At 40.6% G+C, this 144179-nt stretch overlaps 2 protein-coding genes and 1 long non-coding RNA gene across 18 annotated transcripts; all 3 read left to right on the top strand.

The window, feature by feature from the left end:
- Nucleotides 1–6671: 6671 nt before the first annotated feature.
- Nucleotides 6672–10231, top strand: LOC309700176 (zinc finger MYM-type protein 1-like; the record flags this gene model as incomplete). Its single annotated transcript, XM_082523624.1, has 2 exons — nucleotides 6672–7029; nucleotides 7803–10231. Exon 2 carries the CDS (start codon nucleotides 7808–7810, stop codon nucleotides 10229–10231), a length of 2424 nt encoding a protein of 807 aa, XP_082379750.1. The 5' UTR covers nucleotides 6672–7029; nucleotides 7803–7807.
- A 25387-nt stretch (nucleotides 10232–35618) lies between these two features.
- LOC309701211 lies at nucleotides 35619–65902 on the top strand. Of its 2 annotated transcripts, none has more exons than XR_014274913.1 (3): nucleotides 35619–35897; nucleotides 65223–65318; nucleotides 65394–65902. It is a non-coding gene; the product is annotated as an uncharacterized lncRNA (long non-coding RNA). The 2 variants fall into 2 exon arrangements; XR_014274914.1 differs by lacking the exon at nucleotides 35619–35897 and adding an exon at nucleotides 61056–61188.
- Nucleotides 65903–84230: 18328 nt separating this feature from the next.
- On the top strand, nucleotides 84231–143736 carry LOC309699731 (uncharacterized protein). Of its 15 annotated transcripts, none has more exons than XR_014274450.1 (6): nucleotides 84231–84732; nucleotides 140371–140468; nucleotides 140630–140820; nucleotides 142689–142762; nucleotides 143146–143224; nucleotides 143539–143736. XR_014274450.1 is itself a non-coding variant. In XM_082522888.1 (6 exons), the coding sequence occupies exons 3-6, from the start codon at nucleotides 140647–140649 to the stop codon at nucleotides 143274–143276; spliced, it is 765 nt and encodes a 254-aa protein (XP_082379014.1). In that variant the 5' UTR covers nucleotides 140261–140279; nucleotides 140371–140421; nucleotides 140630–140646; the 3' UTR covers nucleotides 143277–143525. The 15 variants fall into 15 exon arrangements, 12 of the variants coding, with proteins under 12 accessions (XP_082379008.1, XP_082379010.1, XP_082379015.1 ...); XM_082522888.1 differs by lacking the exons at nucleotides 84231–84732; nucleotides 143539–143736 and adding exons at nucleotides 140261–140279; nucleotides 141338–141537 and having other exon boundaries at nucleotides 140371–140421; nucleotides 142689–142948; nucleotides 143146–143525; XR_014274451.1 differs by having other exon boundaries at nucleotides 142689–143224.
- Nucleotides 143737–144179: the final 443 nt, after the last annotated feature.

Below are 144179 nucleotides of genomic sequence, written 5' to 3'. Positions count from 1 at the left end.
TTTGCCCTGTGCTACTAACAGCTGTATCATCTCCACTATCTATTCTTTTTGTATGCAACACAAACTGGTTGCCTAATAACCAGAAATCCTTAACCTCTCTTCTACATCCATCTTTCACTCTAATATCCATTCAAAACAGGAAGTCTTACAACCACACAGCTATCGTGTAGTCTCTAAATTCATTGCTGTATTCCATTCCCAGAATTTGGCACCAACATGAAGGCATGCATCTATCCTGCCTTGTGTGAACAGTCATGGTTCTTGGTGGTAAAAGTGTGTGGAGGATGTCTTCTTGGCCCACTTTAGGCCCCTCAGTACCAACTTAGCATCGTTTAAACACCATAGCCAGATAAAGCACCATGTCACAAAGCTCCTGTCATCTCGAACTAAAGATGAGTAAGATGAGTAAGTCGGCTTGAAATTACCTAGAGCACCACTGGGATATAGGACAATGGAATATTCACATTGTAGACATGCAGCCAACAAATTGTGTGCCGCTGTCATGTTAGTGTGCACCAAAAATCTCAGAGGAATGTTTTTAGCATCTTGTTAAATCTGTGCCATGGAGAGTAAAGACAGCTCTGGAAGCAAAAGGCGAACCACCCTGGTACTAGCAAGGTATACCTAATAAAGTGGCTAGTGCGTGTGTGTAAACAGTTGATTAAAAAAGTAAGAACCTTCTGTACTGAGGGGATCTGGCTCTGTTATGCTGACCGTAACATTTTGTGGCATGGTTCAGGTCCATTTGTCCCTTCTCAGGGAAGGGTCACTTCTAATCAATACAAAGCTGTTCTGAGTGATAACATATATCCTATAAAGAAACACTGCTGTTCTGATGGGACTGGTTTGATGAGTGTGAAAATGAGGTAAACCATATTCTTTGGCTCTAGCTGTCATCAGATTTCATCCCTGTTAAATCCCTGTTAACTTATTTTGGGCAGCATTATCATCAAAACACCAAACAGAGATAATATCTACAGAAAAGGCTGGTGTTTATCTCTCCACTAGAGACAATCCCAGGCGAAATGAATCTGTTCTGGCAGTACATGGAGGCCCAACACCTTACTAAGATATTCTAAGTGGATTTACCTTCAATATGTCACCCATATGTTTGTATTTACTCTAAAGAGAGTGGGCTTCACAACCATTTAAGTGGATTTCTACAATCTGTTACAAGGGTGTCTTACACTTCTTCAGGCAGTCTGAGGTATGAGTCAGCTCTGTTCAGTGGTTGTATGTGTTTGTAAAAGTTGTGGACTCCTTGTGCTCCAGTCCCTTAGCTCATCCCTGCAGACTTCTATCAGCCTGCTAGTAATGAATCTGTGCCACTGCCCTCCTTTGACATGCCAAATGGATAGATCTTTCCTTTATCTTCCACATTCTTAAAATAAATTACACCACACAAGTAAAAGACAAGCAATTCCGCTGCAGCAGAGATTGTTTGCATTCGTCCCGATTGTGTTTTTTTTTATGGCTTTGTTTGGCAGCGATCTCTCTGACTTCACTTGAACAGCTGGAAATCCATTTCCTCCCTCTCCAAAGTTAAACATGCAAAATGTTTGTTTCTATGATTCATGTTTTGTTTGCCATAGCAAACGTGTACACACAGATAAGCAAACAGCGCTTTCCTCCGACCGAGCTTAAGCAGTTGACTTTGTTCATTTTTCATCAGCAGTGACTGAAATTCAAAGTGTCGTCAGATAAAGTCCATGTGTCTACAAAGCCTCTGTTTTTATTAATTAAAAATGGAGAGTTATTTTCGAGTGTCAATCTTTTTTTTTTATTTTTCCTTCTTTTTCCTATGCCGTGCCATGAATAGCATTAACTGGGTCTTACTGCGGCAATGGTATTGAGATACTGGTGATAAATTTACCCCTGGAAATTCATATTGATCTTTAGGAACAGTAGGCATTTCAGTTCACAAACAGGTAAAAAAAAAAAAAAGAAAAGCAGGTACCTCTTTTCTAGCTGTCAAGTATGTAATCTTGCTAAAAAAAAAAAAGATGACTGGTTTTGTTAGCCGTAGCTAGCAAATGATACCCAGTGACAATGATTTTGAATGTTTCAGGCTCATTTGTTTTTACATCAATGTCTAAACACTGAAAATATAAAAGCAATGAGTTAAAGAAAAAAACTATTGTGCAAAAAAAAAAAATCCAAGTGTGAAGTCCTGCAGTTGTAGCAAACACAACATGCTAAAGTGGCTACGTTAGGCTGGTCCACAAGTGAGTCAATCATTGGAGACTCCCAAGTTAAAACTGTCCATGTCATCAGGACAGGTAATTAATTTATTGTAAACTTTATTCAAAATTTCATTAAAGCTTAAAGTTATGCATAATTAAAAGAATGGCTCTTTGAATGGTAAGTGGGTGCTGAAACAACTGCACCTGCTAGCTTTTTGCTAGCCATCATCTCAGTTATTTCAAATCACTAAAATTGATCTTTTCTATATATTTGGGGCATAACTAGAAAATAATCACTTGTTGTGCTAATTTTACGTACAATCCATGCTGCAGTTTAGTACTTGATAGCAGGAATTTGCATTTGCTGGTCTGTACAGTTGTCAGTCAAATGTCCGATTACTTTTGAGCCTCTGAAAATGGGGGACTGTGTATAAACATTGTAGTAATTCCTAAGCAGTTGACACAATAATTTTGTTTAACCCCTTGAATTAAAGATGAAAGGTATCTACTTCAATCATATCTTAACTGTCGAATTTCAGAGGCAAAATAATAAAAAAATGTCCAAAGAGCTAACTGTAAAACTGATTTTGGGTGCTGTTTTTACCAGATTTAATGCATTTTTCAGCCCAGCAAAGGTAGTGTGAATATTTCCTGTGTTTAGGTATCTGTAATTGTACAAAGCAATCTTCTAATTTGAGGGAGGTCATATGAGAGTCACTCATTAATTTTCATGAAATGAACCTGCTACAAATAATAGCCCTTCCCGCCTTCATTACAGCTATACAGGGGGGAAATGTCATATAATTCCTCTTGTTTTAAGTGTATTAAAGCTTATATTTATGCATAATTGTGATTATAAATGACTGCTAACATTGCTATTAATAGAGTGTCCGTACCTGTATGCAAAAATTCAAAGTATGAGCATGAGCGAGAGTAGTTAAAACATGGTAATCTCTGGTTGGCCGATGTTTGTTTGAAGGTCAGAATATATGTAGAAGTCTGTAATTATTTGAAAAAACATAATTTTCCATCACAGCTATGCAAGAGTATAGATCGAGATATAGATATTAATAACCACCCTAAATGCCACAACATTAACATAGGTTTATTTGCCCTTTAATAAATGTGTTTGAGTAACAAAGTAAAAGCTGTAATTTAAAAGAAATAACACTAAAGAAGGTTCAGCTCCCCAGACTCTTCAAATCTTGTAAAACTGCCCAGAGCCTCGTAACAAGACGTCATCAGGGCCACAGTTTCATGAGCAGCTGAGGGGGATGCTAGTTAAATGCCTCAGAAAGTTTTACACTGTGAAGGGGTAATATATATATATATATATATATATATATATATATATATATATATATATATATATATATATATATATATATATATATATATATATATATATAGGGCCTTTCATCACTTGCACAGGTAACTTTAAAAAAAATACTAAAATTATATATACATATATAATTTTTGTATTTTTTTTAAAGTTATCTGTCAACCCTGTGAGTCAGAAATGCTGAGCTCCATGTTGGCTAGAGGGAAAATAAAACTGACACAGGTGTCAGCTTCACTCGTCTTCTTCAGAATTCAATTTTATACTGCCAATGAAATTCCACATTCACTGCTATTTTTAGATAGCACATATACTGTATTGACCCATTTCCTTATGCAAATGAATCCATTAAAACAGTTATTAGGAGAAAATCCATTATGCTCATGTTACAATGGCTGGGATGCACGTCGCTGTTATTCAGGTCAAAGTTTTTGGTGGTGCTATTATGACTGCCGAGCAACAGCGAGCTGGCGAGGCGAGGGCCTTTCATCACTTGCTCATTTGCCAACATCTGGATATGGTCTTAACAGTCACATTCATGCTGTTTATTTCCATATAAATAAAGCACATCCATTAAAATTGGGGTGTGAATTTAATCTAGAGGCAGGTATATCTGCAATATCACCCCGTTATTTGTGTGTGGGGGGAAATATACAGCCACTGCAAATACTCCCAGCTCATTATTTTTGTTATATTTAATTCATGTTTGGCATAACTTTTTTTTTTGCGTGGGAGCCAGTCCCCCAAAAGGAAACTTGTTACAACGCAGACTTAAATCATGGCTGTGTTCAAGCACAAAGTCGATGATCATAGCTGATGGAAACAGCTTAAATAAGATGCTGATTTTGGGCGTTGTATATGAGAACAGCAGGTAATCACATTTGATCATCGAATTGTCTGCTGTTGAAATTCAATCACAACACAGGTCATGACCAAAATGACCTCATCGTGAAAAGAACTGAGGCGTACAGGGGACTTCTTTACTGCTGTGAAATCGCTTTCTCTGGCATCTACTTAGCCAGGCACAGATCAGCTCTAATCACAGTCAACATAATGGTTTTGAGAAGTCATTCCGGCTTTCCATCTTCGTGGTGATGGCGGAGAATTATGCATCAAATCCTGCTCCCGCCATCTCTTGAAGATGCTCACTGCACATTAAATTTGGATCATGTCGGATTATCCCAAAGGCCAGGGCACACTGTGAGCACCACGCTGTCCAAAATGACTTCAGCCTTCAGTGACCAAATGCATCAGAACCTCAAAAAGAGGACACAAAGCTTATAAATGTTGCACATTTTTCACATTTTAGAAAGATCCCTCCAGCTCAAGGCCCGGAAACAACGAGTTCCTGAATCTTTATCATTATTTATGAAAGGCTCTAACATTTAAATAAAAGAAACACACTCCCATTTAGCTTCTGTGTCTCCCTCACATCAGGTATATCACCTGTGGCAGCTGAATTTACCCCAAGCTTAGTGAGGAGACAGTTTTCAGACAAGCAGAGCTCAGCATCACTGGGTTGCTCCAACCCCTTTCTGCTCTCTCTTTTGCTGTCAGGTACATCTGTACATGAGTTTGTTTTTGATGCTTTGTTGCCGTCTTTGTGAAAGACAAACTCTGTCGCCTCACAACATCTGTTGCATGCTAATTCCTTGCCAGTGGTGGGCGGCTGTAATGTTTTCGGTGCTTTTTGAGAGTGCCACAGGGCTAACAAACAAGTTAGAATTTTGATTATGAAAGAGAAAAGAGGGGAGGGTTAAGAATAAGCCTTGTGCTGATCTCGGTGCGCTCGTAAAACTGCAGCAGTTGTTAATTTATTACATGCATTATTAAGTCTGTAAGTGGAGAAACAATTCGTGTGTCGACTCCTGCAAGTTAATGAAAACAGAAAAAGAAAATTAAAAGGGAAAAAAAGGGGTTTTTTGCCTGCTTGTCAACTTTCTATGTGACTCAGACTGTTGGGTTCAGATTGGGCTGTATCAGATCTCTGAGTGGTTTTTTGTTTTTGTTTGTTTTGTGTTGGTACTGTACTAGTCCAGGTAACTTGAGGTACTGTATGTTTTAATCAATTATTAAGAAGATCTGTCATCACCTGTATCTTTTCAGCTTTTTTAGAAAAGCTGAAAAGAGATAGCAGAGGTAGAGAGAGAAGTAAAGACCCAACTAAAGGACTCAAATGTGATCATAAAGCAAATCTGTTTACAGCTCGACAGCTGTTTGTTTTAGTATATTTTACTATTGGATGTCTTGATGCATGCTCAATCATCCAGGTAAGTAAATCCCAAAAGCTTGATTCTGTTCATCTGAACACTTGAAAACGCTACATCCATTTGAACAGAATCAACCTTTTGGGATTTATCATTTTAGTCTCTTTGCTCAAGTTTTAGAATTAGGGCCAAAATGTGTTGGACAAAGACACAGTCCTTGTAGTTCTGCCTCTGTACAGGAACACAATGGATTCTAAATCAAGGCGTCAGACAGTTTCATGGCCAGGTGAGGCCTTGCTTTTTCATTGCAAATGAAGCATTTGTATTTTAAAACTTTTCACTGTAAAGTTATATATGAGGCCCAAAGAGATGACAGAGAAACCAGAGAGAGCAAAAACTTTAACAACCTAAATCAACAAGGTCTTAAAGCTCTTAAAGGGCACAGAATACGACTACAGTCCATGATGGCAGAATTATTTCTATGGTTAAGAAGAATAATTGACCAAGTGAAGAATATTTTTGAGGAGGCAGATATCTCACTCTGAAAGTCTACAATCAAAAAAACGCCTTCATGAAGGGAAATGCAGGGAGTGTACAATGAGGTAAACCACTGGTTACACTCACAGGAAGTAGACTTTGATAGAAAACATGTAAAAGAGTCGACACAACTGCGGAAAAAACAAAAACAAACAAACATTGGACTGAAGAAGATTAACTGAAGATTGACTTGTACCAGAATAATAGGTAGAAAAATGTACTGAGAAGAATATGAAGGACCCATGAGCTGAAGCACACCACATTATCTCTCAATCATAGTGGAGGCAGTATTATGGCCGGGCAAGTATGGCTGCCATTAGAATCAGGTGGCTAGTTTTCGCCGATGACACGACTGCTGACAAAAGTAACAGGATGAATTCTAAAGCGTGAAGCTTTATACTCAGTGCCGTAGCTCCGCAAACGCACATAACGCACACTGCGTAGGGCACCAAATGGCCGGTAGGGCACCAAAAAAATCAGGGTCGTAAAAAAAAAAAGTAAACCATATTAATACTATAAATATCATATGCATTAATATGGTTAAACAATACAAAAGCAACATAAAACAATTTTCCCGAGAAAAGGGGTGAATCTGCTTTGTGCCCTGTCTCCAGTCTCCTCCTGGTGCCCCCCCACTCCCAGTGGTCTGTTCTATAATTGGTAAACACCTGTTTGAACGTGGCCTCGAAACGGCAACAGGAGTCGGGAGCGGAGAAAAGAAAGAAGAAGAGGAAGCGTGATGAAACTCAGGCGTCGCTTGCCGGTAAGGCAATGTTTAAATAATAATAATAAAAAAAGTTCATTATTGTAGCCCTTGCTTGCACGCTCATGTCCGTCAACTCTGTGATAGCTCCTGTTAGCAGTGTTCATACTGTGTTAACAAATGTTGCAAATGATTGATGTTGGGTAGTTTGTTTACGTTGTGGATATGAATATAGAATGGACTACTAAAAGCAACTCATCATGGTCACTCAATTGACGGTTTTCAGATAACGTTAGCAATCGTGACTCACGATTGCTAACGTTATCGTGATTCGTGAGACTAGCATTTCCCTCCTCAGGTTGCTAGCTGGCTAATTAACTACTGATTAACCTTAACTTTGGGATAGGTCAGTGATGCAGTCAAGTATTATTATCAGATTAGACAAGATTACTTTGTATGTTGCTGCATTTCAGGATATCTATAAAGACGCATATCTTATTTATGCCATTGACGTCTGAACACATAAATAGTTCTCGTCTTTCTTTAGGTTCATAGATCAAGGGCGACATCTGTTGGTGAAACTGTAATATGAAACCTATATCTTCCAGTAATATAGATTTCCTACTTGCGCATTTATATCAAATTATGTACAGCATGTTTATATTGCCATTTGCCATTATGAAAATCTATACATGTAAAATATAGTTAGTAATTTTTAAATGTACCAGTGACTTACTTAATTTATTAGTCTTATAATGCAATCTTTCGTAGGCCTACTGTAGATTCAAAATTGTATTTCTGTAAAATCCCTGAATATTTTCTCTTGTATGCAGGGTCAATGCTTAAATATGTTCAAGGAGGATCTCAAGGACAGGATGAACCATCCAGTAGTAGTGCCATCCCTGGACATCAACCACCAGCCATTGTAGACCCTGCAACAATCCCTAGCCAAGAAGAACAAGAACCATCAACCACCAGTTCAGGTACAGTTCCATACACAAGTACCACTGAGAGTCCTGTCACTGAGAGACTATCAGAAAGTGACACTGTGGAGACATGTGTGCCCCCTTCAACCGATCCTGCTCTTTGGCCAGCTCACATTGTAGATGCTGATCGTGTTGAAATTGTGCGGAGAGGTCCTTTTAATGTCAGCTCTGATTTTAATTTTCCAAAGGGGCCTGATGGAAGAGCATTTCACACTAGCCTTAAGTTCAAAATTCTTCCCAATGGAGAAAAGGTTCACCGGAGCTGGTTAGTGTACTCACCGCAGAACAATGCTGTGTTCTGCTTTGCATGTAAGCTTTTCAGTGTGAAGGATATAAAGCTGAGTACAGAGGGCTTCAGTGACTGGTCGAACATCAACATCCGTTTGAGGGGTCATGAGTGTAGCCAAGACCACATACAGTGCATGCTTAAGTGGAGAGAACTGGACACACGGCTAAAGAAAAGCATGGCAATAGATCAACAGGAGTTGACCTTACTAGAGGCAGAAAGGAAAAAGTGGCGAGAGATTCTCAAACGATTACTCTCAATAACTCTCTCACTGGCTTCCAGAAATTTGTCTTTTAGGGGCTCTTCTGACTGTCTTTATGAGCCGGACAATGGCAACTTCTTGAAGGAAGTAGAGCTTATGGCAACATATGACCTTGTAATGGCAAATCACTTGGCCAACATAAAAGATGAAGGTTCCCACACACATTACCTCAGCCCTGAGACACAGAACGAACTAATTCAGATTATCTCTTCAGAAACATTCCGCGCCATTGTGAAGCAAATCCAGTTGGCAAAATACTTCTCCATCATTCTTGACTGTACTCCAGATGTGAGTCACACTGAACAAATGTCAGTCATAGTACGCATTGTTTGTTTCCAAGCACAACCAGATATTAAAGAATACTTTCTTGGCTATATAAATGTGGAGCAAACAACTGGCCTTAACCTGTCCAATGTTGTCCTTGACAAGTTGAAGGAGCTTGGCATTCCATTTGAAAACTGTCGAGGACAGGCCTATGACAATGGGGCCAACATGAAGGGGAAGAAGCAAGGTGTTCAGGCCAGACTGCTACAATTAAACCCGAGAGCATTGTTTGTGCCTTGTGGAGCTCACACGATGAATCTGGTCATAGCTGATGCTGCCAAGTCCTCTCCAGATGCAACTGGCTACTTTGGGTATTTGCAGAAGTTGTTCAATTTCTTTTCCAGTGCCACCCAGCGATGGGCCATTTTAACAAAACATGTGAAATTGACACTTAAATCTTGGAGTGACGTTAGATGGGAAAGCAGGCTTCAAAGTGTAACTGCTGTCCGGAGTCAGACAAAAGAAGTGAGGGATGCTCTCCTGGAGGCCAGAGAAGCTGTAAGTGATGCAGTCGCAAAGGTGGAGGCTCAAGTGCTTGCTGAGGAAGTAGCCTCATTTCGATTTTTGATTTGCTCCATCGTGTGGTGTGAACTTCTTACAATCACAAACCAGGTGAACAAGTTACTACAGTCCAGCTCCATGCAGCTCGATGTTGCTGTCAGGCTCATTGACACTGCCAAAAGTAACCTCTCTAAATACAGACAGTCTGGGTTTGATGAGGCTGTGTCAGCTGCCAAAGAACTCTGTGAGGCCCTGAACATAGAACCACAGTTGAAGGAGAAAAGGCTCAGGAGCACAAAAAGGCAGTTTGCATATGAAGCTGTTGATGAGCCCCTCCATGATGCCCTTAAAAAGCTTGAGGTCACATTTTTCAATTGTGTTGTGGACTCTGCTTTAATCTCCCTACAGGAGAGGTTTGAGACCATGAATCAAGTGAAGGAGAAATATGGAGTGCTGCTTGATTTCAGCAAAGTGAATGGGATGTCCAAGGAGGATTTAAAAAAACACTGCACTGAAGTACAGAAGACACTGACAGATAAGGGAGTAGCTGACATTGATGGACCTGAGATGATGCAGGAAATCATCAACCTTCCTCAGCTGCCACCACAGACGTCTGCTTTGGAAATGCTGTCATTTTTACATGACAATCAGCTTCAAGAGGTATATCCCAATCTGTGGATTGCTCTGCGTATTGCACTGACCCTGCCTGTCACAGTTGCCTCTGCTGAGCGAAGCTTTTCAAAGCTCAAACTCATTAAAACGTACCTGCGTTCATCAATGGGGCAGGAACGTTTAAGTGGTCTGGCTGTTATCAGCATCAATGGTGACGTGGCTCAGAAGCTATCATATGATGACCTTATAGCTGATTTTGCAACCAGAAAATGCAGGCGTGTGCCTCTCTAGGCCCTAGAGAGGCACACGCCTGCATTTTCTGGTTGTCAGAGTATGCCCTAGAGTCTAGGGCATACTCTGACAACGAATTGTAAAAATGTTTAACATAGTTACTTAAGGAATGTGGCTTTTGTGTTCAAATTCTTATTTTTCTTATTTAAGTTTCTTATTTAAATTCTATTGTGAAACTATTTGTAAATATATTAATAATAATACTATTATATTATATATATTATTTTTTTATAAAAAAAATTACACATTATTGCCAGGCTCTTTGTTCTTGTTCCAATGTTCAATTTTTGTTTCAGTATTTATTTGTAACAGTATTTTTAACCTCCTTTAACCTTATTTATTTGTTTAACTGTCATGTTTGTTGTTATTTAATTAAACAAATTCCACTGAGAAATTCAAAAGTATTAATGTTTTTTTGTTTTTTTTTCAGTGGCGGGGGGGGGGGGGCACCATAAAGCATTTGTGCTTAGGGCACCCAAATGGCTAGCAACGGCCCTGTTTATACTCTCTCCTCAGATTTAGCTAAATATAGCAAAACTGATCAGACAGCATTTCACAGTGTAAATCAATTTCTAGCAAAAGCATACAGGGGGAAAAAGTAGAGCTGTCCACCACAAGGCACAGGGGGCAGATTTAGCCCAAGAAAGGTCAGAATCAGACCAACTGAGATTTTTCGTACTAATTCATACTGATAAAGACATCCACCATTGTCATTCATACTACACCAAAGTAATTAAGTAATAGAAAAACAATAGAAAGATCCACTGTCTACTAAAAAATTTTTTTAACAATGGGTCCAAAGGGGGAAAAGGAACATTTTCTGTATTTTAACTGAAAATCAGAGATGTGCTGTTGAAATTGCACTTCTTCTTCCTATATTACAATGGGGTTTTGCTGGTTTGGCCAACTTAAGCTCATAGTGAGCTGCGTGCGGCCCACGATGTCAAATAAGTTTGACATCCCTGCTCTAGAATGACACTCCTAAGACATGAATCCCTCAGCAAAAATTATGTACCCCAAATTTAATCAGTCTTAAATTCCTTTTTATTTCTAAGCTTTTGTAACCTGCATGTCTTAACATTTAAATGGTAATTGCTGCAATGCCAAAGTTTACAATTTCCCCCATCTTTGTACACAATCACATCATTTCTGTACCATAAAAGTGTCATATACTGCATTTCAACGTTTCTCAAAAAACGTTTCCCTCCCTTTGTAGTTTTATTGATGGCTTAAAACACCAACATAAGAATTCACAGCTAATGTTCATGTTGGTTCAAATCCAAAAGAGTGTACTGCTAAAAATCTAATTTTCCTACTAAAATATCACAGAGCAATTTCACAGAACTTTACAAGCTTATTTATTTATTTATTTTACTCTTAACCCTGATGTAACATGCCTCATTTCTCTCTGAGAGGGTGGCAGAATTTTGATATTATATGCACTATAAAGTGGAAAAGATATTAGAATAGACAAGAAGAGTCAAACTAAGTCAAAAGCACCGCATGAGTCAACACACCAAATGAGCGTTATACTACAAAAGCAGCATTTCTTCTGCGTTTACTGTGAAGGCGGAAGGAACAAAGTGTAACTGCAGAGGTTTTTCTGACCCGTGGGCATTTTAAAGCCCTATGCGATGAAACAATGGGCTCCAAAGAACTTTTTAACTCAAACATTGAATCTTAGTGGGTGAAATATTGAATAAATAAAAGAACACACAGTCGCGCTTCAAATTAATATTTAATGTGCCGCGAAGACGCTGGTGCACAAGTTCCCCAGTATGCTTTTAGCACAGGACAAGTATGCGGTGGCCCACCAGCAGTCATTCAGATGCAAACAGAAGAGCATTTGTTGAATGGATAACTCAGTCTAACAATCAGAATATTTATGGCTTCCTGTAGATGGAATTTCCACTGGATCCCATAAAGTTTTGATGTCTAAAACTTTGATGAAAATGAATCACGTCCTCATTTTTTTTTCTCCAACAAAAAAATAGTGAAGTCAACTTGAACCTCTGTTTTTTGTTTTTTTGTTTTTTTATCTCAAAGGCTCTGTTTGCAGCAGATTTCAACTATAAAACTTCTTCTATTGCCAATTTATGGACAGATTATGACCTAATGTCTAAAACTGGACCTTTCCACATAAATAAAGCTTGTGATCGTTATTCTTGTCCTTAATTGTTTTGCTCTTCTCTTCCTCTTAAAATGCCAACACCGAGCAACCTTAGCTAACCTGAGTTTAATCACTAGTGAACAACCAGCTCACAGCACAACAAACTCTGTATGAACCAAAACTGGGTGTTATTTTGTTTTAGATGGTTGGCTCTAGACTTCTACATATTATTGTACTGTATCTAAAATTACTTGCTATGTCTTACTCAAGTCAACATTATTGTCACTTTACTTACACTCAGGTATATCATATACAAGCTGCTCTTTTGGTTACAGTACATTTTACATGGCCATATGTACATCAAATCACTATTTTGACTACCTTGCCTGTTTTAAAAAACACCTAGCACAATTACTTCTTGAAAGAAAGCTAAGAAAAAAAAGATACATATGTCATATACAGTGGCTTGCAAAAGTATTCGGCCCCCTTGAACTTTCCCACATTTTGTCACTGTCATGGTCCCTGTGCCTGCCCAGCCGGCCTCACAAGGCTACACTTGTGTTTTTGCTTTTTCTCTCTCTCCCCTACCACTCTGCCTGGGCGAAGCTCACAGCTGGCTCCCACCCTTGGCTCACACAGCTGTTGGCGATCAGCTGATGGCGATCAGCTGATTACCGATCTACTATTTGAGGCTGGGTCACAGATCCTCTCATCGCTGGATGATTGAGCTACTGACTTTATCTTCCCGGACCTGTGACCTCCCCGCGGTACGGACGTGTGTGAGTCGGATGTAAGGACGTGAGCGAGCGTGAGAGAGAGAGAGAGAGAGAGCCTTCCCCTAATCCCCTGGAACCCTGGACTTTCCCCCGTCACTGTATATAGTATTGCACTGGTGTGTAAATAAATCGTGTTCTGATACGTCAACCTGCTCTGCGCTTGAGTCCCTGCTTTCAGTTTGTGACAGTCACATTACAGCCACGAACATGAATCAATTTTATTGCAATTCCATGTGAAAGACCAACACAAAGTGGTGTACACGTGAGAAGTGGAACGAAAATCAGACATGATCCCAAACATTTTTTACAAATAAATAACTGAAAAAAGGGGTGTGCGTAATTATTCAGCCCACTGAGTAAATACTTTGTAGAACTACCTTTTGCTGCAATTACAGCTGCCAGTCTTTTAGGGTTTGTCTCTACCAGCTTTGCACATCTAGAGACTGAAATCCTTGCCCATTCTTCTTTGCAAAACAGCTCCAGCTCAGTCAGATTAGATGGACAGCGTTTGTGAACAGCAGTTTTCAGATCTTGCCACAGATTCTCGATTGGACTTAGATCTGGACTTTGACTGGGCCATTCTAACCCATGGATATGTTTTGTTTTAAACCATTCCATTGTTGCCCTGGCTTCATGTTTAGGGTTGTTGTCCTGCTGGAAGGTGAACCTCCGCCCCAGTCTTTTACAAGTCTTTTACAGACTACAGAGATTTCCTTCCAAGATTGCCCTGTATTTGGCTCCATCCATCTTCTCATCAACTCTGACCAGCTTCCCTGTCCCTGCTGAAGAGAAGCACCCTCAGAGCATGATGCTGCCACCACCATATTTGACAGTGGGGATGGTGTGTTCAGAGTGATGAGCAGTGTTAGTTTTCTGCCACACATAGCGTTTTGCATTTTGGCCAGAAAGTTCCATTTTGGTCTCATCTGACCAGAGCACCTTCTTCCACATGTTTGCTGTGTCCCCCACATGGCTTGTGGAAAACTGCAAACGGGACATCTTATGGGTTTCTGTTAACAATGGCTTTCTTCTTGCCACTCTTCCATAAAGGCCAACTTTGTTCAGTGCATGACTAATAGTTGTCCTATGGACAGATTCCCCCACCTGAGCTGTAGATCTCTGCAGCTCGTCCAGAGTCACCATGGGCCTCTTAGCTGCATTTCTGATCAGCGCTCTCCTTGTTTGGCCTGTGAGTTTAGGTGGACGGCCTTGTCTTGGTAGGTTTACAGTTGTACCATACTCCTTCCATTTCTGAATGATCGCTTGAACAGTGCTCCATGGGATGTTCAAGGCTTGGGAAATATTTTTGTAGCCTAAGCCTGCTTTAAATTTCTCAATAACTTTATCCCTGACCTGTCTGGTGTGTTCTTTGGACATCATGGTGTTGTTGCTCCCAATATTCTCTTAGACAACCTCTGAGGGCAACTGACTGCACTCAGACCAAAGGGGGCTGAATAATTACGCACGCCCCACTTTTCAGTTATTTATTTGTAAAAAATGTTTGGAATCATGTATGATTTTCGTTCCACTTCTCACGTGTACACCACTTTGTGTTGGTCTTTCAGGTGGAATTCCAATAAACTTGATTCATGTTTGTGGCTGTAATGTGACAAAATGTGGAAAAGTTCAAGGGGGCCGAATACTTTTGCAAGCCACTGTAATTAACAGTATTTTTTTGAAATGTGATCATTGCATCTTCTATAGAAATGCAGCATTAGCCAGGATGCTGTCAGACTCGAATCACAATACACCACTGTGTCATCTGCTGTGATCAAATGATCAAAACTCTACAGAGGCTTCATCGTTAATAGCTTAAACTACACTACAACGAAGGCCAGCTCTGACCAGCAGTCTTGTTGCAATTCTGGCAACACAGTCCTCCGCCTGTCTCTCTAATGAACCTACGGCATATTAATCCCTATCACTAATGAGGCTATTCAGAATGATAAGCTTCCCCATCATCCGCTAATGAACACATGCTAAAACTGCCTGGGCCTCTGCTACGCATACGTCAGGCTAGCCTAAATCACACAGCCGACACCTGGGTGACTGTAGTGACTGTACATCAGTGTCCCTGATAAACTGCTGCTCTACAGTCGAATATGATGTTTGTGTCAAAATTATGATTTGCTCGTGCAGAGTCAAAGGAAAATATGTTGAGTAATCCAATCAAGCCGCCACCACTTGCATGCGGAGACGTTGTTTAAAGGTTCACATTGCAAGCATTTCAGATAAAACTTTATATAAAATAAAAATGTGTGAGGTTGTCAGAACCACAGAGCTAACGTGTCACAACAAACAACCTTTTCAAATGCAGCAGTCCATATGAAATTAAGTAGATTACATTAAAAGGCATTTATTATTTTTTTGCTTGTGAATTACGTAGCGTTGCAGCACTGAAGTGAAAGGTTTATGAGGTCTGACTCCCAGCATATGCAACAAAAACATTTTCATCAAGGTTAGGCGGGGGGGAAATGATAGTTTCAGTAAAATGCACAGTAAACATTTTGTCTCTCAAGCTTCGAGCTGCTTGTCAATAAACCTTTTTGCAACTAACAGATGCATTCATAAACCAGTGTCTCATTATGTAGAGAAAATAAATACGTCTCTGCCTCTATATCTGTAACAAACTGTCTATGTATTTGCACATTTTTTTGTATACATTCATTTTTCAGTCCCAAAGCTGTCGATCTGCTTGCAAAAGGGTGGAAAATGTATTGGGGTTTTCTTTTAATAATTTGATGAACTGCTCTTTGTTTTAAGCTTGTGTTAGCCGGTGCTGTGGTATGGAGTAATTCTGTTAAAGTTTTTGTGTTACACAAAATACCACCCAGAGAGGAGCTTACAAATCTTTTCCCCTCCCCCACCTCGGCGCCTCAGACCATATCACTGTCATGCTAATGCCTGCCTACAGACCGCTCGTTAAAGTCACCAAACCGGTTCGTAAGCAGATAAAAGTGTGGCCAGAAGGGTCTTCAGAGGCTTTACAGGACTGCTTCAACACCACAGACTGGAACATGTTTAAGCAGGCTGCCACCTATAACAACACCACTGACCTCCAGGAGTACGCAGAGACTGTTACTGCCTACATCAACAAGTGTATTGAGGATGTAACAGTCACAAAAACCATAACTGTCCGGGCCAATCAAAAACCATGGATGACAGGAGAGGTCTACAGGCTGCTGAAAGCTCGGAATGTTGCCTTCAGAGATGGAGACGAGGCGAGCCTGAGGACAGCTAGGGCCAACCTTTCCCGTGGCATCAGAGAGGCTAAGAGACAGTACTCCAGGAAAATATCTCATCACTTCAAAGACAGCAGAGACTCACGGAGCCTGTGGCGGGGCATTCAGACCATCACAGATTACAAGCCCCCACCACAGACCTGTGATAGCACTATCCCCCTGCTGAACGAGCTGAACACTTTCTTTGCTCGCTTTGAAGTCCAAAACAGCACCACTGCACAGAAGACCCCACCCCCTCCTGGTGACCAGGTGATGACTCTGTCCCCGGACAGCGTGAGGAGATCCCTCAGCAGGATCAATGCACGTAAAGCTCCGGGTCCTGACAACATTCCTGGTCGTGTACTGAGAGACTGTGCAGTGGAACTCACTGATGTCTTCACAGACATCTTCAACATATCACTCATCCAGGCTGTCGTCCCCACATGTTTTAAAGCCACCACAATCATTCCGGTTCCAAAAAAGTCATCTCCCTCCTGCTTTAATGACTACCGTCCTGTTGCACTTACTCCCATCCTGATGAAGTACTTCGAACGACTAGTCATGCAACACATCAAGACTGTCCTGCCCCCCTCCCTGGATCCCTTCCAGTTTGCGTATCGGCCCAACCGCTCAACCGATGATGCCATCTCCACTGCACTCCACTCGGCACTCACACACCTGGACAAAAATGACTCATATGTTCGAATGATGTTCATAGATTTCAGTTCAGCATTCAACACCATAATCCCCCAACAGCTCACTCAAAAACTGGTCCAGCTGGGGCTCAACACCTCACTGTGCAACTGGCTGTTGGATTTCCTCACCGGAAGACCTCAAGCAGTACGGGTCGGCAGTAATACATCCAGCACCATCATTTTAAACACGGGGGCCCCGCAGGGATGTGTGCTGAGCCCCCTCCTCTTCACTCTGCTGACCCATGACTGCACTCCATCATACAGCTCCAACCTCTTCATCAAGTTTGCGGACGACACAACGGTGGTGGGTCTCATTAGCAACAGGGATGAGACCGACTACAGAAGTGAGGTGAGACGCCTGGCCACGTGGTGTGCTGACAACAATCTCTCTCTGAATGTGGAGAAGACGAAGGAGATTGTTGTGGACTTCAGGAGAATGCACACCCAACATGCTCCTCTGACCATTGACGGAGCGTCTGTGGAGAGAGTGAGCAGCACCAAGTTCTTGGGTGTGCACATCACAGAGGATCTCTCCTGGACGTACAACACCACAGCACTGGCCAAGAAATCACAGCAGCGTCTCTTCTTTCTCCGCAAACTAAGAAGAGCAGGAGCACCAGCCCCCATCATGTACACTTTCTACAGAGGCACCATCGAGAGCATCCTGTCGAGCTGCATCACTGTGTGGTTTGGAACCTGCAATGCGTCCTGTCATAGAACCCTCCAACGCATAGTGAGAGCTGCAGAGAGGATCATTGGTGTCTCTCTCCCCTCCCTCCAGGACATTTACAGCACCCGTCTCACTAAAAAAGCCCTTTGCATAGCGGCTGATCCCACGCACCCAATGCAAAGCTTCTTCAAGCTGCTGCCGTCGGGGAGGAGACTCATCTTCATTGTGCTGTAAAGGGTTTCGGGGAAAAGTGTCTTCACAACATGACATTTTACATCAGTGACTATTGCAGCAGACTGCTTTTTTCCTCATGTCAGAGTATATGTCATCTTGATTGTGACAGTTTGACAACTGTTACCACTTCGACGCATTACATATCCTGCTTTTAACACTTTGGTACTGAGTTGTCAGCATCATTTCACTCCGTGTCTGAGTGTCACAAAGCCCACGGGGTGTCGAGATATAGTGCGCAGCAGTTAGTATTGAGGTGGTTGCCTGCAGCCCATCTGCTTACAGCAACCCCTCCATCACCAGCCACACAGCTCGCTACTGCTGGCGAAGTAAGTAAACAGCCTCACCCTCACCAGGACTCCTACCGTATCTCTTGGCCTGTATGGGTTGAATGATTTCAGAGGTGCAGTGATGTGCAGGCCCATCAATACAGAGTGTGGACAGCTAACAGTACTGTGCTGGCAGGATGCTTTAAACAGGCTTAGATGGACTGGTGATCTGGCAGCCTTGTTAAGTCCCTCTGTTCCTTTTTCAGCACAAATCAACCTCCCAGGAAGTCCTTCTGAGGAGAGCGCATACTCCACTGCACTCTTATTTTGTATTCGGGTGCTGCACTCGTTGCCAAAGGACATTTTCCACATTGGGAAGCGTTGGGCATACATGTGTAATTCCGCTCCAACATTCAAAAAAACATCTCAACAGATTCCCATCACAGTGGCTACCACTGTGGAAGACCATCTGTGCTGGCTGAGGAAATTTATAAGGATGCCTAATGGTAGACCATCAAAATCTTGCATGGTTCGCTGCATCTTGGCCACAGAGCTCCTTCACCTTTTTCCAAAGTCAAATTCAAGCACTTTTAAAGCATTTTCAAGGTTGTCAAGCAAAATACTGCTTTGATAAAAACAAATATTTGCATATATCGATTCTCAAAATGATGATTCTGCTTCACATTTAATCAGAAGTCTAACTGAGTTATCAACAACCAAATTTACATCACACACAATTACTAGACAAGTAGTCAAGACATTGTTTATTTAAAAGGTGAAAAATAGAGCAATCTTTAAGACAGTCAGCTTGAAATGGAGGCTGGTTATGTTTTTCATAGTGTTTGAATGGATGCGTGCAAGCATGTTATATCAATTCATTAACATTTTCAACTACAACTACAAGGTCAAGAAACGTCAACGCAATAATTTATTCAGTTGAAAGTGGCAAAAACCCTTATAACTCAGAAACTGTGAGTCTTATAAGTGTGGTGGGTTTTTTCAACATATAGAAAGAATCACATAAAGAGAATATCACATCACACTTGACCTCTGACCAAATTCAGCAGATTGATGTGAAGCTCAAAATGATAAATTTAAACAAAATACAACACTGTTCCCTTAAAAGTCAATACTGCCCACAGAGTGAGCTGCCTTGATGGAGGTCTGCGCTCTAGGAGTGCTTCTTGTTTTTCATTAAAAATATGCAAAATGTGCAAATCAGAGCAAATCAACCAGAGTCAGCATCAGAGGACCCTGTTCTGGCTCTGCATACTGCTCATCTTGTTGAACGGCCCTTGAACAAATCATCAATAACACTTTGTGACAATAACAATCAGGGAAGTTAACAAAATCACAATAACCTGAAATAATGTTTTAAGTGCAGTTTACGTCATCTAGTTAAAAACACTCCAAACACAAAATACCACAAAGTGAAGGTTAAGCAAAAAGGTGGTTTTTAAGTTTTCCCCACCACTTCCATTATATTGCATGTTTATACTATAATATTTCAAGTATAAATGCCCCTAGTCTAAAACAAGTCTACAATTAGAAACAATAGAGTAGATTCAGGATTATCAGTTCCTAAAACTGCCAAGTCACCATCTGCAGAATTGTTTCGTTTTCTTCTACAGCTCTTCAAATGAAATTGGACTTTGAGGTGAAGCACAGTTTTCCTTGTGAATCAGCTTTTTCATCACTGTGATCAGCAGGCGCGAGGAGGACCTTATTCTCTTCTATTCGCCTCTTTCAAGGTGTTTTATCTCCTCCATTTTACAGGGCCTCTGCTCATCTTACTTGATAAATGTGATACTTTTGCCGCCAGCAGCTGAAGAGAGGAGAAGACCTTTTGTGGGGGCTATGTTGAGAAGCCCTTCAACCATCGTGATCATGAATAACCTGTTGGGAAATCATCGAATGCTCTTTGATGGTCTCCACCAACACCTCCTTGTTGATTCTCTCAAGAGGACTGACTGTGTATAAGGATGAAGATGAGTTTTCCTACCTGCCACAGACAGAAAGGGGTTTGTTGGGTGAAAGTTCATCGTAGAATTTATCGAAACTTACATTTTTCTTAACTTCAAGTTCTCAGGGGAATCTGGTGCTGCCATCAGGTCATAGTCACAGAACTGTAAACACCCTCCGAAAGGAGACCCAGAACAGAGGTGAGTTTTGAGGCGCTAATCTCTTTGTGTTTCCCGAAGAGCGCAATCTCTTCAGGAAACAAAGCCTGAGTTTCTGCCCAAACTTTACCTTCCGCCTCACCACATCTTCATGTGATTCCCTAGGGCTTAAACTTTTGACTTTCACCAGGTCATCATAGCAAACTTGTAGAATTACTGTGGGAGGTGTATATGAGGGTAAAAGTCTTTAGTTGACTTCTTAGCTTCCTTATTCCCCTGCATAAAAATCCACTTGTTGAGTATAAAGTCAAATTTGTTTGTTGGCCAGTCATATTCCTGCTTTTTGTGTTGGATTAGATCCACAACTGATTTTATGGTGCCAGCGGCAATCCTAGATAAACCTGGATTCCCCCTGGTACTCCACTGGCTGCTTCCACCATACTGACTATCGTTATACTGCCTGTTGCTGACATGAATGTGGATGTGCTGTTTTAAGCATTGCTTATCTATTGGAAAATACAAGCAACTTTTCTCATCAGATCTCTTTCCCCCTGTAAATAACACTAAACACTGTTTCAGTATCTAAATAATGTGCAGATATTCAGTTAAAGGTGAGTCTTCTTCCCTGATATCTCCGTCTCCAGCCACACATCTGCATAAAAGGCTGATTTTATTATGTTGAACCTACAGTTGTGTTCCAAAACCTCAGCACGGGTGATCGGTGCATGACTGTTATGACATTTCCACTAAACAGAGAGGCTCCAGGCCTGTAAAAGGGGTAAGGTCATGTTGCAGTGAATGAAACAGTCAATCCCTGATATTATGCCCCCCTGCCACATGCAATAACTTTCTCAAAACCTCAAATAATTCTGAGGGTCATTATTAAAAAGCAGACACTGATCTCTGTGCTACAGACACCAAATGTCAGTGGATATTGTGCTCATGTAAAGTTATTTCTGCCCATGGACAATGTTCAGCATTTAAGCCGCCTCCTGAGATAGCAGTGTCTTTTACTGTATGTGATGGCTTGACATTTCCAAGCCATGGCCCCGGCATAAAACGATTACTTTAACCAAGCTTACTTTTGTGAAAATGAAAGATAAAACAATATGCTTTCCCTTCAGCAAAAACACATCAACAACTGAAATTTAAAATGCCAAAAAGTGGTGGAGAGCAGCAGATAAGAGATTACAGTTAATTTTCCATTTTGGTTCACAGTACATAAACAGGATTTTACTTTGATTTTTTGGGAAACATTTCCAAGCCTCAACTATTCTGGTATACTAGTGGCATTAATATAAATATGAAAAAAACTCACAGGCACTTTTAGCTGACTATGTCAATTACCTAAAGCTTTTTACGAACGCATTCAACTTTGCCTCTACAGACTCGTAAAAAAAACGAAGAAAAAAAAAAACATACCAATGGATGCGCTTGCCAAGTAGTCATCACATTATAGTCCTCTCCAACGGCAATGACTCTGGCTTTCTGAAAACACACCTACGTGCTCGTGTCGCTATTTCAAAGTCAATCGTTGGTTTAACGCATTTTTTTGTTAATGCATCACACAGGAGGGGGAAAGGTGTCTATGTGAAAGTAGGCCATTCAGAAGACTGATGGATTGCATTATGCCAAACGGGCCATTATGAGGGGGCTGTGGATCATAAACAAATGACATAACGATCACGGGGTGCTGTAGGAGTGGAGGGGAAGATGGGTATTCTATCTGGCTACATTAAATGCAGCACTTAACATGTTCTGTTACGATAAATCAAAAAAGCTGCTGAAGGGAGGCCAAGCCGGTCCACTACTTGTGTTCTTAAACATCACACAGTCCATCTGAGCTGCCTCTGTATCACCATTTTGCTGTATTTTTCTTGCAAACATGCAAAAAAACCCGTCTTCTTCTATCTTGTTCTCTGTCTTTGTAGCAGCAGTTAAAAAGCGTCAGAGCAGCTCGGTCATTCAGGGAGGGGGGTCTCTGTGATCTATGTTGATGACACTGACTTGCAAGCACCTACAGTCCCACAAACTCCATTTGGAGTGACCTTAGTCATAACCCGGTTTCACACCGCTGGCTCCAATAGATACCATCATTTATCATAAAGGATCCTCAAATTGGCCTTCTGACAGTGACTTCCACATCACAGATTAGTAAATCAACAACTACATACATACGGAAATATACAAATAGCTGTAATTTTCCGTGAGGAGGGAGGCGCTATTAATCATAATAATGGGTCATGCCAAGGTGACAGAGTTGTTAAAGGAACCTTTCCATTATCTAAAGGTTCAGCACTTTTCACCAGGTGTCTTTCAGCACAAAGGAAACATCCAGGCAACTAGTTTAGTCTCAGTCATTTAGCCTCATGGTCACTCCAGAGCAAATATGAGATGGGAACCCTACTGATACCTACCAACTATTTTATTTAAAAATAGGAAAAATCACATTCCAAGTATAGTGGCATATGAAGGTGGCAGACCAAAATAAAATGAGCTGCTGAGTTGGTAGAAACCGAACTATGTAGAAGACTGGATGGATAGATTTATGCAAATATTAAGAGTAGCTCACTTTGGGGATATTCTCAGTTTCTGTGCTATTATGAAGTCTACGTTGCTTTAAATGATTTGTTTTTGACTGTGCAGTATTAGCATAATGTCTCAATCTACTTGAATTTTAGAGCACTTAATTCCTTTAATTTAAATGGTCTATTCATTCTAAAATGTGTCTTGTTTTGGTGCTCAAGTAAAAGTCGAGCTCAAGAGAATCCAATATGTACCAAACCTGGGAACGCACAAGAAAACAATCGATATGTCTGTTCCACCACATCCCAAAGTTGCTCTACTGGATTTAAATTTGGTGACTGTGGAGGCCATTTGAGTACAGTGAACTCAATGCCATGGTCAAGACATCAGTTTGAGATGATTTGAGCTTTGTGAGATGTTGTGTTATACTGCTGGAAGTAAACATCAGAATATGGGTACACTGTGCTCAGGAAGGTGTGGGCATGGTAAGCAACAATAGGCTGTGGTGTTTAAATGGTGCTCAGTTGATACTAAAGGACCAAACTATATCAAGAAAATATCTCCCGCACCATTACACCACCAACAACCTGAACCGTTGATATAAGGCAGGATGGAGCCATGATTTCGTGTTGTTTACACAATTCTGACTCTACTATCTGAGTGTTGCAGCAGAAACTGTGACTCATCAGACATGACAAATTGCCGTCAGTATGAACATGTGCCCCCCCTCCCCAAAAGGTCACAGGTCACGCATATCTCACGTACTTTCTTGAAACTGTGCTCACATTGAACCAAATCCACATGTAGATGCTCTGTTCCTAAATGGAAAAGTATGGAAATGGAAATGTGAATGTAGGAGTATGTCTATGTATATCTCATGTGTGTATAGAGTGGCTATTTGTGGGGTTGTATGTCTCTGTGTCTGATCATCTGTATCCCTCTATGTCTTTGTCTCTGCATCAGTGTATCTATTATTACATGCAAATCTTACAGATCTATGCTTATAAAGCTGTTGTCCATTGGCTAATTAGGCCAAAAGCCAAAAGTGTGTGTAAATATATATCCCATCACATCAAAGCATAAAGTTTACACACAAAACACTTTACAAACTCCACTAATATTGGGATTTAAGATGATAATCAGGCATCTGTTTAATGTCTCGTGTATTTTGTTATCTAATGAGTTTTCCATTAACATTAAACATTCCAGCCCGCACATGTAGGGAAGCTGCCCTCTGTGCCCAGAGAAGTCCATTCAGGATGAAAGCATCAATGAAATCAATGAAACATAAATGTATTATAAGTGGCATAAATTAATCAAGTGTAGCTAATTTTGCACAACATTTAATGAGCCTACTTGTGTCAGTTACACCTTATTTAGTTTATCACCTGTTAAGTGATTAATACGCTACACCTTCTTAAGCACCTTCCCCACTTTGAAGTGAGTCACGATGATGTTTGATTACATATTTCAAGCTTTTTTCAACTTGAAGTTTTGAACAACTTTTTTAAATCCGTCTCAGGGCCAAATGAGCAAACTGGAGGCAGACGCAATCAACAGGCATTAAGTAGACAACCTTTCTTCTTGGTTTTCAAAGTGAAGTTGTGTTGAGAAATAGTCAAACCTCACCGCTTTTAGGTTTGTTTACCGCACTTGAGATGATCTCTGCTCTTTAATCTACACTCGCCGGCCAGCCCCACGGTCGAGAATACGTCAATCAAAACTACAGCTAGGGGTGCCGGACATATCAATCCGCAACAATATCGTGATAGCGCAGAGCTTTATATCCCTTGTGGAAATGGTTGAGCAAATTCAATTTAATCCAAATGAGTTCAATTATTATTTCATGCAGTGTAATTTGAGAAAATATAATATAGAGTCATCATTAATATACTGTAGCTCAACATTCAAGTCCTGAATGAGTTTCTAAAATCAGTCATGGCTGAAATTTAAGCCATTTTGAAGTTTCACAAAGGTTTCACTGTGGCCTTTTGGGCCTTTCCTCAAAGTCCCCCACTGCAAAGCAACGGAAAGAGTCTGAATTTATTCATTCATTCTCTTTGTTTTCCTACAGCCACAGCCAATCGCTGCTTGTAACCCTGTTAGAAGAGCGCTGCACTGCACATCGGAAATATGAATTCAGCTGCCAGTTGCCTACATTTGGTGCCAATATCTAATATTTCTCTCCAACTTCCCAACACAAGTTTCACTGTTTCTCTCAAATTGTCTCTTATTGGCAGCACGGTGAAGTCTACTGAAACGCAAACTAATTAAATTGTGATTTATGAGTTAGAAAGTCTCAGAGGCAGAGTGACCCGTGTTCCATCTATTCAACAGCAGGAAAACTGAGGAATACATTACTTGGTTTAAAAGCAGGACTAATTTACTATAACGTCATTAGACAGCTAAATTACTGGAGAAATGTGTAAAGAGAGCATATTTCTTTATTTATGAGGGGAGCTGGGGGTCACATGATCAGCAGCGGGCTTGACTGTGGAATCGGCTCCATTTAGAAATCGTTTGATTCAGGTGAGGTGAACAGGAATCAATAGCAATGTTCTCGCTTACAAAAGCGCAGCCTCGATATGCCAGCGCTCAACACGCTGCCCTGGAGAAGTCTGAAACACTGCAGCTGTGTTTATGTGCGCGTGTGACAAAGAGACTAATAAAGAAAAACATTTTTTGCCTTTTCCTGTATCATTTCATGTTCATGAGATAGGTGCCTTACAAGCAATTACTTCAGCTGTCAACTGTTCTTTTGAGTGAACCCAAAAGTTGGAAAGGTCAAGCTGAGTCTGTGTTTGTTCCAAAGGTGTATCGCAGACAACGCTCACATTACAATACAGTTTTGCATATAACTTTACAGACATTCACATTATCTGCATACTTGGCTGATTTTTACATACTTCCTGAGAAAAAAAAAGGTTCAGATGCAAAATATGGCAACATTTTGATCCATCAAAGGTCCTCCTTACAAATCAGGAAATCCACAAGTAATTATGAAGAAACAAAGTTTAATTGATCAACAACAACACTCACTCCACGTTCAGACAAGAGTGTTACCACATCAGCCTTATTTATCAAAAAATGATGTCTATGCCATTTATGTGCATGCATATAATAATTATATACTGTCATAACATGCCTTGCATGGTGGACTTACATCACCCTCCACTGTAATGAACAGTGCCTTGCAACCTCTTGCCCTATGACAGATGGAATAGACTCCAGCTCTTTGTAGCCCTGAACCAGATAAACAGAAGAAAATGGTTTAAAAAACAGAATAATAGACAAAAAAAAATTCAAGCTACCAAGTTTCTCATAGAAGACAGAACGGGAAGGACAGGCCAGGGTAAAACTGTGAATACTGACACAATTTAAACATTTTAACTGTTTTTCTAGTGTGAGCACATCTTAAACAGGTGTCATAAAAACACCCATTCAGTGTAAAACTGTTTGCCAGGTGCCTTTTCATAGTTCTTCCTATTTTTCCCATGCAACTTTACAGATTTAGCTATGAGGGCAGCCAGACTGGGCCTGAACACAACCTGTGGAGACACAGACAAAAGAATAAAGCTAAGCCTGCTGCTCTGCTACCTGTTGGGTTCACTGTGTGCTGCAGACCAGACAAGAAAAGTCTGATAAAACTTACTGGCGTGATTCATTGTAGAAGGCGGAAGACTCAGGGTTTTGCAGTCTATTTTAACGTGTCTAAATTAATGAGGCATGCCTTTCAAGGTTGTTTAAAAAATAGCTCTTCTTATCAAGAACTTTGGCTTTGAAGTGAATGCAATTTTAAGCAGAATGTGTTTTATAAACTTAGTGTCTTATAATTACATATTTCTACACTGTTCGCATAGTGGACTTGTATTTTGAAGACATTTAATTCTATAACAATGAGAAATACAATGCCATGCCTCTTGCAATGCAGTGTAAGTAATGTTTTTAGACAAGCTTTAATAAATGTGAAAGTATCCCTCATGTTTTCATCCATTTCTAACAAAACGTGCAGCTGACTGTGGTTAAAAGTGCTACACCCATCATCCTCCTTCTGGGTATCGTGAGGAATACAACTGGGCAGTGTCCAATTTTTTCAAGTTACGCAAATGTATAGAAGAGTGCTTCTAAAATTACATTTAAATACCAGTTACAATCAGGTCCACACTTTAAAAAAAAAACTTGGATAAAAAACCTTTCAATTCATTTGATAAACAAATTGTCAGTGTGGATATCCTATGATTTGATTGAAATTGCTGTTGCATCAGATTGCCAATTACGACAAGTGTGTGATTACACCGATCGCTTTCAAAATGACCATCCCTGAATGTGCTGTCACTCTCGCACATTTAATTAAACCAATCAGAGAGTAATGTTCGCCTCTCAACTAGCCATCACACAAACACAGAGCCTCTCTTTCAATTGGCCATGCGCCTTTTATTGGACACATAACACATTACTGTGGGTAAAGTTTTATCTGAATACCTATTTCAAGCCAACTTTGGAATAGAGAATAAACACTAAAGAGTACTTTGAAAAGTAACCTTTTGTTTTTAGGCTTTTTTTGTTAAATTTGTGGTGATGAGTGGGGAAAAAATGGCACGATTAAGAAGTTCACTCACTCTGCTCATTACGGTGAATAGAAGACCATTGTGTTTAAAGAACATTTGGTTTCTTGTTGTGCTTTAAATGTTTTAAATGACTGTGTTAACTGACTGACTGTGACTAGCAAGTTTCAAACTGTCACAGATCTGTGTGATGGCGAGTGGAGAGAGGGAAACAAAAGATCAGAACAGCGTGCAGAAAAATCAATTATCTCTGGAAGAAGAGCATAGTGGTAAAAGCACAAATGGAGCTTCCACTTCATGTTTTATCACCTTTTCTCTGGACATTGTTTTAATTCATTTATTTTATGAAAATAACACAAACTGTGAAAACACACATTAAACATCTGTTGGTTATTCATCCCATATTTGTAGTGGCAGGTTTTGCTTCTTTATTTATTCGTTTATTAATTCGATTGTTTGTTTTTTAATTTAAATCTTAAATGCCATTGTTAGCCAAATGGTTGATGTGCAACTGTTGTTTCTTGGCTAGATGTTAAGTTAATGTCACGATTGTCAGTAGATGAAGGATGTGGACCCAAACGCAAGCACTGATGACAGTGTAGTTGTGATAGAGTTTATTAATAAAGGAAGACAAAATACAAACCAAAGCAGAGCATGGCAGGGAACTACACTAACAAAACCTAAACTGGGAACAGCTACAAAATAAAAATACAAAAAACAAAAACCATGTGACTAGAAACTTGAAAACCTGAGATGTTGAACCTGGAACATGGAGAGACACATGGAGAAATACAGGGGATGACACACAGCCATGGAACACCGAAATCGGAAGACTAAGAACTTCAACAGTAAAAAAAAAACCCAAACCAAGAACTGATCAATCACGACAAAATCAAAGTTCAATAGTAATACAGAGAACAAAACACTGGGTCACAGGCCCAGGACCGTGACAGTTAACCATTAAAACAATATTAAGACAACAACTATAAAGTACATAATGTGAGATTAGATATATCTGTTCACCATCACATTAATGTACATATTTATTCAGCCAATCACAGTCAAGAGGACCTGCTGAAGTTTAAAATGAGCACCACAATGGAGAAGAAAGGTGATTGAAGTGACTGTGAACATGGCGTGGTTGTTGGTCTGTGTATTTCAGAGGCTGCTAATCTACAACACTTTCCCACACAGCCATCACTAGGGTTTAGGTAGGTAACTAGGTAACTCAAATAACCACTCTTTGCAACTAAGGTATGTGTCATGGTCTGGGTGAGTGCCTGTGTTTTTCCATAGAGCTGGCAGTTCCACCTCTGGGAGGAGCCACCTCGTTCCTGCATGTTTTCCACACCAGCTGGTAACAAAGCTGTCAGTATTTAGGTCCAGCGTTCTCAGCCATTCTTCGCCAGATCTTCAGCTAACCCTAGTTAGTGTAGGCTGTCACAGCTTTGCAAAACTTATAGAAAAGCTACTTTAACTTACTTTGTGCTTTTTCTTTCTCAGCTACTCACCAGACTGCTATGTTCCACCTCTGAAAATAATCCTCACCTCAGGATGCTGGACTTCTCGACAACTTCACAGCTACAGTTCTTGCTCTTTTCACTTGCCTGCCTGCCTCCCTGCCGCAGTAATTGGAACCAACCACTCCACGCTGTTTCTCCACCTGTGGCAAGTAAGCACCAACATCAGACTCTGTTCATGCCTGCCGCATTTCCTTGGACAACTTCTGAATCTGCCTCTCTCATTCCAGTGACTCTGACCTCCTTGGTTCCCACCTGACTTTCCCTTTGCCTCACATCACGGGAGCCCAGTCAGAGCAATGCTCTAATTATTCACGTTGTCTGCCTAGCTCCAGTTTTGCTTAGTGTTGTTTAGTATTTCCCGTTCTTGTCATAGCTCACGTTGACTTCATTATTCATTATTCATTCTTCTAGTTAAAAATCACTCATTGTATTGTCTCACTGCGCTGTAAATAAATATTGTTTCACACATTTATCCACACCTCCATCTGAATTCAGCACTTGAGTCCTTTTCCTCTGATTTGGCTGTTTGCCATGACAGCATGCAGAAGAGCATGCAAGCAGCAGAAGACCACACCAGGTTGTACTCCTAAGAACAAGTTGTGCAAATTCAGAAGCAGAAAACTGGAAAAACATTACCTCGTCTCAAGAGTCTCCATTTCTGCTGCGACATTCAGGTGGTGGGGTCATAATTTCATGTAGACAACAAAATTCGGACTTTTTTTTTTTCTCAGAATTCTGGAAAGGAAGGAAAAAAATATATATTTTTTTTTTTTCCAGTGGCCCTAATCCTCTTCCGTAGATTGACTACTTTTTCTTTTCACATATTTATCTATTGCTAATACTTGCTGTGTTGTCTCACTCACGGTAACTATCACGTAATTTCTTCTTCATCTTCAGCGATTTTAATGGCAACACATTTAATTAGAGCAGGTAGTTGTACTGCCCTCTAGTGGAAGAGAATGTAATTGTTCTCCCCTTTACTCACGCCGTTACTTAGAGTACTAATCAGGTGGAACCAGATAATCTTCCACAGCACACCTGATCATTTCTCACAGCACACCTATGTGCTGCTGCACAATAGTTAATAATAATAATAATAATGGATTGGATTTATATAGTGCTTTTCAAGGCACCCAAAGCGCTTTACAATGCCACTATTCATTCACTCTCACACACTGGTGGAGACAAGCTACGGTTGTAGCCACAGCTGCCCTGGGGCAGACTGACAGAAGCGAGGCTGCCATATCGCGCCATCGGCCCCTCTGGCCAACACCAGTAGGGTAAAGTGTCTTGCCCAAGGACACAACGACCAGGACAGAGAGCCCGGGCATCGAACCGGCAACCTTCCGGTTACAGATACGCTTCCCAACCCCCTGAGCCACGGTCGCCCCAATAGTTGGGAAACACTGATATAGACAACGAGAGCAAGTGGTTCCAGCACCTTCCTGATGCTGTGCAATGAAGAACTGAAGCAGTTTGAAAGGCAAAAGAGGGTCCAAATCAGCAGTGTGACGGTCTACCTTAAAGTGTCTGGTGAGTATATATTGCACAGCACCAAAGCCCTGCAATAGCCCAGGTTTGGGGATTTATTTCCTAGCCAGAAGGCGTTTGAGATTTTGAGATTACACTTCTGTTTTCTGAAGTGTAAAGCCTGTTGTTGATTCTGGGTGTGGTCCAGAAACACAATTTAAAGTTTAATGTTCTCTTCAAGCGAACTGGTGTATTCCCCTGTGTGTGCATCAGATGTGAAAACCATCCAGTCCACAGACTGAAAGCTGAATAATGGCTCTAGTTAAATGAGCTATCCTTAAGCTTTCTGGGTGCCACTTATCAGAGGTGTTGGTGCGGTCTGCAAGGGATACAAAATCTCTGCTTATTATTCAAAAGAAAGAAAATATTTAAAGGTAAAGATCTGTTAACAAAACAGAGTTCATTTAAAGGGGTTTTGATTTAGATTTTATCCTCTATGATGACTTATGATGATATATGTGCCGAGTGTGTGGTGAGAAATGGACCCACATGGAGGATGTGGATTCTCCAGATGGCAGAGAGTTTTGTTGACAAGAAACAGAAACAAAAAGCGCTCCACAGAACCGGCAGGATAAACCGTCTAATCCAAGCAGACAAAAGAAATGACTGAACTCAAGAAACTAAACTGAGATCAAAGGAAGCAAAAGAAAAAGGACACAAAACCTTGAAGGAACATGAGAGTGATGATGAATTATTTGACACTGCTGACCAGCAAGTGGAGAAATGTGAGGTATAAACACAGGTGAACGGTATTTCCCCAGACAAATCAGCCTTTATTGTTGATAATAATCATATTGACAGTTTACATTGTTATTTCTGACCTGTTAGCAGTTACTTTTGAGATTAAGATCTTTAAATACAGAAAACACACAACAGCGTCTGGTTACTGACTGGTCTTTAGGCCTATGTGAACAAGGCCTTACATGCTGTTTCCTCATAAATAACATATATATATATATATATATCCCTCCTGCCATCCTTTAAAAAACTCACACCCATCACCCTAGGGACCATTCTCAGCCACGCCATAAAAAGACCATATATCCATATTTTATTCCACTTTAAATTAGCCAACCTTGTAAAACTACTTCTCCCTGAAATATTTATGTAAAGCTTTAATTATATTTTCGTTGTTTTAACCCTTCAAATCCCAGTGTTATTACATGAGCGCCCTGTGTTATAAGCCCCAAAAACCAAAAAACGAAACTAAATATTTCCACAAAAAACCAGTTGAAGTAATATGTGATTGTCATTATAAGTAGGCCTTTAGATGGACCAAAGATTGGCACCAACATACATTTTGACCTGCCATTATTTTTTTTGCATTTTTTTTGCAATTTAAAAATTAAAACTTCAAGGCCCTGAGTCTTCATTGACATCCAAGAAAAGAAGAAAAAATAAAATCATATGATGATAATTTGGGGTTGAAAAATAGCGTTTATAATGGAAGTCAATGGGCAGAAAATGGTCCCCAGGGTGATGGGTGTGGGGATTTCTGCTGCTCAGCCATTTTAGGCTGATTTAAGGAATTCACACTGGAATATTAACATTGACAGGTAAAAACTATCCTGTGGCAAGTTTGGTTATATTCCACTGAACACAGTGGAAATGGCAGCCATTTAACACATAGCAGTGGCACAAAAAGGTCCCAAGAAGGCAGGAAGGTTAAATATATAAAAAAAAATTCAATTCTGGGGGACCATTCTGACGAGTACTTCTGGTCTTAAGCATATTCAACTCATGCGCACTTTTAGTAGAAAGACTTTCATGTGAATGAATGTCTTTTGAACTGTCAGACTCAGCTGTTCACCATAAAATGGATTCACCCCACCTCCTAGCTTGATGATCCTGAATTTGTCCCAAATTAATGAACATTTAATTTACATCATCAACACATCCTCAGCTTGGCACTGATGTGAGTTCCTTTGTGTGTCCCATCATTGGATTCCTCACCTGAACAGCATGTACCTCCATCTGCTACTCAACAGGAAATGCCTCTTCTTCAAAATAACCTCAGGTAAAAATCAGGACTAATATAACTCTCCTCGTTCACTCTTCCACCTACATGACCAGAGAGGAAGATGTGCTAGCACCAGACAAGAGAACGAGTCAAGTAAGAGGAGGCAGAAAGTGTCAAGTAAGAGCAAAATGTTCTCACTGCCTTCCCTCCATTGGAGTTCTGGTTAACACAGGAAATGGGCTTTTCAGATGGATCTTCTGCACTTCCATTTTCTGATTTAGATCAGATTCTTCCCGACAGGCGACTGCACAAATATTTTACCATGTTTTTTTCTAAGTGAATCTAGTAACAGGTGACTGGTACGTTCTCATTTCTCTGTCTGCTGCACTAAGCAGGTCGCTGTCCAACAAATGTCACTACAACTCTGTCCAGTGTGCAACAGTCACATAAGTGTGGCGACCTTTCTTTGCGCTTCTTCACAGAGGATTTACTCGGGGTTTGATCTACTTCTTTTATGTTTCCAGGAGGTTTGACTGAAAAGACTTTGATTCAAGAATTCCTTTTATAAATGTATTTGATTGGCAGTTTCAGAGTGCAGACCGATCAATAGGCCAACAACAGGTTTATGCAAACAAAACTGAGCTATGCAGATGTAAAGTGTGCAGCACAGGAACCCTTGGATACACACATAAAGACAATATGCAAATAAACAAGATTAATCAAAGGAAACACATTATCTGTTGTTGTTGGCACAGTAAAGTGAATATATGGTTTCTTTTAAATAATTAAATTCATGAAGATGCATGCTCTGTGAGGTCCCCGAAGTGAAGTATAAAGGCCTGCTTTCCACACAGGAAAACGTATATGTGAGTTGGACATAACCAGCAGCTCAACAGGGCAGATGTGACAAATTTCTTTCCCTCTAATCTGCTGACCCCTGGAGTTTATTTTCCACCTCCCGACTTAAATATTTCTTACGTAAGAAAAACATGAAAATATTGATCCACACAGAAGCGAGATTCAGTAATAAAACGTAATCTTTTATGCTTTTACCCACAAAATACATGAATCTTGTAACTGGATATTGTCTCTTTTTCAGCTGCTTGTACTTTTAGGTTATTTGATTCAAACCACATGCTGCCAGGTAAAGTATCAGAGAGACACAGAGAAAACATGTCAATATGGTTCAGCCTTGCTTGCTTTTTCTGGTTTTTAATAAAGATTTTGGGGCATAATTTTTGTTTTTTGTTGATATTTGCTTCTTTTTTTTTCTTTGACAACAGAGAGCTGACTAGAATTGGGAGAAAAAAAATAATATAAGGTTTTTTTTATATACGTTTATTTTTACTTTTTGTTTTTTCAGATATAATGGCATTAATGCTACTGATGCTATTTCAACCCTCACTGATTAGAGCTGCTCAGAAATTCTGTTATTTGGAGTCTGGCAGACCGTTCCCTCAAAGTGCTAAATTCCTGAAGCTGTGCAAGGCCAAAAGTTTAATAGGATACGTGCTGTTTTGAAATAAATGTATGGTTTCTTTGTGTTGCTGTCAGATTATTAGAAAGTATTACATATGGTTAAATCTAACTCTAATGCTATTATCATGGTTCTTAAAATTTGACTAACTGATTGGTGTTCCGACTGGCTGAGCAATCTGCTTTAAATGACACAAAAGACTGACAAGTGGAAATGGTACGGTAGGTGATCATTCACATCTAGTGGAAATGTCATTATGGCAGTCACAGAATTAAAGGGAAAAAATAGAAATTAGTAGAAAAATTATTCTTCCCTTTCTTCCCCTAGCTGTTATAATAAAATTTACCATCTAGAATGCATGAAAAAAAAAGATTTAAAAGGTTTAGTGGAGACTTAGCAGGATTAATGCTTTTATGTTGCAACATCAAACCACTCTGAAACCCTACAAAGCTATGGCTAGGCTAATATAAATAGGGTAATATGAATTCAGGTGTTCCAGTCACTTCCGTGCCACAGGTGTATAAAATCAAGCACCCAGGCATGCAGACTGCTTCTACAAACATTTGTGAAAGAATGGGTCACTCTCAGCAGCTCAGCGTATTCTGGTATGGTATTGTGATAGGAGGCTATGTGTGCAACAAGTCCAGTCGTGAAATTTCCTCACTACTAAATATTCCACAGTGAACTGTTAGTGGTATCATACCAAAGTGGAAGCGATTGGGAACGACAGCAACTCAGCCATGAAGTCATAGTCCACGTAAAATCACAGAGTGAGGTCAGAGGATTTTGAGGCTCATAGTGCACAGAGGTTGCCGATTTTTTGCAGAGTCAGTTGCCACAGATCTCTAAAGTTCATGTGACCTTGAGATTAGATCAGAACAGTGCATACAGAGCGTCATGGAATGTGTTTCCATGGAAACAGCTGCACCCAAGCCTTACATCACTAAGCACAATGCAAAGTGTCAGATGCAGTGGTGTAAAGCACGCCGCCAATGGACTCCAGGTGAATCACACTTCTTCGTCTGACAACCCAGTGGATGAGTGTGGGTTTTGCGGTTGCCATGAAGCTGTTTTAACTGTAAAGGGTGGGCCAACATCATACTAAACCCTATGGATTAAGAATTGGATGTCCCTGTTATGAGAAAAGCAGACCAGCCCTATCTAAGTTTGCCTTATGATGATTCTTTTTTGAAGTGTTAAAGTATTTGTTGTACAGGACAACATAAGCCCATATGAGGGATGGTTGGACTGATCCAAATACTGATAGTATCAATACCAGTGTTGATATTAGTATTGAATCATTACTGGGATGACAGGATCAATGCTTTAGTTTGTTTCTCTTCTCTTAGTTCAATAGGTTGCTCCAATTTCATCAAACAGTAGTTGTCTGTACAAACACCACTCTTCTCACACAAGCACACTTTTCTTCACCTCCTCTTCTTTGCTCTGCTGTGGTTTGTTGTCATGTGGTCACATTCAGACACAGGTAGGCTGCTGTGAGTGAGAAAGAGCAGCATCTCACCGAGATATTTTAGAGCTGTAAATATAGTCATGAATGTAGGAAGGAAATCTCTACTGTGGCCACAAAACCAGTTTTTGTAAACACTTGAAAACAAGAAGAAAACACTCTGTGTGGAGGAAAATCCCCCAAACAGACCCCCATCACAGAGACAGAGCCTGCTAACAGCCTGCTAATCTGGCGTCACCAGTGTTGGGACTAACGCGTTATTAAGTAACGCGTTACAGTAACTACGTTATTATTGTGGTAACGAGCACGGTAACTAGTTATTATGCCAAAATCAGGAACGCGTTACTCGTTACTGGGATTTAGAGAGGGTCGTTACTCGTTACTTCGTGTGGTGGCTATCGCGGAGCTTCCACAGATTCAGTAACATTAGCAAGTGGTGGAGGCCAGCAGGTGGATGAGGGAAAGGGACGCAGAAGGAAAAGAGACCCGAGGCGGCCGCCGGTCCAAGTGTGAACTGAACCTCAGGTAAGAAGTTATGACCTGCAGTCTCTCTGGGTCAGATATGAACCAAGTTTAGGTGGAGTTTATTTTCGTTATTCTGACTTTTTCCGTACTGCGTGCTAGCTAGCATGACGGAGTTTCTATACAGCTGGGTGGGTGCTATGAAGTTAATGATGTTGAACTTTATTTTGTTCATAAGTTATTAGAGTTGCCAACCGTCCCGCCTGGTATTCAGAGAAAATATTACGCGTTTCTTATTGAGGTGAAAAGGAACAGTTTGTCCCGTAATTCAGCTACAATGAAAAAGACACAAAGCTGGAGTTATTCTGTGTCTTTGCTGCACAGCTGCCTCTTCTTCTCTCATCCTCTCCCCCTCCCTCTCCCGTTTCTGCTTCAATCATGAAAACTGATCAATGATCAGCTGATCGGCTCTCTTGTTTGTTTATCGCTCACTTTGCGCCGAAAGAGAAAACCAGCAGCAGCAGCACGTTTAAGCTTGATCAGCTATTGTTAGAATTTATTTAATATTAATTTCTAGTATCAGCTGATGTTTGCTGGAGCCACAGCTGTAAAAAAAAGCTGCTGGTCATGATATGGTTTGGTTATCTGGTGAGAGGGAAACATGAAGATGAAACCAGGAGATGTCCTTACTGAATCATCAGAGCTGAACAGGTGATGGAGAAACAGGTTTACCTTTTAGGTGACATGAATGAGTTGAAGGGAAGTTATGAACTGTTTCTGAGAGACAAATAACACCAGGATCCTTTTCTAAGTAGCTGACAGCTGGTAACTGTGCAGGTGCAGATCTAGCAAAGTGTTGCCAGGGGGGCATGTAGGGCATTAACAGGGAAAGGGGGGCACAAAGAAATACTTTTCTTTCTTATTCTCATTTAAAATGTCTAGCTTTTAAAAAATAATTATCTGAATCTTACAACAAACGATTGATAGATTGATGCATATATACCATCAAAACAGTGTACATCATTGTCACAACAGTGTTTATTTTCATTCAAAGGCTTTATGAATTTTCCTATAATGGTGGGCCGGTCTCTAGTCAAAATGCCCGGGCCAATTTTCTGTCCCAGTCCAGCCCTGTATGCAGCTCATCTGCAGTCTGGTGTTGCCTACATCTTCCTATTCAGAAGGCAGAATTTCCGAGTTCTGAGTACAATCGAAAGCACCACGACTCCAGTTTTTGTGTTGGATGTAAAAGGCGCGCATGACGCTGTGACGTAGGCTAGAATCATGGCAGCAGTCAATGACGGTCCAGGCGTGGGATTTCTCTCATGGAAATATGCACATTATCTTTTCCTTTCTATTGGTAGGTGGCACAGTGCACTTGTGGCTGTCATGGTCCTGGGCCATGTTGGCCCAGTGTTCTTAGTTTTCTTGTATGTTTGTATTTTGTTCCCTGTTTAGGCTCTGTTTCCTGAGTTGCCCTGTTGTGTTGTTCCCTGAGTGCTTTCCCTTTGTGACTCTCACCCCCTGTGTGCCCCTCTGTGTATTCATGAGCCCTCGTCCCCTTTCGTGTTTATTCCGTGTCTCCCCTGCCCGTTATGTTGGTGTTCTCCCCGTGCGCTCTCTCCTCCTGTCTGAACCTCTGTACTTCCTGTTTCACCTCTACCGTCAGTGTTGTGTTCACTCCTGCCATGTCCCGTGATTATTATCAGTGTCACCTGTGTTCCCCGTGTGCTCCCACTTCCCTCATTACCCCTCTGTGTATTTATGTCTGCGTCTCCCTCAGTTCTGTGTCGCGTTCTCCCTCATGTTGTGTGTGTTCCTCCCTGTGTTTCTTGGCGAGCTTTGTATTTAGTTTTCCCAGTTTAGTTTTGTATTTCCTACGTTCTGCCTCTCCAGCATTAAAGCTGTAATTTTTGAGTCCTCCTCCTGCCTGCCACACAGCGATCCATGACAGTGGCAAGTAAGCAAGCTAGAAGACTGGCAAAGTTATGGAAGCAACACATTAACAAGAGAATTCTGAGTAAAACCAAAGTTACTTTCCCTAGTAACTAGTTACTTTGAAAGTAACGAGTAACTTGAAGTAACTGAGTTACTTTTGAGAGAAGTAACTAGTAATGTAACTAAGTTACTATTTTAAAGTAACTTACCCAACACTGGGCGTCACTCAGATAAGCTGCTGGCCTTCGTCCCTTTGTCACCTCCACGACGAGCCGCATGCTCTTCTCCTCCCCAACGGGTTCTCGGCACCAAGAATTGTTAAAGTTCGTTCGATTTGGGTAAGAGAAGAAAGCAGGCTGAGTCCGGGGTAGGTGTCAAAAATAGTGATCTTTTATTGTACACACTTTGCGCAGTCAGTGTGGGAAGACAATTTGCAATACAATCCTTCCTCGAATGGACCGTCCCGTATCCTTATATTGCCATGATGACATCACAGTTAGATCTTTACTGGAAATGATAACAATTCCCCACCTCTCAAAAAGTTCTCCTTATATGGACATCAACTGCTACTTTTAGAGAAAAACAAGTGTGTATTATATTGTGCATTTTGTGAAAGTATATCTATCAGAAAAACTGTCCTCAGACAACCTTCCTATTCTTACTAAGTGTGTGTGTGAACGTGCGTGTCTTACATAAGTGTGTGCACGTTGTTACAGGCCTGAGTACGTGCCCAACTGCCTGTTACACAGGGCTGGGTCCAAAAGGACCCAGCAGTCCGAGCGGTTAACTGCTTAGGCAAATAGAAAGAATCATACAGAACGACAATAGACTGACTAGAGTACTGATAATCTGTGCATTAATATTTGCTCAGAGTAACATAGATGTGATTCAAAGATTATTCTGTTAACTGATTCAACAATGGTAAATGATTAATCAATGATAATTCTGATTATAACTGTGGTCATGAAAATACAAAATAAAATATCTCCTGGGCACAAGAGGCAACGAATTTCCAGGTAACTCATATAGTGGTGAAAGTAATGTTTCAGTCATGACCAGTGTTGGGTAAGTTACTTTAAAATAGTAACTTAGTTACATTACTAGTTACTTCTCTCAAAAGTAACTCAGTTACTTCAAGTTACTCGTTACTTTCAAAGTAACTAGTTACTAGGGAAAGTAACTTTGGTTTTACTCAGAATTCTCTTGTTAATGTGTTGCTTCCATAACTTTGCCAGTCTTCTAGCTTGCTTACTTGCCACTGTCATGGATCGCTGTGTGGCAGGCAGGAGGAGGACTCAAAAATTACAGCTTTAATGCTGGAGAGGCAGAACGTAGGAAATACAAAACTAAACTGGGAAAACTAAATACAAAGCTCGCCAAGAAACACAGGGAGGAACACACACAACATGAGGGAGAACGCGACACAGAACTGAGGGAGACGCAGACATAAATACACAGAGGGGTAATGAGGGAAGTGGGAGCACACGGGGAACACAGGTGACACTGATAATAATCACGGGACATGGCAGGAGTGAACACAACACTGACGGTAGAGGTGAAACAGGAAGTACAGAGGTTCAGACAGGAGGAGAGAGCGCACGGGGAGAACACCAACATAACGGGCAGGGGAGACACGGAATAAACACGAAAGGGGACGAGGGCTCATGAATACACAGAGGGGCACACAGGGGGTGAGAGTCACAAAGGGAAAGCACTCAGGGAACAACACAACAGGGCAACTCAGGAAACAGAGCCTAAACAGGGAACAAAATACAAACATACAAGAAAACTAAGAACACTGGGCCAACATGGCCCAGGACCATGACAGCCACAAGTGCACTGTGCCACCTACCAATAGAAAGGAAAAGATAATGTGCATATTTCCATGAGAGAAATCCCACGCCTGGACCGTCATTGACTGCTGCCATGATTCTAGCCTACGTCACAGCGTCATGCGCGCCTTTTACATCCAACACAAAAACTGGAGTCGTGGTGCTTTCGATTGTACTCAGAACTCGGAAATTCTGCCTTCTGAATAGGAAGATGTAGGCAACACCAGACTGCAGATGAGCTGCATACAGGGCTGGACTGGGACAGAAAATTGGCCCGGGCATTTTGACTAGAGACCGGCCCACCATTATAGGAAAATTCATAAAGCCTTTGAATGAAAATAAACACTGTTGTGACAATGATGTACACTGTTTTGATGGTATATATGCATCAATCTATCAATCGTTTGTTGTAAGATTCAGATAATTATTTTTTAAAAGCTAGACATTTTAAATGAGAATAAGAAAGAAAAGTATTTCTTTGTGCCCCCCTTTCCCTGTTAATGCCCTACATGCCCCCCTGGCAACACTTTGCTAGATCTGCACCTGCACAGTTACCAGCTGTCAGCTACTTAGAAAAGGATCCTGGTGTTATTTGTCTCTCAGAAACAGTTCATAACTTCCCTTCAACTCATTCATGTCACCTAAAAGGTAAACCTGTTTCTCCATCACCTGTTCAGCTCTGATGATTCAGTAAGGACATCTCCTGGTTTCATCTTCATGTTTCCCTCTCACCAGATAACCAAACCATATCATGACCAGCAGCTTTTTTTTACAGCTGTGGCTCCAGCAAACATCAGCTGATACTAGAAATTAATATTAAATAAATTCTAACAATAGCTGATCAAGCTTAAACGTGCTGCTGCTGCTGGTTTTCTCTTTCGGCGCAAAGTGAGCGATAAACAAACAAGAGAGCCGATCAGCTGATCATTGATCAGTTTTCATGATTGAAGCAGAAACGGGAGAGGGAGGGGGAGAGGATGAGAGAAGAAGAGGCAGCTGTGCAGCAAAGACACAGAATAACTCCAGCTTTGTGTCTTTTTCATTGTAGCTGAATTACGGGACAAACTGTTCCTTTTCACCTCAATAAGAAACGCGTAATATTTTCTCTGAATACCAGGCGGGACGGTTGGCAACTCTAATAACTTATGAACAAAATAAAGTTCAACATCATTAACTTCATAGCACCCACCCAGCTGTATAGAAACTCCGTCATGCTAGCTAGCACGCAGTACGGAAAAAGTCAGAATAACGAAAATAAACTCCACCTAAACTTGGTTCATATCTGACCCAGAGAGACTGCAGGTCATAACTTCTTACCTGAGGTTCAGTTCACACTTGGACCGGCGGCCGCCTCGGGTCTCTTTTCCTTCTGCGTCCCTTTCCCTCATCCACCTGCTGGCCTCCACCACTTGCTAATGTTACTGAATCTGTGGAAGCTCCGCGATAGCCACCACACGAAGTAACGAGTAACGACCCTCTCTAAATCCCAGTAACGAGTAACGCGTTCCTGATTTTGGCATAATAACTAGTTACCGTGCTCGTTACCACAATAATAACGTAGTTACTGTAACGCGTTACTTAATAACGCGTTAGTCCCAACACTGGTCATGACTCATGGTCTAGGTTTAGCATTACTTATTGTTAATTTTCAAAATGTTATTGGTCGTAATTGGTACTTCAGCAGACTGATTACCTGTAGACTCTATTCAGACATTCAAATTATATATTTAGCTCACCGAATTGTGTTAAATAAATTATTTTATTGGAGCTGAAAAAATGTACTTCAATCTTGAAGTACAAAAATGTTTAAATATAGTAATCCTTTTATGTTAACAGTCTAATAAGGTTTTTGATTGATTGATTGATTGATTGATTGATTGATTGATCATACTTTATTCATTCCGAGGGAAATTGGGTTAAGGCTGCCAGCCATGCCAGCACCATTTTCTTATCTAAATAGCAGATTTAAAACAACAGAAGTTGAGCCAAAGTCCTTGAAAAATAATGGAAGGCAAAATTCAGTCATTTAGTTGTCATTAAAATGTTTTCATATTAAGCAAACTGAAGATGCACTCACTTCATAAATCATGACACACAGCCCTCCCCTACATAAACTGCCTTAATATATTAAGAGTATCTGTACTGGTATGTTGTGTGAGTGATACTGCATATACTTGGTATCAAATCCAGCCCGTGTTATGGTACACCACTACTAAAGCCTGACCTTATAGTTGTGCTGCACATAATTAGTGTTTAAAGAAAAAGTATAAAACATTAAGCATTACAACTCATTAAAATGATGACAGCCTCAATCAACAAAGTTAGATGCTTGGACCTGGAAACAGGGTTGATACATCACCACTTAAAATGCAGATAGATTATCTTTTTTTTGTAATTGCAGCACTATTTTCACCCTTGCAGCCAAATTGTTTCACATCAAAGTAAGCACGTGAAGCTACAACAAAAGAGTGGGAGGTGGGGTCCAATGCCATGGAACTAACAGGGCAAAGGTTTAGGAATATCAGTTTGTGAATATTTCATAAACTGATTATGCAAAGCATAAAAAGCTTTGCAGCCTGACAGTAGCCACACTTCGAGTATAGGATAGAAATCATGCAATATAACAATCTGTGAAGCTATCAAGCAGTATGTAAAGGAACTTGATATAACGTCTGCATGATTTTATCCTGTATGTACCCTCTGCTAATTGGAACACTTTGGATGAACAGCATTACATTTATAACAATTATTATTATATTTACATTTATAACAACAATTTTAAAATTATTATTAATCTTTTTAATTATTCAATAATACCATGTTGTGTTTTCAGTTTTTGTTTCTTTCACATCATCCGTACGTAAATTAATGGTCACCAAAACTTGTACCTACAAGGGAATTTTGTTTGAGTCACAATTACATACAGAATGAAGAAGTAGAATAAAAGTCTTTAGATACCACACACAGATAGTGAAACAGACGGCAGTTCATGGCGGTAAAGCTGAGCACGTTTTCGATGACCATCGGGAGTGCATGAACCTTACAGCAAGTACTGCAAAATTTTATATAAAACTTTTTAATGCTTTGTGGGTATAATCGTTCCTATATTATAAACAGAAGACAGACAGAGGGATGGATGAATTACTATGAAGGCTGCAGTTTGAGGCTAAATGATAGTAAATTGATAGCCTGATAGTTAATTTAGATCAACATTCAAAAATGAATGAATACAGGGTACAACGTGTATTAAAATTGGGATTTTAAATTATTGATGAAAGTCTTCAATACACTAAGCATTGCATGCCTTAAAGGTCTCCTAAAGTTACAGGTTAAGTTTTTGACTGGCAGTGCCATACCAAATTATTCCAAGGTTTTTATGCACATTGACTATGTAATATCTACACATCTGGGTGTGTAACTGTTATATGTTAATATTATTCTGACGTTAAGTCAGGGTTTTATTTGTCTGACTATAAATACTCTGCATATATTTATCACGTTTTTATTTGTTGACAAAAGTGTTGATACATTTCATCATGGTTTTTGTCCTAGTGCATTTATTTTTTATGGAGTAATCGTCATGTTTTCGTCAGGAAATAAAAAGGTTGTTCATGAACTATGATGGCCAATAGAATTTACACTCCTGGACTTGACATAAAGGCTAGCTAAAATTTAATTTCAGTTCATTTAAAACAGTTTGGTTAAAATGGGCTAAATTCCTGTGGTCATAGCTCTGTAGGCCCAGCCATCCTTTTCACCTTCCGGGGCACACAGACGGAAAAAGAAGCTTATTTTTTCCACAAATGTTAAGCCACTATTTTAAAAAAAGAAAATAAAGTTAAAAAAAATAAAAATCAATTATTTTTGGACAAGCCTTTTGGACAGCCTTGCTGTCAACAGCAAGCAATTGCCTGTCTGTGAACTGGAATCACTGGTCACTTAGAGGCATTTGAACACCCACTTCTGTCATGTATCCATGCTATCAAGAGGCCATCGCTCCATTTGAAATAAATTATTTAGACGTTTTGGATTTTTGTCAGATTGTTGGATGAGAAGATCAATACTGCTTTCATACCTGTGTGTTAAGTATTGATCTGTGACCAGAATACCAATAGTTTACTTTAGCATAAAGAATGGAAAACGAAAAGCATGTAATCCCCACAGAACAAGCTTTTTAATAGGTTTAACATGTGCTGCCGGTGCAGGTGTAGGTGTAAATATTTGACCTGGTAAAAAAAAAAAAGACACGCAAGTGGTATCAACCTTCTTGTTTGACATTTGAAAAAACAAATAAGCATTTTGTCCAATTTGTCTGTTCCTTTAAAAACGTGAAGCTTTCACCCTTTATCCTGCAGCAAAATTCAGTTTCTCATATATCAGGCCAGCAAGAGGCATAAAGCAAAACATCAGTTATAACTGAAGATCTAAATATATGCGATTTCCATGAGAAGCTGCTCCAGTGCCTCTTTGCTCTTTGGGACGGCATTACTTCCACTTCATTTCCATCTGTTCCTCCCATTTACCTTACATTTTCATTCATGAATAGTGGCACGTGTGTTTAAGTGAAAACATGGTTTGCAGGTTATATTCCACATTAGCGTGTAAAAATATCACGTGGCACATTGTAAAGTCAGGATAAAGTGTGCCTAATAAATCACTTGAGAGGAAAGGCACGCTTATGATTCACAGTTTTGAAACTATTCTTCCAATCAGTGCAGAGTAATGAGTTGTATTACCATAAAACAAGAGCTATTTGAAAAACTGCTGCTCTGCCAGGTATAATGGGGAAAACTCGGCATGATGTTATGTAAATGAGGCAACAGCATGAATACTTACTTATGATCAAGGCACAAACGGGTGACATATAAAATTAGGAAAAGCTGAACATTGTTTTGCCTCTGGTTTACTTTTCAAGTGTGGGGTTTCTCTTCTTAGACAGATGTAATATAAACTTTTAGGTGGAGCTATATTTTTAGAACTGATCCTGTTATAGTTGAACCCACATTAAAGCTTCTCAAATGTGAATTTTGCTGCTTTTAAATGACTGCACGTAAAAGGTGTCAAGGTTTTCACCTGCTACTAAGGCAATGAAGATATCATTAGCTGAGAATTTCTGATTTAATGACCACATATTCATTGAGAAAGCAGCAGTTTTAGTACTCGGCTGGCTCATGGTGACTTCACGTCAGACACAAATGGAAGTTTCGCCTAACATAATTACAGCTGCGTTAAAACCCAAATATTTGGCCCCTAAAAACCAACAGTAATAAGAGGAGCACAACTGATAGCTGGAATAATGTTACAGTAACATACAGTCCTGTGCAAAAGTTATGAGCCACCCTTCATTTCTTGATATTTTGGTTCCAATGAGCCAGACTTTCTTGTAATTATTTAAAATGTGTCTTTAACAAAGGTTCTCCAGAGTTTCTGATGGTCTTTCAAAGTTTTTCTTGTTTTATTTTTCACTGATTTTAATTGCATCTTTAAGAACTTTGTTACTAGTCATAAAGAAGATTCCCAAAGAGCTAAAAGCTAACTTCACTATCACTTGGCATATTTTGCCATGGTGTGCAATGCGTCCTTAAGAAATGTGAGAAAACTGGACAAGTGGAGGATAAAAGAAGAAGTGGAAGTCCTAAAACGCAGACTCTATAGAATACCTGAGAAATGCATCTGAAATCAGCTGATCCATCTACTGTTAACTGAAGCTGTTAGAGTTTGTATTGTTGATTGTCATTTATGCTTACAAATATTTAACCATGGATGCTTAGAGGTGTATAATTAATTGTGTAGTGATAAGTTGGGTGATCGTTAACAGGCTACAGAGGCTGGGTGTGTGTTCCATACTAGAATGCACACCTACATCCTGGGAGCATGGGAAAGTTCGTACCTTGTTTAATTGTTTTATGGTAGGATTAACGTAGTTACGTCTGTTCTAGTCTAAGTGCTTTTTGTGTATAAATGAACTGCTGGACTTCCTCACGGTGTTATCTAGGATGAGGGGGGGTCTACCCTCTTCCTGACCAAGGATGTTTGCTTGTGTGCTTTTATGACCCTTTGATCAGCAGTACACACACACACACACACACACACACACACACACACACACACACATCCAACACACACACACACATCCAACACACACACACATCCACCACATACGCACACACACACACAGGCAAGGTACTCTTTGTTTGTATGTAGACGTCATATGTTAATGAACCTATGCATATTCGTGTAACCTCAATAAAAGGGCAGTGGTACGGGAGAACGGACGAGAGCAACTGGGGTCAAGTGAAGGAACGGCACTCTGTCCGGTCTCTCCCGTGCACGAGTAACATGAAGAACTTTGCCTACTTGTGTCTTGCTTTGCAGTGTAATTATATTGTCTTCAACGTTCCAGCGGATGGGTTCAAGCTACAAACCTATCTGAAGCCTCATCAGAAATGGTCTCAGTGGAACGGTGGCTATCAAGAAGCCAATCTTAAAGAAGGGAAACAGGGGAAAAAGGCTGATTATACATTATACATTATAATACATTATACATTATACAAATCTAAGTCGTAACATTGCTCTATGGAGCTGCAGATTTGGTTGCAGGTTAACATAGCTGGACTGGCCATCGGGCATACCGGGCATATGCCCGGTGACTTATTTTTTATTTTTATTTTGTAAGGGCATGAACAATGAGAGGTGGTGGATTGGCCAGATGCAGGTCGATGTGTAAAAATGTGGTGGCTATGGCGGGGCTTCCACAGAGGCCAGCAGGTGGATGAGGGAAGGGGAGGCAGGAGGAGAGCCCCGAGGCAGCCGCCAGTCCGAGTGTCAGGTGAACTGAACTTCAGGTAAGAAGTTATCACCTGCAGTCTATCTGGGTCAGATATAAACCAAGTTTAGGTGGAGTTTATTTTTGTTGTGCTGACTTTTTACCGTCAGTTGCAATAACTCATACTGCCCGAGCTAGCATGACGGAGTTTCTGTACAGCTGTTCAGTTGCTATGATGTTACTGATAGTGAACTTTATTTTATTCATAAGGTTAGTTAGTAGAGTTGCCAACGGCTCCTTAAAAATGGAATGGTCCCTCATTCAGAGAAAATATTATGCGTTTGGTATTGAGCTGAGAAGAGACGCAGTTTGTCCCGAACTTTAGCTAGAATGGAAAAAGACAAAGCTGGATTTATTCTGTGTGTTTACGCTGCACAGCTGCCTCTTCTCTCATTCTCTCCCCCTCCCTCTTCTGTTGCTACTTCAATCATGAAACTGATCAATGATCAGCTGATCAGCTTTTCTCTCTTGTTTATTTATCGCCCACTTTGTGCCAGAAAGAGGAAACCAGCAGATGTCGCGCTAAACAACAGCAGCACGTTTAAGCTTGATCAGCTGTTGTTAGAATTTATTTACCGTAAATGTCGGGCTATAAGCCGCTACTTTTTGCACAAGCTTTGAACCCTGCGGCTTTTAGTCAGGTGCGGCTTTTCTATGGATTGTCCGTGATTTTTGTCATATCGTAAGACGATTTGTTTTGTGTGTTCCGCTGTTGTACGGCACTACGTTGCCTGGCGGAAGGATCGGGGTTCAAGAGTGGTATGTTAGTCACATGTCCGTCCGCCAGGCAACGTAGTGCCGTACGAAGTAGCGCGAAAAACAAACTTCAAAGTAGCGCTACGCGTTCAGCGGGAGTCGTGGATGATGAGCGGCGATAAACTTGCAAGTTATGCCCAAAAAGCAAGTTATGCCCAAAAAGCAAGTTATGCCCAACTCCACCGGTGGATTCTGACAGCGTGGAAAAGTGTGAAAACATCCACGATCACCAACGGATTTTGAAGGGCTGGACTGCTGCATGATGGAGAGGAGGACACTGCCACGGCCCTTCTGAGGGTGTTCGACTCTGACACTGACGAGGATTTCTTTGGTTTTGAAAGTGACAACGAAGGAGAGAAGAAGAGTGGATGACGAAGCCATCATGAGCCTGTTTGTATCTGACACTGGAGAAGAGGACTTTGGTGGTTTTAGTGCGTAGGAAGAAGAGAAAGATGGTGGTGAATGACTGACTTTTCTTCTTGTTAAAGCCGTGTCACTGCACCTGAGCCTAAAAGGTAGGCCGAATCTATTTTTCTGGTGTGCTGTAGGCTACTGTTATGTACTACATGTGCAAATATGTACCCATAACTTGTTTTTCAAAATATTAATAAAAGTGATGTCTCCAAACAGCCATCTCTTTCCTGACAATTCCCTTTGTGCATATTCTCTTACATATGATAAGTCAACATTGAAACACCTGCGGCTTTTGGTCAGGTGCGGCTAATGTATGTACAAAACAGGATTTTCCCCTGATTTTAGCTTGTGCGGCTAATATTTAGGTGCGCTTTGTAGTCCGGGAAATACGGTAATATTAATTTCCAGTATCAGCTGATGTTTGCTGGAGCCACAGCTGTAAAGCTGCTGGTCATGATGTCAGTTTGGATATGTGGTGAGAGGGAAACATGAAGATGAAACCAGGAGATGTCCTTACTGGATCATCAGAGCTGAACAGGTGATGGAGAAACAGGTTTAGGTGACATGAATGAGTTGAAGGGAAGTTATGAACTGTTTCTGAGAGACAAATAACACCAGGATCCTTTTTTACGTAGCTGACAGCTGGTAACTGTGCAGGGGCGGGTCTAGCAAAGTTATGCCAGGGGGCCAGGTAGGGAATTAACAGGGAGAGGGGGGCACAAAGAAATACTTTTCTTTCTTATTCTCATTTAAAATATCTCGCTTTTATTAAATAATTATCTAAATCTTACAACCAAAGTTTTTATCTGATGTAAAATGTATAGAAATCATACATATACCAACAAGACAGTGTACATCACTGTCACATCAGCATTTGTTTTCATTCAAAGGCTTTATGGTTTTAATACCTGGTGGGCCGGTCTGTAGTCAAAATGCCCGATTTTCTGTCCCAGTCCAGCCCTGCAGGTTATACTGGCAGTGTCACCATGCCAGCTGACTGTATTTCATCGTCAGCCAGTGTTGTTCTTTATCAATATTACCAAAGTTTACCATAAGGCAGCATAGAAAGTATTTACTTGCTTTCAGGTTTTATTCAAATGTTAGTCTTTTCAGTTGTTTCCCCACTTTTTTCCTGTTTCAAAATCAAACACCAGTTTGTGAGAAGATTATCTTCTTTTTTTAACAGGCAGATAAAGTTTTACATTGGAACTGGCTAATTTGTCAATTGTTTGTTACAAATGTTCGTATTTTAATATTCAAAAATGTTTTTGCCCAAAACATACGTATGTGCACTACATGTCAGTAAAAATACTATGCAAATATTGCTGTCCTTGAATGCTGAGTAAACACTGACAAAGCACTGATTGTATCTCTTGTACTTTATCAACGCAGTATCTAAAAACTTTGCACCGTAGTGGTTAAAATCTCATTCTAATAAGAGTTAAAAGCTCATTCGGTTATTAGGTTTATAGGATTATTGAATTATGGTTAATGGTTGGTAGAATTTTTTTTTAAAACATTATCTGCCAATTACATCTGCCACCCTTCTCCAAATCTGTGCCCCTACCTGCCCCCCCCAACAAAAATTTTCTAGACATGCCACTGTGCAGCATGCCTTTTTTAAATGGGCAGAGCCCATATAGTTCTTGGCAAAGAAGTAAATGAGCATATTTCACAGTTTGGAGCAGCGGCTTACGATGATATGAGGTCTTAAAGTTTCGGCAAAGGCCAGTAAGTGAGCCATGAGTCTTTTTATGGTTACTGCTTTTGGTAAGATTTTTATTCATTTTTTTAAATTAGTCTTGAAAACGAATACAAATGACTCTGGAGCCTGCTATATTTATTGTTTGATCGACTAAAAAATTTTCACATTGTTTTGTTTGATATAAATTAATATTTATCACAGCCAAATTATTCATTGTGGCTGTTTTTATTATATTTAACAAAATGTGTCTTATTCACTGATATTCAGAAATAAAGCAAAAGCACTGTCAGGGAAAGGTGTATACACTAACGTGATACTTCATTTGTTAAAGTTATTCAGCTCCTTCTTCAGAAATATCTAATGAGTCAATCACACGTGTAGGAAAATCCAGTCGTACCAGTTGTCTGGGTGAAAGCACCTTGTTGATGCTGGAGGCCAGACTGCTTACAGCTGATGCAGCAGTTTCTCAAAGAACCATTTGTTACAGTCATGTATGCAGAAGAGCATCTCTGTTAAACCTTGAAGCAGATGGGCTACAGCAGCATACGAATATACCAGGCACCACTCCTGTCAGTGAAGAAGAGGAATCTCAGGCTACAGTTTACACGGGCTCACCAAAATTAGATGATGGAAGATTGAAAAAATCTTGCCTGGTTTGATGAGTCTTGATTTCTGCTGCAACATTCAGATGGTAGGGTCAGAATTTGGTATACAGTATGAACACATGACTCCATATTGCAGTTCAGGCTGGTGTTGGTATGCAAGGGTGTGGGAGATATTTTCTTGGCACACTTTGGGCTCCTTAGTATCAACTGAGCATTGTTTAAACACCACAGCCTGCCCGAGTTTTGTCCATCCCTTTATGACCACAGTGCGCCTGTCTTCTAAAGGCTGCTTCCAGCAGGATAACACACCCTGACAGCGAGTTCACCACTGTACTCAGACGGCCTCACCAGTCCAGTAGAGCACCTGTAGGATATAGGAGATTTACATCATGGATGTGCATTCGAAAAATCTGCAGTAATTGTTTGTTGCTGTCATGTTAATATGGACCAAAATCTCTGAGGAATGTTTCCAGCACCTTGTCAAATGTATGTCATAAATTTTTTAAAGCAGCTCTGAAGGAAAAAGGTGTCCAACCCAGTTCTAGCAAGTATTGGCAAGGTAATGGGTTGAACTAATAACGTATTGAGCCTGTACGACCTACTTTCAGTTAAACGAAAATCAGGTAATGATTTGAAAAAAAAAATGCATTTAGTACTGTCTTGGAAAAAAGCTAAAATGACATTCTTATCACATCCTAGGATATAGTTAATGGCTCAAAAAGCAGTACACATAAATGGATTTTATACAAACAAGGCGATTTTAGATTATGCAATTCACAGTGATCATATAAAAGCATACATGTACTTTACAGCTTGCCTGATGAAAGAAAATATGTGGGGGAAAAAAACACAAAGGCAGGATTTGAAATGTTCACCAGTACTGGAACTGCTGTTCCTCCTACATGCTGCACAATGTTGTCACCATTTGTGCTCTGATGTCTTGCTTTAGGGCAGGTGAGGATTCTCAGGAGGCAAAAATCCACCTCCACGTCTAACTTATCAAACTCTGCTGTCATAGCTCTCCATTTGCAGTAAAGTTGACTCTACATTCTGGTGTTGTTAGTGCTTTTTGCCTTATAATCCAGGCTTTGGTAGTGCTTGGAAGCAACATCCAGCCTTAAATGATCAAGACCTATCTTGTGCTTTTCCAAACAAAGCACTTGTCTCTCATTAATCCATTCAAACACTGACCTTGTCTCTGAGCATTTATATATATATTACTGCATCAAGCTAGAATAAGGACAGCCTACTCAAGAAGAGCTTGACCAGTTAAATCTAAAAATAATATGACTCATTTTAATATATCTCTACAAAGCCTTCTCTCCCATGAAGGATCTCTATTGTCTGTTTTCACTCATCTTATAATTTGATTCAACAAACAAAAAGTTCATCGTGTGCATGCTCCAGCAATGCCACAAACATCTTGTAGAATGTGATGAATTGCTGAAGATTAAACTACCAAACAGAATACAAAGTATTACAAATGAGCTCAACCTTAAACATCAGCAGTGGTAAAATCCAACATAATGCATGAGTAATATTACCCCATAAACAACATATATAACAGCAGCCCACTGACAGGGAACCGTTTTTCTGCAGTATAACTACTTTTACTTTGGATACTGTATGTAAAACTTGGTTCATCAACTCTGCTTACCTTTCTGTAAAAGTCACTGCGCACCGCTGTTACAGTCATTTGTCTTAATTGATGATAAATTTAACAGCTGCTCGGATTATTTTTTTACAGATAAACAGGGTTTTTTTGCAATCCCAAATGCACTTGATGTTTTGACTCGTGTATGCAGAGCAAAGAGCGCAAAAGGGGCTGACTGAAGTAAAGCATACACTGGAGGGTGTGCTGTGTAAGACACATAGCCCTTGCCTTTCAGTAGCCAGATGCATGTTGGAACAGTTAACAAATGGATGGATGCTTCACCGAGAAAATTAAATCCTTTTGTGGATAGCGCGCCCGATTTCCAGTTCCAGGATTTTCTGTGCCGGCCATGAAGACAACAATCATTGTGGGCATGAAGAAGAGACCTGACTGAACATTAAACCATGTAATTAATGGACAACCTCAACATCTTGGGTCCACAACCACCAAAACAATACTGTCTGAGGGCAGATTTCAGTGGTAGCATCCAACGTACAGCGGCTGACATTGCGGCTGCTACACGTGTAGCAAAATTCAAATAAGTGGACAATTTGGCTTTAAGGGGTTCCACTAAATCACCTAGCTGGCTCATTTTTTAACTACATTTTGCTTTTTGGTTTTCTTTGCAATGATTTATAGTCATATGTCTAGATAATTGTTTTAAATGGTTTCTAATTTAAAAACACCACCTACCCCCCGACCCATCCATCCCATATAGTCTTTCTTTGCTAGCTTTGCCCCTGCAGCTGCTGGGATGGGCTGATACAGCGGAGGAGAGACACTTTTACATGGAAAGATCAATCCTAACCTGATCGCCATTTACTGCATCAATCACAAGTTAGAACTTGTGGTCCAAGCGGGGTAAAAAAGGACGACGTGCTGCATATGACCCCTCCACAGGAAAGCTGAAAAAAAAGGGAAAAGCTTCCCCATTAAAGCAGATCGGCTTTGTGTGTAGCAGTCGATTTCTACTTCAGTAAAGCTGGACAGATATTCACAGATTCGAACTGTAGTTACAAAAGTGCCGTACTATTTATTTTTATACAGTTTTCTGGTTGATAGCACTTCGTGCTGTTGGATTTTGAGATAACCTCTTGTTAAATATTGAAGTTGGGATGTCTGGCCAAATGGCACTATGTGAAAGAGGGATTTATTTCTGGCATGTTAAAACAGCCTTTAACCTTTGACCCCCATGTGATTGCATCCTTCTGCAAGAGGAAAGGACAAACCATGAGACTGTGGATATTTCTCATATTAATTAAAAGCATTTAAAAGCATTTAAATGTTACTGCAAATGCAGTCGTTACATTTAATATCTGAACGTATTTAGCTGAAGCTTACTCAGCAGACTTTACGTAGACAGCAGCAATAAATAAGAAATAAAATAAGAGACTTCATTGTCTATATTTATTGGAAGTTAAAAGTGGCAAGGAAATATATGTGGGTGGTGCAGGACATATGAGAGAAAAATGACTCAGTGGTGAGGTGGGAGATGGGAGTGACAGATGTGTGGGGGTGGGATTACTGCATAGCCATGAAAACAAGGGTAACAGAAATTGGACTTTACCCATCTAGAGTTTGGTAAAGTCAGTAAAAGGGATGTGCCATTTCATGCCCAAAGAAACTGTCACAAGCCGAACAGGCAACGAAGGGAAAAATTCTGAAGAGCGCATCATTTTTTTTTTTTTCATTCAATGACCCTGCTAAATTTGGCACAAGATATGAGAACGCATTGGATGATTTTATTATTGGCTGAATGTTGACTGCAAATGTGATTTACGGAGCCAAATTAAAAACAATGTTAAGAAAGTTAACTTCAACTTTTCCTCCAATTGTAATGATGAAATACTACTAATGTTGGTGCGTGTGAGTAAATATAAATGCATATATATGTGTGTGTATATGGCAATGGCATGCAGATAGATAGATAGATAGATAGATAGATAGATAGATAGATAGATAGATAGATACACACACATGCCATTGCCATATAATCCAAAGGAAGTCTAATTATGAGAGTGATAGCAGTAATTATAGTAAGAATCACCCTACTGGAAGACACTGGTAGCTGCAGAAATAAAATAAAGGTCAAAAGCTCCTCGGACAGAGGTTCTAGTCTGAGTACGTTTGAAGGTTTAGGTAGCACCATGATGAGGTTGGGGGGAAACTGGAGCACCAAAGTAAAGCTGTGGGAGAACTGGAGAGTGATGGGAGCGTTATCTGTAACTACTGTTGTTGTTGTAACCATTATTTTTCTGGCATTTGAATTACCCAAATACAGCGGTTATCCCACATATGGTCCACCCGTTAAAGGGGGACAGAGGGCCTCAGGGGCAAGAAGAAATAGACCTTGCAACGCTGGATTGTAAGATGTAAGTGATCTCTTTAAAAAGAGATCAAAGGGAGAATTGTGAGATTATTATACTATCTTATGCCACCTTATACTTCTAATCAAAGAATTGTTGAATCATTATACGGCTATAGGCCACATTATGCCTTGGATTAAATATTGTGAAATCATTGCACTGTTTTATGATGCATTATACTGCTGGTTTATAAGAAATACTGTTTTCAGAGAATCATGGCCTTATTTGTCTGATTAGAAAGAACAGAGCATACCGCACAGGAAGCTCACTGAGAGAGAAAGAATGTGGATGTTTAGGTTTTATGGAGGGGTGCTGAAGCTATAAGTATGTGAGAAACCGTCAGACACTTCGACATCTGGCAGACACCCTCCTGTCCACATCTCCTGTCTGGACTTTTATGCTCAAAGTGTTGTATGAAATAATGAGAATTGTATGGAATAAAGAGATTATTGATTGAGCATTTATACACCGAGTGTTGTTCTTCCTTCAGCCCAAAGATCAAAGAATTGGGATATTTAACAAAACCCAGGAGGCAATATGGCTGCTTGAAATAATTCTGAATTCACATTACTTACATGCAAAATAACCTTAGAGGGGAAAAAGACTTTTTTAGAGGTGTTAAGAGGCTTATCCGAGTTGAGGGAAGTGACCTTTATTAAGCCACAGGTTTCTTTACACTACGCACTACTTCTTCTGGAGATACGTGTCACAGGAAGATGACACAAATACTGCAGTTTTGACAAAGAAGTCCGGCGTCCTAGGCTGGTATAAGATTGCATTTTTAAACACTTTCAACCAGAGAGTCACAGACAACTTAACACTCCTTTAATATCAGACAGCCGCTGTTATTTTTGATGTGTTTCTTATATCTTGATGTGATAGCCTTGAAAATGTATCCAGTTTAAACATCTCAATAAGTCATCTGTGAGACATTTCTAAAAGGTACTTTTTTGTATTATTATTATTTCTGATGTTATTTTTAAACGCTTAGATCAAACCGTAAAGATAAGTCATCAATCAAATTGTCAAATGTGAGAAAAAGCAAAAAAAAAAAGATGGTCAACCGAGACTGGAAATGTGGAGATGTGGAAAAGCAATGCAAAGTCAATATTCACTTAAAAAATATTATATGAAGGCACTGACTTTGAAGTGGAGAAGAAAATGGTTTATTTCACAGCAGGGGGTGGTGGATCATTAGTCACTTTTTGGAGCAAATAGGACTGGGGACAACCTGGGGGTAAGTCTCCAGTGAGGAAGTCCCCCCAGGAGCAAGATAGCTTCCAAGCGTTTTTTTCTCTTTGCATTTTCACTGCCAACAGGAACACTGAAGAGGTGGAAAAAGCCAGACACAAGCTGGTAATGCAGCATCTTGTTGTGAGCTATTATTTTTTATCTAATCCCGTTTCAGACTCTCCATTTTCTCTCTGCATTGCTTCTCAGCATGTTGAGGGGAAACTGGTAGCCTGCTAAGATTTTCATATTTGTCAAAATTGTATTGTACTTTCTCTAGTTGGATACAACACTTTGGTTCTTTATTTTTTCAGTCATTCTGCTACAGATCTGTTCCAACTCGTTGGATGATTGTGCTGTCCTAACTGCCTTTCAAATAGATGGTCTCACATTTGACTCTTTGGTCTACAGAGGAGTTCGTGGTTGACTGAGTGCCTGCAAGGTGTCAAGGTCCCATGGCTGCAAAACAAGACCAAATCATCCACCTCCACCACCGTGCTCTTGTTGACAGTTAGTATGAGGTGTTTGTGCTGATATGCTGTGTTTGGTTTTCTTTGTTTTGGTTTCCTCTGTCCAGTGACCATTGTTCCAGAAGTCTTGTGGCTTGTTCAGATGCAGCTTTGCAAGCCTAATTCAAGAGAAAGGGCTTTCACCTGGCAACCCTTCCAAACAAACCTTGCTTGCTTGTCTTCTAATTTTTCTGTCACTAACTTCAACATCTAACATGCTAACTGAGGCCTGTTGAGTTTGAGATGTAGCTCTTGGGTTTTTTGCAGTTTCTCTGGGCACTGCACGGTCTGACCTAAGCATCAATTTGCTGGGTTGTCCGCTCCTGACTTTGTGTTAAGGGCCTCGAATGCTCCACAGCAGCAAACTGCCAGAACTTCAGTAAAGGTTTTATAGATGTGCTCACACTTGATGGTGATCAGTTACCCTTATGTCCCCTCTTAATTCCAATGGAAGCAGTAAGGGTGTACTTAATTTTTCAGACTTTAATTCATGCAAAAACTCTTTTCCACTCATTTGTAGCATTTTTGGTACCATATATCTTTGCATTTTATTTTTACGCTCATCCTCTTTTGTGTCACCTGTTATTTAATCCTAACACATCTTTTTTCAATATTTACAGAGGTTAATTGCTGCAGTGTAGACATTCTTGCTGTTATTGTGAAATTTTGTCAGGCCACAAACAAATATCTGAGATGTAAGATCCAAACTCTGACATCTGAAGTGAAGTCGACTCTGCTTATCAGCTACTCGAGCCAAGCTTTGTAAGCAGCCAGAGGGTGCCTAAGAGTTGCCCAAGGCTTTCTCAGCCAACCAGCTTTCCTTGCCACTGCTGTACAGCAGAGCCAAAACACACATCTCACGACTGCAGCCAACACAAAAACTGAAGAGAGCACAATCTAAACTGAGAGTAAAATACATTTTGATAGGTAGCAGATTAATGGGATCTTTGACATCCTTTTTGTTTCCTGTGTCCTCTTTTAGCCATCCTTTAGGATTATTATTACAGTTTGTCTATACAGTAGGAATTTAATTAATTCACAGTCGTACCCGCTGTGAGATAATCTCAGTAATCTCTTAGCAATATAAAGAATCTTAATTTCAGAAAGTCTGATTTGGCACAAAAAGTGAGATCATAAAAACCAAGTTATGGCAGCAACTCAAACCTGCAGTAGCTGTGAAAAATGAGCCGCAAGCTCCAGAACATGCTGGGACTCTTTCAGCACTGTGGGTGAGGCGTGAATGTGATTCGCATTATGACCGTGTAATTACATCAGTTGCTTGTCAATAAAAAACTTACAGGAAATAAGTTTTGGTTGCTACCAGGTACCTCTGTGCCCAATTACCTGAAATTCACATTTTTCCACAGTCTGTTCCCTGAGGTCCAAGTCTCATTCATTTTTAATTGGACTTGTAAGTTGCACTCTTTTGCTGAGTGCACAAAAATACCAGTAATTTTGCACCCGTATCCTTTGTTGTCCAATTAGAGATGGCCACAACATGGTTCATAATTATTTTATTAATATTGGTGAATCTCCCCTTATGTTTGCTGTTGCAGATTAGGAAGACATAATCCTTTCAAGGAGCACACACTGACAGTAAAGTAGTAATCTGCTGTTCTCACCTGATACCTGCAAAGAAAGTTAGGATCAGAGGTCACGGTCAGCTTGCCACTCATTTGGTGGTGTAAGGACACCACAGCTGAGCAGATATCAGCTGACAGAGAAGGCTGGAGTTGTGGTGAGAGGTCAGGGTCTCATCCTTCAGCCTGCTGCCAGAACTGGATGTAATTTATCACCACACAAAACTCTAATGTAACCAAGGTCTCCCTGTCTTTGAAAGAGCTTATGGGATCAGTGGGTGAATCACTGTAATAACCAAAGCTTCCATGTCATTCACAGTCTGGCTTGTTTGATGCAATTTTTATACCTATCCTAGGAGCATGGCACTACAGGGAAGAGCAATGTTGGGTTCAGACTGAAATATCTAAAAAAAAGAAAAAGAAAAAATTCTATCAAAAGGTTTATAATTCCCACACAGTCCACCTTTCTGGGACTGTTAGTCTCCTAATTTTAAAATTTTTACTCTTGTGCCAGCATCAGGCTTACATTCACTATCATGTGAATACAATTGTCTAGCACTATCTTAATTTGTACCAACAAAATGAATAACAGCCTGATAACATGCTGAACTAAACCCTAGACCAGGGGTCCCCAATCCCAGTCCACGAGGGCCAGTGTCCCTGATCCATCACAGCTGATGTAAATGGATAAATTACCTTCTCAACAATTCTTGAAGTTCTCCAGAGGCCTGGTAATGAGCTAATCATTTGATTCAGGTGTGTTGACCAAGGTGAGATCTAAAACCTGCAGGGACACCAGCCCTCATGGACTGGGATTGGGGACCACTACCCTAGACAGAACAAAATAATATTAGTGCTGTCACTAATATTGAGTTTGAGTCATTAAAATGACGTTAACGGCATAACCGCATTAATGCGGTAAATCTCCGTTAGCGAGTTATCGCGGCCTGCCCCATGCGTAGGGCTGCACGGCGTCAAAGCATTAGCGCGTTTAGCTCGTTAACGCGTTAGCGCCATCTAGCCCCACACGCTGGGGGACACCAAAAACAAAACTGTAGATGCAAATCTCCATTGATCTGGGGCTCCATGCTAAAATCTCACCCTGTGGGGTCAAAATGATCACAACAACAGTGAGCAAAAATCCCAGAACCACACGGGGGACCTAGTGAATGACCTGCAGAGAGCTGGGACCAAAGCAACAAAGACTACCATCAGTAACACACTATGCCGCCAGGGACTCAAGCAGGGGGACACGCCTAGCACTGCAGGATTTAAGTTAGTACATGTCCGGGCTCATCTGAAGTTTGCTAGAGAGTATTTGGATGATCCAGAAGAGAATTGGGAGAATGTCATATGGTCAGATGAAACCAAAATAGAACTTTTTGGTAAAAACTCTACTCTACTTGTGTTTAGAGGAGAAAGAATGCTGACTTGCATCCAAAGAACACCATACCTACTGTGAAGCATGGGGGTGCAAACATCATGCTTTGGGGCTCTTTTTTTGCAAAGGGACCAGGAAGACTGATCCGTGTGAAGGAAAGAGTGAATGGGGCCATTTTGAGGGAAAACCTCCTTTCAATCAGCAAGGGCAATGAAGATCAATCATGGCTGGGTCTTTCAGCATGGCAATGATCACAAACACATCGCCCGGGTAACGAAGGAGTGGCTTCATAAGAAGCATTTCAAAGTCCTGGAGTGGCCTAGCCAGTCTCCAGATATCGACCCCATAAAAAATCTTTGGAGGGAGTTGAAAGTCCGTGTTGCCCAGCAACAGACCCAAAACATCACTGCTCTGGCCCTCCTGTCATGTTCGGATCAAATCTGACCAATTTACAACTTAAAACACTAATAAATATTGTGTTTTACATCTGATTGCCTCAAGACCTTATGACATCCTCCACACTATGAACTTGAACATAGAAAAGTGATGAGCACCTCTTTCATTGAATTTTGAGTGTTTTAATCAACTTTGTTACATATGTCGTGTTTCGGGTCAAATGTGACCAATATAGGAAATGAATGGAAATACACCTGGCCTGTGACCCCCTGAATGGACCACTCAATATCCACTGAATGACCCACTGAACCACCCATTGAACCACCCATTGAACCATCCACTGAACGGAATTTGGTGTTCCATTCAGTGGGTGGTAAAAGCTGTTAATACTGACCGGTCAATTGTGATTGGAACACTAAAGTAAAGAGGTGAGGGTGCACACAACTGGAGGGCTAGAGGAGATCTTCATGGAGGAATAGGTCAAAATACCAGCACCTTGTGAAGACTTACAGAAAATGTTTGACCTCTGTCATTGCCAACAAAGGGTGTATAACAAAGAATTGAGATTAGCATTGAGATTATTTTTCCACCATAATTTGCAAATAAATTCTTTAACCCTTTAAGACCTACCATAGAACCCAAGTCCACCAGAGCTTATGTTATATTTTTACTTGCTATAGTACCATTTTTGGGAGCATTTCAAGCTGATATACATCAATATATTTCAGCTCGAGTGTGTGAATGTGTGGATGGATGGGTGGATGACTGGTTCTGTAAAGCCCAAATTTTAATAATATGTATGCATTAAGTGCATAGTAATTACATAAATTGCAAAAAAAAGTGCAATAAACTACCAAAAAATTGAAAATCGTTTTTGTTTTTTTAACATATATTTCTAGTTAGAGAAATTTAAGAGGCAAACTGTAAATACAAAAAAGTTGCACAAAATAGTTTCCCACCACAGGAAATATATTTTGAGTGTCTTCATAGTTTTATTTTTGAAATACACCAATTTTTATATACTGCAGGAAAAACGAAAATAAATATTATAATGCAAATTTGCAAAAAAAACCAGCATATGCATCAAAATTAACTATTTCCAGCAGTGCAATTTGAGTCCTAAGCATCCCAGAAATGACACAGAAAGTCATAAAGTCAAACATAACTTTTAAAAACACCAGTATAGGCTCATAAGGCCCTGATGGTAAAAACTACAGTTCCGCGAAATGACGTCACTTTTGGTTTCAGGCAGGACATGGAGGACATGCGATAGTTCGCGCTGATGGACGTAGGAAGTGTTATGAACAGCTGATCAGATTGGCAAAGCATGTTTCTGGAATATTATGTTTTTGTTGCTGCAAGTGCTTTTATGCAATTTTTGCAAAGATATATATGGAAGGAAACTGACCTAGGACAAGCTGATGGCATAAGATGTAAGTACAACTCCTCCGGTTTCATGTGCAAAAAAAATTATTGCGCTAGCTTACGTGGTTGCAGTGCTACCTGGAATTAAAAATAGTTAAGCAAAATGGAGCATCCCCGCTCCGACCGGCTTTAAAGGGTTAAAAACCAGACAATGTAATTTTCTGGATGTTTTTTCTTATTTTGTCTCTCATAGTTGAGGTATACCTCAAAAAGGTATACTAAATGCTTTTTTGCTGAAATTGCTCTTTCCAATCTTTTGGTGAGTTGTGTAAATTATAACATCAGATTACTGTTCTTAGCTGACAAGAGTGGTGCTCAGTGTGATCTTGTGCTGCTGTGTTCAGAGATGCTCTTATGCCTACCTTGTTTGTAACAAGCCTATTCGATTTCCCGTTACCTTACATTCAGCTCGAAGCAGTTTGGCCATTCTCCGCTGACCTTTGACATCAACAAGATCTCTTCACAGAAAACTACCGCTCATTCATAGCTGGACTGGCCATCAGGCATACCGGGCATTTGCCAGGTGGGCCGATGATTTTTTTTTTTGTAACGGCATGAACAATGTGAGTTGGTGGATATGCCAGATGTTGGCCAATGTGTAAAAATAACTCAGTTGTTTGGTGGTGGCTATGGCGGAGCTTCCACAGAGGCCAGCAGGTGGATGAGGGAAGGGGAGGCAGGAGGAGGAGAGACCCGAGGAGGCCGCCGGCCCAAGTGTCAGGTGAACTGAACTTCAGGTAAGAAGTTATGACCTGCAGTCTATCTGGGTCAGAAATAGACCAAGTTTAATTCAATTCAATTCAATTTTATTTATATAGCGCCAAATCACAACATAAGTCGCCTCAAGGCGCTTTATAGATACAGAGAAAAACCCAACAATCATATGACCCCCTATGAGCAAGCACTTTGGCGACAGTGGGAAGGAAAAACTCCCTTTTAACAGGAAGAAACCTCCGGCAGAACCAGGCTCAGGGAGGGGCGGGGCCATCTGCTGCGACCGGTTGGGGTGAGAGAAGGAAGACAGGATAAAAGACATGCTGTGGAAAAGAGACAGAGGTTAATAACAGATATGATTCAATGCAGAGAGGTCTGTTAATACATAGTGAGTGAGAAAGGTGACTGGAAAGGAAAAACTCAATGCATCATGGGATTCCCCCCGCAGCCTATGTCTATTGCAGCATAACTAAGGGAGGATTCAGGGTCACCTGATCCAGCCCTAACTATATGCTTTAGCAAAAAGGAAAGTTTTAAGCCTAATCTTGAAAGTAGAGATAGTGTCTGTCTCCTGAATCCAAACTGGAAGCTGGTTCCACAGAAGAGGGGCCTGAAAACTGAAGGCTCTCCCTCCCATTCTACTTTTAAATACTCTATGAACAACAAGTAGGCCTGCAGAGCGAGAGCGAAGTGCTCTAATAGGGTGATATGGTACTACAAGGTCATTAAGATAAGATGGGGCCTGATTATTTAAGACCTTGTATGTGAGGAGCAGGATTTTGAATTCAATTCTGGATTTAACAGGAAGCCAATGAAGGGAAGCAAAAACAGGAGAAATATGCTCTCTCTTTCTAGTCCCTGTCAGCACTCTTGCTGCAGCATTTTGGATTAGCTGAAGGCTTTTCAGTGAGTTTTTTGGACATCCTGATAATAATGAATTACAGTAGTCCAGCCTGGAAGTAATAAATGCATGAACTAGTTTTTCAGCGTCACTCTGAGACAGGATATTTCTAATTTTAGAGATGTTGCGCAAATGGAAGAACGCAGTCTTACATATTTGTTTAATATGTGCATTGAAGGACATGTCCTCGTCAAAAATGACTCCAAGGTTCCTCACAGCGTTACTGGAGGCCAAGGTAATGCCATCCAGAGTAAGAATCTGCTTAGATACCATATTTCTAGGCTTTTCAGGGCCGAGTACAATAACCTCAGTTTTATCTGAATTAAGAAGCAGAAAGTTAGCGGCCATCCAGGTCTTTATGTCTTTAAGAAATTCCTGCAGTTTAACTAATTGGTGTGTGTTATCTGGCTTCATGGACAGATAGAGCTGGGTGTCATCTACATAGCAGTGAAAATGTATGCTATGTCTTCTAATGATGCTGCCTAGGGGAAGCATGTATAATGTAAATAGAATTGGTCCTAGCACTGAACCCTGTGGAACTCCATAATTAACCTCAGTGTGTGAAGAGGACTCTCCATTTACATGCACAAATTGGAGTCTATTAGATAGATATGATACAAACCACTGCAGTGAAGTACCTGTAATACCTACAGCATGTTCTAATCGCTCTAATAGGATATTATGGTCGACAGTATCGAACGCTGCACTAAGGTCTAGCAGGACAAGCACAGAGATGAGTCCACTGTCAGAGGCCATAAGAAGATCATTTGTAACCTTCACTAAAGCTGTTTCTGTGCTGTGATGAGCTCTGAAACTGGTGTAGTTTAGGTGTAGTTTATTTTCGTTGTGCTGACTTTTCACAGTTAGAATATCTCGTACTGCGTACTAGCTACTATGACAGAGTTTCTATACAGCTGGGTGGGTGCTATGATGTTACTGATAGTGAACTTTATTTTATTCATAAGGTTAGTTAGTAGAGTTGCCAACTGTCCCGTAAAAAACTGAATCGTCCCATATTCAGAGACAATATTACGCGTTTGAGCTGAAAAGGAACACAGTTTGTCCCGGACTTCAGCTACAATGGAAAAAGACACAAAGCTGGAGTTATTCTGTGTTTACGCTGCACAGCTGCCTCTTCTTCTCTCATTCTCTCTCTCCTGTTGCCACTTCAATCATGAAACTGATCAATGATCAGCTGATCGGCTTTTCTCTCTTGTTTGTTTATCGCCCACTTTGCGCCAGAAAGAGGAAACCAGCGGATGTCGCGGTAAACAACAGCAGCACTTTTAAGCTTGATCAGCTGTTGTTAGAAGTTATTTCATATTAATTTCTAGTATCAGCTGATGTTTGCTGGAGCCACAGCTGTAAAGCTGCTGGTCATGATATCAGTTTGGATATGTGGTGAGAGGGAAACATGAAGATGAAACCAGGAGATGTCTTTACTGAATCATCAGAGCTGTGATGGAGAAACAGGTTTACCTTTTAGGTGACATGAATGAGTTGAAGGGAAGTTATGAACTGTTTCTGAGAGACAAATAACACCAGGATCCTTTTCTAAGTAGCTGACAGCTGGTAACTGTGCAGGGGCGGGTCTAGCAAAGTGTTGCCAGGGGTCCATGTAGGGCATTAACAGGGAAAGGAGGGGACAAAGAAATACTTTTCTTGCTTATTCTCATTTAAAATGTCTAACTTTTATTAAATAATTATTTGAATCTTACAACCAAAGTTTTTATCTGATGTAAAATGTATAGAAATCATACGTATACCAACTAGCTCGCTCATGACTGACGACCATGGGCGGCAAACCCCCGGTGCTTTAAAAAAAAAAAAAATTTCGGGGGCGCACGCTGCCATGTCGTTTCATTTGTTCAAATCATATTTAGCCAATAAAATATGTGGTTTAGTTTCTGTGTGAACGGGATGGTGGAGTCCTCACGGCCAGCAAGCTCCACCAAACACACAAACAGGAGGGAGAGGAAGATCAGAGAAGCAGGTACAGAGCACAAGCAGCAGAGCAGTAAATATGGGGGTATTTTAAATACGAAGGCAGACTAGAGTCTGCAAGAGTCATATCAAACAGACTTTAACCCTCTGGGGTCGACGGACGCGCCGGTGTCATGCCAAACTAGGTATCCCCGACAGAATTAGTTTCCCCTGCGTCGGGAGCACACGCTGGACTTTCCAAATCACGGACAAACAGTATCCCACGTTGTTGATTTTTAGTTTACAAACACTTCTTATAATGACTAACTACTCCTGAAGTTTTTGAGATGTTAGCTCCTTATACAACGAAGTTATAGTGGGATACAAATAATATCAGGCTTATCCTGCCACAATTTGTTCCCCCTGTGTAAATCACGGACAAACAGTATCCCACATTGCTGTGTTTAGCGTGTTTGGAGGCTAGAGTTAGTGTGTTGTGTAGTTATTGTTTTGTATTGTGTGTCACTTATGCAGCTGAATGTCACATTTGCTCCAAAAAAGCCATCAAAGGCAGATTCCAGTGTAAACGCTGTTCCCATATGGAAAACAGGAGTGATACACCTCCTTTTGTCAGACCTGCAGGGTTTAGGCCTGTGCTGTTCTCTTCTGTCTTATACTGAACACAAACTATTTTTTGTGACTGGCACAAATACTTTGTATGCCTTCTTATTTGATGCAGAACACCTGATTGTTCTGTAAATAGATTTAAATGGTTATATAAAAAACGCCTAAGGCCTTGGCTGCATTTTTAGGTAAATAGTACCAAATAACTTTGTTTGCAAAACTTGTGCATGAACCTGAAGTTCCCAAATTGATATAAAAATTGTTAGTTTTCAAAAAGTGTGTCCTCCTGAATGGGATTATAAGCTAACAAGCAGCGCTGTGTGTTTGGCAGATGGCAGGTCATGACGGACAGTTCAACTCTCATCCCACTCGTGCCACTTTTTGTTATAAATGTTGTCATAAGTGTGCTACATTGGTTGTGTATCAAAATTACTTAAAAGAAATCTGACAAAACCATGAGAAATTATCTGGAATAACTAATTTTAACATTTTCTTTCTTAAGGCTGTATTTTTAGCAACAACACTTTTTTTAACAACACAATTTTGTTTTAAAAACAAAATGGTAGGTTTATAAATGAGACTGAGTCTTATTTGATTTCCATGTTTTAGGTCTCAAACATAGTCCAGCATCGATGAACCATCAGTTTGGAAGGGTTACCGATATTTGTTCGTGACAACGAGACCAAACTCTTCTTAACATGTCTGGTGAGTATGCAAATCTACTCAATCTTCAGTTTTGGTTTACAGAGACTTATATGTACTGTTGTTAATTTTGCATAGGATACAGATCCAGTTGAGAGGGCAACCCAAGGTGTTAAAGTGGGCATCCTCACTGTTCTGGAGGACTGCGTAGGACCCAACTCGCAGTCCACAGGGGTCAACACTGCCATTGTTTTCGAAGAGGACATTATTCTTGATGATCTGCCAGACCTTCCCACTGCCTTTGCCTACCTGTTTGGCCTACTTTATGGGCTCAACATGGAGTTTCCCAAAGAACTCAAGTACACATTTGTTTGCTGTATGGAAACCAGATAGAAGAGTTCACATCCTGCCATCCGATGTTTTGAATCTGTTTGTTAGTGACTATCAATCAAGATAGGTTTGATATTCTGTCTGACAATACCACACCTTTAAAATTGGATGAGTAACACTTATTACAAAAATGTGACATTTTTGTTTTGTTTTTGGAAAAGGACTTTGTGGCTGAATGTTTTCAGTATGTTAAAAATGGCTCATCTCAAAACATTGTCAATGGGCAGTTGTGTTTGAACACAATAAAGTTATTTGAAAATCAACATTGTGTAAACCTTCATTAATACAACAGGGAGCACCTTATGAAAACTATAAAGGATACTTTTTCTAAACTTAAGGAATTTGGCAAAACAAAAAAAATATGTTGTGTAAACTTTAGGAATTACATTGCTGAAACAATAAAATATGAGTTAAGAAAAAGCAGTTATTAATCTTGTAAACACAAAAACATTAGTTGAAGCAACTTTTCTCCTAAACTTGAAATTATAAGTTATCCATCAGAACCTAAAAACATAAATGCAGTGGCTTGAGTTTTTAATTTTTTGCAACATTTTTTGTTTTTTTACAGTGAACAAACGCAGCAGAGAGGTCGAGTACAGTGAATCATATTAACTCAGATCATGATTATTTACAGTTTTAAGGGGTTTTTTGCTTTTTCTGACCATACATGAACAGGACACTATTCCTGGGAGACTGCAGTGATGCCAACTCCTGTTCAAATGAAATAACTCGATTTTTTAACTTTTTTTTCTCAGCAAGTCTATTTTTTGTTACCATCCTTAGATTCAGTATCATTCAGTCTTCCCTAATCACATTCCTTTCCAACTAAATAAAAAAAAAATACACTGCACCAGCAGCAGTGTCTCAAATGAATTCACTCTATAGGAGAAAATAAAAATGTAGCCATGCTTATTTCACCTGGGACCATGGGAAATAAATGAGAATGAGCTGCTTTTCATGTAATTACATGCTGAAGTTAATCCTACGTCAATGCATTTTAGATCATCAAACACTCAAATGGAAAAGCAATTGCGTGTAAAGTTCACTCCATTACATTCGGGTAATAAAGGCACGGGGGATGCAGTTCGGAGGCCAACAATCTAAATGGAATCTCATAGTTTCCCCTTAAATGTTTTCCTCACAGGCCTTAAGTTCCACGGAGAGGCTGATACAGATCAGACAGAACTGAAGAGGATAAAGTTCAGCAATGAGGGAATTCACAGCTGATGGTGATTTTTTTAATACATGGTAGGCTGCCATTTACATGCTCATGTTACTGTCTTGTTACTCTGTTGAAGTAACAAGAGAGTATAAAGTTTTATCTTTAGATTAGTGAAACTTGGACTTTTCAAGCTAACCGATTTGATGTAATTTTCTTTCATTTAAGTGCTAACAAATCCAATACTTAAATACTGCAGCTGCTGTATGAAGGGTTAGAGCCTTGAGTATCATTTTACCCATCACTGTATTTGTTTTTTGTGTTCTCTTGTCACATTTGATTAAAAACAAAATGTGGTTTTGAATGATGACAAAGCATCATTCAAGGCTCCAATGTGAATGATGTACTACAAAATAGTAGTGAACAAGGGGGCGATATTGCTGATTTGCAGAGCCCTGAGGTCCTCTAAGAAAAGCAAGTGGTAAGTCATAGGGTATGTGAAGGCCCATTGGATGCAAGAAGCAGGCCCACAAAGAGACCAGAAAGAGGCAGAAATGACCAAAAACAGACAAAAGCAATCACAAAACTGAAAAAATACAACATACATACAAATGACCCTAAAGTAATAACAATGACAATAAAGAACAATCATGAAATCTAAAATGACTAGAGGCCAAAAACTACAAGCTATGTAGACCACAAACAGTATAAAACAAAATATATAAAACAACCACAAAGAGTCACCAAATGGCAACCCCCCCCTCAAAAAAAAAAAAAAAGAACTATAATTTAAAAAATGCAAAACAGTTATGTAAAACATGAGGAATTTATCTCCATAAGCCAGAAAATAACCACAAACAAGTTCAACACAACAAAAAAGTCAAAAGAAAACCACAATAAGCACAAAAGTATGCTAAATTGCCACAAGAGACCAAAATGAACTACAAATACATGCGAAACAACTACAAAGGCTAGAAAAATTACAGAGATATGTAAAAAAAATCATAGTCAGGCAAAACACTGTAAAAGAGAAGGACAAAGTAGCAAAAACAAGCACAAAGAGACCAACAACAACCTGAAAATGAATTTAAAATAATCATTCAAAGATGTTAAAGACAAAGCTGTTACCATTACCATGTAACTATTTAAAAGACAAAGTAGTTCTCAAAGAAATGCAAAAAGGGAGCAAAATAAAAAAACAAATAACAAACACAAAGTGATGCAAAAATGACCGCAAAACAGTGGATGTGGGAACAAAAGCGAGAAGGGTGGGGGAGTGCCTTTGTCTCATAATCTGTCTGTGGCTAGAGGCTGTTTGGATTTACAAATGGAACCTTAATATTATTTTACATTAGAATATTTCAAGTTGTTTATTTGGCATTCAAGAAATGCATTGAATAAACAATGAAACTATCAATAATGTGCCGTTTGTTATTGCAAAAAAAACCAAATGCGAGTCTTACTCATTTTCCAAACGTGCCCCATTAAACAGTCAGTTCCCTCTGAGGTTCAAACTGAGAGGACATTTCTTCTTTTTCTGAACTTTGAACCCCATTCTCCCGCATAACCTCGTATAACCTTTTCTTTTTCTGTGAAAACTAGAAATCCATCAAAAAAGGAAAAAGAAATTCCACACACGTGGCCACATTTGCAGAATATTTGTTCTCATTTGGACCCTGTAAATTGTTAGATTTCATAGCCACAGAGGAACACGCAAGCAAATCATGACCATTAATTTTAAACACACTAATTCTACAAGACATATTGCCCATTTTATCAGCTTTTCCACTTGGTGTGTGTGTGTCACAAATGGAAACAGGCCCTCGCTGAAGACGGAGACTTGCTTTCTATTAACGTCCTCCCCGTTAACGCGCTGGACTGGCTCTGAAGCAATGATCCATGACACAAATGATTCATGAGAGCGTGACATGTAATGTTTTATATTGCTGCAATGAAACTTTTATAAATGTCACCAAAAAAGGACAGCAGGACTGCCAGGCAAAGCTGTGCTATTCATAGATGTAGATAATGGCGTCAAGGCTAGGATTGGGTGTATCTGGGCAAATTATTAATGAATGATTGCTATAATCCCCCCAGGCAATTTTATGTGAGGGGGGTATCCCTAGTAGAAGGGTAAGAAGAGTTATACACAGGTTCAAATATCAAATCCCACCTGGCAGCATATTAGATCACATTTAATTAGGATACAGATGAAATACCTCTGACATTGTTGCATATCATTGTGGCCTGTTCTTAATATGAGCTGTCACAAAAAAAGGTTGGTGGTTGGAAAAAGAGGGCAGAGGTGTCATTGCAGTAAAAGCTAATATGTATCAATGTCGTCTGAAAGTCCGGAGATTACGTGTACAACCAGTGAACATGAGGATCCAGCAATTTAACATTCCTTTTACAACTAATAATTAAAATAATCTGCCTATATGATGAACACAGTGCAGGCCAGTTAAAGAATAACCATAAAAGACTGAAAGATGAATAACAACTCTTTAGATAAAATTGTGAGTTTGCTGTTTAGGCTCCTTTTAATCTCTATAAAAAGTATATATTCATATAAATATGCAGAATGTTTTCACTTTGAAGTTTAGTCCAAGTATTGAAGTACTGAAGCAAAACATGGACTGCATAGATGTAGACTTGAAATAATCATACATACACTTGTGATGGGCATGACTATCATGGTCATTTTAGCCTTTTAATGATTCATTTAAACTGGTCTTTCTCCAAGGTTGAATGATTGTACAGCATACATCTTTAATGACTTTAAAAAACAAGAATTGGGTGCACAATTATTCATGCAGGCCCAAATCTATACATATGCTCACCTAAATCTTTTAATAAGTGGTGCTGAAATGATCTACAATGTCTTTATTGTCTTAACTTAACAAGGCCTAATAACTTCTAATGTGATCATGACTGAATAAAACTGGTAGTTTCTCTTTTCAGTGTAAAAAGGATTTATTAGACATCGCCAGTGTTGGGTAAGTTACTTTAAAACAGTAACTTAGTTACATTACTAGTTACTTCTCTCAAAAGTAACTCAGTTACTTCAAGTTACTCGTTACTTTCAAAGTAACTAGTTACTAGGGAAAGTAACTTTGGTTTTACTCAGAATTCTCTTGTTAATGTGTTTCTTCCATAACTTTGCCAGTCTTCTAGCTTGCTTACTTGCCACAAGTGCACTGTGCCACCTACCAATAGAAAGGAAAAGATATTGTGCATATTTCCACGAGAGAAATCCCACGCCTGGACCGTCATTGACTGCTGCCATGATTCTAGCCTACGTCACAGAGTCATGTGCGCCTTTTACATCCAACACAAAAACTGCAGTCGTGGTGCTTTCAATTGTACTCAGAACTCGGAAATTCTGCCTTCTGAATAGGAAGATGTAGGTAACACCAGACTGCAGATGAGCTGCATACAGGGCTGGACTGGGACAGAAAATTGTCCCGGGCATTTTGACCATTATAGGAAAAATCATAAAGCCTTTGAATGAAAATAAACACTGTTGTGACAATGATGTACACTGTTTTGATGGTATATATGCATCAATCTATCAATCGTTTGTTGTAAGATTCAGATAATTATTTTTTAAAAGCTAGACATTTTAAATGAGAATAAGAAAGAAAAGTATTTCTTTGTGCCCCCCTCTCCCTGTTAATGCCCTACCTGCCCCCCTGGCCACACTTTGCTAGACCCGCCCCTGCACAGTTACCAGCTGTCAGCTACCTAAAAAAGGATCCTGGGGTTATTTGTCTCTCAGAAACAGTTCATAACTTCCCTTCAACTCATTCCTGTCACCTAAAAGGTAAACCTGTTTCTCCATCACCTGTTCAGCTCTGATGATTCAGTAAGGACATCTCCTGGTTTCATCTTCATGTTTCCCTCTCACCAGATAACCAAACCATATCATGACCAGCAGCTTTTTTGCAGCTGTGGCTCCAGCAAACATCAGCTGATACTAGAAATTAATATTAAATAAATTTTAACAGCTGATCAAGCTTAAAGTGCTGCTGTTGTTTAGTGCGACATCCGCTGGTTTCCTCTTTCGGCGCAAAGTGAGCGATAAACAAACAAGAGAGCCGATCAGCTGATCACTGATCAGGTTCATGATTGAAGTAGAAACGGGAGAGGGAGGGGGGAGAATGAAAGAAGAAGAGGCAGCTGTGCAGCAAAGACACAGAATAACTCCAGCTTTGTGCCTTTTCCATTGTAGCTGAAGTCCGGGACAAACTGTTCCTTTTCACCTCAATAAGAAACGTTTAATATTTTCTCTGAATACCAGACGGGACGGTTGGCAACTCTAATAACTTATGAACAAAATAAAGTTCAACATCATTAACTTCATAGCACCACCCAGCTGTATAGAAACTCCATCATGCTAGCTAGCATGCAGTACGGAAAAAGTCAGAATAACGAAAATAAACTCCACCTAAACTTGGTTCATATCTGACCCAGAGAGACTGCAGGTCATAACTTCTTACCTGAAGTTCAGTTCACACTTGGACCGGCGGCCGCCTCGGGTCTCTTTTCCTTCTGCGTCCCTTTTCCTTCATCCACCTGCTGGCCTCCACCACTTGCTAATGTTACTGAATCTGTGGAAGCTCCGCGATAGCCACCACACGAAGTAACGAGTAACGACCCTATCTAAATCCCAGTAACGACTAACGCGTTCCTGATTTTGGCATAATAACTAGTTACCATGCTCGTTACCACAATAATAACGTTGTTACTGTAACGCGTTACTTAATAACGCGTTAGTCCCAACACTGGACATCGCTCACTGGATTGACTAATACTGGGAATAGGAAAGTTCAAGAAACTGAAGATCTAAGAATGAGAGAATTTCAGACTCCAAGATCATCAGTGTAAACAACTGTACATAAATAGAAGTTATTAGGTTGTGTCAATATTTAACCAAGATCTGGAAGAAGACTCAAGCTGTCTATCAATGCATTTTTGTAAAGTGTGGCTCAGGGTGAAATAATGGCCTTGCTGAAAATCATTTAACCTGAAACAGCCACCGCGGGGGAAAAAAAGTCAAATTTGATATGAAAAAAGACAAAGACCATAAGAAAAAGTAGAAAACGAAGATGGAGGGCAAGGAGCACTTGATCTGTCAGCTCAAGATGAGACTCAATGCAATATGTGTTAATGGACAAACTTTGGAGTGTAGGCTAAGTGATAACATCCAATAATATAATACTAAATGGTCTGAGAAAGTCCTAAAGTTGTTCACAAACACTGAACAAATTTTCTCACAGCTGTGAGAAAAATTCATACTTTTTATGCACAGTTTTGTCCATATACACTTTGTGAATGAGGCCCACTGCAGTGTTAGTTATGTGCTTATGTTGTTGATACTGAACAGAGTATTTAAATGCCCGTGGAGCCACTTTGCCTCATTATCATATCATTCTGCAATGCATTGCAATATATCTGTTATAAGCCAATATCAGCTGATAATAACTGCCAGCTAATATATCAGCCAGGATCAAGCCAGCAAGAGCCGTGAAATATGATCTAATCAGAATCACACAGTCCTAGTAAGGTAGATTATGAGGTGAGTGCTAAAGTCTGATAAATAACACCTATGCCAAAAAGGTTTTGCTTGCGACCTTTAACTTTCTTGCTTGTTTAGTCATGAATATTTAAATTAGAAAAATACTAATGGCTCTAAGTTTTCAGGGACTTCACAAACCACAGACGGCACCAGCCTGGAGAATAGAGACTACCACATGAGACAACTTGTAAGCAATTAATGAAACTCAGTAAAAAGTGTAAGCTTTTTTATAAATGAACTTAAATGCTTTTAACATAACTTCAGGCAACTAATCATTCAAAGGGTGCTGTGCCTACAAGGTCAAAAAGTCCTGTTTAGCTATGCATGCAACTCCAAAAAGTCAGCTTTTCATGAGATAAGAAACAACCCACTTTTCTGAGTCGGTATAATTAACTTTAATGTGATTTAAGTTTTAGATGTAGGAACATACGATTAACACATATCTTAAAGGAAGACACATAGTGTGCACTGAATGAAAGTCACAGGTTTCTGAAAACATTTCCTTTATACTGTTACACATTCTCTGATAAATCAAGTCCAAGTTTAACATACAATCACAATCCTACAGTGGGGAAAAAAGGTTATGTAAGAGATTTGAAGGTTGCATGGTTGTTAGTGACAGATGGGCTGGATCTGACAGAAATTTCTATTCCAGAAACTGCAAATGTATTGGAATTTTCTGGAAAAAGGGAAAATACCAGTGTGATTCTGGAGGAAAATACCTCGTTGATGCCAAAGGTCAGACAAGAGCTGATAGGACAGCAACAGTAACTAAAATAACCATTCATTACAACCAAGGAATACAGAAGAGCATCACATGGGCTCAGCAAAATGGGATAACAGACAATTGGAAAGGTGATGCCTGGGGTGATGTCTCTAATTTCTCCTACAACAATCAGATAGTAGGGCGAGAATCTGGTGTAAAAAAAAAAACCCAACAACGTGAAACTGTGCTTCAGGCTGATGGTGGTGGTGTAATGGTGTGGGTGATATTTTCTTGACACATTGTGGGACCCTTAGTAGATGTACCCATCTTCTGACTCCAGGGGATCGCCACGTCACCAAGCTCAGATCATCTCAAACGGCTTTCTTGAACCTTTTACTGTGGTCTCATGTCCTCCACAGTCACATGATCTTAATCCAAAGAAGCACCCTTGGAATGTGGTGGAACAGGAGATTCTCATGCTGGATGTGCAGCAGACGAATCTGCAAAACTTTGAGATGCTGTCATATCAATATGGAACAAAATCTCTGAGGAATGTTTCCAGCACCTTGTTGAATCTGTGCCATGAAGTATTAAAGCAGCTTTGATGGCAAAAATAGGGGTCCAACCCAGTACTAGCAAGGCATACCCAATAAAGTGTCTGGCGAGCATATATTATATACACCTTATAATGATCATATGATGGTACAGTTGGGAATAATGAACTTTAACACTGATTTGAAAATAAGGTTTGATGCTCTCAAAGTTGCGCCACTTACAAAGGATGGCATTTTTTAATATAGGAAACACTCAGAATCAATTATGTAACAGCTCAACGATATCCTTCAAAGGGAGAAACATCAGCATGGCCCAAAAACTCAGATGTCTTTTTTAATTTTCTGTTATTTGACCTGTGAAAAAAGCTTCTGTTTTGCAAAGCTGAATCTGCATTCTTTTCCTTGGAAAAAAGAAAAATCTGAGCTTCATCCATGAGAGCCGATGAGTCACAGATTGACTTTATGAACCCCCTGAATGTTTTGAACTCTTCTCATTCAAATGAGCTTTCTTTAATTATACCACCACCTCTTCTTTTTTTAAGACAGAAAGTGTGCTTGCATCCCTGTAAGATCTCCTCTGGCGAATTCACTGTATCCACAAAAGTTGGTCTGCCTTCCTTCCTCTGACAGCACAGAAGAGGAGCTCCAGTTTTTTCCTTTTGATGATTTCTTGGCTCTGGTGCTCATGTTCGCAAATCTAGGCTAAGATTACAAAAATAACACATTAATTCTGCTACAGATGGATTTCCTTTCACTCCCATAAGTGCCAAAATAAATGCATATGGGCATTTATTTTGATTCAGATGTGAAATGTGCCGATTTCTTTTTAGAGAGTAGTTTTAATATTAATCTGGTGTTTTGACATTTACCTGCAGCTCTAACTTAAAGCCAAACTCACATTTTGGATTTAAAACACGCATTATCTAGAGCTTTTTTCCATTTAATATTTAAAAAAAATGCTGAGAGAAAATAAACAACGTAGCTAATCAAGGTTGTGCAGGAAAGCGGAGTTTGATTACTCTTTTTAACAAACATGATGCTTCAATGTCCTTGAGCAAAAAGCACCAAATCACAACGGTGCTCATCCATGACCCCAGTCTGCACAGGTCAAAACTGGTAATGAAAATGCATTTGCACACCATCACAGGTTCCACAATACCTGGCCAATTTCCCCAAGTTGACTGGCAATGTAATGAGATGGACGGTTGACTCTCATATTGTTACTATAAACAAGGGCACTTGTTTTTGCCAAGTTATTCAATCTGCATAGCTCCAATTATTTATAATTAGCGTGTCATTTGTGCCCCAGGGCACAGCGACACTGGTAATTACAAACCTCATTTTACAAGAAAGCGTCATCCAAGTATCTCTGCACTGTGGCTGAGAACTGCTTTCAAGCTTTTATTTAGAGGCAGAGAAATATGATATTAGTGCTGATCTGCTTTTTACATCTTCCTTTGAGTCATGTTTGAAGATTTTCCTCACACAGAAAAGAAAAAAAAAAACGGCTTGCTGAAAAGACAACAAGAACACCTGCCACAGTAAATACTTTTTGTATTAACACTGATTTGTCATTCTGTGCTACAGCTGGTTCGTACAGGCATGTCCTCAGAGAGTTTTATAGATAAAGCACAGAAAATAAGAGAGTCTGCAGCCATGCTAGCAACTCTGTGTACCTGCACTTTGGCCACAGCAGTCCTATTGGAGCTACCATAATTACCAATTTCAATTTTTCTGTTACAAATGCAAAATTGGAATTTTTCTGAATAATATGAACATCCAAGGAAAAGCAAGCACTTTTTACACTGGGCAAAGTCATCTGCTAAAAGCAGTACGCTGAAATGTACTGAATACATTTTGCATCTTAGGGAATAAATGCCAAAATATGGACACATTCTATATTAAGCCCTTACAAATTTATATCTATATTTGTATAGATGCGAATTTGTTTCAGAATATGTTTAAATGAAACCTATTATGATATAGTCATTTGAAAAACTAAGTATGCTCCACTCAGCAGCTAGTAGAACCACTTTTAGCAGCAATAACTGGAAGTAATGGTTTTCTGTAAGACTTTATCGGCCTCTCATATCACTGTGGAGCCTTTGTCGCACATTCTTTTTCTCTTCCCAGTGTTCCTTCAGTTCAGTGAGGTTTCCGATCATTCATTTATGCACAGCTTTTCAGTCAGGTTGAGGTCTAGACTTTGACTGGGCTGTTGCAACACTTTGATCCTTTTTTTTTTCAGCTATTCTGTTGTAGATTTGCTGCTGTGCTTGAGATCATTGTCCTGCTCAATGATTTAGTTTCAGCCAAGATTTAGTTATTTGACAAACAGCCTCACATTTGACTCTAAATGACTTTGGTGTACAGAGGAGTTCATGGTAAATTCAACAAATGCAAAGTGTCGAGGTCCTGTGAGTGCAAAAAGCCCAGATCACCACCGTGCTTCACAGTTGGTTTGAGGTGTTTTCTCCACTTTGGTGTTGTCCCCTTTATCTTCTGATTTGTTCAAATGCAACTTTGGAAACCAAAGCATTTTCAGAGAGATGAGATTTTCTCCAGAGAACTTTTTAAATACAAGCCACAATTGTTCTGTCTTTTTCTAAATGTACTGTCATGAATTTTAACTTTTAACATCCTAACTGAAGCCTGTAGATCCTGAGATGTAACTCTGGGATTCACTCCTGTGAGTATTATACAGTCTGACTTTAAACTGAATTTCTCATTCCTGGGAAGCTTGTGGCATTGAGCTAACACAAACTTGAATGCTCCAGACCAGCAAATAATGATTCAGCAAATAGTTTGCTATCTGATCAGTGCAACATTATTTGGAGAAAGGTAGCACTTGTATCTCCTTGTTTTGTCTTTACTTGCTCAAAACCTTTTTTGCTAAGGTGTTGATGTTTAGCACGTTAGTGCTACTTAATGTTAAGCATGTTCACCATAAAAGTTTTGTATGGAAATATGGGGAAAAAATGACTATGGGCACATAGTAAGAATAATTTATACTTCTTTTATTATCTTAGTTTCGTATGTTAGCTTACTGCCTTTTTCTAATTAGCACTAACCAGTGAATAGTTAAGTACAGTAACCTACAAAAAAGGAACTCATAAATAGTTTGTTTTTTAATCATTTTGTTTTTTTGTTTTCTTTTTCTTTTTTTAAGCCTCAAAAACTGAGCTTTCGGATATGTTGAGGATCCAGTTATACTTAATATGATTTGAGAAAGCAAACAATGAGTAAAAGTAGGATTCAAATTTAGTCTAAGATGAGTGCTGAACTCTAGCTTTCTGCTTCTGTTTGTTTATGACTTCTCTTAAACCTTTTTGCTCCCACTCCTGTGAGCTGCTTTGTTTCAGGAACACTTCTGTACTATGGTTTTTAATACAGTGGAAACAAATGACTGCTGTGATCGCATTACACAAAATGAAATTCTTACATAATGGTGGGACTAGATTGCAATTCAGACAATCAACAAAGTGCAACAGTTCATTCTGATGTTCGCTTAAATATCTCTAGTACATCTCAAGAAAGGCAGCTATTAAAGGACATTTAAAAAAAACAAAAACATTAATAGTTGCTGGGAAATTTCAGCCTGGACCAAAGTGGTTGGATAACTGACTAAAACCTACATTACCGTCCCTGAAGCTGTGCCACTAGCATACTAATCAGTCTGCTACTTTCACAAAATCATTGCTGGATTATGAAAGCTCTTGAATCCTCTGAGCTGAAGTACTACAGGATATAACCCACCCAGACAGACAAGACTCAGACCATAACATATTTATGCATAAACAACATTTCTAGCAGCTTTTGCACAGCAAGTCATTTCATATCAGAATTATGGAGGTAACCAGTTCTTCTCTGTTGGCCAAAACGAGTTCTGAAATAACTCAAGGACTCTGACAAAAGATTTATTTATCAGCCCACAAAAACGAATTCAATTTTAATAAAACATTTACAAAAGTCAAATAAACCCCTTTAAGGGTGTAGGCAACAGACCTGAACATTAGGGTCACAGAGATTTTAAGCTGCCACTGAAATGCAGCTAAAACATTAATGAAATAACATTCAACAAGTATCCATGTTCAAGCAATTAGCTTGAGTCCTATTAACTCCTCAGAGTGGTTTATGCAATGGGAGGTTAATAATAATAATAATAATAATGGATACTTTATTGATCCCCATGGGGAAATTACTTGTTTTTCTCTGCATTTGACCCATTCACTCAGTGAAGCAGTGGGCAGCCCACTAAGCAGGCGCCCGGGGAGCAGTGTGTAGGGACGGTACCTTGCTCAGGGGTACCTCAGGGTAGCCGTTAAGTGGATTCGAACCGCCGACCTTCCGATCATGGGGCGACCACTTTACCTACTGAGCTATCCCTGCCCCCTAAACAAACAGGTTGATATAACTACTTGGAGTATTTGGGAGGTTTAAAAAAGTGCAGGTCCTTGAGCCTTGAGTTTGTTGTAGCTAATTATTCATTAACACACAATTGCCTTCAATTTGCATTATCAAAACGTGGACGGTTTTTGTGTTAGTTTTTCTACAAGTAGCAGCTTACCTCACATGCTGTCTCCTATCAGTTTCTACAATGTACATCCACAAACCACTCCTGTTAAAGGGAAATTGCCACTCCCATAAAATAGACAGCTATAGTTTCCAATGAATATGAAACAAGTGCAGCTTTCAGCAACAATGGCAGACTGTGGCTACGACATGGCAATATAAAGGATGGATGGAAATAGATGTCTGTATGATGAAAGGAACGAGATCACTTTACTTTGTGGTGCTTTTTTAATTATGTCTATTTTCAGATTTGACAAATTTGATTTTGATGGGATTTTGGTATTTAGTTACACAAGCTCATTTTTTGTACCCAAACCCCAGCTTGTAACACTTGCAGTGTTTTTTGCCACGAGCCATATTGCTCCAGAGTAACACAGACCAAACTTTGCACTCCAGGGAGTCATCAGTAAGCAGTGCAACTAGAGGGAAGACTTTGGGGAACAACACGGCACAGCTTTGTTGACAATCAGCACAGAAACAGATTGTCATGTGTCTGTTTTGTTTTGCTTCGTCAGGCTCACTGTGAACACATGCATGTTACACCCCTGTGATTAGTGCCTCAGTGTGAGGCCTGCCCATCTTTTGTCTTTCATTTGAATGAATGAATGAAAAGTTTCTTTGATCTTTTCATTTATGAGTATGAAGGACTTCTTTTTCCTCCATAATATCAGAAATATGAAATATGTATTCAGCAAGGATTCCTATTGAAGGAGCTCTAAACATGAAAGAAAATAAACTATTCAAACACCTCAAAGGTGAAAAGGAGCAGAACTCTTTCAGACAACCAACTCAACATGTTGTTCTGTGACAGCAAATTGTCCAATCTGTATTACCACAAATTGAAATACAAAGCTAAGAGCTTCTCCTGTTCACATAGTCTGCGTACGTCCTCAGCAAATAAATAAATAACAGCCCTCTGGATTTGGAAGCCTCATTGTCAGATCGCTCTCCAAGAGACCTGGCAAGTGTTTCACCCAGAGGCTGTACTTTTTTTATTTAGCCATGCCTCTGTTCATGGTTGATCTAATTCGTGCCATAGCAAAAGGCTGAAAAGGTGTCAGCCAGGATGAGTTTTGACTGGCAGGTGGAACAAAATGATGAGGTAAAAGCAAGAAAGAAGTATTTTACTATTTCACTCCCAGAAAACTCTGAATTATTCATACAAGGCTGGAGAAGTTTTAGCCATGAGGCACTTTGTAAGCATTTTTTTTTCCTTTGACACAAGAGGCCAGTCAAGAAGAGGTCACCGTTAGATAGACCACTCAACAAGCCTTTGGACTCCCCACTGGGCTCCACAATCTGTCCATTTTTGAATTTGCTCGCAATTTTAGCTTTTAGAAATTTTTTTTACAGAAAGTGGAAACTTTCTACGTGTACTCTACTGAAAACAGTTAATGAATTTAGAAATCTTCAAACCTCTGTCAGGGCTGATTAACTCCTTTGAACATCAGTTGTTTTTAGTAAGCTGCCTTTTGCTGAGTCCTAAAAAACCTTGCTAAAGGCAGTGCCAGTCATTTTACAAGTGCTGATCCTCCTTCTCCTAAGCGGATTGCAGGGGGATGTTTTGACGTTTTGCCAGCTTCGGTCAGTGATAAGGTTGACCCGGTCATCTCACAGCAAGCTTCTGCACAACACTGTCTTTTCTTCAGAGAATAAGACAACACAGCCTGCCCTTAATGGATGCCCTCACACAGGCAAGCACAGTCCTGTCTTGTGACAGCAACTGCACAAAAGAAGAAGAATATGAAACCCTTTTTTTTCCCCAAGCATGTCTTGATTTTCACTTCATTTCTGACAGTGCAGTAGATTTTTTTAAAAGGCGCTGTGTGGCTTCTCTTTGTAGCAGCTATAAAAGCTACTGATAATAGATCAAAGAAGATGTTAAGCCTCAGAAAATCACATTGTGACACTTCACAGCAAACAATACTTGAGCTCAGACAGAAAAGGTGTGCACCAGCATTTCTCATCTCCCCTCCTTTGTCTTATTTCTTCCTTTATTAAATTAGAAATTACAAATAACCATCTTTGCTCCAGCACTAAGATTTTATAACCAGTTGTCCAGCAATTTGGTCCAGTTTACAAAGTCATTTTGAGAGTTAGTATGCTGAGAAAAATGTGAAATCTCAATGGCTCAGACAAAAACCAGAGCGTGGGTTACTTGCTTTTTAGTTTTTATTTAATTCAAAGGCAAGCAGAGAAAACACAAGCTTTCAATGCTCAGCAGTACATTCTCTTGGCAAGTGACACTAATAATGGCCTTGTGCAGCGACGTCTGTCAACTCTGCATTCTCCGCAATGAAATAAGTTCTGTACAAAGAAACATGTCTCCTGCTTTTTTGAATGCAGCCAGCACCATCTAATTTGTCCAATTTTTACCACTGAAAGGGTACCAATTTATAGAGCCGGGTGAGGAATTTTCAATTTAGCTGAAATCACATTGAGACTTCGCCCGAGGGACAGGAAACTCAACCCTCTAAAAATGCTGAACAGATGATAGCATCCTCACTGTCATGATCCTGGGTCCTTTTGACCCAGCGTTTTGTGTTTTCTCTTCGAGATTTTGGTTCTGTTCTCCTCTAATTGGTGTTTACCCTGTTCCCCCCCGTGTGTTCCTGTTTTATTGTGAAGGTCTGCGTCTTATGTGAGTGTTTTCAGTTTGCCTCCCTGGTCTCGTCATGTTAATCACTCCCAGCTGTGTCTCCCACCTGTGTGTAATCTCCCTGTGTTCTGAGTGTATTTAAGTTGTATTTTCTGTCTTAGTAATCGCTGGTTCGTCTGTGTTGTTTCCCCTCGGTCTCCCTGCGTCTTCCCGTATGTATTTCCCCCGGACCTCCCTGCATCCTCGTTTCTGGTTTGTGTTATTAGTTCTACCCAGTTTAGGTTTTCCTGTTTCATGGTACCCACACCATTGCTGTTTGTATTTTCGGTTGTCAAACACTCATCTGCACCAGAGCTGCCGCATTTTGGGTCCTAATTCATATTCCACACGGCTTGCCCCGGCAAACCGTGACACTCACAGAGGCATGTGAAACAGATCATGGAAGCACTGTAGGAAAAATGGGCCATCGTTGCTTGAAAGTGACAGCACAGTCAGTGGAGTAATTAATACTGAGCTGACTGCTGTGTAAGTTTGTTCTCCTGTACTGACTTTAAAGTTTATTCTTGATCAAGACAAATGAATAAAGTATTTGGGGCTCACTGTTGTCACGTGACTCATTTCCTTCTAGCCAATGACAACTGAGCAAAAACCCCTCTTCCAAGGCAGACCTTTGGCTCTGCCTCCAAAACATGGTGGTCTACAGTATTACCAAAGACAGTCACTGACAACATCAATGTCAGGACTGTTACTACAACCCTTTTCCACAAAGCAACCATTAAAAAAGCAGCATGAAATGATGTGCTGAATAAGACACCAATGCTTGCCAAGGCAAACCCAACGGGATGGGTTGGAGGTAAATTGTTAGGGATTTAAGAGTTATGGGAGTAGAAAGCATGGTTAGTAATTAATATCTTAGAGTTTAAATTCATCAGGTTTAATGAGTTTGCCCACAGTCACACAGGCCTAGAGATCGGTCAGCAAAACCCTTCAACAATCAACCATCACTCAGTAGGAAGAAATGTGTATTCTCAGGTTAGTGGGTGCCAACACTTTTTAATTTGACATGTTTATCTACTTTTTACTTTTTCTGTATGTATATAATTAGTCGCAGCAATAAAATGAATCAAGAGCTAAATGATTCATTTATGCGGCATGTGTAACTGATGTTGGCATTGCTGACAGTAATTACTGACTATTTTTGATAAGGTTAATTTGGAAAATAGGAAATGTTTAATGACCCATCATAATTTATTGTTGAAAAAAAACAAAAAACCCCAGAAACAAATAAAGCACCCAGGACAGTGACCGCCACCATTTTTTTGTTTTTGCACTTCCCTGTCATAAATAATATATGTAAATTAATTATATACTGATAAATCTCAGGTGGAAATGTGCATTTTAATTCTTTTTTCTTCTTGTTTTGCTAATTATGTTCAAAATTACCAAGAAAAAATGGAAGAAGTCATGAGGTGAATGCAGTACACTACACACCCATATGAAAAAGATCCATATAAACTGAAGGTACTTTTAACTAGACCCATATTTCCCAAGAGGTCGCCACAGCATATGGATCTACATATTTCTAGATCAGATTTAATTCTGGTTTAATTTTTCATTATAGTCCACAAAAATAAGTTTCAGCTTCATAGTCTGCACACATACTCTTCCACAGTGGTGCACTGCTTTAAAGAAAAACCAAATTTTACACAATAAATACCGACGATAAACCCACACTGTTATTTAGCTATCAAGCCAGATGATTTGAAAACCAGCATCTATGCACAGGCCATTAGGAAAGTCAGATTTACAACACATCATGACAAGAGAGTCAACCAATGAAACCAAGAAAGCAGAAGTCTAAAAGTATTTTGCACTGATTAGAATTTGTCTGTGTCAATCCAGCTAAACTTTGGTCATCTCACTGTACTGTGTGTCCTTCCATGTGTCAGTGTGTCATTTGCAGAACATGCAGCAGAATAAAGTCAAAGCTGTCGCACCTCTTTGCAGCTAGTGTGGGAATGTGAGCATTAAATACTCAATAAAGTTTAAAAATAATTGATAGATTGTTAAAAATGTTAGAAAAAGTACAAAGTTAAAAAGAAGAATTTTCTGAAACTGACCAAAGCCAGAGCAAAAGTCTAACAAAAAAGTGCAAAACAAAAGTCTATGAAAGGCACTGAAGCTCAGGAGACAGTTCTTAAACCTTTCAGGGGGCCGACCCGAAGGGTGACGGCACAAAAGTCCACAGTTCATTAGTTCGGGGGGCCGACCTAAAGCTGACTACACTGACATAGGACACTGACCTTCAAAATAAAACAGGAAACATGAGACGTAGACAAGGCAATATAAACTTGACAGGGAGAGGGAAACCTAAATACAGGGGTAGAAAACACAAAGAGAAACTAATAAACAAATTAACTTAGCTACCCTAAAGAACTTAAACATAACATCCAAATAAACTAAAACTCAAAACGCTGGGTCAACAGACCCAGGAATGTCACAAGTACAGACTTGGAGATGCGTTTCAAAGTGGCTTGCATATCCACAGTAAATATATGGGCAGGCTAAAACAGCTTAACAACCATATAAGAGATTTATCCATTGAAAGTGTGAAAGAGTACCTTAGGCACTGGCTGAAATGGGCTTGCAGTGAGATCAGCTTATCTTCCAGGACTGTAGCTCAGCTTGTCTTTGTGCCTGGCCCAAACTATAATTCAATCTTTAGTAGTGGACACACCAAGCACTGGCCAAAGAGTACCGAAGCATGCTACTTGGGACCCCCCAGCATTAGGCCCGTGTTTCTTTTATTCTAAATTTACAGCTCAGGGCTTCATGCAATCATAGGCTGAGGCTTCGGGGTTTTATACACAACTTAAACAACAACCAACATCAATTCTAAAAATGTATATACATACATACATACAAAAGTCTGAAAAACACATTCATCTTTTTAAATCCACATAAATTCTTGCACATTGCTTCTGTTATGTCAGGTGACTCATGCCAAGTTAACTTAATAAAGGAGGTGAATTTTACAGAAAGCCTGTGTCCTTGGTGGGTGCAGCTTGTGTTAGTCTTTTCCCATGCTGATTGATAGTGGCAGATGCTAATTCTATTGCAAATGATGCTATTATTCAGGGGCTCAAATTGAATTACTTCATCCATTGGATCTGCTTAACGTTGTCCCCATGGAGAGTTTAGAAACCAGTGTAATCTCCCCTACTTGCTCACAAGTTCCGTTTGTCATATCTGGCCTCTGGCTGCATTTTGGTCATTGCAGCACTGTTGCAATGAAAGAGAAAAAAGGGTTTTTTTGTGAATCACGGTGCACTTGTATGTCTAATCAACACTAGGGATGGGTACCGGTGTCCGGTGCCATGATGGCACCGGTTCTGACATAAACGGTAGTAACCAGACCGAAAAGCAGCACACATTTCGGTGCTTTATTTCGGTGCTTTTTTTTCCTGAGCTGTGATACACTTTAGATTCTAGCCAATCATTTTACGTTTCCGAGGATAGTAGGCGGGGCCAGGTACGTATGTTCTGTTAGAGCAGAGCTACAGATTAAAAATGTCCAAGGCGAAGCGGTCAAAAGTCTGGCTGTACTTCATAGCAAAATATGCAAACTCAGCAGCCTGCAACAAGTGCTTTAAGCTGATACTGTGATACTGTCAAAGGAGGTAACACCTCAAATCCGATGAAACACCTGGCGACGCATAGCGTTTTTTTTAAAAGCCCAGAAATGCGCCGTATTTGATAGCTTGCTGCGAGACCTCACACCGAGCACATCTACTGCGGGTGGGTTGCCTGTTATGCAACATCCCCCAAAAACACGAAGAGGAGAGTCCTGGCCCCTAGCCCTGCCAGTGTAGCAGAAATGATGACGGATGATGATGCAGCAACAGCCGTTCTTCTCTGCGTGAGTAGCTAATTTACGTTGAGTAGGCTAACCACGTTATTACATTAATGCATGTAAGGTGAACTAGCAAACATCATCATAGCTACATGCGGCTGTCTTCTTGTTTGATGGCAGATGCTCCCTTCACCCTGGCTAAAAAGGCTAAAATGACCAAAGAAAAAGTGGAAAACAGTTAAACATGAGAGGTTTAGGACAAAGTTTGTGTTTTTTCCATTGTTTAAGCACTGCTTCCAGCCAAGAGTGATACCATATATGCCCCATAGCTGCAGAAAAGGCTAACATTGTTATATTTTTACAAAAAACAGCTGAACATGAGAGGTTTTTGGACCAATTTTGTGTTCTCCATTCTTTAAGCACCGGTTTGAGCACCGTTTGAGCACCGGCACCGTTTCAAAAGTACCGATTTGGCACCGGTATCGGATAAAACCTAAACGATACCCATCCCTAATCAACACAGTGAGGCAGAGGCACATGTTAACAACTATCCAAAAAACTCACAGATTTCAGAGCAACCTTCATTCACGTTGATGTTTGACCCTTTAAATCTGTCCTGTGTTTTTTAAGTTACCCTATTCTGTCAAATACATCTGTAAATACATATATCTATAAAGTAGGCATGTCAATAGTGCATTATTTTAGGCCAAAGTCAAACCTAAACCAGCATTGCCAGCATTTTTTGTTCTTAGGTTTTGCAGTTGTTTTGTGTACGCTGTCTTCATTTACTGTTCAACATGACCAACTAAATGTCAATAACCACTCCTGCTCTGTTTAATAGCACAATTTCACAGACTTGTATGTGAATCTAGAATTTGTTCATAAGTCTAATTATATCAATATCTAATATTGACATTAACATTAGGGTGAACCACAGCACAGAGACGGCTCTCCTAAAGGTTTTAAATGATCTTAGATGTAACTGGGACTCCCAAAAGCTCTCAGTCCTGGTGCTACTGGATCTAAGCGCAGCCTTTGATACAGTAGACCATGCTATTCTTTTAAACAGACTGAAACACATGGTGGGCCTCTCTGGTGCTGTACATAACTGGTTCACTTCCTATCTCTCTGACAGAACTTTTATGGTGAGTATGGATACATGCTCCTCTAAGATCCATAGAATGACGTGGTGTGCCTCAAGGGTCAGTTCTAGGCCCTGTACTGTTTAATTTGTATATGCTCCCTCTCGGCAGTGTCATCAGGAGGCATGGAGTGAACTTCCACAGTTACGCTGATGACACGCAGCTGTACATCTCCGTGTCTCCTGATGACACCAGACCAATGGATGCCCTTTTTAACTGTATCTTAGATATACGATCTTGGATGGCAGAAAACTTTTTACAGCTTAACCAGGACAAAACTGAAGTTTTAATCGTCGGTCCCGAGGCTCAGAGAGAGAAACTCTTGTCTAAATTACAGGCATTTTCACTATGTCCTTCGCTACAAGTGAAAAACCTTGGTGTTATTTTTGACTCTGAGCTTGGTTTTATCCCACATGTTAAACATGTAACCAAAATTGGATTTTATCATCTAAAAAATATAGCCAGAGTCCGCCCTATTCTCTCTCGGGCCAACACGGAGATGCTGATGCATGCTTTTATTACCAGTCGCATTGATTACTGTAATGCCCTGCTCTCTGGTCTTCCTAAGAAGAATATTTCAACTTTACAACTCTTGCAAAACTCGGCAGCTCGTGTGCTGACGAAGACCAGAGGGCGGGCCCACATTACACCGGTTTTAGAATCGCTGCATTGGCTCCCCGTGTGTTTCAGGATCGATTTTAAAGTTCTTTTATTGGTTTTTAAATGTCTTAATGGTCTTGGGGCTTCTTATCTCTCAGATCTGCTTTTACCATACGAACCCTCGCGGACCCTGAGGTCCTCTGGTGCTGGCCTTTTAATTGTCCCTAAAGTCAGGACACATACTCACGGAGAGGCAGCGTTTCAGTGGTATGGTCCTCGTCTGTGGAACAGCCTGCCGGAGGAGCTCAGGGCTGCAGAGAACGTACATGTTTTTAAGAACAGGCTCAAGACCCACCTTTTTAATTTAGCTTTTACTTAGCGTTTATTTATTTTATGCTTATTTATTCTATCCTGTTATTCTATTATTAATTTAGACTTTACCTAATATTTGTTGATTTTATTCTTATTCATTTTTTAATCTTCTTACTCTATTTATATTTATATTTATATTGTATCCTGTTCTTATTTATTTTATCATTTTACCCTGTATATATCCTATTGTGTCATATCTCCAGTGTTTCCTCAGAGGGCGCTCTCTGCACCGGGGCTGTGATCGACTGTGGCTGCTGGGTCTCTGGGGGTCCTCTCAGCCTGGCTGGGGGGCTCCTTGGCCTCCCTCCTGCTGTGTGCCCAGCCTGGAGGCTGCGGTCTGTGACCGGCTCCCGGTGCAGACGGCTCCCTGTTATAGTGTTTCCTCACTTGGCTCACGCGAACCCAGCCCAATTTTTACTCTTTAAGTGTGCGCGTGTGTGTATGTGTGTGTGTGTGTGTGTGTGTGTGGGGGGGGGGGGGGGGGGGGATATGTGTGTATTCACATCATTTATGTTAATGAGAGTGTGGGGAGTGAGTTGGGGGGTGGGGTGGGCTGCTTTTAACTATGTAAAGCACTTTGTGCTACATTTTTTTTTTTTTGTATGAAAAGTGCTTTATAAATAAAGATTGATTGATTGATTGATTGAATATCTACACTCAAAAGCAATTTCATTAGGTACACCTGTTTGGTTGCTCATTAATGAAAATATTTAATCACCAAATCACATGGCAGCAACTCAGTGCATGTAGACATGTAAACATGGCCAAGATGACCTGTTTAAGTTCAAACCAAGCATCAGAATGTGGAAGAAAGGTGGCTTTAAGTGACTTGAAATCTGGCATGGTTGTTGAGGTCACACGGGGTGGTCTTAGTATCTAAGAAACGTCTTATCCACTCAGAAAAGAGAAAATCTCCACCGAGTGGCATTTTTCTGGAAGAAATTATCTAGTTAATGTCAGAGGTCAAAGGAGAGCTGATAGTAAGGCAAAAGTAACTAAAATAACCACTTGCTACATTTAAGATATGCAGAAGAGCATCTCTGAATGCACACTGTGCCAATCAGATGGGGTACAGCAGCAGAAGACCACACCAGGTGCCACTCCAGTCTTGATTTCTGCTGCAGTGTTCACATGGTGGGGACAGAAACATGTATTTAAAAAAGTGAAAGCATCCATCCTACCTTGTATGAATGGTGCAGACTGGTCATAGTGGTGGAATGGTGTGAGGGATATTTTTCTTGCCACACTTTGTGCTTCTTAGTACCAACTGAGCATTGTTTAAACACCACAGCCTACCTGAGTATTTTTTTTCTTTTGGAACATGTTCCTCACTTTATCATCACAGCATACCCATCTTCTGCTGACTATTTCCAGCAGGATAACATACAGTGAAACAAAGCTCCAAACAATTGGTTTCTTGAATAGGACTTTACTTAAATGACCTCCACCTTGACCAGATTTCAATCAAACAGAGCACTTTTTAGATGTTGTGGAGAGTCATATCATGAATGTGCAGCTAAAAGTCTGCAGCACTAACGAGCTTGTCTTATGCATATAATACAGTATATTTTTATATTTTTGTACTGTATATCTCTACTTTGGAACCTGTCCTCTGCATTGACGGTGTTATTTTTCTATTTTGTGGCAGTTTTCCATCTAGTTTGTTTTTGCTTTCTCCTGACAGAACTGGGAGTCTCCTAAAAGACTATAACAGTGAGTTCTGGATAGAAAACGCATGTAATAGCACTGAGTGTTTTATGTTCACGTTGCATGTGTTTGTCTCATTGCAACGAATAAGACTAAAAATAAATGACAAAAAAATAGGACAGCAAATTTAATTAACAGTTTAAGATTTTTAAGAGAAACCCATCAAAGCTGTCTGAAATGTGACAGATCAGTTAACAAGTTTAGAGCCGCAAAGGTTCAAACTGTAAATTTTTACACAATTAGGAAAGAAAAATCGAAGAAAGTTGTTGTTGTTGTTTTTATATACAGTATAATGCAAACAAGAGTGAGAGGTTAAATATAGAGAAAAATGTAACTACAGCTTGATTTGTCAAGTGTGGAAGCATAATAATAAAGTGTGATCAAGTAGCTGCGTGGGTCTGAAATATAAGTTTTAATATGCATAATTTGAAGAGGTATTAAAGAGCTCAGAGTGGAGGTAGTTGAGTCCCCCCCCCCCCCCCCCCCCCCCCCTGAAATGTTGACACCTCTGTTTCTTAGAGCCATGAAAGAAAAAGGCTAAAGCACTCTGTGGCATTTCACTCTACTTAAATGCCATTTAGGTGATTTTAATTTAACAAACTCAATTAAGATTCACTAAATAAGCAGAATTGTATGGCTGAACAAGTCATGTTTACAGACACGTTGCCAGATCTCTAACACTTCCCACACAGCACAAGTCTGAATTAAATGCAGTCAAAATAACAGATTGGCTACTGCAAGTTCATTAAGTCCTGATGGAGGACATTTTAGTATGCAAACCAATCACAGGAGTCACGTGGGAGGCATTTAAAGTGTTGCAGCCTGATCTTATAGATCCCTCTGAATGTGTTTTTTAACCAAAAACACGATTGGAAATTCCTGCTGAGGTCTAAATGATCAGGCAGCTTATTGGCGATAATGTTTTTAGCTCAAAAACTACTTTCCTAACAGAAGTCCACACACCCATGATACTGCATCCAGCTGTCTATTAACAATATCACTGGATTTAAGCCCCCGGTAAGCATGAAAAAAATATGACTCACTGTAAGGCTGTGTCATTTAGGGGACACATTATCACTGTGAACTACAGGCAACATGGAAGCCACATATTTGGTTGAAAAGCAGTGCCCCGCAGAAATGATGATGCATTTTGAGGCCGGTTTCTGTGCTCTTGATGGATGATACAGAAACACCAGTTAAGGACCATTACTGTGTGAAGCCAATTTTCCACAAGAGCTTTGACATTGAGATCACAGTATGAACTCCAATACAATCCAGAGGCTGTGTGACAGAGAGGTACAACTTAAAACACCACGGTCCCCGCATGGCCTCCGGCAGCTGACACGCTCCACTTGCGCAAGGGAGTTAAATCCGTGAGGCAGAAATGCTGAGCAATGTTTGCATTAACAAGGTTTAATGCATTAGCCCACGAACAGGTTAATATGCATTCGCAGACTGGAAAATGGATTCATCCCTTATTCTGTGCTAAAACGTGAAATTAAAAGCTCAGCTGCACAAGCACACAGCACGGAAACAAAGAAAGTTACACAACTGCTGTGGTACGAAGATAGAGCTGGTGTAGCAGGTTAAAAGTGCACTAAATGTACAACTAACGGAAATATATTTAAATTACTGTAAATAAGTTAGTATTTAGTTCAGAATGCCTTTCAGCAGAAGATGAAGGAAGTAAATAAAATAATATAATAGCCCATATTGATATTCTATACATTTAAATTCTGTATCAAACGGGCAGTGCAGTGGTTAGCAAGCTGCAAGAAGGCTCTGGGTGAGCTGTCTAGGGTGAGCCCTGCCTCTCATCCTAAGGCAGCTGCAACAGTCCATGTGACCCTGAAGTGGGTAAGTGGAAGACGTGGGTGGGTGGGTGGGTGGATAAAAAAGTAAAAATGATGCAGTCATGCTTTGACAACTTTTCAGCGACATATCTGACAAACTACTCAGCAGCTTATCATACAGACGCTCATTCGCACCTCTTTCTGCTCACATGTGGTACTACTCTGCTACATGTGCAGCAGGCAGTCCCGACACTGTTGTAATTATAAACAGTATAAAAGATGGATGCAGCCACTGTGACCTCACCCACAGGTTATTGAAGTCCTCTTCTAAAGCCTTGGGCAGGCTTGGGCAAGCCTTGTGACAGCCGGGATGTGGCTATGACAGTGAAATTAAGGAAATGTTCATTGGTTTAGTTTCCAGGTAACTAAATGCTGACCAATGAGCATACTCTGCATAATGCGCTTGTCTGACTCTAACAATGATCATGATTCATTTTTCCAGGACGCCCCCCCCCCCCCCCCCCCAGAACGCTGAATTGGATAAAGGAACAAAAGTTGTATGTACATTTTCATTATTCAGGTATATCGATGAAGCCAAATGGCACAGATCAACTAGTCAAACTACAGGATGCCTTAAACACGTGGATAACCTCTAGCTTCGTACTACTAAATTAATCCATCCATCCATCCATTCGCTTCCGCTTATCCTTTTCAGGGTCGCGAGGGGCGCTGGAGCCTATAGGGCGAGAGGCAGGGTACACCCTGGACAGGTCGCCAGTCTGTCACAGGGCCAACACACAGGGACAGACAACCATTCGCACTCACATTCATTCGCACATTCACACCTAGTGACAATTTGGATTATCCAATTAACTACTAAATTTAAAAAAAAAATCAGGGTTAATACATTTCGTCCTTAAAATCTTAGAAACATAGTGTCTAACCAGATACCGGTATTACCTTGGCCTCCATTAACATTTTTGACCAGGATATGTCCTTCAGTGCACACAGTAAACTAATATGTCAGACTGCTTACTTATATCACTAAAATGTGAAACATCCCGTGTCAGAGTGATGCTGAAAAAGGAGTTCATGCATTTGTTCCTTCTAATTCATTGTAATTCATTACCAGGCTGCTTTAAAATCTCTCTGAAAAGCTTCACTTAATCCAAAATGCTGCAATGAGAGTAGTGACATTGACATTTCTCCCATATTAGCTTCTCCTCTTTGGCTCTTTGTAAGTGATTAGAAGGATTCTAAATTCATTTCTGCAGTCAACAAAGTGTTGAATCATCAGGCACTTCACTCTCAGGCTGCTGGTTTACTTGTGGGGCCTGCAGTTTCTGAAAGTAGGATGGGAGGCAGAGAATTCAGCTTTCAGGCCTCTCTTCAGTGGGAGCAGACAGAAACCTCTCTGCACTTTTCAGATGAGGTTTAAAACTTTTCTTTTTCACAAAGTGTGTATTTAGGGCTCGATCAGGTAATCAGTAACCAGGCCCTGTAGAGAACCAGCTCCAGCAGTTCAGTTCCTTTTGTGGCAGCACGAGGTGGTGGAGAGTAATAAGGAAAAGTGCAAGAAACCAATGATGTCACACTCAAACCTGACAGCAGCACCCTGGGAATTTCACCCAGAGAATATCGAGTTTGAAACAATTGTCAAGAAGGCACTTAGGCCCGTTGTACTTGAGACAGAGGTTCAGTGTAAAACAAACAATTTATTGACAACCTTTTAAAATATATCACATAAAAGAACAATCGATTGTACACATACTGTAAAAGTCAGAGCTGTGGCTTACCAGTGAGTGAATGGGAAGCCAGATGAGGACAGGGCCTGAAAAACCAGTACACATGTGCAATTCACTGTCACACACACTCACACTGTTGTGCAACTTAAACCAGGGGTGCATAAATAATCACAGCACACGGAAGGTCACAAAAAGTCAATGCAAAATGGACACAAAAAGATGCAAAAAAGGCAAAGCAGCAGCACTTCTGTAAACGCAGCCCAAAAAGCAGTAATGGCCCAACTATAAAGCTATCACTCAGGCCAAGATTCCCTGTAATGCATCAAAAAATTAGCATTTACAGCAAAAAGATTATGACAGAGGCAATGCTAAGATCATAACAAATCATAACAAAGGGGCCAAAGGAGGCTTCTGCACCTGGAGCTATAAACACAATGTTTGCTACCAAGTAAAGTAACAAATGTATGGCACAAAATCAAAACATGTCTGTGACTCTTACCTGTAACAGCAAGGGAAGTCAGGTGAGCGAAAGGCGCAGCTGAGCATCTGCACAGACAGCATGCTAACCCTAAGTTAGCCAGAATCCAAATATATATATATCTATAAATATATATATTTATGCAGGTTTAAGACTAATCCAGGTCCATATATTTGAAAAAGAAAAGATATTTTTTAAAGATGACCTGTCCAAGAACTAAAACACCGACAGCATCAAAAGCAAAGCAATCCACTGCATTGAGTCTGTTCTCTTGACTAAACTGGGTGACAGCATTTGGTTGTAATGTTTGTATTAGTGTCACAGTTTCTCAGGTTGCTCTGCAGCAGCTCTTTGTTTCAGGGAGTCTGCTCATCAACCAGTGAACACTGCAGGGCCTATTTGGGTAGAGAGTATCCAAGAGTGATAAGCCAGGATGGTTGAATATAGCCACAGAAACCAGTTCGCTTTACTCCAAAATGGGAATCCCAGAGCGAGAGACAGCCTGTCAGGTCCATCAGCGCCGGGTTAATCCCACAGAAGAGACGGCATTTTTATTGGCCTGTGTCTCACTCCAGTGCCAAGACCAGCAGTCTAATAAGTCAGTGATGCCTCCTTTTTTTCTCTCCAGATTTGAGGCCTACTTTCACTTACAGCTCTCCTTTTTTTCTGACCTCAGGTAGAAACTTTCATAGAAAGTTTTCTATGAAATGAAGTCTTTTTTGTCCAAGGCTGATGAAAGACGGTGGCACAACATATATTAGCCCCTCAGCCTCCTGCAGCTCTCATTTAAAAAGTAATAGATGCATAATATCCTCACAAGGGCCTTTCATTATATTATTAAGAAAAATGTTGTCAATCTGTGCTGTCAAATGCATTCAAAGGGTTATAATCCACTTTTTCATGCTCAAACTTGCCTTCAACCATCTCTATTTTAAAGCATGTCAGTTAGCAACAGCTTATATTGCCAAGTATGCCTTTCAACCTGCCCCCACCCCGGTGCTCAGTATATGTGAAAGCATTTATTCGGTACCCTGTGGTCCAGCTGAAAGAGATCTGCTTGCTGTCTTTCCTCCACAAAGGTCTGAAAACCTTTTCAATGTCGAAAAGAAACGCGCAAACATGCCTGATTTTCCAATGAGCTAAACACATGCAAATTGGACTTCATAATGTTTAACAGCTGGTACTTTCATTCGCAGCTAATGTTGACTAATTAGCCAGTCAGTTAGTAGCTAAAGCACAGGCAGCACGTACCTGGAGCACCAGTGATCACCACCCACCTTCACATCTCATTACATGAACAGAATCAGCGTGTAAATGGCAGGTAAGTGCTCGACAGCAATAAGCAATCCGACAAACCTTTTGTGGCTGATACAGTGGAATATTGCTCTCTCCCTCTCTGGTGACTGTTTCATGGAGTCAGCAGTGTGGGTGACAAAGAATCTAATGAATGAACTGAACAGTTTGCAGCTGAACGGGATCTTTAAAAAAACAGGTCTGTTCCCTTAAAAAGGTCATAATCAATATACTGACAAATAACTAAGTGGAACCAGCGTGACAGGAGTTAACCTGCAGCAAATGATCACCCAGTTCGACAGCTTCCCTCAACTCTAAATGACTTTACAGAATTTTGAGCTGACTTTTTAGGTTTCCAGCCTGCAGTAGTCTTTTTAATAACTCTCAATCCACTATTGCATCCTTTTTTTTTTGTCCACAACAGGGTTTTGGTTTTTCTTATGTACACTACATGAGTCAGCACTTAAGCAGGGGTTATGCTCTGCTATAGCATGAATACAGACACCTTCATTCTTTAGTGATCTGTTATTATACACTCTATGTTCAAAGAAAGTTCGTTTGAAAGTCTCATGGGTAGTTCGTGCACTAGTGTCATGTCTCCGTGAACTAGTCAGTGGAGTCACATGGTCATCTGCGCACTGCTTGATAAGGAAATTTGGGTTATCTGGACCCAAATTTCCCCCATGGACTTGTGGACATGGAAACTAACATGCCTCTTAAGAGCAAACTGACACCATTAATAACAAGAAAGCTAACATTAACCTCCTTAAATAGGCATGAAATATACAGCGATATACAAATGTTTTATCTGTACTTTAGCTGGAACTGTCCATACCCACACTCATGCATACAGACAATATTTTTAGAGTCACTGTCAATGACGCATAACGAAATGTTAATAATATGCTATATTTTCTCCTTCGTAACCAAGTAGATAATGCCAAATTCTTAGCATTTCTCAAATGTACGCATGTTGTTACAAGAACAAATGTGGTTGCATCTGAGAGTCACAGGGAGTGCAAAGAGGTCGAGAAGATTAAGAAACGGAGTGAACTGAACATGCTGAAAGCTTTTCACAGGGATTGTTGACAACAGAACGCGAAATAGGAGATAATGCAGTTTCTCCTTTCAACAACATTGAAAAGAACACACCATTCAGCCACATAGGGTCAAATAGGCACTTTTAGTGGTCCATCTTTTTGTATCTCAAAATGGGAAACATGTCAGCAATATCTGTGGCTGCATAATAAAGTAGACTAGTGCACCTTGCACTCTCCCTTTCAAATTTCTACTTTCCTTGATGCCATGATGTTTTCCATCGAGGTCGATGAAAAGTGTTTTGGAAAAGACAAAGGTTGTTTTTTTTTTACTGTCTTTTGACTATCTGATTGCAACCCAAGGAGATGTTGGTGGAAATATTACAAAATTCCTTCTAGTTGGTACTCAGATATTTAGTTCATGAGAAACTAGGAACAAAAATGCCTCCAGCCATGCCTGTCACCACTGCAGATGCAGAGAAAAGTCAGCCTCACTGGTGTAATGGTTAACACAATTGCCTGTGAAAAAGATCAAGACCAAAAGGACACAGGGTTAAGGGGTCGCAATCTGGCATACTCCAAGTGCCAGTCCCAAGCAAGCCCAGATAAACAGGAAGGTTGCATCCAGCATAAAATCTGTGCCAAATCAAACAGGAAACAAGGAAGTCACAGAATGTACCTCGTTTTATTGTCAAGTTGTTCCCATTGCAAGAGAAATAGAACAATCCAGTAATAAACAGCAGCTGTTTTCCCACATCCCAAATGTTTCACAACCTGTGAAACAGTCATCGTTGAATAAAGACATTAAAAGACTTTTCTGACAGAATCCATTCAGCAACATGAACAATATTATTGTTCACTCTTGACGATAACCAGAACTCTCAGTTCCTGTAAAGAGTTGCACAACATGTTCTGTGACTATTAGCAGTAAGGCTTCTAGGACAGCAGGGCCAAGTGTGAACTGCAATTAAGACAATGCAACAGTCTGTACTGTTGAAGCCAGTTCTGTTGAACATTTAAATACGAGTCAATGCAGACTTTGCAAAGAGAAACTTAAATTTTTTGGAAGAAGTCTACATCTTCTTGTGGTATCTGATCAATACTGGTTAATAGCTGGATAAGATAATCAATCATTGTTGCGTTTTTAGGCCTTGTCTATCTTGTGGTTGAAATGCTTTATTTTACACTCTAAAATCTTCCAGTGCTGCCTTAATGGATTTTTAATAGGTATTTCAGAGGATCGAGGAAAGGTTGTACTGGTCTTGCTTGAGTCACAGTGAACAGATGGTATCCCAGGCAGGAAAAAAAGAGGAGAAATCAAAGAGTTTATTGATCCAGCAGCTTAATTAAACAAGACTGGGCCTCAGTACTTGGCCCATATCATGACTCAGCTTCACAGCACCTGGCATGAACCTTAACTTAGTGACAGAACACAAAGGCGGAAACATATAAGGAACCAGGACATAATAAAACCTTTCTTGACACCCATAATCATATACACACACACATATGCACACACAGTTTAAGCACTTACGCAGCTATAAGCCCAGGAGAGGCAGCTATAAGCCCAGGAGAGAACCTGAAGAGGGAGAAGCAAGGCACAGGAGGGGGAGTGACAATAGCTTTACAACCCCCCTAAACAATTATGGAATCTGTTCTCTGTAACCTGCCTACCCAGTTTTTACCTGTGTGTTGCTTTTCTGCAGTACTTCTTGTTGATTTTGTAACTCGATTTCCCTTCGAAAATGTTTACAAGAAGTCGGTACAGAAAGAGCCAAAAACGTCCAAACACGCTCTGTAAATTCTTGACAGCATTCTCCTAAAGTAGCTGTAATTGTCAGCCATGTTTGGAGACAACTTTTCCCACTAAATATGTTAATAGCGCACTTTTGAAGTAAGGCAGTCTTCCGAAATAGTGCACAGACTCGTGGCCGCCCACACCTGAGCAGGCCAATATCAAGCCTGGGCTCTATTCCGGTGGGCTGTCGGAGGGAGACTGATGGAGGCTGGCAGACAGGCGTTTAGGGAGGAGTCCGTCTGTTCCACGGTGTGGCAGAGCCAGCCACCATCCATCTCCATTATACACATCCACATGCCACTGGGCAGGGGACAACTCCTCCGAGAATGACCAGAGTGGAGGAGGGGGGTGTAGGGGAGGCGGGATGGGTGCAGAGGAGGAGGGAGGGAGCGAGTGACTGTCAAACTGTTATGCTGCTGTTCCCGGCCCGTGCTCCTCTTCAGCTTATCCATGTTGCGCTTGTGTAAATCACTGATGGAGGAAGAGGAGCCGTCAGAGGATGGACATGATGTGAATTCATTCTTCATGGCAGGCACAGCACGCTGTCACCTTTCTATATCAGCTTTTTTATTGATTCCTGTTTCATCTAGTTCAGAGGAGACACGTTTTATTTATTCATCCATTCTTTACCAGCTTATCTTTGATGGGACCCAGGTGATTTCAACCAAATGTGGACAGACTATAAAGCAGATTATTTTTTTAAGATCTTAAATAGTTTTGTAAAGCTATTATGACTCACATTTTGCAGATATCCAGATATAAAAACAGATATTGTTTCAGTCAGAGGAGTCAGAGGAACAAAGATTGCTAGAGAGCACAGAGCATGACAAACCCAAAATGCCCACACTGACATGGATCACTAAGCCAGCATTGTGGACTGTCAAAACAAAGCAGAACAAAAGAACCTGCAACAGGTTCTCTCTGGCTATGTTCCTCTGATGTGTAAATGTCCACATCATTTCAAAGATTTGAATAAGCTCAGACATTAATGACTGGCTAGAAATATGGTTGCCATGGGAACAGCAGCCAGAAGGACCACTCCGACATGGGAATTATCAATCGCATTGATCAAGTTTAACTGGACAACTGAACAAGACTAATTATGGAAAAGCTCATTGAAAACTGCCTCTTTACTGTACGCTGGGCTCTATAGCTTTGACCACACAGTGAGCTCAGTGTTTACTCAGTTAGCTTTCTATGCTCGCGTTCCCTCTTCATTTCCAGGGGAGTGAAGGTGAAGTTTTCAGCTCACCTAAAAACTGTCCCAAACCACAGATACCGCCTTTTTTTTTTCCTACCTGACAGCCAGCTGGCCAATTAATGTGTCTGCATGGGTGCTCTCTGGGTTCTCCAGCTTCCCTCCATAGTCCATTATACTATAGCCACACTAGGGAAAACATTGGTCGGAAATTGTAATACAATCAAAAATAATTGAGACACCGTGGGACGAACATATGATGTTGTTGCCTTTGCAACAGTTGCTTCGAAGTTGGGGATCAGGTGTGCGATCACTCACAGTCAGATGCCGTCGCCAAAGTGATAAAGTGATAAGAGCAATATAAAATGGTCTGCTATCAGTTTGAGACTGAACAGAATCAAACTGGTAATTATATGATGAATCAGCGAAAATTGCAGTTTCACAGTGTGGTGGGGTGTGGTTAGTGATGCCGCTGCAGGGTAGGCGAATGCACCTGCAGGGCATCCGCAATCACGCCTCACTGGATTAAAAGACTGAACTTGGTCCGGTGGTGTTGTTGTTGTAGTTTTGAGCTGTGAGAGGGGAGCTGCAGCTGTGGTTTGTACAGCAACCGTGTCTGCCATTGTAATAAATAATGCTGAAAAGCACTGAAATGTCGGTGGGTCTGCCGTGGGTTCTTCACACTAAGCATTTTACATTAAAATGAAATCATATTAACTGCTCACGTTCAGAGTCCAACCAGAACCTCACTGAAACAGAAGTTCATCCACATACACTGAACAAAAATATAAACGCAACACCTTTGTTACTGCTCCCATTCCCCATGGGATGGACGTAGAGACCTAAAATTCATTCCAGATACACAATATAACCATCCCTCCCAAACAGTGGTCACAAATCAGTCCAAATGTGTGGTAGTGGGCACATCTGCTATATTGAGATAATCCATCCCACCTCACAGGTGTGCCACATCAGGATGCTGATCTGACATCATGAGTAGTGCACAGGTGTACCTCAGACTGCCCACAACAAAAGGCCACCCTGGAATGTGCAGTTTTGTCTCACAGCAAAATGCCACAGATGCCACAAGCAATGAGGGAGCGTGCAATTGGCATGCTGACAGCAGGAATGTCAACCAGATCTGTCGCCCGTGCATTGAATGTTCATTTCTCAACCATAAGCCGTCTCCACAGGCGTTTCAGAGAATATGGCAGCACATCCAACCGGCCTCACAACCGCAGACCTCGTGTAACCACACCAGCCCAGGACCTCCACATCCAGCAGGTTCACCTCCAAGATCGTCTGAGACCAGCCACCCAGACAGCTGCTGGAACAATTGGTTTGCACAATCAAACAATTTCTGCACAAACTGTCAGAAACCGTCTCAGGGACGCTCAACTGCATGCCCGTCGTCCTCATCGGGGTCTTGACCTGACTCCAGCTCGTCGCCGTAACAGACTTGTGTGGGCAAATGCTCACATTCGATGGCGTCTGGCACGTTGGAGAGGTGTGCGCTTCACGGATGAATCATGGTTCACATTGTTCAGGGCAGATGGCAGCTGAGAATGTCCCAGTTCTTGCATGGCCAGCATACTCACCGGACATGTCACCCATTGAGCATGTTCGGGATGTGCTTGACCTGCGTATACGACAGCGTGTACCAGTTCCCACGAATATCCAACAACCTCGCACAGCCATTGAAGTGGAGTGGACCAACATTCCACAGGCCACAATTGACAATCTGATAGACTCCATGCGACGATGTGTTGCACTGCATGAGGCAAATGGTGGTCACACCAGATACTGACCGGTTCTGGGTCCCCAGACCCCCAATAGCGCAAAAAACTGCACATTCCAGGGTGGCCTTTTGTTGTGGGCAGTCTGAGGTACACCTGTGCACTACTCATGATGTCAGATCAGCATCCTGATGTGGCACACCTGTGAGGTGGGATGGATTATCTCAATATAGCAGATGTGCCCACTACCACACATTTGGACTGATTTGTGACCACTGTTTGGGAGGGATGGTTATATTGTGTATCTGGAATGAATTTTAGGTCTCTACGTCCATCCCATGGGGAATGGGAGCAAAAACAAAAGTGTTGCATTTATATTTTTGTTCAGTGTATATTGACATAGTTGCTGCAGTAGGACAATTTAACTGCAAAAATAACATCATCACTAAATTATAATAAAACAAAGAATAAAGGAAAGAACTGGAATAAAACAAACTGGCAAACTCTGGATGACTAGTTGGTCCCTGCATCCTCTTGCATCAAATCAGGAAGCATGAGCCCAACTGTCTTGCTGTGTTGCTGTGTAGACACAGGTTTATCTGTGATAAAGATAACTTTTCCACAGTGTGAATCTTCATGCAATTTGTTCATTACTGCGGTGTGATGAGCCAGAAACAGTGATTGTGCCGTCTCTTGGAGCCATTTTACATATGCACAACTGTTGCATATGTAAAACTTATTTTCAAATATTATGTTGCTGATACTTTGTGTCCAGCATTTGGGTGACCTTTGAAATTGCAATTTAGGCTCTCGTCCCTATTCATCAGGATAGCAGCTTCAAAGGAACAGCTCTAGCTGCTAAGAAAATTGCCTGTTTCAAAAGGATCTTTGGTTAACCCACAAACAGGAGATCAAGGTGGAATGATTGGCTAAACACTGGACAAGAAGCTCAAAGAATTTCCCACTTTTTTCCAAATTACCAAACCCTTACCAGTGAAAGTGTCACGCTGAGAGTCCCTTTTGACAGTATGTTGGTATTTGTGTGGGCGTTTCCCCCCCCCTAGCTTTTAAAATAACATGATACCTCCCAAACGGTGGTCCTTGCCTGAAGAAGCACTGATTACTGCAAAGCACATGTTCGTGATAAGAACAAGCTTGAGAGAACTGCTACCCTATGTCTGACAATTGCTTTTGGAGGGTGCGATTTAGCTAAGAGTCTGATGCAATTCTGTCTTTGGAGCGATACAAAGGCAATCAATCCTACCATCTCACCTTCCATCCTTTTATTCTCGATACAGATTACATCAGTATGAGAGATAGATTCCCTCCCAGACACAGGTGAAGACTGGCTGATGTTAAAAGTGGAGGCATGCCACCCGGTGTGTAATCACTGTTTTAACCTCCCTCTCAGTCATTTATCATAGTCAATACGCTATGAGGCATGGGGATGTAATCCGCGGGTCTCGTCCACTCCTCACAGTCTCACCCATACATGCAAACTGTGGGCCGGGAGACAAGCAGCTAATCAGGGAGCCTACAGTGGAAAAAGCTGCCAACCTGGAAAAAGAGTCTTTATTTAAATAAGAAGTGATTTTAAAAGTCAGGATTAATTTCAGTGAGTTTGAAGGGCCAAGCCTAGCTGGAGGTTGGACATGTCTTCAGCCCATGAATATTTCATGTTCTTTTTTTTTTGTCCTTAGAAACAATAATTTACTGTTTAAACATCGCGTTTGTTTCTTCAGCCACAGGACACATCCTCTAGCATTTAAAACATCTAAAGAGAGCAAACTGGTTTTAACCTCAAGGTTAAATCAGGATTTATTTCTTGAAAGTGTGTTATCCTATTTAAAGGTTCCCTGCAAATTTGTTTTGCTTTCATGGGAAACATAATTAAACCCTGAACTATGCACATGTACTTGTTTTATTTTTTGGGTGTTGGTATTGGCCAAGCGGGTAAGTAATGTTAAATTATTTATTTGGTTATTTTATTTAGCTTTTATTTACATTTTAAAGCATCTTTAGTTTAATTAACTCTAATTCTGCAGTCCCACAGTCCTGGAGAGTGATCCATGATTGGGCAGCTCTCCTTCTGTGTGAACCTGGCATACTGATAGTAAAAGATTATGTTTGGTAAGGATTTAAAATAATATCTTATATTTTGTGCAGTAAAACTCAAGCGGATATTCTGGTAATGTGTTCATACATTTTTTTATTGTTGTGTTAGTACAACTGCATATATATTTCTAAACATTTATGAAATCTGTCAGCGCTGTGATACAGGTTCTTTGTGTGTCTTTGTATGTGTGCTTTCTTTTTTCCTACACAAACTAAGGTACATTAGTGATTACGTGACCACTGCAAGGGAGAGATGTTTTTCTGAATAAACTCCAAGGTTGCTTTTTTTGTTACTGTAGTACATTAGCTGGGCCTATTTTTTTTTTATAACAGACTAAAATGAAAGCATTAAATCCAGAAAAATACACAAACATAAAAAAGTACAGAAAAAAATCTAAAGGTTAACATTTGTTTGTTTTGACTTTTCTGTATTTTAGTATTTATAAATTTTCTTGTCACAGTTTCTTTGTATTTGAGAGAGATGTATACATTAACAGCCCACAGACATGAGCTGTGGTCAAAGCTTATGAAGCTTACTTACATTGTTTACATGGCATGTGTGTCTGAAGTGAAAAAACAAGAGCTGAATTACATGAAAACTCACAAAAACTGTATGTATCAAATATGATACACAAGGCGTTAAAGAATTAACAAAGTGGTCACTCGCTGGATTTAACAAATCAAGTAGGTAAGAGCTTTCTATTGGATAATCACTACCATGATTAATAAGTTTTAGCTGGCAACAATAAACAATAGGGTTTTTAAGTCTTGCTGATGGAGTAACTTCTCATTTCTAAAGGCACACTTTGTGGTTGTAGAAAGGTAGTGACTCCATTTCAGAAGGGTCAAATCATTGACCTCCATCAAGCAAAGAAAACAACAAAGCAGAGTGCTGAAACTACTAGAATTTGGTCAAGATCTGTCGAGGAGAGTGATGAAGCATCGTCTTGGATAAAATACTTAAATTATTGTAATCAGTGCAAAAATTCAACGGTAGAGCTCATGGCTGGGTTTAATAGTGGAAGTAGGAGCATTTCCACATAGACAGTGCATGTTCAAATGATGTGTGGTCTCTAAGAAAACTTTCATGCTTCACGTATTCATGTATGGTAAAGATTTGACTCTTGAGCAGTGAAAAAGGGTCATGTGGCCTGATGAGCTCAGATTTATGCCATTTTAGTGTGATGGGCACATCAGGGTAGAAAGTGAGGTGGATGGATTGACCCACCTGTGCCCTACCATACAAGCCTGTGAGGGCAGTGTTATTATCTGTGCTTGCTTCAGTGGGTAAGATCAAGGTTTAGTAACATTATATCCCAAAAAAAAAAGACTCATCCATCATCAATACAAGATTTTGGCATTAATCAAAACTACGCTTATCAAAACAATGCTCCAGCAAATGTGGGCCAAATCTAAATGTAGCCCACAGAAATATTAGAGTGGGAGACCTTTTCTTTTTTTTCTTTTTTTGGCCAGTTCGTGTATATTTTGTAAGTTTGTAAGTGTTTTTTGAGCAAAATTGATAAAACTGCATATTTTAACTCTGTAAATAAGACTGGGACGAGCACGACACAGGCTTCAGTTTCCGTGTTTATTCAGGATTTTCAGCTGCGGATTATCAGCTTGTATTAAGAAGCTCACACTGTTTGAGGCAGCATTTGTAATATTAAAGAGTTTGTACTTGTTTGGTGCTGCAAGCACTGAGGTCCAGTGAGAAGAGAAAGGAAAAGAAGAAAAAAACTGGTGAAACAATTTTCTCCAGATGGGGATTTACATAATGTCATCCAAAATATTCCACAATGCATTTATAATAATGTTCAATCTTCACTCTGATGCTCCACAAGGCCCATTTCCTCCTCAGTCACTTTTGATTTCCATCATATTTCTCTGCAGTATTGAAACCAGAAACTTATTAGCTACTTTAAATCTAGAGGACCCGGGTTCAAGAACCTGTGACCCCACAAAAGCTCGGCACTGATGCTGCTCCATATAATTCGGTTTGGCTCCTGAAGTTATCGTTTATGATTTATTTTCATTAAGCACAGAGCTGCTGTTGTGCGATTCATTTCTCCATGATAAACAGTGACTGCGAGATGAGCCGCAGCTTTATAAAATAGCACAAGTATGAAAAACGCTGTCTTCACCCCCCACCCCTACCAACAGTTGTAAAGTATGAAGTGCATTAGTGAGATAACGCCTCTATTACTTTTAACAATATTGCTCTTCCTCAGTGGCAATCCCTTGTTGGTTGTTAGTTCCACCTATCAACTTCAGGGGAGGACAACTTCAAAAGGAACTCATATCAGAGCCAAGGAGTCGGCCATTAGAGGAGAAACAACACATTAGCCTTGCTGTGTTTGACGGCTCCGTCCGTCGATTTAGAATGACAGTGTGAAATTAGACTAAACTGATTTGGAGCGGACCTTCAGAGTTCAACCTCAGGATAGCAGCCGCAGGTTTTTATTTCCTTACGTCTCTGCATTTATTGAAAATGTTTGTCCTGGCCTCTTTACAGTCCTATCATCTACTGAAACTGTGGCATTGTGGGTAGCTGAATACAGAACACTTTTTTAAAAACTTTGACATTAACTGCATTGGCTTTCTCATTGAATTCTTTTTAGTACTTTACCGGCATTTATTGTGCACTAGATTTTTACATTTAACGAAGATAAATTACATCTCCGTAAATAAATCTCTGAATTAATAACAAATATATAAAATATAACGACCCATTTGTAGCTGTTTAGAGTGACCGGAGCAAAACAAAATGATAAAAGACATAACTGCTGGCCCAGCAGTTATTTTAGGAGGAAGACTCAGCGTGAATACATCAGAGCTTTTATATCCTACATGAAGCGCTGTGGATTTGTTGTTTCTCTACGCCATCTTGTATTACGCTTGTCTGTTTTCTGTACTGTTTTGAAAATGTGCATGTGAGGATGGATGACCCACTTACTGCAAATCAGATCCAAGTACAGATGCAAATAAAGTAACCTCAACCTGAACCCTGAACCTGTGTATGTATGATTGCTTCTTGTGTTGTATTTTCTATGGGGACTTAAGGGGAATTTAATCTCATTTCCAGCTCCATGCTTTTATTCTTGGACTCTACTAGCACAGCTTTATGTGATCCATAGTTAAAAATATTCCTTATTTATCTTATAGTGGGCTTTGGTAGAGCTGCTCAGTTTATCCTGTCTGATTTTTCTGTGCTCCCTTTAAGCCTTATTTGATTGGCTGTCTGTCATAAAAACACAAGGTTTGAAGAGCAAGTGGGTGGGACTACTGTGCACCCCCTTCCAGATTAAAAAAATACACTAAAAGTGTAAAAATTCTTTAGAGCTGTCTGACTATTCAGCTCACAGTTAAAAGCAGCTTTCACTGTAACAGTATATGCATACTGTTACTGTTATTTTTTTATTTTTTATTTTTTTAGGTCTTTAGGTCACGAGCAGTTGTCCAAGCATTTCACTACATATCGTACTGTGTATGACTGTGTACGTGACAAATAAAATTTGAATTTGAATTTGAATTTGAATTTGCAATACAAACGTACAAAGGTCGTGAGATAGATCACCTATTCTTTATATCTTGGTAGGAAAACTGGAAATAAGTGCATTCTTTTAGTCAAGTTATCTTGTCATTTCTTTAAGTAGTCTTCAGGAATAGTTCTCCAGGCTTCTTGAAGGACATTCAAAGCTCTTCTTTGAATGGTTCTGCCTTTTGTTCTGTTCTCTGTCATCACGATCCTACACTTTACTTGATTTTGAAGGTCTGGGCTCTGGGGAGGCCAATCCATGACTGATAGTGTCATAATATGCCATTTTCAGCTAAAAGTTGTTTATGAATCACTTTGTTGGTGCAAAAAATGCTTGACAATGAAAACAAATTATGTGTTTTTGTGAAAGGCTGCTAGTAACAAACTCCCTTAAGATACAATTTAAATGTATTGTTTGCTTAGTTGTCTGTTACGTGTAGACACATAACTGACGCATCCACTGAGTTGGACATATTTTCATGTGTGGGTGATTCATAGATGAGTGTTGAGTGGCTTAACAAACACAGGAAAAACATTCTTCTGAAAACAGTCTAGTACGAGGACTGAAGAGTGAAGAAATGAGGAGTGGCTCAAGAATTTTGCACAGTACTATACTTTATATAAAATAAGCATATGAGCATCAGCTGCCTGACTGTTAAGTGTTAAGTCAGGTGTTTTGTATACTGACACTATGTAGTGCTGAAAGTCATAGTTTCCTTTAGTAAATTAGTGATGACAGTAAAATGGTAAGCAGTACTTCCTGCATCCAAAACTCCACCTACATGGTCCCCAGCTGAGGCCTTTGGCAACTTACTATAGACCTCTGGGAAATAAGAGAGGAGGCCAAGCAAACACTGCTGTGTTCAAAGTCAAAATAAAAGCACAGTCACACAGAAATGACATAATAATATCAACTGTTTCCAAACAAAATAGGGCTTTAATGCACAGACTAGTCATTATGTCACTCAAACCATATGCTGCGTTGTTTATTTCCCAAGCTTTTTAATTAGAGCTCCAACAATATGTTTGCAATAAGGTAACAGCTCCACTGCTATAGAAGTTCAAACATGCTCTCTGATCCCTTTCTGCGTTCTCCGTATCACTATATCCAGTTGTGAGAGACTTCTTTACTTTCACCATCCGCAAACATCAAAATGCTGGATGACTGTGCAAACGGGATTTGATTGAGATAAGTTTGTTTGGCCCCAAGGGTGCCTACAGGGAACACAATACAGTTTATTCACAGCTTTCAGAGATAGCAAGGACATTGCCGACATCAAAAAGTTTCACCCATTTATAGTTTTAAGGCTAAACTTCTGGTTTCAGTTTTACATACGGAGTAAAGGGATTACACAGTTCCTTTAAAAGAGTAATAAAATAGAATAACAGATCAGATTCATCCTTGTTAGCAGTTAAGCTTTTTTTTTTTTTTTTCTCTTTCTTTTTTCCTTTTTCTTCTTTTTTTTCTCTTTCTTTTTTCCTTTTTCTTCTCTTTTTTTTCTTTTTTCTTCTTCTTTTTCTCTCTCTTTTTTCTTCTTCTCTTTTCCTCTTCTTCTTTTCTTCTTTTTTTTCTTCTTGATTTAAAAGACACCTTGTGTAACTAAGTGGTTTTGACAAAAGTGCATTATTGTTTAGATTAGGGGTCTCAAACTCGTGGCCCGTGGGCCATTTGCGGCCCACGTCACTTCTACTTGCGGCCCGCATATTGATGTGAAGAAATATTTTTTAAAAATTATTATACGAAAAATGATTTAATACGACGGCAGAGTGTTACAGGCATGGCCCTTTAAGACTGTGGCCTCATGGGTGGTGTAGTCCGTGCAGCAGGGAGAACGTGTGGGACCGCCCCTCCCGCTGTGTGAGCATGAGGGAGGGAGAAAAAGGAAAGTGGAAAAGTAGGAGCTGTCACGGAGCAGAAACAGGAGCTGGAAGCATGTAAATATAATAATAACCACTGACGAGCCCAGCTGTAAGTAAGCTGTTAAGACTTGACTGTACGCTGTGTTCCTGTTTTCCTCCGAAACAATAAAGTTCTGCTGGAGCAGCCTTTCAGCGCCTCTCTCTGTCTCTCGCTAGCAAAGCTGACCCAGACAGTAAAGCTCGTTCGTGGCTACGAGCCCCACACGGACCCGACGTTTTCGCCAGAGTTTATTTACCGCGGTTCGGAGCCGCCGACCTGGCCGAGGTAACGAGAGTGCAAACATGTTGAGGGCTTGGTTAGACCCAGGTGGTGTTACCCTTTTCCCTGCGGTGGGGGGAGGCAGACCGCCCCGACTCCGCAGCAGCAGGGAGGCCCCACACTCCAGACCGCAGTCAGACGGCCAACTCCTCCTCCTAGCCCCCCCGCTCCAGCAGGTCGCAGAGAATGGGGGTGAGAGAAGACTCCAAACCTCCCTCCACCCGCTCATTGTAGTGTTGATGCATGTGTGTTCTAAGGTGCATTTAAAACCCAGGAGGGCATGGAGCTACCTGCCAGAGAGCAGCAGGTAAGCGTATGGTCCCTCCTGCTGGCCCTCAATGTCTACGTGTATTTAACATTGAGAGGTGGGCAAGGACGCCAGGGGTGGGGTGTACACCCTGATGGTACTTTGGATTCCGTGTATCGTGCCCACCCCCAAGATCCTATATGTATGTGTAATGAGAGTGTGAGTAATGTGAATGTCTAAGTTGTGGGATAAAATTGAGGCAGAGGCAGCCAGAAGGGGACGGGGGGGTGGCCTCCTCTGCACCCTGGTGACATACCCCTACTCCAAGGTCCTGCATGTGTGGGTGGTTGTGGTGGAGCGGGAAGAGGGAGGCAGCTGGAGATGGGGAGGGAAGGAAGGGAGGGGCAAGTGACCCCTCTCTGGGGCCAGCTCCCCCGCTGACCCCAGTAGGCACCCCCATACTCCGCGACCCACCAGGGAAAGGGGGCCCAGGCCCATCCAGACCGGGGCCCAGCGCAGCAGCGCCCCCCGGCCCCACAGAGCCCAGGACAGTCCACCCAACCCCACCACAGAGAAAACTGCACCCACCCCACCATCCACTCTTCTTCCAGACTACATAAGACAATAAACACCCAGGCTGAGATCTTCCTCCACCTCTCCTGTATCTCCCCCTCCTGTAGAGAGAGCCCCTGAGGAGAGGAAAGCTCCTGCAAGATGTGACAATCTTCCCCACCAGTTGAAGAGCCCCCCAGGTGGCTCGATGCACCGGTGGCACCCTGCTCCAGGGCTGGGCCCCCATGCACCCACCCGCCCACAACCCCGGCAACACACCAACCAGGACCCAAGCCCCCGAGGCCCGGCCCGGGCCCCAGCCCAGAGACGGAGCGCCCCCAGAACCTCACGCCCATCCCGGACCCACCCAGGGGCAGCCAGGCTACCAGGTCAGTAACCCACGTCCGTCAGCACAGACCCTCCCCTAGTCCCGCTGCACGCAGCCGCGAGGAAACAGTCACCTGAGAGCCAACAGAGCCCCTAACAGGACATGACCGCTAGCCCGGGTTGAGCCCCCCAAGGAAAATGCCTCCGGGGAACCCCCCGACGCCCTAAGCCTGTCCCTACCCCCACACCAATCACAACAGTGAAGGCGGGACCAAACTATGACCCCCCACCCCCACTAGGTGATGGAGCTGATCAAAGGAGCCCAGAGCAATTGATCTGATGTGGTGGCAGAGGCTGTATCAAGACCAATGTAATCTAATAGATAATTTCTATATTGGTTAGAATTAAGATTATTTTTATTTTTCCAGTTCATGAGGACTGTTTTCTTGGCTATGCATAGGGCAGTGAAAACCATATGGGCAATATTCTTTTCTGAAGTGACATTATCTAAGCTGCCCAACAAACACACTAAGGGGGAAGTTGGAATGTTACATTTCAGACACTTCGATAAGTCTTCACATATCTCGCGCCAAAACTTCTGAACTGGTGGACAGAACCAAAGAGCGTGGATATAATTGTCCGGTGAATTGGTTTGGCAGTGTGAGCAGTTGTTGGTAGACGTAAAGCCCATCTTGAACATCCGATGACCTGTATAGTGCACTCTATGTAATTGTCACGATCTGGTACAGGGATTCAAACGCAGAGCGGTAAGGTATCTCCAAGGTGTAGTTTATTTACAGTGCCAGTGCAATATATGTACAGTGAAGGGATCCAAAACTCCAGGGGAATCACAGGGTAACTCGCTCACGTCTTCTTCGCTCACACTCACACACGTTCCCGCAGCAGGGAGGTCGCAGGTCCCGGGGGGGGAAGATCTGAGGCAGACGAGAAGGCAGGTCACCAACTAATCACAAATCACGAATATGAAGCACAAGAGCTGTGAGAACACTAACGTTAGGGGTACAATCATCCAGCGACGAGAGGATCTGTGTTCCAGCCTCAAATAGTGCTCCCGGTGATGATGGGTGAGTGTTGTCAGGTGTGTGTGTGGGCCAAGGGCGGGAGCCCACAGTGAGCTCCGCCCAGGCAGAGAGGGAGAGAACAGAAACAGCAATTGTAGCCCTGTGGGGCCGACCGGGCAGGCACGGAGACCATGACAGTAATATTTTGTATTGAATTAATTGAAGACTGGGATTTCTAATTAGATGAAAGGTTTTTAAGCAAATCTGAGACCAGAAGTTTAGGTCTAAGTTAACTGATAAATCCGCTTCCCATTTTGCAATAGGAAGTGATATTGATTCATCTGTTTTAGAAAGCATTCTGTATATTTTGGATAGTAATTTGGGGGTTTTAAGAGTAAGACAGCTACTTTGGTAGGATTTAAACATAAATAAATAGTTTTTATTTAAAGTCAAAAACCTGCAAAACTTCAAATTGAGCAGAATTACACAAGAAAAATATAGCAGACCTAGCAACCCTGGTTTTCTGAATTAATGTTTAGTTACAAAAATGTTGTCAGCATTGATTTTCTCCCTTCTACATAATTAAAACACTTTTGTTTGTTAATTGGATCATTGGGAGAAAATGGATGGATGGATAAAATAGACTTTGTGGCTAATCAGCAATAATCAGTTTTATCATACGTGGTGCAACAAGTCAAATGCTGAAATTTAACCAAACTTGTATGTGTATATATACTTCCTCTGTAGTGTCATCAGTATTATAAGTAGCGAACCTAACTGCAGCACCAACTGTACACTTAGTGTTACAAGAGATTCAGATTTCTTTAAGTGTACGAGTTTCTCATCTTATTAAAAATAGCTTTGATGTCTGCATTCACACAGTATTTACTTGGCTTTTTTAAAATTGGTAAAATTGAATCTACATGCCATTATGTACTCAATGTCAAGCAGGAATAACTTGCCATGATGTGTGAAGGGTTTTATTCACAGTGGTGCTGCTAATATGTAAAAATCTTCTGGTGTAAAGACAAATACGAATTTCTATACCTTGTGCAAAGATAAGCTTTAACAGGAATCGGCTCTTTTGCACCTCAGCCATATGCATCTGTGGCAAGAGAGGAGTTTTGGTAAGTGACAGTAGAGCGGATACCCTGGGTCATGAGCTATTATTGTATTTTTGTGTAAAATTGCTGCATCAATGAGGGCAGGTAGGTTGGGAGTGGAGTGGCTTACTAAATATGTTCCAGCATTTCTGATATCCAAGTGTGTTTTTGCCTTGTTTCTTTTGACCATGGCGATGGTGGTGACAAACAGAGATGGCAACTGTGCAGATGGATGGGTGGATCGTGAAAATGTTTTATAGTCTATAAGAACTATGTAGTTATTGGACAAAAGAAGTGAACTTCTGCAGGTAAAACTGTTAGTATTTGCACTTTGTACCGGCGTCTTAAAGAGATCAATGCAAATAGATTTTAAAAAACAAGTAATGTTGCATGCAAAGATCAATTTAAAATTAACAATGAATTGATCCTGCTTTGTAAAGTAGCCCATGCCCGATAGAGGTTCTTTCTGTGAGTCATAGACTAGATAGATTAAAACTAAATTAATGAGCCACACTGTGCACGGGGTAAAATTATGATGATGAACACTGGGTGTATAGTTTATTTTAAGACAATCAACATACCCCCCTCCTGCTACCATAAATCCTGACTAGTGCGCCCAATGTGTATTAATTTGCAGGCAGAAAAAAAAGACCATAAGAAGTACTGTCATGGACTCTCGTGGTCTTTTTTTTTTCTTACACAGTAGTGCTCAGCTCTTGCAATGACTGAGCAGAAATTAAACTTGCTTATAGTGTTCAACCATCCACTCTGTTCACACAAAGATCAGATTCTTAAGTCAGCCAGTATACACTATTTGTGTGTTCAGATAGCACCATCTGATAATACTATGGAATACACTTTATTAACTATGAATTTGACGTTGTAATTTTGTGTTGCATTGCAGTGACACGAAAGACTTTGAAATCTATTGTAAGCATCATGAGACATTTCTAGACAAATTTCTTTGTCTAAAAATGTCTCATAATCTTTACTGACTTATGTTTGGCTGGTTGTATTATCCCAGCCCTCCCACATCCATATATAGTTGAGAGAATAAGTTAAAAAGAGGTTAAAAAAATTGACACCTTTTTTCATTTTGAGGTTTTACATATAAGGACATCATCAACAAGTGATTGTTTCCTTAACAAGGTTCAAGTAAACACAACCTGACATATAGTGCACCATGTCATTATTAATTTATTAAAAATCTATAGAAAATGCTCATGATTCAATAGTAGAACCATCGTTTAGATCAGCAACATGAATATGAGTACATCAGGCTCTCACATGAGCTTCTTTTCAACGCTGCTTCAGTTCATTGAGGCCTTCAGTTATGCACAGCTCTCTTAGAGTCCTACAATAACATTTCAATCAGATTATTGTTTGAACTTCTACTGGGCCATTGCAGGACTTTGATTTTTCCTTTTTCAGCCATTCTGTTGTCGGTTTGCTGCAAACTGGCCAAACCTATGCTTTTATAGAGCTGATCAAACTTGCTAATGATCAGTTAATCAAGTGTATTTGATTAGCAGCACCTGCCTTCTAGTTAACCTCCTAATGCTTATGGAAGCAGTAAGGGTGCACTTAGTTTTCCATATAACAACATTCTTGCATTTTGGCTTAATTATTGTCTTAAAACTCTTTATAAAGCTAGAATGTAGATGGGTTACAAAGCAGTGTGCATGTGAAGCAGCTTAAATGAATTTATTTATCTACCTTGAGTTTACCAGGAAGTGAGACCAAAATCTCTTTTACAATCGAGCGAACAATCACATGCTTCCTTTACAGATTTCCTGATGATACCTTTAAATTAACCATAGATAAAGTTGTGTTTAGGCTTTAAATCTTCCTGCAAGGTAAGTTTTCCCAGATCTGTCAATGAGTCAACTAAATCAGGTGAAAGAATGCCAACATCCTTACAGGATGTGAATATACTGATGTTAAACATTCAGTGCATTCATTTGAAATAAAAAAATTAATGTATAAGGTGAATACTGAACATCGAAAATGGGGCTAGGTAAAAGTTAAGGAATCACCACATATCTATTTTTTTTATTCTTAAGTAGGATTAATACCCATTCTTCAGGTGTGTAATTCCTCTGTGAAATATAACAGTATTTCCTTTCCCTTGAGGACGTCCTTATTCTTAAATCACCGACTGATTGATCCCGTTTTCTCATTAACACCACTCCGGCAAAATCATTCAAGGACTCTCATACTCTTGTTTCACTGGGTACTGCAGCTAACTTTACCAGACACTTGCCTAAAAAATACTTTTTAATGTCTCACAGGTGAAGAACTTCTGAGTAGATCAAGAGTCCTGCAGACCACAAGCTCTGTCTGTCCAAAGTCCTTTGGCAATACCTATTATCCTGGTTTCATCAGGTCAAAAGTTATTCTGCAGATCAAAACAAACTTTGAAGTCTCAGATGGTCTTTTGATGTTATGAAAAAGAAATCAGGATGACCGAAGGTTAACCACTCAGGTCTTTAAACCAATGGTTAAGAAGGAAAAGAAGCACACAAGTTTTTTTTAGCATGATACTGGAAACATACTATGGCTCACTTTGTTGCTTATTATTTCATGGAAACACGTCAAGAGTCTGTCATCCCCAGGGAAAAAAAGAAACTCAACTTAAATAAAAGGACAGCTGAAGGTTGTCACTAGAGATGGCTGCTTTGTTAAATTTCTTGAAAACAAAGTACAAATTTCTTTGGGTTAGCAATTTTGCATCAGAAATGTAGTATAATGGTATGGTATAATAGTATCAAGCAGTGGAAATGAATCCCTTCACTTTTCAAGCCTATAGGAGAACCCAGGTTGGCCACAATGTCAATGTTAAAGTGAAAAACATGTGTTCTAGAACTAAGTTTGTCTAGTCTGTGCTACTACAGATATTTGGAGGGCTTATTTTCGGCTAAAGACTAGAATTATCTTTGCAGTTGTGTACCTGTGCCAACAAGTCAAGTCACAGTTTGTATCTGGCTCGGTCTCGTTTTTAGGGAAGACTGTTTGGTTGGAAGATTATTAAAAAAACGTCTCTGTTGCTGAGTTATGGTGTTAAATAATGATCAAAATAGGTTTTATGAAAATCTTTAAGATGCACAGGCACAGTGAAGGCAGACTCTATTGCAGATTTTTGTATCAAATGCTCTTGTTATTACTGAATGATGAACACAAATTTGTATTGATAGGTCAGTAATTAGTTCATCCTTGAATCAAAGTGGGTGAAAATTCATTGACAAGTTTCTCAAGAAGCTCAAGTGAGTAGGATGTAACATAAACATGCCTCCAGCTACAGCGGTGACCAGCGCAGAAGAATTATACATGACTGAAAACATAAATATAAATACTTCTTTGCTACTGTTAAACAAATAAGATCTCATTATTTGTGTTAATTCTTAAAGTACCAATTCAAAGTTTACAATCAAGCTATGACAGAATTAAATATAATTAAAGTCCATTTACTAGTTACACCTGTAGAACTGCTTATTAAAATAACTAATCATCCATCACATATGAAAAACTCAGTTTATTTCAGCATATAGACGAGATCAAGACAACTTGCTGAAGTTCAAAATGAGCATCGGGAAAGTAAAGACAGTTGATTTCAAGGACTTTGAATGGCCTGAAAAACCAAAAAATGACTTGTTGATGTCAGAGGTTTAGGATAATGTCCAGACTGCTTCCCGATAGAAAGGCAACAGTAACTTAAATAACTGCCTGTTACAAGCAAGGGTTAAAGTGAAGCTGTGATCAGCTGACCTGTGCTGCTGCTGCTCTGATATTCAATGCTCTTTTTAGATTCAGCCAACTATAAGCAGATGTTTCACAAATATAAGGCGGATTTCTGGCAAGGCCCTCCAGTCCTCCTGTGCTTCCTTGCCCTTCAATCTATCACTCCACCTTTTTGTGTGTCTGTGTGTGAGGACACTTAACTACACCTTTGTATTGCAGACACAGTTTGTCCCTGCGCACCTGAAGATAATCAAATCACCTGTTTGTCATGGCATGAGTACGCAGCTATTACTTAAGAAAGAAGTCGTTGTCTGAGCTTTGAGCAACCCATGTTAGTGAAATTGGCTCCTCGTGTTAAAAAGTTGATTCTGTCTTGCTCCGTGCCTGCAACTCACCTGTTTTCTCCTCAGCACAGAAGCCTGCTGCATGAGTCCAACATCGTGCATTAAACTAACCCAGTGGTTCCCAAACCTTTTTGCTAGGCCTCCCTTTGTTTTACAAGAAAATCTTCAAAAAATGCCTCTCTGTGCAAAATGGGTTCAAAAACATAAACAACTGTGGGATACTGTTTGTCCGTGATTTGGATACCTACCTTGGGACTTGTGCAGGTGAAGTCAAAGGCAAGATATGCTTCACCATATTTTCTAATCTTTGGCGTGGAAGGAAGTTGGTTTGGAAACATATTTGGCGATGCTTCATCTTCTGCTTTGCGTTTGTGTGGGAGCCCCATCAAATACCTGTCCATTATGCTAGGCGCACCCCACACTCTGGGAACCTCTGAACTAACCAGTGTAGCCTGAATTAAAGTACACCAAAATATATTTTTCATGCAATCTCTGAAAAATACTCTGAAAAATCTAGTATACTTGAATTTGTTTTACCAGAGATTCAGCAAAACATCTTGTATAGATCTAATATCTGCTTTAAAAACTTTACGATGAATTAGGACAGTAAGATTTATATTCCCAGTTTAGGCTGGATACAGTTGTTGTATGCTGGGAAATACAGAAACTGTACATTTTGCTCACAGAAGCATTTTGTGACAGCCTGCAGAGAAATGGTAAATGACCTGCATTTGTATAGCACTTTACTCAGTCTCTAAGGACCCCAAAGCACTTTACACTACATTCAGTCATTCACCCATTCACACACTGGCAATGGCAAGCTACGTTGAAGCCACAGCTGCTCTGGGGTGCACTGACAGAGGGGAGGCTGCCAGACACTGGCGCCACAGGGCCCTCTGACCACCACCAGTAGGCAAACATGGGATTAGTATCTTGCCCAAGGATATTTAGCATGCAGCCAGGAGGCAGCCTGGGATCGAACCACCGATCTTCTGATTAGTGGCTGACCTGCTCTGCCACCTGAGCTACAGCCACCCTAGGTGGTGAGTTTGGAGATATCAGTTGAGCTGCTTGAAATATTATACTTGAAATTACTTTCCAAAAAGCATCTGTTTCTGGTCTTTCCTCTGACCACAACTTTATTTACATCTGCACCATGAACACATCAAAGGGATGAAATAAACAGGATGATATGATGGGCTGGGCGGGTAGGGGGGTGTCTTTGTTTTCTTATGGCTGGCTAAGTATTTCCATGTCATCAGTGGAAACAATCCCAGGCTGCAGCACAAGAAAAATTAACTAATTTAACAATAACATGCATTAACCTGCTTATTCAATTTCTCCTTAAGTGTTGATTATCTGAATGTCATTCCACATCGCTCCCACCCACTTAAAAACCTGATAACAACCAAGGTATGCAGAGCATCACTAAACAACACATTAAACCTTCAAGCAGGTGGTCTACAGCAGAAGATCGCACCAGGTGCCACTTCTGTACAGGAAACTGAGGCTGAAATTCACAAAGGCTCATCAAAAGTGGACAACAGTAGATTGGAAGATCAGTCTTGATTTCTACTGCAACATTCAGATGATGGCGTAACCATGTGGGGGATATCTTCTTGGAACACTTTGGCCCCCTTAGTACCAAGTGAGCATCATTTAAACACCGCAGCCTACATGAGGTTTGTTTCTGATCATATCCATCCCTTTGTGACCTCAGTGGCTGCTTCCAACAGGATAACACACCATGTCAAAAAGCTCAGATCATCTCAAACTGGTTTCTTGAATATGACAATGAGTTAGCTGGACTCAAATAATCTTTACAATCACCAGATCTCAGTCCAATAGAGTACCTCTGGGATGTGGTGAAATGGGAGATTCTCAACGGGTTTGCAGAAACCATGTGATGCTGTCATGCCAGTATGGAGCAAAATCTCAGAGAAATATTTCAAGCACCTTGCTGAGTCCATTTCATCAAGAATTAAAGCGGTTGCGAAGTCAAAAGAGGGTCCAAGCAGGTACTAGTGAGATGTGTCGAATAGTGTCTATTGAGTGTATATTACAGCAAAAATATGTAGCTTTCTGACTTGTCTTGTTACTTTGGGAGAAATCTTAAACTATTTCTTCAAGTTTTCTTCACAAAACTGCTGAAGAAATTACAATCTGTAGCATTTTTTTCAATGTATCTCTTCTCTTAGTACTTTTAAATTACTGCCGTTCTGAAACCCTCTTTCAAAAAGCCTACATTTTTTAGGAGAATATAATATGATTATCAGGTACGAAACACAGGTCATACTAATTTACATTCACAAGAAAAACCTTGATTGTGACGACTGTAGTGCATTTATTTTGATCTCTTCTCTGTGCTGCATAATGAGCACTGAAAGACTATTGATATCAGTGCGACCTCGTATCTGCTGCAGCCCTTATAGGCTTGAGCTTTCAGCGTACAAGCGTCCACATTTTCATTACGTCCCTCAATTACAGGAGTGAGCGAGTGCTGCAAAAAAAAAAAAAAAAAAAGACAAGGCAGCAATGATCAAACACAAACGCAGACACATTCAACTTCGTGCGCCCTTTCAACTCATCCGTCCCGTCCTCTGCTGGGTGCTGCAAAGTCTAGACTCAAAAGCAAAGGTCATAAAGCGCACAGACTTAATTACTCAAAGAGATTTGGCTAAAATATTAAAATCATTCATGAAGTGTGGTTTGACGACCTTTCATGGCATTAAAGAGTCTTGCAAGGGGTCAGCAGTACATTTAGGAACAAAAACAAAGACAGCTGGGTTGCAAAGAGGGAAACCAGAGCCTAAATCCAATAACATTTTGGATGTGTTTGTGCTTTCAGCTGCTTTGGTTAAATATATGCGCAGAGGAAACAGAGGAGAGAAAAAAATCATGCAGCTCCAACCTGGATCTAAGAGGTTTTTGAAGTATGTAATTCATATACTTAGCAGCTGGACAGTCACAGGGACCACAAAGTCACCAGTGTGCATCTGAATAAAACATGCATCATAAAATCACATAACAGGGACTTTTCTAAACCTCATGGGCTCATATAAAAGTTCTACATCACTGATAAACAAAATTAATTGCCCTGTCTCATTCCCTGAGTTAATTGCCTTTGGGCGTTTAATTCTACAGCTTAGCTCTGTGTTTGTTTTTAAATTATTTATTCATATAGCAAATTATTATTCTTTACGCTCCCTCCCTCTCTTTCTTTCTCTCTCGCTTGCTCTTATTTCGCTATGTTTTTCTTCTCTTGATGTGCCTTGGCAGTTAAATCTAGAGGTCTAAGGTGAGCCACTCTAAAAATGAAAATAAAAAAATAAAATACGCCATGAATAAACCATTTCATGCCTTTCTCATTACTGCTATTAAGCAACTTATGTTTAAATCAGCGCTGCTAATATGCCCTATCACCACAGAAGTGTTTCATTTTACCTCAAGAGGCGTGTGCTGGTCAAGCTGAAACATGCCCTCGTAACATATGTACAGAATGACAGCGACTTAAAAAATGTGAATGCTTAAAAGGGCATGACAACAACGAAAAAATAAAAGCTGACATTTCCTTTTCTTTTCTTATTTCCAGCCAAGGAACTCTTCTTCATTCTCCCCCTGTTCTACAGCTCAGTGCATCAGGTTGGAGGGCGTCTATCTTTTATTAAAGATTTCTCTGGCAGCACTGTCTTCTCCACATACCAAATTAATCCACAACCACACTTTGCATTCTGCCCATGTTTCGCCGATACATGCAGCAGCATAACTGAAGAAATACAGCAAAATGACACAGTTTATACTGTGACCTGTGCACATTTTTACTCTAATTGGCTTGTGGACAAATGGGGTCAGAAGAAAATCACAGATTTTTGATTAAAAAAAAAAAAAAAAAGTAAAACAGTTAAAGTAGATTTTTTTTTGGTAAAAAGTCTTAAGCTACATCTCATTTCTAGATATCTTTCTAGGAAAATAGCTTCAGTGATTTATTGAAATGTGATAAAACAGTATTTAAGACAATAACAGAGTTTGTACATTTCTAATAAGCTTAAAAGTCGATATTTGGTGTGACCACCTTTATTATTCAGCACAGTCTGAACTCTCTTAGGGAGCTTTGTTGTCATTTCTATAAGTAGTCTTCAGGAATAGTTCTCCAGGCTTCTTGAAGGACATTCAAAGCTCTTCTTTGGATGTTTCTTCCTTTTGTTCTGTTCTCTGTCAACATGATCCCACACTGCTTCAATAATCTGGACTCTGGGGAGGCCGATCCATGACTGATAGTGTTGTACTGTGTGTTTTTCTATCCAGGTATGATTTTTAATGCTAATAACCTGTGTGTGTGTGTGTGTGTGTGTGTGTGTGTGTGTGTGTGTGTGTGTGTGTGTGTGTGTGTGTGAGAGAGAGAGAGAGATCATTGTCATGCTGAATATTTAAGGCTTTGCAAATAGTTTTTCCAGATGGCAATGCAAATTTGGATTCATCACTCCATCAGACCTGTTGCCACTAGTTTTCACTCCAGTTTTGGTTTAATGTGGCATACCTCAGCCTTTTCTCCCTCTTTCTCTTTCTTAAGGCAGCCACCCTTCCACTGAGACCATTTCTAAAAATGCTTTAGTGAACACTACATGGATCATCGGAATGTCCAGATGCATCCCTCAGGTCCTGTGTCAGGTCTTTTACTAGATTTCTTTCAGATACTGTTTATCTGCTGTAGATAATTATTTTCAGGCCTGACGCATCTTCTTTTGTCCTCCACTTTTCCAGTTTCCTCAAGTATTTTAAGGACATCATGCAAACCATGCTGCGATATGTTGCATTTTCAGCTTCTAAACGTTGTTTGGGGACATCCTTGTTGGTACAAAATACTATTTTATGCTGTCAACCTGTGTCTTCTTAGGCATTTTCTATGGATTCAATCAAAGAAATGGGGACGTACAGGGAGTGCAGAATTATTAGGCAAGTTGTATTTTTGAGGAATAATTATTGAACAACAACCATGTTCTCAATGAACCCAAAAAACTCATTAATATCAAAGCTGAATGTTTTTGGAAGTAGTTTTTAGTTTATTTTTAGTTTTAGCTATTTTAGGGGGATATCTGTGTGTGCAGGTGACTATTACTGTGCATAATTATTAGCCAACTTAACAAAAAACAAATATATACCCATTTCAATTATTTATTTTTACCAGTGAAACCAATATAACATCTCCACATTCACAAATATACATTTCTGACATTCAAAAACAAAACAAAAACAAATCAGCGACCAATATAGCCACCTTTCTTTGCAAGGACACTCAAAAGCCTGCCATCCATGGATTCTGTCAGTGTTTTGATCTGTTCACCATCAACATTGCGTGCAGCAGCAACCACAGCCTCCCAGACACTGTTCAGAGAGGTGTACTGTTTTCCCTCCTTGTAAATCTCACATTTGATGATGGACCACAGGTTCTCAATGGGGTTCAGATCAGGTGAACAAGGTGGCCATGTCATTAGTTTTTCTTCTTTTATACCCTTTCTTGCCAGCCACGCTGTGGAGTACTTGGACGCGTGTGATGGAGCATTGTCCTGCATGAAAATCATGTTTTTCTTGAAGGATGCAGACTTCTTCCTGTACCACTGCTTGAAGAAGGTGTCTTCCAGAAACTGGCAGTAGGACTGGGAGTTGAGCTTGACTCCATCCTCAACCCGAAAAGGCCCCACAAGCTCATCTTTGATGATACCAGCCCAAACCAGTACTCCACCTCCACCTTGCTGGCGTCTGAGTCGGACTGGAGCTCTCTGCCCTTTACCAATCCAGCCACGGGCCCATCCATCTGGCCCATCAAGACTCACTCTCATTTCATCAGTCCATAAAACCTTAGAAGAATCAGTCTTGAGATATTTCTTGGCCCAGTCTTGACGTTTCAGCTTGTGTGTCTTGTTCAGTGGTGGTCGTCTTTCAGCCTTTCTTACGTTGGCCATGTCTCTGAGTATTGCATACCTTGTGCTCTTGGGCACTCCAGTGATGTTGCAGCTCTGAAATATGGCCAAACTGGTGGCAAGTGGCATCTTGGCAGCTGCTTGATTTTTCTCAGTTCATGGGCAGTTATTTTGCGCCTTGGTTTTTCCACACGCTTCTTGTGACCCTGTTGACTATTTTGAATGAAACGCTTGATTGTTCGATGATCATGCTTCAGAAGCTTTGCAATTTTGAGACTGCTGCATCCCTCTGCAAGATATCTCACTATTTTTGACTTTTCTGAGCCTGTCAAGTCCTTCTTTTGACCCATTTTGCCAAAGGAAAGGACATTGCCTAATAATTATGCACACCTGATATAGGATGTTGATGTCATTAGACCACACCCCTTCTCATCACAGAGATGCACATCACCTAATATGCTTAATTAGTAGTGGGCTTTCGAGCCTATACAGCTTGGAGTAAGACAACATGCATGAAGAGGATGATGTGGACAAAATACTCATTTGCCTAATAATTCTGCACTCCCTGTATTATTTGTTTGTGGGACAAGCCGCTAGCAACAAAGTGCGTAAAGCTACAATTTAAAATTGATTCTTTGCTAAGTTGTCTGTTATGTGTAGACACAATACTGGTTCATCCCTTGGGACAGGAGCCAATTTTATGTTTGGATGACTTATAAGTAGGGCTTAAAGGGTCTAAAGGGTTTAACAAGCATAACAACATTTCCTTTGAAAATGGCCAGGTACATGGACTGGACCATGGATAACTGAAAAAGAAGCCAATGGCCAAATAAAATCTTTTTAAAAAGACCTTCAGCAAGACTGGACTTTTAGACGCTGCTGTATTTAAAGAAGTTCCTTCCTAAGTTTTCAAATACAACTGAGGTAAATGTGAAAATAATCAAGGTAGGTAAAGTTTCTAAAAATGCTGCAGGCAATAAACTACCAGCTGTTGCACAGAGCAGCAATAAGTCTCAAAGAAGATCAGCTTTATAAGGCAAGTATTTCTTTTAAAATTCAGCAGTCTCCGTCAGTGTTTTTGTTCCAGTCTCTTGCAACAGATATTGCAAAGAACAAAAACAGGCATAACAAACACAGATACAAAGAAGGTAAATTCAACTATTCATCTCAATTTACTCTCTTCAGTTACTTCACTCTTCTCAGCTCAGTGACTGGAGACCGAGTATCAGCATTGCTCCTGCAAAGCTAAGCTTATCCCTTGTTTCTCAGCGTGTGAGCTTTTTCAATTGGCTGGAGGAGAATTGATCTGTATGTTTGGTCTCTAAAGTCATTTTGGAAGCAGTCACAAAGAATACAGAATCAACAAGTGAGATGCATGAAGATGAAGAAATGAACATTTTCCAAATGAACTGAAAACAGATAACGTGACCAGCGAAGTTTTGTAAAATTCATCCATAATCAACCACACACTCTTTACATAAGAAGGTCTGGGCTCTGGACCTAGAGTTAGAGTTAGCAATGGAAAAATTAACCACCTCAAATGTCACATGCATAAGGTGTAAACTGAGGCTACCAAACTGATCACATCTCTCAAAAGGCCTTTAAATTCAGCTGCGTCAACCTCCAAAATAAAAAACCCTGCACCTGCATGAGTTACGCTCTGTTAGAGTGCGCCCCTGAGTGCCATGTTGTCTGCATTAATTCCCACTGGTGCATTATTATAATGCTCCCTGAGTGTTACTTAACATGTTGCTATAGGTTTCATGCTGTTACACTCAATTCCCACAGCAGGTAGTAACCCCAAGAGCTGAATCCAACAGCAACCGTGATGTAAGCGTTTCTAGCAGATCAGGACCTCCGTATCTATCTCTCAAAACAACACATTGCCAGAGGCAGAGCAAACATAGAACAACAAAGAAATCCATAATTACGGTTTCATCGTGGTTCAGACAGCCGAAGTTGGAAATTACAAACTATGCTCTCGTAGTTGTGTACTCATGATTTCCTCATCATTTATGAAGAAGATGTTACTACACTTACAGAAGCAGCTAGAAATGAAAGGGAGCTTCTGTCCTCTCTCTCCTCATATCAGATGCATATAAGCAGGCTGATACAACCAAACAAGAAAGATATCACATCATAGTACACTTTTCTTGGCTCTTACCACACTCTTAAAAACCTTGCATCTCAGAAAGAGAATCTCTGCCCTAATGCTAACACCCATTTGCCGGCTCTTGCACTAATTATCTTTATACAGAGTTGAACAAGCAGAGATCAGAATCTAGAGGTTTGACCTTTAACCCAAAATGAGCAACTCTCGCTCAGCTGGACAAATCAATAAATAGCAAAACACAGCCGGCCAATTAGGAAATATGTTCAACCACCGCAACATATTTATAGCACAGTGTACTTCACCTTTCTTTCACATACACACTCTGATACAAGCATGTGTAAAATCACAGTTCTTAACAACCCCCACCCAGCACCCATCAGCATCCATGTCTCAGAGTGATTAATGGTTGTTCACTGTACCTGCGTTCAGCGGCTTGATTGATGGCCCAATGTGCTTGACAGATGGATAGATGTGGCAAGGCAGAACACCCAGGCGAGGAGCAACACCTCAGTCCTGCCACCATCAGCACCCACTTCCTATTTAAAGAGAAGAGGGATCCATTAGACAGCGAGCAAATTTTTAAACGGAGGGCTTATATGCCATATGCGAAGAACAAATAGCTCTGATGTTATTTCTTCTGTTAGGATCAAGTCAAAACAGCAACTGGTTGACATTTGGTGGAAATATCACTGAGAAAATGTGAAACACAAGTGACAGGTGACCAGGTTTACGTGCCCTCCGAGGCCGTGTTTTTACTACGAGGCTTTTGATAGAAAAAGCTTTGCCTCAGGCCTTCCTGGTGATTCATTTGGATACGGCGCCTGCTGTACTAGAGCAACATCCTGGGTTTGTAACACTGGCTGACTGAGCTTGGACTCAAAAACAGATTTAGGAGGCAGATGAGGTATGATAAAACAGCCTCAGCTTAAAAAGGAGGAATAAAAATCAAACAGACCTTCAGGCAGGCTAAGCAACCACAAAATGAAATCCAACAAAGAGCAGGCAGAGAGTTACAAAAGTAAGAAACTTGGGTCAAATAGGGGAGGAGGAGGCAAGTAAAGAAGTAAATGGCGCATCCGATGAATGTGGCAAAACTAAGTCCTTTTTATCCATGCATTAAATGCACAAAGGGAAAACATATAATTTACTTTTTTTCTGAAAAGAATGAGGGAGCCTCCTTATATTATATAAATATTATATGCTGGATATTATTCATAAATTCATGTGTTGTAGAGCAGAGACAGTCCAGACATGTCATTCCAATACAGAAGACGTTAAAACAAAATTCTTCACTGGGAGAAAGTCAAATCAGAAGATTAAGAGTTGGAGGCAGGAGAGAGATTAAAGAAGGCTTTTTTCAGTATTCATTCTGTCATTAAGACATATGCCTATTTTACATTAAAGTCCCTCTAGGCTTTTTTGAGACACCGCTATGACAGCAATGCAGAGCACTGCGATTTTTACCATTCATTCAAACAATCTTTTGCACTTCTGATGATGAGTCTTCTTCGTTTGGTTGTTCTTGATACAAATCACCACAGTGCCTTCATCCATCTCACCCAATCCCTAACATTGTCCTCTGTCACACCAACTTTTTGCATGTCCTCCTTCACTACATCCCTGAACCACCTCCGATGTCTTCCTCTTTTCCTCCTGCCTGACAGATCCATATTCAACATCTTTTGTCCGATATATCAGCCATCCTCTGCACATGTTGAGATGATTTGGACATCTAACCTTGTCCACTCTGGTCAGCTTCTATCTTTCTGTCACTGCCTCCAAACCATACATCACAGCAGGTCTCAGTATCATTGAATAGTGTGTCGTATTTAACTTTTCATTTTTCTACTTCTTCATTATGTGCATGCACTGCTGCAGCTGCCCCGCCCCTAACACAGGTTCATAGAGACAGATTTCATTTGTGGATTGAGAATAGCAAACATGCACAACCAATGTTTTAATTTGAAAAATTGCCAAGTATAAAGAAGGTTTATTGGCACAGGACATTTAGTTGTAATCGTGTGAGCAGATCAGTCATGCAGTTTATACTTATGCCGTGTTTAAAGTCATACATAAATATTAAGAAGGCCAGCTGAGTAAATAAATGAATCAGGTTGCTCGTTTAGACAAAATGTCAAACATGGTAAGATGCCAACAGATGTAAATGAGTGCATTTCTAAAAGGGGGCTTAATATCAGGTTTTAAAGTATCAAAATGTCAGATTTGGTGATAGCAGCCATTTGATTATAGACTCTTTACCTCTCCTCTTTTTGTATGTGCGACTATCATGGCTGCTAAAAACCCAAAATACCCCCTGCAGAGTCCAACTTTAGACTGTTCATTCTGGGCACTGGGCACAATTCAATTCAATTCAATTTTATTTATATAGCGCCAAATCACAACAAAAGTCGCCTCAAGGCGCTTCATAGATACAGAGAAAAACCCAACAATCATATGACCCCTATGAGCAAGCACTTTGGCGACAGTGGGAAGGAAAAATTCCCTTTTAACAGGAAGAAACCTCCGGCAGAACCAGGCTCAGGGAGGGGCGGCCATCTGCTGCGACCGGTTGGGGTGAGAGAAGGAAGACAGGATATAAAAGACATGCTGTGAAAGAGAGACAGAGATTGATAACAGATATGATTCAATGCAGAGAGGTCTATTAACACATAGTGAGTGAGAAAGGTGACTGGAAAGGAAAAACTCAATGCATCATGGGAATCCCCCCGCAGCCTATGTCTATTGCAGCATAACTAAGGGAGGATTCAGGGTCACCTGGTCCAGCCCTAACTATATGCTTTAGCAAAAAAGGAAAGTTTTAAGCCTAATCTTGAAAGTAGAGATAGTGTCTGTCTCCCGAATCCAAACTGGAAGCTGGTTCCACAGAAGAGGGGCCTGAAAACTGAAGGCTCTCCCTCCCATTCTACTTTTAAATACTCTAGGAACAACAAGTAGGCCTGCAGAGCGAGAGCGAAGTGCTCTAATGGGGTGATATGGTACTACAAGGTCATTAAGATAAGATGGGGCCTGATTATTTAAGACCTTGTATGTGAGGAGCAGGATTTTGAATTCAATTCTGGATTTAACAGGAAGCCAATGAAGGGAAGCCAAAACAGGAGAAATATGCTCTCTCTTTCTAGTCCCTGTCAGGACTCTTGCTGCAGCATTTTGGATTAACTGAAGGCTTTTCAGCGAGTTTTTAGGACATCCTGATAATAATGAATTACAGTAGGCACAAATATTGATGGAATCAATACCAACGCTGGTACTGTTATTGGATCAATACTACCAAGATTAATACTTTATTTCTATGCTCCAAGTTCAGTATGTAGCCCACTGAATTGTGTTAAATTGATTTTATTTTGGGTTTTTTGGAAATGAAAAAGATATTCCTCAAACATGCACCATGAAAAATGCCTATAGCCTATAGAGGATTCAAACAACAGAAGATGACCCAAAGTGCTTTAGAAGCAGGTACCTTTACACTCCAGATCTTCAAAAAACACACTTTCCAAATAAATAAAAAGCTAAAAGGTGTATTTTGCTGAACTGACTAATTATATGGAAAATAAAAATCCCAGTGATTAAAATGTGTTCAGAATTTGCAAATTAATGATGATTTATGACACACAAACTGCCTATATAAGAATCTGTATTGGTATTGATAACACTGGTGTTGTATTTACTTGGTATCGGATCCTTACCAAAATTTGCATTATCACACACAGCTCTACTGACAGAGCAACATTCAGTATTGCTGTGAGAGGATCTGCTCTCTGTGCTGTGTAGAGGCATGGAAACACAATAAAACACTGTCATGGTCTGTGTGAGCAGCTGGGTGTGGCCTGTGTGGACCCCTGCCTCCTGTACCCGCCTCTGGCTGGCCTACCATCCTCTCACCTGGGCAGCGCACCTGGAGTTAATTCTTGGCAATAAACGGAGAGTATTTATGGCCAGCTTCACTGTCACCTCACCGTCAGTTTGTCAACCCACCTAAGTTGGTAACAGGCTCAAACTCTAGCTTAAGATCCAATTTCTTCTATGCTTACCTTGTTTTCTTTCCTCCTAGCTCCACCAGACCACTACTCCACGACACCACCTCTAAGATTCACCTTTTAGTTTCTGGTCACAAACCCTCACAGGATTTTCAGCCACACTCAAGGGAGTGTGCGGTATCACCAACCGCACTAACCTGCCTGACCTCCTGCTATCACCACCCATGCAGGGTCCTGGAAAACTCAGGTCAGACCTTCTTAACAGTCCTCTGCGAGTCATTCAGACCTCTGCCTCCCCCTCCAAGCCTCAGCCTCAGCCTCCTCCTGCCCAAGTAAACCACTCAGTCTCAGTATCCACTACAATCTCTGGTCCAACCCATGCACCCACAAACATCCTGAGTCCAGTTCTGGTACAGGCCTCTGGCCCCCTTAACAAGAAACTAGTACAAAACATAATTTCTCCCAACAAATCCACTAAATCCAGGACACAGGACCCTCTAGCAATCTCATAAGTGTACAGAGTAAGCATCAATATATCAATCCCTTGTACCAATATTACATAACTGTATAACATGTTTGTTTGTCCACAGACTTTTTTTTTTAGTTTTTTAGTTTTATGCACTACGAATCTTTAGCACAACACAGCCTGATTGTGCTGACATTGGTTTGTGATGCAAAACATCAAACATGAAAATGTATTCATGAAAAATAATAATCATAATGTCAGGTGTGTCTCTAAGCTCCTGCTACGCCCTCTCATAGGTAAGACACTCAGGCAAATAGGCTTTAATTTCAGTGAAGCTCTCATGATTAAAAATAGATGAACATAGGTCAGCTCACTAAAACATGCATCCTGTGCAGTTCCCCTAAATAGCCTCTTAAATTAAGAACTCAGCAGACTCATCCTTAACAAAAGTGAGGCAAAAAATTTTCCATTAGGAGAAAAAAGAAAGGAAATCCTAATTTACACCTGCCCCACATTCTCAGTCCCTAAAAATGGTGGTACCCTGTGAAAGTACCTCCACGGAACTTTTTGTAAGATGTGGACAAAAGGGGAACATTTGGTCCCATGTCTTTATTTCCATTCATCATTGCATCTATTTTTAAACACAGATTTTCTTTAATGGCATGTAACACCCTCTCCTTACCATCGATCCAAACCACTAAAGCTCACTGTGCTGCTTTTGAGCTACAAGACAGAAGCAGGGAGATGCTCTGTTCTGGGAGGCTGTTGCTGAAGTGAAAGCGGTGGTCTCTGCAGGAGAGGCAGACAGAGTCATAAATCATACGTCTACTAATGGCAGTTCCAAATGAGCCCTCTCATCAGACAAGACAAGTGCCTTGCTTTGTGTGCTACTTCAGGCTCCACTCTAACATCTGTGCGCTCTCAAGCAACTGTGGAGGAGATGTGTGTGTCGCCCTTGTATTCATTAGGAATTGTCTACCGAGCCCTAACAGTTCAATTTAGTGCAATTTAGAGCATATCTGAAAAGTTGCCTGTGACAAACAGTCAGGAGTGGAGTTTCCTGTTAATTATTCTTTTGTCAAAAGTCATATTTTCCACTAAAAAGAGGATAAACTTTTCCTTTGACTGGCATGACAAATATCAAAACATAAGTTATTGTGTAATTAGAGTAATTGTTATGGAGTGCAGTGTGTTGGGTTGGGTTATTTTCATGACAAGTTTGTAAACAGCCTTAAATTTCAAATGTACACTCAGATAAAAAAAAATTAAAAACACAAAGTTGCTTCTATGTGATCTCACTATAACCTGAGAGATGTCTGCATTATGATGCTACAGAAACAGAAAAAAACATGCGAAGTGTTAAATTTGAAGACCTGAACCCAATCAGTGCGATTGTGAAGGCTTTCAAGTGCATTGGTGCCAAGATGAGGATAATCCAGCGGCTGATACGACACCCCACTCTGAGACCATAAATTTAAAGTCGCAGTCTGCCTCTTCCGAGACTGTGACACAATTTGATGTCTAACCCCAGAAGGGGTCAGTGTCTCTTTCTGAGTGCCAAAACCATTGAATGTTGGGCTTTTGTTCAATTTGGCAAGCGTATAATGGAGTTTGAGAGGGGTTTGCTGGTGCTGTATGGAGATAGGAACTGAATGGAGGAGAATGTAATTACTATACCTGTCTATGTAACAATGGCTAACCACCTTTGTCGCCCCTCACTCCACTTTAAGAAGCCGACAGCGAGTGCTGTTGGAATGTGGGATCACAAACGCCGCCCTTGCTGCACCTTCAAAATCAGTGTTTCGAACTCAGACAAGAAAAAAACTTGCAGTAGTTTTTAAAATGTAGATGTTTCTATCTCTATGTCGATGTCTGGTTTTCTTTGCCAGTACTCCCTTTTAACTAGTTTGCTGCGTAAAAAGAATCTAATTTTAAGATGATATGCAGCCAAGGCAGGAAGCCATATTATAGTAGTTGTAAAAGTTGCAGGCATGCAAACATAAAAATAACTGGGCACTAAAAATCACAACTACTTAAAGAGGGGTGAAATATAATAGAAGTCTGGTAAAGGCTGGCTCTGCTCTCACATGTAGGCAAATCATAACCCCTAAACCCCATTTATTTTCTATGAGGTGGCTTCAAGGTTGAAGAAGTTGTCTTGTCCTGTTAGTGCCTGCTTTTATATTCTATATCAGCTTCGTTCCACGTGTTTATTGAAGCTGTATAGAGAAATTCAGAACTTTTCAAAAAAGGCAGCTGTGTTGTGATCCAAATTAAACTAGAAAAATTTGCATTTCCTGCGAAAATGCTGTGTGGATGCCTTAACGCTGAAGATGTCTGCTGAAAAGCTGAAAAAGTTGGAAAGTTGCAAAAAGTTGCATGGCGTTGAAGAAACTGAAAATTCTGGTGAAAACAGAAAAAAAGAAGCAGAAATTTTTTGCTGAAAAGTGGTGAAAAGCAAAAAATTCTACTGAAAGGGGTAAAGACGGAGAAAGTTTTGCTGAAAAGTGGTGAAAAAAAAATGTTACCGTGAGCAGGATTCGAAGAAACTTAAGAAAGGATCAGTGCTCACTCTGAGTTAATTGCATAGCAACCATAGCAACGCATGTATTTTCTGAAAAATTACAATTTTGCAACTGAAAACTTAAAGAGGGATAAGATTAAAATGGTAGAAAATCTGAAAAAGCTGAATCAGACAGGAATAGCCCAATAATTTGAGAAAATTTTAAAGTTTGAATGGCGTTTCTAGGTGAAAGTATGAGGAAGTAGTTAAGTTTCAAAAACAAGCAAGTTTTAGCAGAATTGTGGAAGTTTTCCATTCATTTCAATGGGACAAAAAAAAGGAAAAAAGTGTAATATTTTAAAAAGTATAATAGTAATAAACACCAAAAGTCATAGCAGGAAAGAGCAGAAAGAGCAGAATAGTTTAGAGTTTGAACTGAGAAAATCGGCTGAAAACTGAGGGAGTAGTTAAGCGGCAAAGAAAGTGGCAACTTGAAGAATACCCTTGTGTGGATGTCCTCATAGGGCATCCACACAATAAAGAGAAACAGGAACTGAATAGTGTGAATGCCCTTTGAGGGCATCCACACAATAACCAATTCAATTCAGTTCAGTTCAATTCTATTTATATAGCACCAAATCACAACAACAGGTCAAGAGTAAGGTAAAGACCCCAAAATAATACAAAGAAAACAAAGAAAACCCCAAAAATCATATGACCACCTATGAGGCAGCAGTGGGAAAGAAAACTCCCTTTTTACAGGAAGACTGTAATACTGAATACTCTAGGAAGCCCAGCAGTATGAGAGCTAGGAGCTCTAACAGAGTGATACAGTTCTATAAGATCATTAAGATGGGGCTCGATTATCAAAGACCTTCTTTGTGAGGAGGAATATTCAAGGAAGGCGTCAGATGTTCGTTTGTTTGGTTCCGGAGATAATTTTGCACTTTTGCAGAAGGATTTGTGATGTATTTGTAATAAAAAAAAACATCTGAAAGCTATGGCACACTTATATTATAGTTAGCCATCTGAGGTTAATACTGGGGATGACAGATTTTTATTTTATTAAATTGTTCTCCAAAAGCTTGGCAGCAAAGTCTTAGGAACAAACAAATTATTGATTCTAACTGAAACACATCAAAAACTATTATCAGTTTTCCCAAAACATAGAGTTTAGGTGCTCCCTGCAGGGCCCGTGTCAATACTTTTTGCTTCCCTGGACTCCAAGAAGGTAACAATGCACAGTGTACTTTTCATGTTATGTTATATAACATAAAGCATAAAGTAGCTCAGAACAGGACAGAGTATTTCTTATCCATTTCAGTTTTTCTGTTTCAGCCACAAGGAAGTAGCAAACTTTTCTAACACTAACAAATACAGCTGGTGTCACAGAGTGTAACAATAACCTGAATCTATGCTGTAGGTATCTCTGAACTGCAAACCTTTCTGAACCCCTGTGTTTTAGAAAGGCCATGCACTTCCATAGAACTGCAGTCCTGCAGCCTGCACTGACTATGATCGGCCCACTCGATACTGTCATTTCCTCCAAGAATGTCCAGTTACTACTTCTTCTGCCACAAACTGTAAAAGGGCTGATCAACTCAAACAGAGAAGCTCTGCCACCAACTACTGTGCTGACGGCAGCGCTGCAGAGCAACAGAGGAACGCGATACATTGGTATGAACGCTGGCCACTTTGTAGGCTTCACATACAGTTGCGGTGAGAATAAACTCATTATGGGTGTGAATGTCATGGCAATTAAGGTTATATTGTCTATGAACTGTTCCTTTTTCAGGGTGGAACGATTGTTGATGACTTAAAAAAGCAAGCATAGAGTTTTGAGTTTGAGATTGCTTGAGATTTGTTAAAGAAATCACCCCTAACCAAGCATTTTAAGAGTTCAGTGATTGGCTGCCCAGTACAGTTTTGTAGTGACTGACTCATTGGCATGTCAGCTGGGTTTGGGGTTCGGTTTCATGCCTTGCAGACCCTTCATTCTGCTCAGCTGTACAGTCTATCACTTGCTTTGCAACCAAATAATTTAAGCTCTGTGTAATCTGATTTGTCAGTGTAGTCTCCACCCCCTCTCCCTCTGCTTTGTGTGTGTCAAACGAGAGAGCAGCAGAGAATAACATGCTCCCCCTCAAGGCCATAGCTGGCTATCAAAATAATTTTGTCATAATGCAGTGTGAGATGGGATTATATTCTTCATAAATATAGAAAGTTGCATCATTTAGCCCCCCAATTCCCCGCTTCTGTTAACGCTTCATGAGTAGGCTGAGCTGCTCATCAGGTGTCACCCCCTCCTCCCACGACCTCTGAAAGCCTTGTTTGAAATGCTGTCATAACTCCTGTGGGTTATCAAGCAGCATGAGCTTCCGGCCCACTGCACTGAGTTATGGAGGAAGTACGCTGATGATGTCACTCTGTGATTAAGTAACATAATAAGGGGAGGCAGGGGGGATAATAAGGCTGATGATGGGTGATTATAAAGTGAATGATGGTGAATGATGCAATGTCAAGAAAAGTTACACAGGATTTGATCTGTTTGAGATCTTTTTCAGGTTTCTGTAATTTACTGTTATTCAACCAAGAAAACAAATGTTCAGACACTAAGATAAAGTCTGAGACCACAGTGCTGTAACGCACTGAACCCACTTAACATGTTGAAAATCTAAACTGGGGGCGGGCTTATGTGTATTATAAAAAAGACTCATGAGCTGTTACATTGATCAAATATATGACATTGCAATAAGCTCTTATCATTGAGTTTCACGCTTCAACACCATAAAATCTTTTTTATTGCTGCTTTGACTCATTATATGATTGATTTCTTAATGCAGCAGGTGAATATTCTTCCACACGGCGCATGATGAGAGATACAGAGAATGATAAAAGACTCTCACCCCCATGTACTTTATTTAAATACAGTTTTGACATACCTCATTTAGCTGAATTAAGCTGTATTTTCAAATTGAATTCAGCTACTTGATGAAAAGTGAAGAGCACAGTAGAGTCATGCATTTCTCCATTACAACGCCTACAAAACGCATCCAAAGAATCAAAATTACAGATGCTGTTATGCATGCTGTCACTTCTTTGTTTTAAAAAATGAAAGTTTGCTTTAACACCGCTACCCCGCCTGTTTCTACTGTAACTACGATTGTAATGTCTATGCATATTTTAACATCTTTCACATCATTAACGTGATTGTGCATGTAGCCTTGTTTCAACCTCACCCTTTTCATCTCACATAGGCTGTATACAAAAGACGAAAGTAGCCATAAGCAACTTAAAAAGATACAGATGTCTCCTGAACAGCTTTATAAATAGGGCTGTTATTTGTTCTTTTACGAGGATGTTTTTACAGAGACACAAATGGAGGACACAGACTAGCAGGAAGTATGATGAAGCCATTTGAACTTACAGTGTAGGACAAAACATGCCAGAGGGAAGGTTAACCAGTAAAAGTCTGCTAAGACAACCAAACTAAGGAAATCCAAAAAAGGAAATCAGGGAAATCAGTGCAGGTGTTTTAATAATAACACAGAACTTTTTGAAAGCAGTTAATACACGGTCTTGTCAGTGCCTCATTAGGCAAGTTGCAATTAGGTTTTTACTAAACTAACAGATATTAAAAGTAAGAATGTTACTTTTGTATTTTACCTCTATATTTTTATATTTTGTTTTATTTTGGTGAGTTTTCCAAGTTCATAAAATAGTTTCAGTATAACAAAATAACAAAAGCGAGGCCAAAAGTAAACATAAACCTAAACTGGGGAAACTAATAACAAACCAAACCCGAAACCATAACTCACGGAATAACGCACAGGGAAAAACATATGGAGGTGACACGGGATGACGAGCGGAGAATGGAGAGCCGGAATGAAGGCAGAGAAATGCGGGGATTGCCAATGCTGGGCAGACACTGTGCGATTTTTTTCAGTCGCGCGATTCAGCTCCTGCTCAAACTGTACGGTTGACTCGCAGGGGTTAGAAGTTCATAGGTCACGATGCAGGGTCTCACACTATACGGCCCGATGCTCTGATGCGACCTGAGTGCTCACACTGTGCGTACATAAAATGAAGGTTATAACAGAAATTCTGTCGCTCGCTCTCCCTCTCTGTCTTTCACTCACACAGACACGCACACCACCACCATCAACTTTGCTAAATTGCTAATGAAAAACATTGATCAGGCAGCTGTGATTGAGCAGCAATGTAAATCCAACTATTTTCACGGTTGTTGTGGTCGTGATAATTTTGTGAGGCCACATCGAAAAGGCTCGGATGAGCTTTCCAAAGTTCTACAAGTTGTGCCTCCATCGCTTGTGTCCAGATCACACGCTGCACAGCCGTGCTGCGCCGTCTTTTTCGCTGACATTTGTGTTTGCGCGTGCGCAGTGTGACAAACTGCGGTGACACCCTCACGACCAAGCGATTGATGATTGGGAGCTGGTCGTGAGGTGTTAATCGCGTCTCGTTACCCCACGTATACTATACGATGCACGACGCACGATGAAGGCCAAAATCGGGCCGATCGCCAAAACGGTCGCACGACTCAAAAATCGGCTCAAAATGGGCCAAAAATCGCACAGTGTCTGCCCAGCATAACACAGACAGAGCGACGACAAGCAGAAGCCAACACACTATGGCTGTATCCCAATTCAGGGTCTGCAGCCTTAAAGTACGCAGCCTTAACGATCCTCAAGGGCCGCGTACTCAAAGACCGCTAAGGCCGGAAGTGCGAGGCTTGTGAAATGGGACGGTCTAGCCTCCGTTGCGCTGCCCAGGTTGCCCAGCAACCATGATACTAACAGCTGGAAACGTTTCATACAGCTTTGTTTGACAGAAATGAAGGAGAAAATCTTTTGTTCATTTGTTTGTTTCTACATGAGCTTTGATCATTCTCTGTAAGATTAAGGTCAGCTATTGAACGGCGTATATTTTAAAGTAAAGGCTTTAAAACCAAGTTAGTACAAACGTCACTAATGTCACATAACTTTGCCGACATGTGGCCAACAGTAATGGTTTAATGTTCTTCGTTATTAAACATTTGCACATAAATAAGTGTCATGATATTCAGTACTTACTTAAAGTTTACTCTTCGGCCGCCCCTCATCCGCCGTTTTTTCGGCAAAATTATCCACACCCACCGCCGCGCTATGCATTCTGGGATATGTTGGGCCACGAAGTCTACACTGCCACAGCCTTAAAATTCAGGGAAATGAAGGACGCATTTGAGGGCCGCATTTCGAGTAGCCTTCGAATTGGGACAGCCTTCGGCGCGCCACTGTGACGTAATCGGCTTTAAAATGCGTACTTGAAGGCTGCAGACCCTGAATTGGGATACAGCCTATAAATACAAACCAGGTAAAGAGGAAATGACATGCAGGGGTGGACACAGCTGGAACTAATGGGCATAACGAGACACAGACCTTCAAAGTAAATCAGGAAATTCACTGTGTTTTAAAAACATAAAAAACTCAGAGACACGAACAGAACACCGGAAGAGAACACAGGTAGGGATAACAGAAACACTAAACACAAGACCCAAACCCTAAGAACTCATACAAAAACAGAAGAAACTAGAAAATAATAACAATAAACTCAAAACACTGGGTCAGCGACCATGACAGTCACTTATACCTATACAGTGCTTAACAATATTACTAGACGTCCTTGTCAGATCACCTAAAACTAACTTTTCTGTTCAAGTATGAAAGTAATTTGGCATCTTAATCAAAAAGTAATAGTAATGTGCTTTACTGGGGTGTTTTTTCTGCTTTTTTTGTAAAACAGTACATTCAAAAATTCATTCTTAACAACAATTATATTTTAGCATTAGAAATATCCTGTCAATTTAACAGCTTGAACATACCGGTGGATTAATCATCACAAAAAGTAATTAATAATTACCAATACTGTTAATTTAGTTCAGCTGTATGATAGACCTTTAATCTGGTGGTTGTCTATTAAATTCGTTAAGCACTGCATACCTTACAGTTATGTTACTGTATTTTTGTGTCTGTGTCATTGTCAGACTACTTAAAAAGAGTGCCGTCACTGTGATAGTTTGTATTATTCTAATTTTCCATTCATTTTATATCGCTTATCCATGCTTCTCAATGTTTTTTTACATTTTGTTTCTCCTGCAGCATCGAAAATATTATGGAATATGTTCCTGGGTATCGCATCAAGTTAGAAATTCTAGTATTCTAACAACCCCTACTGCTTAGTTCTGGCCAGCACCATAAAGCAGAAGGGAAAACTTAGCAGTTATCTGGTGAATATCTTGGAAGATTTAGTTGGAAAGCGCCAAGCGGACAGACTCGTGAATCCAAATCTAGATCGCCCAAATGTTGCCAAAGTGCTCACACAAGGAGCCTCTATGCTGTTCAGTAGTCCTCGTCAGATTTTGGCACCAACATACTAGAGAAACACATGAATATATCCACACATGCAGTGCTTATTGGTATTTTTGTCAGTTACTACAGTCAAAATACCCTACAGAGTTAGGGTGCAAAGCCAGATGAAGTTGAAGTCCTAAAAACTAATACAGAAAGAAGTGTTTAACCAAATGGAGCTTTTTCATTTCTTTGAGAGGAAAAAAATCATCAAGTTTGCAGTCTTTTTGAGCGAGATCCTCTTTTAAATATCAAAATCAGCATTTTTAGCCATTACTTTTAAAAGTAAAGAGAAGAAAATTTATGAGGTGAAAAAAACTGTTCTGATTAATGACAATCTTTAAGAATATTTGTATTAAACTTATGAGAATATCTGTATGAAACTGGAAACTAAAACGCTGACTTAATCATTGATAGAGAAGTTTCATGCACCCTTTGGCAGCAGCCTGTATTCATCTGTGGCGACTGCAGCTTGTTAGCAACCTTGCAGCAGCTGGGGATTTGGTGTCTTGCTCAAGGACACTTCAGCATCCCAGACAGTATGTTCAGTGTGGCGCCTTGTTTTGACAGACAAGTCTGTTTATCCACTGGGCACCCGGTGCCACTCTACACTGTTTTACCATTCTAGCAACTTGAAAAGTGTCAGGGAAGAACAGATTTCTTTTCATACTCTGGCCTTCCTCACTTTTAGGTGACAGCTGCTGAGTTGGCACATGTGCGTCAGGCTCTTAAGCACAATCTTAGCCACGACAGCAGCGCTGACGGTGCACAGACACAGAGGACACTCAGTGGATCTTTGTGACTCTTTGTGATCGGCAAAAAGATATCAAGTGGAAGGACCAAAGCAAAAGCAATTTTCAGGAGCTGAGGGGAATATATTGAGGTCAAGTGAACTTTATTTTTTCCCCACATTCCCTTTACATGATGTCTGGTCTCTAACACATTCATTATATCTGAACAGCTGCCTCATAACAGCTCCAGGAATTGTCCTGCATACTGATTTCCTGAGGTCGTGTGATGTATTCATGCAATACCCATGTCACATGTGACAAGTGTATAGTGGTGGGGTAGACTCAGCTGGTGGTAATCTCAAAATAAAAGCTAAAAATAAAAAATGTAAACCAAACGGCTGTGTTTGCCTGACTGTCTCAGCTTCTGTTTCTTTGTCTGACTGAGATAAAGCAAAGACACGGGCCTCTCGCTCAGTCTGCTGGATAGGACAATGGGTTCTCTATGATTAGAAGTACAACTGACGAAATCTAACCTTTAATGTCAGCAGTGCCACATCTAATCATAGTAAAGCAGTCCAAACAAATGTGTTTAGAAGCTCCATCAGTAAAGTCACAGAGGAAAACAACCACCAGGCTTTCAAAAAGAAATCAAAACCCCAATAATTGCTCACATCCTGAGCTGTTGGGAGCTTTTTATCATAGGCGTTTAGCTATCCTTGAAGAGCGCTGAAGAGCCCTCCACGTGTCCCTTCCACTCCGCACCCAAACACTCTCAAAGACAGAACGACAGCGAGAGTCAAAAAGGTAAAAATGTGCTCAGATGCGTGATTTTACATGCCCCGCTTTAATGTCTGTCTACAGTTCTGCAAAAGGCATCTCGCTCTCTGGGTTTATTGACCGGTTCCTTTCTGCCTCAGCTGCAGTGACCATCAGATCAGCCATCCTTTGCTTCACAGTTTATGAACTTCAAAGCTGTGCAGCCAGAAGTGAACAGATGATGGACTGCAGGGACATTAAAGAGAGATAGCAACACAGCTAGGGCTCTGCTAGCTCTTTAATTCCAAATGAGGGGGATGACAAGGCATCCTGTGAGTGGAACATATGGGTGGTAGTAAATAAATCAGAGCAACAGCATACTGAGGCACAAGACCCTGCGATGCTATGTGAGTAATAAGTAGGAGGAATTGATCAATATATGCATTCACAGGAAGGTTAGAAAAAGAGTTTGTGTGTGTCTTTTAGCGTTTTGGCTGCTGAGTTTTGAGGGTGTTGGATATTTATAACTACAGATTCAGAAGAGGAGGCGAGTGTTATTTGTCAAAATAACATTTTGTCAGAAACAGAATTACTACTCCTTGGTCTAAAAGTTAGATACAGCATACTACCACATGCTGGAGGTGTTTGCAAGCTAAAAATATGTGTCATAAACAGACTTTTTACCAGTCTAGTTTGATATTTTGGGAAATACTTTGTTGCCTTTTTGCCAAACACATTAATGCGGCAATTCTCTGTTAGCGAGTTAGCGCGGATTGCCCTGTGCATGGGGCTGCACGGCACTAACGCGTTAACGAGCTAACAGCGCTGATGCAGCTTCTGGAAGTGCCAAAAACTGCAGTTTCTTTGTCCAGCTGGAAAAAAAATTATTTAAATAATTTTATAGATAATTTCATTAGAACTTTATGATGGGTACATTTTTATAGCTCCTTATTTAAGTTATATCAAGACTTAGTTATGCATGACTGAGAGCGCAGCCACACTGAGCAACAGAGTGGGTGCTAACTAAAGAGCCTCACCTCAGCACTACATTTGGTGGTGATGCCTTTTGGATATATTTATGCATAATCTTAGATATTATTATATCGCTTGATATGCAGCTATTTCCACCAGCAGACCACTGAAAAAGAAATTCTAGTATCATTCTATTTATAAAAGTCCACTAACCAACTGGTGATTTCACACAGGCTGCATGAATCTTTTGTAACGCATTTATACAATGTTTTTTTTTCCCAAAGATTAAATGCTATGCTCATGCTCCAACAGCAACCCAGCAAGTTAACACATCCAATTTATTCTAACTAAAAGAAAGTGTTTTCATAAAACATGATGCATGGGAGATATTTAAAATCCCATTACCACAAAACCTCTTTGATAATAAAACTGGGTTACTCAGGGGACAAAGAAGAGATAGATTTTATAAATATAACTAATAAACACATCCCACATTTAGCGTTTAGGCACTTCGACACCAAAGGTTTGAATGTGTAATTTCCTCCTTTATTTTAGGTTGAATAAATTTACTTTGTCTTGAGATCTTGATTGCTAATTTCAGCCAGACAATTGGAATTGGGGCCTTTTGCATACATCTGTATGATGTCTGTAACAGTTTGTGCCAGCGTGATGAATTTAATGAGTTTAGTCTTTGTGGAGAAAGATGACCTTCTAAAATGACACTGCCAGATAAAAAGACCATGTTTCTGCTCTAACAAAATAACAGCAAATGTCGTCCCCTGGATCTGCAACTCTCTGATTTCAGCTGAGTCTGATTTAAGATGATATCTTCCACACATCCGCTGAAGTGCACCACAACAACCAGCCGAGCACAGTAAAAAAAAGAAAAAGAAAAAAACGGTTAGACAGCAAGGGTAGTGTCTATTGTCAGCAATTGACTACTTGCTCTGAAATAGCAGAAAATTTACATCACGCTTGAAATGAAGCGATGCAAAGGAGCAAAAGGTCCTCTCACATCCCTCTTCACGATGCTTGTGTTTGCAGCGCTCATCAGCATTATGATCGAATCAAGAGCGAAGGAGCGAGGAATTAAACAGTGCTTTTATCTGCTCTAATGTGAACTGCAAATATGAGCGGTAACCCAGAGCTACTGCTAAGGCCAGAGGCATTTCATGCTACATTATTTTATGAGGCTACATTATAAAAACAAAATCATGCCTTTTTCACTGCAAATATTCTCTCGCTGTGTTAGCAGTTGTTGCCCCAGACAGAGTTAGACTCTTACATCCTGTGGTCGTTGTTCTAAAAGTCGTCACTCTTGTTATGTAAAACTGTTTTTTTTCTTCTTCTTTTTACAGTTATGGAAATAATGTTGATCGCACGATGTAGCAGCTACAGAACAATGATGCTAACTGCGTGATGTAGACTGGCTCCAAATAAAACTCACCTTCAAACAATTCTGTGTCATGGCCCTGTGCCTTCCCGGCTAGCCCAGTCTGGCTACAAGTGTTTTTACCTCTATTGTCCCTTCTCTCTTCCCTCTTGTGCTCTGCGCACCACCGGGGCGGAGTTCACTGTGGACTCCCGCCCCTGGCTCCCGCACCTGCAAGCAATCTCCTGTGATCAGCGCTCACTCTAGCTCTGTACTTAAGGCGGCAACTGGAGGTGCCTCGTTGCTGGATTATTGTGTAACTCTTGTTAGTGTTCCGTCGATTCTCTAGCCTCTTCGAGTAAAGACCCGTGAGCTATTCTCATGTTGTTCTCCTGTCTCTGTGCTAGATGCTATCCGCCTGCCTGAGGACTTTCCACCCCTGCTTGGTTGAGAGTTGGGTGAGTCGGTGTGGTCCGAGCTGGACGAAGAATCCCTGGGAGGAGGAGTATGTGTGTTGGTGTTTTCTCTAAAACTTCCCTCGTGACCCTTGGAACCCCCTGGACCCGTTTCCCTGCACTTGTAGATATCGCACTTGGTGACTGTAGAAAATAAACTACCTACTCTTGTGATTTCAGTCTGTGCTAGTCCTTCCTGTGCCCGTGACAGAATAATCCAGCCACGAAATGGACTCCACAGACTCAACACCTGCTGCGGCAACCACGATCTCTCTGGAGGGAATAGTGCAATGTCACAAACAGATGTTAATTCAACTCAGCGGGGAAGTGGCAGCGCTGACCCAGGCTCTCGCCCAACATATTCTGCTGCCGGAAAGCCCGCCTCCCATGGCATCTTCGCAGGTAACTCTCACTGCTGTCGCTATGCCTGCTGCCACAGCCACTCAGGCATCTGGCGTCATAGCCCCATTTTCACTAGATTAACTGTTACCCACACCTGAGACGTTTTCTGGGGAACTGGGGGAATGTGCGGGATTCTTAACACAGTGTACTATGCTGTTCAAACAGTTGCCAAATATGTTCACTAGCGACGGGGTTAAAATTGCGTCCCTGACCCAGTTGCTTCGTGATCGAGCTTTGACCTGGGCTCAGGCTCTGCTGCAGGCCAGCCCTGAAATTTCTTATGATGACTTTCTGGCCCGTTTCAAGGCAGTATTTGATAAGGGCTCCAGTGCGGAGGCTGCCGGCCACCGTTTGATCAACCTAAGACAAGGTAGTGGCTGACTATTCGATTGATTTTTGGACCCTGACTGTGCAAGCTAATTGGGGCTCTGAGGCTCTAAGAACCACTCTGTTAAATAATGTCAACGAGGAGCTTAAAGATGAAATAATGATGCGTGAAATCCCTTCCTCTCTGGAGGTGCTTATGTCACTATGCATCCAGGTGGATGACTGCCTACGGGCGCGCCGGGCCTCACGGAAACAGTCGTTTCGGGAACTTCCAGTATCGAGGGAGGACCAGCCTGAGTCACGGGAAGCCCAGAGTGTCAGGGAGGATGAGGGGGAACAGCCAATGCAGCTAGGTCACTCGTGGCTCTCGCTGGCGGAACAACAGCAGGGGTGAGTGTTTAAATTGTGGCCGTAAAGGTCATTTCATCTGCGCCTGTCCTGCGCTGGCAAAAGGGCCAGTAATTGAGAGGGTACTGGTGGGCGACCTGTCTGGCAAACACCCTCTTCCATGTTTGTTGCTGGCCGCTACACTCACTTTTCGGACTGAGTCATATTCTCTCTCCGCTCTGGTAGATTCAGGAGCGGAACAAAACTTTATTGATTCCTCACTAGTTGCTAAGCTCCACATTCACACCAAGCCTCTGCCAAATCCTCAGCCTTATTCGGTCAACGTTTGCCAGACATAACTCTTGTCACCTTACCTATCGCCCTCACCCTCTCCGGCAATCACACAGAGAACATTAGCTTTTGTGTTTTCAAGGCTCCTGTCACCCCCCCACGTGTTAGGCTACCCATGGCTAATGCAACATAACCCACACATTGATTGGCAAAAGGAGCAGATTACGGGATGGAGCACTGAATGCCATATGAACTGCTTTCGGGCTGCCACTCCACCTGTGCCTTCCTCCTCCCCACGGGAGCCCTCTCTGTCCATGGATCTGTCATCGGTGCGTCGTATCTATCATGATCTAGCAGCAGTGTTCAGTAAAAATAAAGCACTGTCTCTCCCACCTCACCGGCCCTACGATTGCGCCACTGACCTCCTCCCAGGGGCTCCCTTGCCCTCTGCCCGTCTCTATAGCCTCACCCAGCCTGAGAGGGAGGCCATTGAAAAATATATCACTGACTCTCTGGCTGCAGGCATTATCCGCCCGTCGTCATCTCCTGTGGGGGCAGGTTTCTTTTTTGTAGAAAAAAAGACAAGACTCCGGCCATGCATAGATTTCCGTGGGCTTAACAAAATCACTGTAAAAAAACAAATACCCCCTACCGCTTCTGACATCGGCCTTTGAACTGCTTCAGGGGGCCACCGTGTTTAGCAAGCTCGACCTCTGTAATGCCTACCACTTTGTGAGAATTCGTGAGGGAGACGAATGGAAGACAGCGTTCAACACACCCCTTGGGCATTTTGAATATCTGGTGATGCCCTTCGGATTTACCAATGCCCCAACAGTATTCCAAGCTCTTGTTAATGATGCGCTGAGAGATTTCATTAATCAATGTGCCTTTGTTTATCTGGATGATATTCTCATTTTCTCCAGGTCCCAGGCAGAACACAAGGTCCATGTCCGACAGATACTTCAACGACTCCTGGAGAACAGACCGTTCGTGAAGGGTGAGAAATGTAAATTCCATGTCAACACTGTGGCTTTCCAGGGTTACATCATCGCTCGGGGAGATCTGAAGCCTGACCCGGAGAAGGTTTGGGTCATTGTGCACTGGCCTCGGCCCCCCAACCGTCTCCAGCTCCAGCGCTTCCTTGGATTCGCCAATTTCTATCGGCGCTTCATTATAGACTTCAGTAAGATCACTTTACCACTCACCAAACTCACCTATCCAAAAAACCCTTTCAGTGGGACCCGGCTACTCAGGAAGCTTTCGACCTACTGAAAAATAAGTTTGCCACTGCTCCTATCCTCCGTCAGCCTAACCTCCAGCAGCAGTTCGTGCACATGGCTTGGCACAAAGGTTAGTCTCTCCTCTGGCTTTCATCCACAGAACAATGGACAAGCAGAGAGAACAAACAGGAACTCGAAGCAGCCCTGCGGTGCATAGTCTCCCACAACCAAACCACCTGGTACGAGCATAGTCATGGCCCTGTGCCTTCCCGGCTAGCCCAGTCTGGCTAAAAGTGTTTTTGCCTCTATTGTCCCTTCTCTCTTCCCTCTCGTGCTCTGCGCACCACCGGGGCAGAGTTCACTGTGGACTCCCGCACCTGCAAGCAATCTCCTGTGATCAGCGCTCACTCTAGCTCTGTACTTAAGGCGGCAACTGGAGGTGCCTCGTTGCTGGATTATTGTGTAACTCTTGTTAGTGTTCCGTCGATTCTCTAGCCTCTTCGAGTAAAGACCCGTGAGCTATTCTCATGTTGTTCTCCTGTCTCTGTGCTAGATGCTATCCGCCTGCCTGAGGACTTTCCACCCCTGCTTGGTTGAGAGTTGGGTGAGTCAGTGTGGCCCGAGCTGGACGAAGAATCCCTGGGAGGAGGAGTATGTGTGTTGGTGTTTTCTCTAAAACTTCCCTCGTGACCCTTGGAACCCCCTGGACCTGTTTCCCTACACTTGTAGATATAGGAATTGGTGACTCTGGAAAATAAACTACCTACTGTTGTGATTTCAGTCTGTGATAGTCCTTCCTGTGCCGGTGACATTCTGTCTGTCAACATATGAAAAAGTTGAAGGTGCACAACCTAGCAATGGGAAAAGAGCGCTTTTGTTTGTTTTCCTGTTTTTGCCCAGCGTCTATTAGCAATTTGCTCAGATAGCTGAAATGGTAGATGCCCAAACAGCTGGATTAACTGTGGAAAAACTACCCAGCAAAAGGGAAAAGAGTGCAATTGTCAGACATGCTCACTTAATAAAGAGAGCCCCAGGAGTTGAGGGCGTGCTTTATTACGAGGCTGATGTTTCAGTCTTATGCAAGGAAGTGTTTTAATATGAAAAGCTATCCCATCTTTGGATGGGGAGACTGATAAAGCAAGTATTACTGCTTAAAAAGTGAAATTTACTGTTTGAAAAATGCAAGCGTTAGAG

The sequence above is a fragment of the Aulonocara stuartgranti genome (assembly GCF_965226115.1).
Source record: "Aulonocara stuartgranti genome assembly, chromosome: 23".
Taxonomy (NCBI): Eukaryota; Metazoa; Chordata; class Actinopteri; order Cichliformes; family Cichlidae; genus Aulonocara; species Aulonocara stuartgranti.
Note: the sequence above shows the minus strand (reverse complement) of the source record. Positions and strands in the feature narration are given on the sequence as shown.

Coding starts and splice junctions, on each gene's coding strand:
- LOC309699731 (XM_082522884.1), top strand. CDS start 140,647: ATGGACTCCACAGACTCAACACCTGCTGCGGCAACCACGATCTCTCTG. Junction 141,538..142,688: donor CTGGCGGAACAACAGCAGGG/GTGAGTGTTTAA, acceptor CATTTTCTCCAG/GTCCCAGGCAGAACACAAGG. Junction 142,949..143,145: donor GCGCTTCATTATAGACTTCA/GTAAGATCACTT, acceptor TTTCATCCACAG/AACAATGGACAAGCAGAGAG.